Source organism: Papilio machaon, chromosome 7 (assembly GCF_912999745.1).
Source record: "Papilio machaon chromosome 7, ilPapMach1.1, whole genome shotgun sequence".
Classification (NCBI taxonomy): Eukaryota; Metazoa; Arthropoda; class Insecta; order Lepidoptera; family Papilionidae; genus Papilio; species Papilio machaon.
In genome coordinates, this window is record NC_059992.1 from 5,930,546 (window position 1) to 6,074,724 (window position 144,179).

Here is a 144,179-nt window from a genome sequence, read left to right on the forward strand (position 1 = left end):
CGGACGCGCCACGTGACTGCCGGCTCGGCGGAACCTTTGTGTTTACATCCATCCCTCGCCCCTCGCCACCTCTCCGCATCCCCTCTCCCCTCACCAATATCCCCACTCACCACCGAACTAAAAATTTTCCAACATGACGGAAAAGCATTGCGCTTGCAATTTCATGCATAGGTTTTTTTTTATAATACGTCGTTATTTTAAAAAGTCTGTTTTTTGTCATTTTGTAAAGATGCAGATAACAGATTATATCTATATATATAAAAGAAAGTTGTGTTAGTTACACCATTTATAACTCAAGAACGGCTGAATCGATTTGACTGAAAATTGGTGGGCAGGTAGCTTAGAACCAGGAAACGGACATAGGATAATTTTTACCCAGTTTTCTATTTTTTTTTTACTCCGCGCGGACGGAGTCGCGGGTAAAAGCTAGTTAATAGATAGAAACGGTATTTCATTATTTTTTTCTTTATGATCTGAATGAGCATATCATACTGTAAAGTAATAAAATGTTTTTTTATGTGAAGTGGAACTTTTAAATAAGAATAGATTGACCATTTTTAAAATAAAGCACATGAAAACAATTCAATTCTTGTACTATTATGTACTACTTATTTTATTTTGTATATCTTTCACAGAATTATCTGCTATGTATTTTAAAAGAATTACAAATATACAATAGTACCCGTTACTTGAGTTGGCACTTCGGACGGAAGAGTATACTTATTCCCAACGTGCCAAATCAAATGATATACACTATAATTATTGAGTGTCGTGTCAGCATGAATCATTGCGTGCTACAAATAGGTTGCGATACCGTCAAACGTCTAGTTAATGACAGAAATGCATTAGTAGAACATTGTTTAATGTACGAAGTTAAATCTTACAATAATTATTTTCATGGTTCACTGCCAAATCTTATCTAATATCTGCATAAAAGTGCCCACACCATAAAATGCAGCCAAAGACAAATATTAACAAATATTTTAATGAAAGAAGACGTACAAACACAGCGCGAATAATTTGATTTCTACTAATTATCATTGAATATTTTATTCAGTTTAATTTTTAAAGTCACAAGGCGAGCTTGCTTTTTGCAAATGTAAAAATCAAGGATACTTTTTAATTTTTGCTTACTAGATTTTATTAATTGGTACTTATTATATTAAATTTTATCTACCAGCAGTACAATCGATTTGCACCCTCTCGGTGAAAGACCATTTTTATTGCTTAAAGCTCCTTATCGCTTTTTCCACTCCAGTGGAGGCAGTCTATGAAACTGAATATTGCTGATCATTTAGTCCGCCATATTCTATGTATTTGATTATTATAGGTAATGTATAGCTATTAGTTTAATTATATAAAGAACTCAAATTGAATTGACAATAATTTATTTTAGAATTGTGTTACGAACAAGTCTTTAATATTCAGGAGTTATGTTTACTTAGGATAGATAGCTTTTGTTTTGTCACGACCTTCAAAAAAATCTTGAGAATTATTAGAAATCGTTTCCACTATTGACCATCCTAAGACTTTCAATTTTTGGACCACATTTTTTAACAAAACAAACACAGAACGAAATACAAAATAATTAAGGTACCCTTTTTTGTATCACGCTGAGTACAAATTATGAGATTGGATTTGTAATGTCAACGATAAATCTAACAATTTTCAACCCTTCCGTTGAAACGTATTGAAAAATTAAATTGTAACTTTATCTGCAAATACTTGTTGTGGTAAACTTTAATGAAACGATTTTTTTAATCGGTTAAATCGAAAACTTATTATTTTTATCTGTAGAGTTGACGTAAAATTTTAATACACGAAACTATACGGACTACAAAAGTGTTTGGAATATCTATAAAATTTTACACTTCGTTTGAAATTATTGTGTCTGAAATATACTAGTCTTGTACTATGACTTACTGTTAAAGCACCTGTACACAACTATAATTAGATCTCTATCATTCTCTTGCAAAAATCGGACATATGTTTAGATACAAATGCAAACTTTTCCCACAATTTAGGCAAAATATCAAATGAAATCTCTATAAGTTGTAATAACGAGGCAATCGCGAGTGATGTTAGTCGTCAAAGGTCCTAATTAGAGCGGCTTATAACTAAGAGGCTTTACTCTAGTGGCGGCGCTTGATGCGCAGCAAGAACATCATTACGCTAATAATAAACGGTACAATTTTATGAGCTCCTACAGGTGGAATAGGTAAGATTGAAAAATATTACTTTTTTAAAATATAGTAATGTTAGTTTTACGTGTGACGTGTAAAGGTGTACTTGTAATTACATTGGATTTTAATGTCCATTTGTAAGACTTTCTACTATGAATTAGAAATGGTAAAAAAAATTAAACTCAAGTTCAGTTCTGAATTCAAACGCGGTTTTGTTTTTAATATACATCATCAATGCGTCAAAAAGTGTTATGAATCATTTTGTATATTCTTATAATATATTTTCATTGAAATATTCTATTCAAAAGCGTCCTTATTAAGAGTTATTACTTTGATAACATCGAAGTATTCACTACGTCCATAAACAGCCTCCGGACAAATTGTTAATACGAACCGGTATTCATCACCATGGTATTGAGATCGAATGAATGCCAACCGAAAATAATCTCCATGGGGTGCTGGATAAAAATAGTCCGGGGTTGGGAGCGACGAAGTACGGGAGGGGGAGGATCGGGCGGAACAACGACCTCGTTATGCCACTTCCGGCGGATGTCGGCTCGTGATGCATTGTCGTCGCCTTCGGAGGGTGGACAGCGATGTTTTCATTTTCGTCATAAACATTAAGTTATCAGAACGCGCGTATGATGTGCTCTTAACCCATCCATAAGAGCAAAGTGTCGCCCTAATCTATACTGCTTTGTAAGTAAAATTTTATTTCCTAATAATTGTAAAAACAAATCAAGTATGATTTCCGTTTAAGGTAATTAAAGTCCAAAGCTATACCCAAGAAAGCTATTTGCATTTAACTGCATCATTCTTACAAAAGAATCCGATTGTACAAAAAGTCAGCCTGATTACGTGAGATGATGATTTGATTGTATTTGCTAATCTATCTGTTAATCATACTCAGTACCACTTGCGTAAAAGTAATAAGTCAATAATGTCACATAGTGATCGGTTGCATAAGTTCTGTTGCTTCAATATTTCATAGTTAATTCCCAGATTGTCATTGCTTCATCACCCAAGATTACACCCGGGACTCGAGAACTTAGCCACTAGAGTATAACTAAACAAATAATAATCATCTACAAAATAATTACTGGTTGATACGTCAAAAGCTGTCGCTGGAAAGTAATATCGTCGATGCAACGGAGGTGTCTTTTCGGTCCGAGCCCCCCGGGAAATCACGGTAATCCGTGCGTCGACAGCGCGTCGGCTAAATCTCTGTCGAGTGAACACAGTGATGTCCGCATACTGTTGATATCGATAACTTTACCAAATCGTGACTGACAACGTCAAACTTCACCTTTTATTTGTTGCAGCAATATAAAAGTATTCTTATTAGCAAAATAACTAATCATTACCATTGAGCTACTGATTTGAACATCTGACGTTTTATAGAACTAAATGACAGATCTATAAGAGAGACAGATAAATAAGTCGATTTTAAAGTTGTTAATCTGAATATACATTATCATTATTTAACAAGGACTCTAAATTAAACAATGACCGAACCCAGCTTTAAGAGTTAACTCAGTACTTTCCTTATTTAAATTATAAGACATTAAGTAAAATTGATTTGCCGATATCGATATGTTTTAAAATGTATTTAAAAGTAGCATCACTAGATAAACCGCAGCTGAATCCAGAGATCGCCGTGAATGGGTCCTGATGAATCATGCCCGTTCACGTGGAACGATGTACAACGCATTAAAGCTTCGATAAACCGCCTGAAGAGGGCTTAGACTTGCAAAGGGTTTATCTTGTACTTTATATGATACTTTAAAACATTAAAAAAAAATCCACATTCGTTTTTGAAATATGCTGACAAGATATTGTTTTTCATTTTATATGAAAATCAAAATAGCAATAAGCTTAATTCCATTTTGCATGCAGTATATCATGTAACCTCAATATCAAACGATGCCTGAATAATTAAACAATATGTATACACTTATCAGGATCGTTTATGAAAAAAATGTACTAATCCCTGTGACTCTTATTCATGAAAATTATTATTTTGACACAAAAGACTAGCTAAATTATGATTTTTTTCTGTTAAATATTATTTAAAAATAATTAACAAATAATATTACCCCATAAACATCAGCTCATTCATATTTTTTATAAACCATTACCCTAATATGATTTCAAAGTTTTCTGCTCACAAAGCATCTGCCATTTTCCGTCGAGGGTGAGTAATTAAGTTAATTAAAAATCGACTCTCAGGAAATGTGTCAACGTCCTCTGACGTCACCGCCACTTAACGAGCAGCTCCCGACAAATAACTAAAATGACAATTAGAAGTTTCGAAGCCAGACTCATAAGTCTTCATTACTCTCGAGAAAGTTTGATGAGTCGATATCGGAGCTTACAGATGATCTTTACGAGCTTTAAGATAGACGGCCAGTATTACCCTTCTCAACTAAGATTTTAAACTACAGTGTAGAGCTTTTTAACTTTAAACTTCACGTTTTATATTATTAAAATTTTGTGAAATATGACACCATCTTTAATGCAGTAATTCTTTCAAAACTTATCATGTATATGTAACTAGGTTTTACCCGCGACTTTGTCTGCACGGATGTAAAAAAATGTAGTAAGTAGACTATATTCTACATCTGTGTCTAATTTCATCAAAATCCGTTTTGGAGATACGTAGAAACAAACAACCATGCACCCAAACTTTCACATTTATAATATTAGTATGATTCTAAGATTCTTTTGCTCTTATAATTAAAGTAAAAACAATCTACTCTTCTTTACGTTCCTTGTTCAAGTGAAAATCTTCCAACTTTTTAATACTTTGTAGGCATGCTTCATTAAAACTGACAACCGAAGTTGAACAATAATGTTATAGGATTACCTTTTGTATATAACACACCCGTTTCAAAGCCACAAAGGCTCTTACAGTATCAGTTACTTTCTAATTAAAATTGTTAGTTTAGAGAACAATAGGAGATTGGAAATATCTACTAGCCACCTAGCAAGTACATTCCCATTTTTAATATTAATTAAATCATAAAATTTTGAAACAACTACAGTTTAACAAAGGAACACTATGTCACCTATGCATTTTTGTGATACTTTATACGTTAGGAACATCTATATATTTAAAAAAAAAATTAGATTAAGTTACTTGCTTATAAAAACTTATCTAGAGCGAAATAATTGTTTCCTTAAACAGGTCAGTTAGGACTAAAATAGGTCAAGTTATTATATTCTACAATTTTGTCTAGTCGGATTACAAACTTACTATTTTATTAATTTTACTGGCACATTTATACAATACAATGGCAAGATCATGCCGTAATCAATTTAATGGATTACATTACAAACGTATTGTGACATTCGGCTCATCGAATTTACGAAACATAATAGTAAATATAGTACATTTCGTGATTGTTACGCATTGATACTGTTGAATGTTCAAAAACTTTGCGTCAAAATTCAAGCGACGACGTAACTCATTACTTAATGAAACAAAAAGAAAATATCGTTGAATAAAGGAAATAACTTTTAACTAAAAAATGTCGAGTAAAATATTGCGTTGTTGCTTTTCGTTTTCGTAATAAACGTACATTAGTATACTGTTAATCCAACTCGAACGACATCATTGCAAACAATATATCTGCAAATTAATCAAAGTTTGAAATAATTTAAATATTGATTTAACTTCAGTAAGTAGCGGGGCGGAGGCGGAGGCTCGCGAGCCGTGCAAATATTTGACGACGGCAAACAGCAATATCACTGCGCCTCCCGGCGATGCCCGCCCGCTTCCGTATCTCAATCGGGGCTTGATATGATAATGATGTACTCGCAATCACTGCCACATTCGATACGCCATGGTTAAATGAAATTCGAGGGCTTCAATGTAAACATACATTTGTAATAAACGGTGGTTTATAAATAGATATTTAAATGCAACTCTATGCGATATTTTCCACAGTATGGTAAGTAATACAATAGGACTTATAGGACGGGTTTTATTTAAAAAAATGTTGTTTTACGTTTACTAGACTATTTTTTAGTATAATGGGGAGGTATAAAAATAATTTTTATGATATTTATTGCTTTAATAACCAAAGAAATAAAAAACAATCAATATAAAGTGTAACATAACGGATGAAATACGCTATGAAATAATTTGATTGTATAAACCTAAAGAGAATACATCAGTCCAAAGCTGCGGCTATTAACGGGTTTTAGGGCGTGAATATTTGATGTGCGCTGGTGTCACTCCAGTCTCCAGGGAAGGGTACATACTAAACTGTACCAGCACTTAATTATGGGGTAGCTGAAAGGGAATAGATTTCAATTAACATTACGCTGTGATTCGCAACGCCTTCTTAGTGTTTAGTTTAAATTGAAATTTTAAATTCAGAGTGTTTATATTAATTCAATGTCAGATTAAAAAATATTCTGCCTTAACTTACGACATTCGAAAATATGTTTCTTATTTTATTAAAAAATGAAATTGCTACTGTTTATCTTCATTTGAATAAATTTTAAAACGAAGTTCTTTATTTAAATAAAACGAGATAAGAATCTCTTTAGAAAGCGAATAAGGACAGTAACTCTAACCAACTCACTTAGGACTTCACAAAAGAAAAAAAAACGAAAAAGGGAATATTCTTTAAGGAATTTAAATAAAGTCGAGCAGAGGGAGAGCGAGCTCCCGTTACTTAAAGACAAACGAGAACTAATAAAAATGCCAAAATAAAAACGGGCAATTTTAAAGCAGTTGCAAATAGATATAAATCCCTTATTTAAATTCAGTTCCGTATAACAAATATTGTAATAAAAAGGGTCGCAGAGAATACGAAATGTCTAGATAAAGTGTTATTGTTATTTTCTTTTTATTTCTTAGTGTTGAAGAGCTTTGCAGTATTAATAACAAATTACTTACCATCTTAAATTACTTTACCCTTATTATTTTATTAATAAGTAATTAAGTTCTATAAAAATAAATTTAAAAAATAGAAATAGTAACAAGCAAGCTTCTTTATTTATTTTTTATGTTAAAAATTAAATATTCTTTGAAATTGTACCCGCAGCAGAAAAAAGCAACTTCTCATCCTAATGAAATCCTCAATAAGCACCGTCCCTAACGGAAACAATAAGCATCTTCCCAACAGACCCCTTAGTTTAAGTTCCGTAAGAACTACGGTGACAACACAACTTAGGAAAAATCAGAGACATCCAATCTGTTACGAATTCTAGAATGAGGTACATATTTCATTGTAATTACTAAGCTGTCTTTATTCCCATAAGCTTCCCCTTCAAAACAAATCGTCATTTCTATCAATTTCTAGGAAAAAGCTGCGATAAAAATATTTTGTGCAAGTTTATTCTCGAATACATAACGCCATATTATGTAAAAAAAAAAGATAGTTTATTTTAATGTAGCTACTTCCTAAGGCAAGCATAAATAAAAAAGTGTTTACTTCTACTATATCCTCAAGAATATGGTCACTGAGCGTGAAACGAGAACTGAATTGCGAAATCTATTAGATAACAATGATGCCTACTTTAAGGCAAAAGAAAACTTTACTCCTAAATAGAAATCTTATCGACTTGTACTTTTCCTATTGGATGGAATCAAAATTGAATAAGTATTAATGAAAACAACAGAATAAACCATGTTGCAGAAATCTAAACATTACCAGCCACATTCTGATTAGGAAAATGGTCATTCAAATCATCCTTATAAATCTGTATTAAAAGATTCCTTGCGGTAATCCTTAAGTAAATATTAAAAGACTCTGAGGCAGTAAGATCGTTGTAGAAGATTCATCTCTGAGATTATATCTACTGGGACATCAATGATAACAGCCGAATCGGTCCAATAAAATAGTCTGAACTTAACTGCCAACCATTTTTTAGCCGACTTCAAAAAGAAGGAGGTTATCAATTCGACTGTATTTTTTTTTGTGTGTTACTGCGAATCTCCGCCCCTGGTGGTCCGATTTTGATAAAAATTATTTTAATCGTAAGGAAGTGCTTGCAGATGGGTCCCATTTTTTTTTTTTAAATAACTAGAAGACTAGTATATTTTGAATATAGCTTCAAAATTTGTTGCGAAAATTAGGGACATTTTTGCTTGCAGCGCTTACGTAGGCTAAACTATAGGACCTACATAAAAATGATGTATAGACGAATTGTAACTCTTTTAATATGCTAAATAAAAGTCCGCAATAACATATATCTATCTTTTATAGTTTTCTCACAATAACCATTTTTTTCTTTAGAAACATCAATTATGTTGTCTAAGTTTATTTGAATCTTTTGCCTCAAGCTTAACTACAAAGGTCTACTAATTATAATGCAAAAGATCTATAAACAAAAAAATACTATGTATGTAATTTGAAACATGTCGACGAGCGGTCTATTGACAAGGATGCAATATCGCCTCCCTCCCTATTATACCGTAGCAAACAATACTTAAATGCCCACTCATCTTTATATTGCCAGTATCGATTTTATACTGAAACACTTAGTAATGAGAACGGTTAGGTATAAATCATGACCAAAAATCGCATAGTCGAGTGGCTTAGATCTACTTGGTTGTTAATCCAGCAAACCAAAATCACTGCTAAGAAAGAAGTTGTTCAAAATAATCAATATTAGTGTTAACATAAATTAAGTTTTTTTACTAAACTTAAAAAAATCACTAATATGAATTATTTGAAACTTGTCTTACTGTACCAAAAACTAAAAAATGCTGGTTCTAGCACAGAGTAACTAATATAAAACATTGTGTGATTCGGTCTCCGGCCCTTCGGTCCACCATATCACGGTAAGGTAGCGGCCATTCGTCACGCGGTCACACAACCATTAATTTCTATAGAAAAATACATTCAAAGCTTTTACAGCACTTTCGATAACATCACAACTACATTAGACCTTTATTTTTCACGTAGTTTTTACCTATAGCTCTAATTTAAAATTGTTTTATGTATTTTTATAAGCGCGGCACATTGTGATTTCTCAATACCAGGCATGATTAATATTTTATATAGAATTTGATATAAACTAGATACCAATTAAACACTAATTTTGTCATCAATCTAGCTCCTAGATTTTAATAGTGGTAAACGCTAGCACAACATCTGTTGCACAAACTGGTCAGTTCCCTCGCGCAGCAGTGCTACACTGCTGCAGATATCTGTGGGCAACAGTCGTCTCGCTGTTTCTGCGAATACGGATGGGTGCTTGCTCGTTTGTCACCTTTTTACTTAAAAAAAACAGAAAAATTTGTAGATATGTATGTTATAAATAAACTCAAAACTACTGGGCGAATTTAAAAAATTCTTATGCCATTAGAAATTTACGTTAATACTGAGAAACATAGGCGATATATGTTTCTAGTTTTTTTTTATTCCAAGCAGACGAATTCGCGGGCAATGATTAGTCAAAAATAAACTATTACAATTCTAACCAAAGAGTTAAGATTTTTTACTCTGTGGAATTACCATTCAATTCTGTTCAATGACCTTCAAAAAATGGATAGGCTATTGAGTGTGATTTTTGTGCCTATTTCATCTTTACGTTTTTGGGGTTGACAGTTGCGGTGGTAGGGGAGATGAGAATTGGAACTAATAATAGAGATACAAACAAAAAACTGTAAAAAAACTTCAACAGAAACACACAGAACAGACACAAAAGCTGTCATCTTCAAGCAATAACCTATCCATTTATAGAGGTTTGTGATTCTATCCAACAACAAAATCAGTCATTCGGCTACTGCTTCGTTTTCCGTTCATTGTTGCCGATCCCGTTCTCGTTTTCGTTCCCGTTTCGTCGACCATCTCCTGCGAAACAAACGTCTTTAATGTATTTAATTTTCTTTTCACTTGTAAAATAACATTTTGGTTTTCAAAATTCAGGACATATTAATAATATTTAAGGTTAAAAATTAATATATTGTTAATTGATATGTTTACTAATATTGTGCTAAATCTGCAATGTTTTCTTGATACCGTCTCATAAACTACCTGTTTTCTTCAACTTTCATTTCTAAATTACTTAGCGAATGTTTAAAAAGTCATTTTTAATCTTAATGTTACCAAATTATTTCATAAACTTTCAAATTCACTGGTTGACGAATAATAAATGTCGCCATTTTTGTATTGTTTTGCTGAAAGGACAAAATTCAAAACAACTCATCTTTTAGAACCTCCAATATTGCAAATGCATGACACTAGGGCTTCTAATTATATTTTCATTTAGTGCTATTGTGTTCTTAAGCATGTCTGAGCAATGCGGAAGAGGTCGAGCGCGAGGCCGGGCTGGGAGAGGTGGCGATGGTGCCACCCAGCAACCACGGCGTCCTGGCGAACAACAACGAGGCCCGCCACAACAGCAAGCAGCGCGTCCGGGTCCCCGCCCACAACCGCCATCTGCTTGGGGGCCGCCGACAGTGGCACCTCCTGTTAGGGCTGGCGTGCCTGTACCAACGGTTTCAATAGGTCGCGCGTCTCATCGTGATACTCCAACAACTCATGAACATCCAGGCGATGTAGATATTCAGCAGCGTCTGCAGAATATTAATATAAGTGAGTTAACATCGATACATAGCAATTTTTTTTTCTTTCATTATCTAATTATTTTTTTATTTAAAGATCAGCCACCTGCGGCTGCGGGAGACGCTCCGTCAGCAGGCAGTCGAGGGTCTCGTCGGGGCGGCGGTCGCATTTTGCCAGAGCAACCTACTGTGCTGCGAACAAAGCCCACTAATGTTACATCTAAAAAAGGCAAGTTTGGTTGTTGAGATATAAACCTCTTGAGTTGCTAAACTTTATTTAGTGCCATAACATGAAACATGAAATACAATAATTAAATATAATATCTTAAAATTTTGCTCGTAGAAAAACATAATCTCTTTCCGAGGCATGTTTTTAAGTGATTTTTTTCAGTAGTATTACTACTTCCAATTCAGTTTGTCATCTAGCGGCTTTTAACTGTTGAAAATATAGATTATATCTTCAAATGGTGATGTAGCTGATTACTGAGATAAATGTTAGAACTAATTCTCTTCATCATCTTCACTTCATTATCAACAAAATAAAAAAAAATAATGTTCTGTTTTAACTGCATATATTTACAAAAAAAAAAAATCATAACTGGATTTGAGAGAGATTCTGGAGATTTGAGAATGTAATAATCTTATCATTTTTGCAGGAAGCTATGGTCATCCTCTTGACTTAATGGTTAATTATTTTGCTGTTGAAACCACTCCACAATGGAGTCTGTATCAATACCATGTGGATATTTCTCCAGAGGAGGACAACACTGCTGTTCGTAGAGGTCTATTGAGAGTACACAGCAAGACTCTTGGCGGGTATGTGTTACTACATATGTACAATGAAAAGAATATATTTTGCTGAATTTCATAGAATAAACAGAAAAAATTTATTTATTAGCTTTTGCTCATTAACACAGCTTGTTTACTCATGTTTGAACATTTTTTTTTTTCACTTACATAATGTTTATAGATACTTATTTGATGGGACAGCTTTGTACACCATTAAAAGACTTCACCCTGAACCATTGGAGCTATATTCTGATCGCAAAACCGATGGAGAACGGATGAGAATAATGATCAAAGTAAGACTGCATTTAATTTAATTAAACTAATTACAAGGAATTTTAGACCATGAAGGTTCGCATATCTGTTAATTAAAAATTTTGGAAATTATATGAAGTCTGGCAATGTTTCTATTGTTTTATAAATATTTAATTTCATTATATAGATTTGTTTTAAGCGAATTAGACTACAATCATACTAATATTAAAAATGCGAATGTTTAGATGGATGGATGTTTGTTTGAAGGTATCCGGAAGGGCTGAAGGGATTTTGTTAATATTTGCCACAAATGTAGAACATAGTCTGGAAGAACACATAGGCTACTTACGATGTTTTTTTTTATGCTGCGCAGACGGAGTCGCGGGCGACAGCTAGTAATACATATTTATAAGCTGTAAATGGACTTACACCACTTTCAAAATTAGACAACTCTCAATATTGTTTACTTTCAATTAAAAAACAACCAAAAAGCACTTCAAATATACTTCATTTTAATTCAATTTTGTTTACAAATAATAAAATAAAAAATGTTACATACTAAAATGTTTCCAACAGAAGTGACTAGGTAAAATTTATAAGCATATGCCCTTTTAGTGCTCGAATTATTTCTAGGCCATCTTCTATTGACATATTTAGTTGAACACTAGTATACAAAAATTAATTATACTTATTAAAATCACCTATATTCCAAAACTTATCAAACATATATGTTGTGTTTAATTAAATAATTATATTTTGTCAACAGCTGACATGTGCGGTGAGCCCAGGTGATTATCACTATCTACAAATTTTTAACCTTATCATCCGCAAATGCTTTCGCTTACTTCAATTGCAACTTGTTGGAAGAGACTTCTTTAATCCTGAAGCTAAGGTATTAATGTATTTTATTTAAAACTATATTAAATGTTCATATTCTGTTCGCATAAATAACATGAACTCATTATTTACAAAGGCTATTTTTTCTATAAGCTTTTTATAATCGTAACTTTATGTTTAAAGCATATCAAATGGATAATGGTCCTGTTTTAGGTGGACATCCCTGAGCATAACCTGCAGATTTGGCCTGGGTACAAAACAACTATCAACCAGTACGAAGACAGGATTTTAATGGTTACAGAAATAACTCATAAGGTAATTTAAGTTTGTAATTATGTATTTTATACATAAAAATATTTTTTTTAATAATTTTCAATTTTGTATATGTCTTAAGGTCTTACGTCTGGATACAGTGCAACAAATATTAAGGGAATATATTAATACTAAGGGTGATAATTACAAGCAGTTATTTGTGGAAGCTATTACGGGTAAGTAAAAAATTTTAGTTTATCAAATATGTACCTAAGGATTCCCTTAAATCATACATTCATATAAGAGGATGCCGTAGCGAAAATGAGACTAGATTTTTTTTAATACATTTATTTAATTTTCTATACCAGCTATTATTAAGGCAATTGTCACTTAATATGTTTGTTGTACCGACATTTCATAACTCACGCAACAGAAATTTATGTTGCTTTTATTGCAAATATTACATTTTAATAAAACTAATTAGGTTTCAAAAGCTTTGCGGCTTAAATAGTCTTATTCCCAATAATAAAAATGCTTCTAATTATAATGCTGAAACAGCTGGGTAAAGGAGGAGAAACAAAACAAGGTATTTCTTTCTTCATCATATTTTATGTGAATAAAATATATGAATGTGGGAATAATAGCTTATAATGTTTTAGATATGTTTGTGGGGTTAAGCTTAAAATTTTTCCTTCGTACATAAGCCAACGTAAATTGTCAAAACTAATATTTTAAGTCCGTGAAAACTGCAGCGACTTTTCTCACCAAGATGTTGACAAAGAGTGGCTGTCTTTGGCGATAACAGATAGAAATGTCGGCTTTCGAAGATTTACGTTGCCTTGCGTACGAAGGCCCTTAGAAGTAAAAACAGACACTGACATAATATATAATTATATATGATTTTTTTTCCTTCAAGGCCAAATTGTGATGACGGATTATAACAAGAAAACTTACAGAGTTGATGATGTGGCATGGAATGTCACACCCAATGCCACCTTTAGAATGAGGGATGGTGATATCTCTTACATCGACTATTATTACAAGGTTTGTTATTGACTGACACCACTGATGCATATATGTGGACAGACTATAAGCTGGAATAATTTATGCCTATTTCATTTTCGACAAAAATGCCAAAAGGCACTGAGAATAAAGTCGGATTTATTTCCTTAAAAAATATATAATTTGATTACAGAAATACAACATTCGCATTAACGACCTCCGGCAACCAATGTTGATATCTCGGTCTAAGGCGCGCGAAGTCCGGGCCGGCATGCCCGAGCTGGTGTATCTGGTGCCGGAGCTGTGCCGCATGACAGGCCTCTCCGACACCATGAGAGCCAACTTCCAGCTCATGAAGTCATTGGCTGTTCACACCAAGGTCGGCCCAGATGTGCGCATCAGGAAACTACTCGAATTTAACAGACGCTTCACTCAGACTAACGAAGTTGTTGCGGTGAGTTATACTTTCTTTTCTCTTTGTATCATTTAGCCGAAGTTTCGGGTTATAGTTAGTCAATAATAATGAAAGAAATTGTAACTAAGTTAACTACTATTGGCATTACAAACTTCTTGAATACTTCAAAGTAGCAACCAGTAATAAAATATTTTTTATATGTAGGAATTGGGCACTTGGGATATGAAGCTTTCCAATAGGTTGCTGAGTGTGAAAGGGCGTCAGTTGCCCCCGGAGAACATTGTGCAAGGCCACAACATGAAATATCCCGCCGGTGATACAACTGATGGCTGGACCAGAGACATGAGGTTATCTATGTTTATTCTTTGTCTTACTCTTTATATACACTAGGTAGTATTGATAAAGGATTTTCTAATATATTTTTGTTGATTTCCTCTTTAATTTTATGAATAATTTTGGGAAATTTTTGTGATAAATATAACACGCAATAAGGGTAGCTAAAATCATATAGGTATATGAAAAAAGGTTTTTTAACATATTCATTTTGGGACTCCAGTTTTAGCTAAAAGAAGCTAGTGGAACTAGTGTTGCAGATGTCAATGCGCGTATATGAAATTAAATTTAATATTTTCAATGAAATAAAAATGTTACATTTCATTTTTAGATCAAAGCCTCTACTGTCGATAGCAAACTTGCCATCTTGGGTGGTGATAACACCGAGCAGGCAGCATCAGGACGCCACCAGCTTCGTCAATATGATCATGAAGACCGGCCAAGGCTGCGGCTTCCACATGCCAAGACCTGAGATCGGTAATACTTGATATGAAGTTTTTTAAATAATTATCATACGTGAAGTGGTTTTAGCTTATTTTATTGATAAATATATCAAAATATTTTGTTTTGCAGTAACAATAGATCGCGACGGATCAGTAGAATATGCAAAAATGTGCGAGAATGTAATTGCAAAGAAAAATCCCGCTTTGATACTCTGCGTTCTAGCCAGAAACTCTGGAGACAGGTTTGTTAATGTTTATATTTTGATCTCAGTTTAAAGGTAATTAAATTACTGGTTTATTTAACTATACTTGGCATGCGTTATAATGCCCCATTAGTTTAGAAAATATTCAAAAGGTAATAAAAGCAAGTAAAATGTTCCATTAAATAGAACTTTTTTTCATTATTTTTACTCGACTGACAAGATGGTATTTTTTTTTGCCAGAATGAAGTTTTTATGTTTCTATGTAATTCCAGTGTGACTGCCTAGAGCCTAAACGACTGAACAGATTTTGAGAGAGATTCGTGTTTAGTACAAATCCCATACAGTAGATGTAAGAAAAAATTCTAAAGTAGCGTTAAACGAGTTTAAATCTCACTTGCCATAACTTTTTTATATTGCTAAATATTTCGGTATTTTCGAGTATAATCTAAAATGAGAAAGTTTTAAGAACCTTACATTTGAAATCTTTGTTTTTTTTAATAGATGGCACTTATTTATCCAATATAGCCTATTTATTAGTCGGTTTATTTATTGTAGATTTTTTTACTAGAAACAGTCTACCTTAGAACATTAGTAAAGTTACAAAAAAATGTTATAAATGGTTTATGAGTGCATCGTGAAGAAATATACAAACATTTGATCTTATAGGTACGGAGCTATCAAGAAAAAGTGCACCGTGGACCGCGCGGTGCCTACACAAGTGGTTTGTGCACGCAACATGACCTCCAAATCTGCCATGTCTATTGCAACCAAAATAGCCATTCAGATTAATTGCAAGGTAATTTTAAATTCTAATTTACCATTAAAAGTTGAAATAGATGGCTAAGGAATTATTTAATTCAAAACTAGCGGTCGACCGCGATTAAGTAAACGCAGTTTTAAAAAATAGCCTAAAATATATCTCCTGTAATCATCAACTACTTTCCTATCTAAAGTTCCGTCCAAATCGATCCAAACATTCCGCAGGTTAACCGGAACAAACGCGTCTTTGCGGACAGACATACAAAATTTTCAAAATTGGTTTTTTATGATCAACGCAAACATCACGTGTACGAAATATGTTTTTTTCTTGAAATTACATACGGACAATCTAATTTTATTAATTAATTTAACACTCAATTCTGGTTTAGTATCAAAGACTTAATAATTTTCTAACACGAACAACAGGTCGCAAAGTGCATAATTGTAACAAATTAAGATTCAATATTGAAAAAGAGAATTAATATTAAACTACAACAATGTCTGGTAAAGGTTTCCACTTTTTAATACAAATTTATCTATAAAACATTAAAGTGGATTTTGTGGAGTATTGAATCTGCATCCCATCTATCCATTAAGGATAAGCAACGCACTTGCAACATAGAATGTGTTTATCGAAATTAGGTGGTCATTTGCTAAGCCACTTACTACTATAAAAACATGTATCTATTATATTCTAGCTCGGCGGCGCTCCCTGGACGGTGGAGATTCCGTTGAACACACTGATGGTGATTGGTTACGATGTATGCCACGATACGTTCACCAAGACGAAGAGTTTCGGCGCATTCGTGGCGACACTGGATCGTCAGATGACACAGTACTATTCCGCTGTCAACGCACACACTTCGGGCGAAGAACTCAGCGCACACATTAGTTTCAATATCGCCTCAGCACTCAGGAAATTTAGAGAGAAAAATGGTGAGTAAACATGAGATGAGAAGAGTTACATCTCTTATTAGATACTAGCTTTTACCCGCGACTCCGTCCGCGCGGAATAAAAAAATAGAAAACGAGGTAAAAATCCTATGTCGTTTCCTGGTTCTAAGCTACCTGCCCACCAATTTTCAGTCAAATCGATTCAGCCGTTCTTGAGTTATAAATAGTGTAACTAACACGACTTTCTTTTATATAGATTAGATGTAATTGTTTTCGTAGGATGTTGCTTGTTTCTTTGCTCGTGTCTGACTTATATAATTAGATTTTGCCCGCTATTATGTCTGTGCGGAATTACAAAATCTTAATAAGTAGTTCCAGAGATAGCTTCAAACAAACATACATTCATCTATACATCCATCCATCTAAACATTCGCATTTATATTATTAGTAAGAAGTAAGATTTATTAGAATGTGTGTTGGTACATATAGTGTCATAGAGTTTTGTTTGGTGAATGTTATGAGTAGTGATGCAACGGATGTCTGTTTCCGTTTCCGGAAGTGCGGAAGTTCCGCACCCTTTTCAACATCCGTTTCTGTTTCTGTTTCCGCAACTTTTATAACGGAGATAAAACGGAACTTTACGACGGCTGAGAGATCCAAATGCGCGGCGCGAGACGCGCAGTCCGTGCGTGGCCTTTCGGCACTTGTCGCATTTGTTTGTTTACGTACTATTTTGTGAATTTAAGCGCGTAATATTTTCTGCTGCTGTTTGAAACAATCAGTTTCTCTTGCTGGAGTAAACTGTCTATTTGTTGTCCATATAAAATTTGACAACTGGCAAAATGTGACTACATATTTCATACTTACGAGTTATTAAATGTACTTTTGAATAAGTGATAACCATGTAATATATCATCATTATTATATAGTTGGAAATATATTTGTCGTTTGTCAACACGAGTGGTTTGGCGAACTTTAATTTGTAAATAGTGTAATTTTGTTTCCTGAAAATAAATTAAAAAAACGCGTATTGTAACTTATTGCAGCGCAGTAAAAATACATACATTGAAGGCTAAAGGACACCGATATCCAATGCCTTAATAAATTAAAAACGAATACAAACTGTTTTTACCGAAAAAAATATTTTTGTAAATATGTATTTTATTATTATTTACACTTCTGTTTCCGCATCCGTTTCCGTTTCCGTTTCTGCTAAAATTTATTTTTGACATCTGTTTCCGTTTCTGGTTCCGGTAAGACACTTCCGTTGCATCACTAGTTATGAGCCTGTTGGAAATATTTGTAGGTATATAAAATTCGATTATCACATTGTTAATTACTATATATATATAACTCGATTTTCGACATTTTTGGTTGGATCTTTTCTATTTAACAGGGTCCAATTGTGATGTTACAATAACAAAATTGCTATAGTTTTATTAAAATTAATATAAATTATGTTTTTAGGTACCCTGCCTTCCCGCATTTTTATTTACCGCGATGGCGTTGGAGATGGTCAAATCCCATATGTTCATGGACATGAGGTACTTGAGTAACCCCAGTATTACAAATTACAAATATAGTATGAAAACACATGAGAAACTATCTTAAAGTTGGTTTGTAGACTTTATCACCATAACTTCCTTGCCTTTTTTTATAATATCTAAGCTAAACAGTATGAAGTACCATAAAACCAAGATTTTTTTAATTTATAGAGCAAAAATCACTATATTCAATATTTTCTTAGGTTGCTGAAATTAAAAAGAAACTCAATGAGATATACGCCGGAGCTGAGGTTAAGATGGCCTTCATAATTGTGTCGAAACGTATCAATACACGCATCTTTCTGAATAACGGCCGCGGAGAGAACCCGAGACCAGGAACAATTATTGACGATGTTATTACACTGCCTGAAAGGTGAATACTGGTTTTGAAATATTTTATTAAGAAAAAAAGTGTTACTTCACCTTAATTGTAACATGTAACATGTTATAAAATCCAGTAAAGATGTCCCATAGCAGATGTAAACGTTGAAGTTAGATTGATATCTACTCTGAAGGCGACTGGTATTTCATATTTATAAATATCATGTTAAAAAAATAAAAAGTTAAAAAAGTTAAAATTCATTTGAAAAAAGTTCATACTTTTAGACATTTAGTTAAAATAATTTCGAGCGAATGGCGCACTTTTGTTACCAAAACCAAGTGTCAGATAGTTGTAGTGAGGGGACGTAAGCGTTGATATTTTTGTAGGGCTAGTGTTGCGCCGATACACCGGCAAAGTGTTGGTTTTCTCTCTAACAATACTATGAAATACATTTTTAACAGTTGTGATGCAACCAATATTTTATTGATTATCTCTAAATATTTCAGATATGATTTCTACCTGGTGTCTCAGAATGTTCGAGAAGGTACAATTTCTCCGACTTCATACAATGTTATTGAAGATACGACTGGCCTTGACCCAGACCGCGTAAGTATATTTATTGATATGCATAATCTCAGTTACTAACCGAACTTCAATACTAAGTAAATAAATAAAAATAAACATATCTCACACCCTCGCATACATATATACAGACATACATCCATAGAAATACAATACACAACCACACACACTGACATACACGCAATCAAAACACCACATAATAAGAATCAACGATAATTTAAAATTATTTTTATTCACACATTTTGAACACAGTGTGAACGGCTAAATGTAAGCACTCTTTTTAACTATCCAAAATGCTTTCAATTTTTTGTTGATTTGTAAGACATTTTCTAGAACATTCAAATATTAGATTAAATATAATACATAAAAACTAAAATATATCATTAAAACGTGTCCCTTTAGGCAAGGTTCCGAAGATACTGGCAGCGTTCCCCCTTTGAATGGCTAGACTAATTCTTTGTCCGAGGTAGCTGCCAGCTCTTCGGTCTCCTGTGATGTCGACTAACCTTTTTCTATTTCTTTAAAAAGCCTGATTTGTAAGATATATATATAGTGTAAAAAAATGTATGTCACGGAAGAACGGATCATCCTGCTACAAGTATTCTATACTTAAAAGGATGCTTCCACAACTGATGTAATATGTATAAGTGTTTTTTATTCAAATAAACTATTATTATTATTATCATTCTCTTTGGCAAATGTGATTATAGTATGTACTAATATAAGTGTCACAACTAAACACTTCACACACTAAACAAATCATAATTTTAAACATGAAATAAGATCTTTGTCTTAATAACTTTAAATATGCTAATATTTTTTTGTTTTCAGCTCCAACGTCTGACGTACAAGATGACGTACATGTACTTCAACTGCTCGAACCAGGTGCGTGTACCCTCGGTGTGTCAATACGCGCACAAGCTGGCCTTCCTCGCTGCCAACAGTCTGCACACACAGCCTCATTACTCTCTCACAGAGACGTTGTACTTCCTCTAATTTGCAGCATCCACCATATTATGACTACTAATAAGTTTTTAGTATACTTCTTTTCAAATATCTTGACGGCTCAAGGTCCATAGTTCCGAGCCACCAATATATATGAAAACTTTGATAAAAATTGATTACCCACCGGGTCTATTAATCTATTTAGTATAAGATTACGGACAACATGGTTGCTTTATTTTTTATTTTATTTTTTTGTTGTACTGTACTAAACAACATTATCTATATGTATTTAGGTTGGGTAGATTACTAAATCTTAAGTGAACATTTTTCTCTTCTATCCACAACTTTATAGTTATTGAATACATTTACTTTTAATTTGAAACTAAACTATCATTAAAGTTCAAAAACTTACGTATTTTTCTTATAATATTGGTAACTAAATTGCGCATTATTATTGAGATAAAATATAATGGAAAGATTTAGTGTTCTTATATTTGCCTTTACTATTTAGATCGTTGTTTATCATTTGATATAGTACAGTTAAATTACTCTAGAAGTAAATGAGTCTCCGTTTATTTTTAAGTTGTTTTTAGTGTAGTGTTTTGTGAGGTCAGTATTTGAGGTGCATTTGTTGATTAACTCGATTATGTCTTAAAATTTGAAAATACTCAGTGAAATATTAAAAAAAAACAGTTATTAATGTCCATTAATGAAAATTACTTGGATTATAATTACTTCTATAGAAATAAAGAGACGATAGCCTAGTTTTAACATCCGACTTTGCTCAAATAGCAATTATAGGTTATAGCTCTTTCGTATCCTAACCTACAATTTTGATTTGCACATTTTTCTAGTAATTTTACTATTACTATAGTATTGTTTTGTACCATTTGTAACTTTGTGATCAAACATACCTCTAGCAACATAGTCACAGACTATATAAGTGTCTCGGACCTCAAATGATTGCCATATTTGGCTGAAAACTAGTTTTGTTATGTTTTTAGTAATACGTTGAAATAATGAACAATGTAAACTCTTTATAACTCATGGTTTATTGACAATTTTTAAATTTTGGAAGTCAATCTTGAATTTTTCAGTCAGATTTTTTTTTTAAATATTATTTTCCTAAAGCAAAAAAGAAATGTGACAAAATAAAGAATGTATTTCGGATTTTAAAAACACCCAAATTGTTACTTTATAATCATTTATAATTATAAATGACTGATGTTTTGAAGAGTTTACATTGTATCTAATATCTTGTAAGTAATTGTAATGAGTGATAACACTCGCTTTGTGTACTATTACTTTGTTATGTTGACCAGAAATATAAATACGCAGTATGGTGTCATTTGGGCTTCCTTTTTTGTGTCAGTTTCGGCTAAGCTTATACTAAAAGTATCTTGAATAAGAGTAAAAACCGAATTGTTGACGCAAACTGCAGTTTATTCTCTGGTCTAACTATACTTTTGTCTATCTATATAAGATTTATCTTTTTTTCCATATGATTGTTGTTTTATTTTCACACCCTTTTTCGATATGACGACCCAAATACCCCAACAGAACGCTACAAGACCAGAATTAAACATCAACTTTCCGAAATTAAAATACAAAATATGTTATTTCGTTTCGGGAAGACATTGGATGCGGAAGACCTATTTCCAGCAGTCGGAACACAAAGGCTATTGTAATTTATATTTTTTACGCTAGCAAAACAAATTTAAAATCGTAGACAAGTAATTCTTGGATAAAATTATAGAACAAAAACGAATTATTCATTAAAAACTAAGGTACTAGGACTGACTACAAAATGAACTAATTCTAGAACTACTGTTATTGTTTTACATTTAATGATTTTAAGTGTAGTTTTACAATATAATTAGTCTCAAATGTTAGCACGCAATGGCCACTTATTAGGCCTAAAACAATCTTAAGTACGCACGAACCAAAGCCGCCGAATCGATTTGCATGTTTACATCGCCGCTGTTCATAGCAACGCTCTTACTGTTTGTTGCAATTCGTTGTTGCTTTGTATTGTAAACTGAGTAGCGATGGCCGAGGAGAAAGATAAAGACGAAGCCGAAGACTGGAAGGTTTATGAAGCATTGTGTGACAAAAATCAAGACGAGGTGAGTTCCTTATACAAATACAATTTAAATTCAAAAAATAATTAATGTAAAAGAAAGTGAAATTTTCATTACTCACAAATTGTTTATTTCGCATTTACCCATTACTGATTTAAAAATAGTATTAAGGTCTTCGTCCATACGTTATTAGAGAAGCACTGTAATATTTGAATACATTACAAAAAACTAAAGATTTGAACGTAGTAAGCTTTTACCGTCCTTATCTTATTCTGGGGGTCTTATTACAATCTGAGACCGTTATCATTTTGACATGAATGTTTTTTTTTTGTATTTGATATAACAGATTCATGTATTAAAACGTAGTGTTGTATGTTATATGCTGCTATGATGATGATCAGCATACAATTCAAAACATAAACAGTGTCTACTTAATAAAAAAGTACGATGTCTTTCACGATCGATTATTTCTATATAAATTGGTTAACATCAAATTCTCCGTTCAATTATAATATTAATTAATGACCAAATAAATTTAAGACATTTAAGAAGTACAGCTTATACGAGGGATTAACTGCTCGTCTGTGTGCAGCAACGGCAAAAGTATTTTTACTCTTCGTGCATAAATTGCGGAAATAAATTAATGGACAAAGTAGCTATAAACTATGAGTCGAGGGAAATCCTTCCGCCTATCATGCAAATTACTCAGATATCGCATAGCGGGAAGGGCGGAAGGTAAACTTATACAATCGTATGAAAATATCGTGAGTCTTCAATAAACACGGCTTACAGCCCCAAGCACGCAACGCCTTGTCGAAATACGTACCAAGTACAATTATTGTAGTCTACCCCCGCACGCCATGCAATACCGTCTTCCCTGCGATTGAAAATTATATTCAGTTTTCGGGTTACATCTTGTATTGACTGCATTGCGTAAGTTTAAAAAATAAAAATTATTTATGTTATTTTTGCGTGAATTTTTATGAAGCTGTGTTTCACAGATGGATACAGATGTCGGTAATGATGTGATAACCGCTCTCAGGAGTGATCTGGCAGGACTGCAGTATAAACGAGACAAATTATTATCCGAAGTAAGTTTTTTTAAACCAATACTCTATGAGAAGATCTGTTTTTGTATTAAAGAACTAAACACTACACCGTCTTTTTTAGAACAGTGATCTAAAGAATCAAATGTTGTCGAGAGACCAACGGATTTTGGAACAGCAAGTTGAAATCGATCACCTGCGTGAGCAAAATGCTCGCCAAAATGCCATCATATCGTCTCTCAAGAAAAAAATTCAGGACCTGGAGGAGTCACAACGTAACTTACAAGCTTCGCAGGGCAGAAGCGACCTCACAATACAGACTTTACAAAGAGACAATCGATACTGCGAAGAGAAAATAAAAGACTTGGAGAAAAAGATACGATCGCTAGAACTAGAGTGTCATAATGAAGAACAACAAAAAGAAAATGCACGTTGCCAATTCCATGACTTGGTGCGTCGTCTATCTGTGGCATTGGAGTCAGATTTTTGTGATACTGCCCACACTCATTCACCTGAAAGCTTGATAGTAAAAGCAGCTGAGCTTGTTCAAGAGATAACGAGACTTAAAAATAAATGTATAAACACGACTGAAAACATGTCCACAATAGAACAAGATCTGAGAAGTTGTAGAGATAGCTTGGAAAGGGCCAATGCGGATAAAGATATCTTGCAAAGACAACTTTCTTCTCACTTACTCGATATTGAAAGACTTAAACAAGAGAAGGAGTCACTGGCGGTTCAGAATAGAGTGATAGAAAGAGAGCTTCACGAAGCGCGAGAGAAAATATCTCATTGTACGAAAAATTTAAATGTTGTAACTGACAACGTTAATCAAAATGAATCTTTAATCATACAACTAAAAGGTAGGTAAAGTATTTTTCAAAAATGTTGGCGGCCCAAGGATATCGGCGCGCTGCGCAGAGTCATCCTCCGCATCCCACTACGCCTCACTACACCTATTTTTTTGTGTCGCGCAGTGACTCGCGCAAAGCTAAGATGCGTCAAGATATCTGAAAATAGTAATACTAACTTTATTTCTCAATTTTCATCTCTTTTTCAAACTCTATCCTCAATCAGAAGTAGTTGTTTTTAGTAAGCATTCTACCTCTATCCCTTGTTAGTTCTACGTACTTGTATGGGTTCAACAAATTGGGTTCAATTTAAGTAATGTAAAGCGAGTGACCTGCAGTCAAACTGCGTAAGCAGTTTTGCGGGGCATGTAATATTTGAAAGTATAACTATGTAAGTGCAAATTTTCCAAAATAAATAAAAATAAATAAAATTTTCCGCAACTCCACGGCCTACCTACCTCTATACCGATAGATAGTAATGTATAGTATAAATGATTAATGTTCATTGTTTTCTTTGCTTTCGAAATTGTCGTTACTAAGATTTCTTCTTTTTCAGAGGACCTAAGACACCGCGACGAAAAATATCAAAAATTGCAAAGTGAATTTCGTAATACAATGGAATCAATTGCCATTCTATTAAGTTTACCGACGCGTTTCGTGGAAGCACACGAAAGCACAATCAAAGATAGGATTCGAGAAATTTTGGGTGAAAACAAAGACAAGTCTTTGGTATGTACATTTTACTATGAAATCTTAAATGAAGTATCTAAACATACAAATACTGCAATAAATTAAGAACACTAAATTATAATATGTTGTTTAAGGTAACTTTAACAGGTATTTTTTTGGAGAAATCTGCATCCAAGGTGCCTCCTACGATAACAAATTTAGCATTATAATTTTTCGTTTTCTTACTCATTCTCTTACGGATAATTTCCACATTCAAACTGGACTACAAATGACTCAAGCGTCCAATTTATTCCATTATCTATAGCTTTTATAGAATCTCAATAATTTATTCATTACAAAATACTAAGCCTAGGTAACGTGTTAATCATATTACTAGAATTAAACGTTTCTAGTTATTCAGAACTGGTATAAAGCCATATTAGTTACGGAATAGGAAAAATGCCATTATTCTATTTCTTTGAAGTGATTATACGGTACACACTCTTATTTTTTACTTAATAATTGAACTTTAACACTTTAATAATATTCACAAAGAGATTTTACCTCAGCAACATCTCTTTATATTATTTTTGCCAGCTCTTTCTATATCTTTTGGGATATTACGAACATAATGATAATGGTTGCAGCAAATAGAAGCTTTGCGTGACAAGCTTGGTATGGAATCCCAGCAATTAAGCAGAAGCGCCCACATGCATGAACAAGCCAACACCCGGGTTCGAATCCTAGAAGACGAAAGGAACATGTTGGAAGCGAAGGTTCACAAGTTGGAGTCAGAACTGAACGCAATGGAAATTACTAAGGATGGACTTCGTAAGGACAAAGCTAACGTTAGTTCATTTTACTAAAGTTAAAATTTAAAGTGCAATAATTTTAGAACCGTCGCCGTGGATTTGAATTGCCCAAAAATTTGTACAAAACGTGTCGTCCATCCCATTTTTCGTATGCGGATAAGACGATTTCCAGAGTTTAACAACATTTTGCTCCATACAAATCGACAGTTTGGATGGATGGATATTTGTTTTTGCGTAACTCCAAAAGAGCTCAACTTATCTCGATGAAATCGGCATAAATGTCATTGTCTGGAATAAAGAGTAGTAAGTATAGTCTGGAAGAACATATAGCTGACGAAATCGCCATCAAAAGCTACTTTTATTACGAATAATTTTTAAAATTCGAACTAAAAAAAGAAAGATGTTAAAAAGTAACATTGTTTTTATTATAAACGATATGTCATCGGCCAGTATACGGAAGGCGATGGAGCTATTAACTTTTTTTTTAGTTTTAAAAGAAAAGTATTTTATTGTTACAGTTTGTAGCATTCCTCGAGCGCTTGAGCAGAACTCTAAATATGGATGAGTTGACCCAGGATGTGGGCATAGAGTTGCACACTGAATCGATTATCCATCGCGCCGAGCAACTGGCGAGACTCGAGAGCGATAAAATCGTCGACAAGGTCAGTTTGCATATCACGTACATGAGAAAGGTTGGTTATAAAAACGTTAAAAAAATTCAAGCCGTTTAAACCGGATCGCGTATATGTCACATTGATATAACGATAATTTTTATTTATTGGTAGTACTAAGGAATTTCATATCTTGAACGATCTGACTCTTGAAGAAATAAATACTGCTTACAAAAGATATTTTTAAAAATTAAAAAAAAAACTTAGTTGTTATACGTAAAGCTGCCCAAATTACTCCGTCGTAGTACAAAGAAACAGAATTGTCTTTATTTTTGTAATGTTTAAAAAAGCTATCACACTTGAACAGGAGTATGTAATTTCAATTATGTCCGGAACATCTTTCTGGAATCGATTTAAGTTATAAAAACAACCGTATAAATTAACAATTATACCCGTAAGAGTTTAAAATTAATTTGTATTAAATTTTAATTGATATTTGTGGCAACAATGTTCAATGTTCACGCGGCAGTTGCATGATAAGTACAATTTTATACCGCTAGCTTGGAAAGGCATTGTCGGGTATTTTACCGCATATATTTTAATAATTATTGTAAATTGAAGCGTCTCGTGTAGGGTTACCACAATTTTTTTTAGAATTCGTATCTATACTAATTATAAAAAGAGGAATCATTTGAAAAAGATTGTTTGTTTGCATTGAATTGTCTCCGAAACTACTGAACTGATTTGAAAAATTCTTTCACTTTTGGAAAGCTACACTGGTCAAGCTACACAAGTGACATATGCTATATTTTTTACTAGTTTTTTGCATTGAATAGGCTCCGAAACTACTGAACTGATTTGAAAAATTCACTGTTGGAAAGCTACACTGGTCAAGCTACACAAGTGACATGCAATATTTTTACTAGTTTTTTTTTAATTATACATAGACGAAGTAGCTGATAACTGCTTGTCACAAACGTGAAAGGCGTTTTTATGTTTATGCATTTTTTATTCTGAAATAGTCCGGGTTGTTAGTAAGGTTAAATTAAATGAACATAAATGTAATTTATGTAGTTTATATTATGTACATATATTATGTAACGATAGACAACCCTAATATTGGAATGTGCGTCACAGATGTGTAGTAAAAATGACAAGTGATTTATTCTTATATGAATAAGATTACAACAATGAGCACAATCTAATTATATATAATAATCTGTTATAAGCTTATTAGGAATGGAAATCTGGGAAAAGGCCATGAAGGTAATGATGGAAATCTAGTTTTATAAAATCCTTTATAAGAAAGGTATTTGAACAGTAATTCATTTTTTGAAGATTTAAAGAGTCGCGTAGTAAACTCGAAATTATAAATACATAAGTTTCAAAGTGAGTTTCACTAAATATTATATTTGAATAACGGCACATAATCCACTTTTATAAAACGCTCAGTAAAATATTAAGTTGTATTTCGAAGCTACTCTTGTCTGAGCTTTAACGCATTATAAGTATTTATTAAGTATTAGTTACTGGTTTCTGAGTATTCAAATTAAAAGTCCAACTGAATTTTATTGCGTAATTGCTTTGATACTTTAGTTTAATTACTCTATTAGTAAAATCAAACTAATGTAATAATACCTTTTACGTGCTGTTTTAACATTTAAAACATCTGCATACCTTAATCATACCTCCTTCTTTTTATTTAATACTAAGTACCCCGTCTATTTTACTTCATATGTATATTTTAAATTCAATATATTTGTCTGTATAGATGCTATATTATGGGTACTACGGCACGCTGCCGCGCCTGCGCAGAGAAAGATCATTTCATGATTTGCCATATCTTAAAGAAGTAAGAAATATAACTAATTGGCATGATAATGTAGAATTGAATATACTATAAAAAGCTTCCAATATTTCCACAGTAATGCCTGCACTAAGTTATTGCAAATTAAGTAATAATAATTTACAAGTTATATTAACCTAAGCACTAAATAAGTATGCAAATATTTCTATCGTAGATAATAATTAGATAGCCGAAGTACCCAATTAAAATATACCGGATGTTGGTACATGAAATAATGTTATGTCAGCGAAATATTTATGTGAACAACTTAAGGTCAACTTTACATTCTCCTTTGCTTCTTAGAAATACTTTAATAAACGTATTTCACTTTTGTTCACCAAACACTTAAGTTATTTTAAAACACAAAATGCCAGTTAGATAAAACTTCGTCTGTAACAACGCTGTATGGGATGTGCTAAGAAAGGTATTCCAATATGTTATATGAATTGTACGAACGTATTCTTAACGTTTGATTTCTTACAGACTGCAGTCGTGTATCAGTTGCAACGTCGTATACGAATATTGAGGGAACAGCTGCAAAGAAAAGATTTACATTTGGATCTATTGAGACGAAAACTGAGTGTACAGGTAAAATTTTCAGATTACATTATTACACCTTTCTTTATAGTAGCCAATAGACTTCTCATAGTTGCCAATTTGTTTTGCGAAATTGTCACTATGCTTAAAGTCTATCCATGAAGTAGTATTTCTTCGATCGAACTGACATATTTTGCGTGGGATTTGACGAAGGCAAATTAGTGACTTTTGGGTCCAGAGTTAGGTATCTGGAGGAATAAGATCTTGCATGCATACTCGTTAATTAGTCGCTAAAGGAATTAGTTGGCTTAGTGTAAACTTCTCGAACTGAATCAACGTTAAGGGGGACTTAAAGTGGATTTAGTATGAGTCTTTGAGTGCGGCAATTAATGTGAAGGAGGAAAGTTCCCGCGTGCGCGCCGTGCTGCAGGCTGAGCGCGATGAGGCGGCGTGTCGGGGCAAGAAGATGGCGCGCCAGTGCGACCGTCTCGCCGCGCAGCTAGCGGATGCTCGAGCGCAGCTACGGGACCTCAACGCTCAGCTAGCTGATGCTGCAGAGTACAAAGTCAGTCACAGTTATACTTTAGATCTATTTAAACTAAAATGATGCACAGTCCACGATTGAGCCTTAAATACTCAATGCTTGACTGCTAGGTTCGTATTAAACGATCTTGTTCCCTTTAGTATTCACCCCTTAAGTTCTTGCTTGTATAGTTTAACTTAAAAATCACACTTTAAGCTCTCAGCTCAGTCGAAAGCTAGAACTCAAAATTAACACATATACGAGGTAATATGTAACTTATTAGGTGAGTTGAAGACATTATTTTAAAAAATATAAATTGAATAGGGAAATACTCGCAAGTAAATTAAATAGTTTAGCTACTTTAAATTCTCAGTGTATATTATATTAAATACAATAAGCTCGTAAAGTAGAGGGAGCGAAAAAGCTCACAAACCAGTATTCATTATAAAGGTCATGCGACTAGATTTCAAAGTAAAGACAGGCGTGATGTCGCCGGCGACCGCAAGTCAAGTGCAACGCCCACGCCTTCTTTACTGATGTGTGTTCACGTTTGTTACACTTCAATGATACGATGTTATAATTATCCCATGATTTATTAAATACCTTTTAACAATAAGTTAATTTCATTCAATAATTTCAAAACTAATATATCATTGATTTGTTGATTCAAAAGAACTATCTTTTTTCTATAATTCTAAGAGTTTATATTTTTTATGTCTATCTATATAAAGTATAAAATTTGCTTATAATTAAAATGTACTTTTGTCTTTGGAATACTTGTTAAAAATTTTATGTTGATTTTATATTAGTTTATTGGATTTAAAAGGATCATAGTCTAAGAAATAACTTAAACTGTATGCTTTTCAATAGAATTCTTTGTCGACTTTTATCTGGTCGTTACCTAAGTATTTAGAAATGCACACAATGTATTCTAAATGTATTGGTGCAATACTAAAATACTTGTCTTTCCTAAGCCAATGTAATGCATTTGCAATACAACGCTTAAATATCGCGATGTCATTCCGTTTGATCGTGAATTTTAAAACTCCTTTGTTGTTACCAAGTAACAAAGTAAAGACTGATAAGGTAAACCGCTTTTGATGATACATTTAACTAACTATTTAAATCTTGTTTTAAATTGGAAATTGTAAATTACTTTTTTGCACCAATATTTTTATGTATTTGGACACTTGATACATTTGAGAAACCTCACTCATTTGTTATAGTAATAGTTTAAAAACTACCAGGAAATATTGACGAAACAAAAACTCCCAAATACAAATTCAAATTTAGTTTTTTGTATATTTTAAAAGTTTTGGCCTAAAATCACGTGCACGAATCGTGATATACGTACATACGAAATGTCACTAAATATACATGATTCGTACACGTGTAATGACCAAAATAAGTCGTCATTTAATAGTACAGTACTAAGTACACGGATATAATCAACAAGTACGAGTAGCTCGAAGTAGATTTACTCGAATAATTGCTTCTCGAGGTCAAAATCATTTTCTTAATACAAACGTGATCTCATTCGAAGATTTAGTTGTTACAATTATTGTAAGTGCTTAGAATTTAATCAGATTAAAAAAATAAAGGAACCGATTACAGCGTATTTTGATCATGCAACCTTGTCTCATTAAATTTTCGATACTTTAAGGATAATAAAACCGTGTTATGTGTTGTCTTGTGTAACTAAGGGAAAATCTTTAGGTGATCTAGGTCAAGGGTCGGCCCTCTAGGGCGCCCTCGAGCTGGAATGAATAATAATAACCCTAGACTAAGTCTCCGTGTCTCAAGCCAGGGTCAGTCGTAGGTACACAAGTGACCAAAAGGGTTTACCGTGGGTTAATGTACTATAAATACCTTCACATAAAAACTTCTCAACTTATAAGTAGAAGTGAAAAATAAAAAAAACGACTCAAGAACCTTTTTTGAAGGACAACATAGTTGAGTATATTTTATTAAGATGCTATATTTTCGATATTCGACTTTGTCCAACTTTACCAAAAATATTTAAATTTAAATTATTTTCTTTTCTTTATTCTGATAGTTCTTTTCTGCACTTTGTCCAACTCATTAACGTTGAAATTCTCTAGATATCATCTCTAGAAAGAGCACGAAAAATAGAAGATTTAGAAAAGAAATTAGAAGAGGCAGATATGTTGAGGGCTCGTTACAATCGCAAAGTTAACATTCTGAAAGAACAAATTCGTACCACCGGCGAGACATACGAACAGGAACGAAATTCAACAGAACATCAAATCAGATTACTAAGGGACGACTTGGCCAGAGCTAAAGAGGCACTTGCGGAATGCCAGAGAAGAGAAGCACAGTTGACAAGTTTCAGGTAAATATATCATTTAATACAGTTCCTATTCTAGATACTTTGACAAAGTTCTACCAAAGAGAACTGTGTTTTGGCTAAAGTCTACCGAAATTGCAAACTATATCAACAACACTAAAGAAAAATGATCTTTATATATAAGATATATGCATGTCATAAAGTTATATTAGTTTTCAGCATTATCCTCAGAATTTAATGCAAATATTTTTAATTTTTAATTATCTTTGATTAATAATTTAGAACATTGATAAATAATCATTTCAATCAGTTGACATATAAAATTATTAATAGGTACTACATACTAGTAAATCATTTTTAATATCTTCAAGATAAAGTGAATAGGGTCATTGTAACTGTCACAAAAACTCCGCTACGATCGAATACAGTTCATTGTCATTACACTGTGTATTGCTATTTTTAGATAACTAACAATCGTTCAGTTTTTTCATTATATTGGAAAAACATCGAGATGAGATAAACAACTACATTCTTAATATTTAATTTCAATAATTTACCTTTTAAATAAAATCGGCCTTTAAATCTAAACATACAGAAAATAATCTTCCAATCAATTTATCGCCACTAAATTCATACTAAACTCTACGTCGTTGATTTCTGATTTTTTATAACTCTTAAACTGCAATTAAAAATATCGATCTTTCATACAAAATGTCTTTTTTATAGGAATTCAATCGCCAAGCTTCTTGGCATCTTAGTACCGTCGTCTGTAACGGACTTCGAAATGGTATCCCGTCTTCAGAAATTGATAGACGCTCACCATGACTTTACGGTAGTGTCTCGTCGCTATGACGACCCGGCTTTACTGCGCGCTGCCTCCCGCTCCCCGCCGCCCTCAAGGTGCAGGACTAGAACTCCTGACAGGCAAGTCATAGTATCTTTGCATAGGAACCCACTCGGATAGATTCAACGCAGTACCTTAGTGCTTTGGATATATAATACTAGAATTCCTTACATAGAAGTTATATTATGTGTATATAAGAGCACACACATATTAGCTAAGGCAAAAACAAATTGCCTTGCAGTTAAGAAGATGTACAACTAGTCTCCTGAAAGATAAATATGTACCATCATTTGTTGCTATATTTGCGCTTAATATGTCTTTTTTTAACTATGATGTTTGACATCGTGATAACAATCGTAACATACTTGTGATATCTGTGTTATTTGTGATTTATTAACTTTGTGCTTATCTGTTCACGAGACTTGATATTGGATTATGTTTGAGTTTGAAACGCTTTTGAACTGTCTAAAGACTGTTATCATAAATTTCCAATCGTTTGTATAACTATGAATAAATTATCATTGTTTAGACGTGTGATAATTATTTATCACAAGAACGTGTTCAAATAATTTGCTTTGATTATGATTCAATAATAGAATTGATTTAAACAGCCAGGTGGGCAGCGCCGGGGAAAGGGACAACGTAGGCGCAGTTACATTAACAAGCCTGTTATTACCGCAAATTGATTTTTACTTTATAAATCCAATAGAATTATTACTTAAGGAATTAAAAAAAATATATTTTGTAGCTTTATAATCACTGCAAAGTTGTATAGTCGAACAAAGATATCTGGCTTGGTGACATAGGCGCTGCTATCTCTGTTAGTTCTGTCACAAAATATATAAAACCTACTTAGACACAGAAAATGCCATAAAAGAAATAAATACAAGACAGTTATAGTACAACAGGAATCTTGTAACATTTTATTTGACATTGACAGGGTGACGCTACTGAGCTGTCATAATTTAGTTTGACTTATACCCGCCGGGTCAGATATCCTTGTCGGCCTATAATAATGTTTGGCTTTTAAACTGTGACCGTCATTCAGTTATTATGTTTGAGATGTACATATATCTAAAACACGAAATAGATTCATGAGAAGCCTTTAAAGCTGTAGATGCTATACAAAACTAAGGATAAGAACTAATCTAAGAATAGTAAGAAAGGTTGTTTTTGTACTTGTGTCATATATTTTTCAAGAGTTTAGAGATTGTTTAGAGTACATTGTAAAATAAACCACGCAGGTCTCTCCGGTATGACGACTCGGGGTACGCAGACCCAGGCTTTGACTTGGAGGACGAGGTGTACAAGCGCTCAGGCTTGTGACCCGCGCGCCGGCGAGCACGCTTCTAGCCGCCGATCATCACCTTCACTTCACATTGCCGCCTTTTAAATTAGGTCAACATATTTACAAAATACATAAAAATGTGCACTAAATTTAATATTAAGCTGATTGAAGATTATTTTAAGTAATGTCTTGTCTTGGTTGCTTTATTTATTTAGGTTACTATAATAATTTACTTTATACAAGGACGGTTCAAAATAATTTATATTACAAATTCTATTAGTAGTTGGAATGGTTTTTAAGCTATTTTCGTTATCAAAGAATTTATTTTATGTTTTATGAAGTTTTCCATAACGTTAAGTAGAATTCTAAGGAAAATAAAGTAATCAAAAAATGACCCAATTTCTTTACATATCAGGTTAATTAAAATATTTATGATCTCATACCGTACTTTTAATACAAACGTAATTAACTTAAAACTCATAGTCATTACTTGGTAGCTAAGGGAGGCCCTTAGTATAAGAAATCTTAACTGAGAAACCTTAAGCAACCATTAGACAATTCAGAGTGTCTTATTTTATAGAATATTATTAAAAGTATTAATAAATATAATGCACTTAATTATGTTAAGAATTTAATTATAATTTGTTGTTATGTAGTTGTAGTTTTTATTTTGTATTTTCTGAAATATTTATGTACCGAGATGTTGTACAGGAACAGTTGTTATTGTTACAGGAATGTCTTCACATAATGTTAAGTGAAATTTAAATATCACCTCAACCTGAAAAATACAATAAAATCATTACTCATTAATTACATATGTCGCATTAAAAAACCCAAGATAATGTTATTCATTCTAAATTTACTGTTTAGTTATTTGTTTGAAACACGTAAAACCAATCGAAAATTTTCTTGTTTTAGGTTATTATATATTTTGTTGAAAAAATTATGTCTTTGGTCTTTTAGGTTAAAAGTAGTAAGAGGTTATATAATCTTTTTAATTAGTACCAACCCTTAACACGTAGGATATTTTAATCATTGGATTAGTTACGTTAATACTAGATGACACTGTTTGCGGCACATCCATAAACATACGGCAGTACTCTTTCGTTTCATTACAAAAATCGCTATGTTCCGTTTTACATATTTTCTTCTCGTCGTTTGCGTAACCAGCGGTAACATTGTACTCAAGTTTCTGAAAAAAAAACGCATTTTTTTTCTCGGAAAGTTAAAAAATTTTATTCAAATCGCCTCCATTTCAACAAATCAAATCAAATTTCTTGTCCAATTTTACATGTTTCACAAATTATTATCTTTGATGGTATTCGGTTTTGTTTCATGCTTTTGTTTATAATTTGTTAATTTCTCAAGCGCTTTATATTTTATACTTTTTTACCTGTATCAATGTGACGACTATTTTACTTATTTTTGCTTTTTTGTCATTGCTGATGTCTATTCCAAACGGCAAGCTTTGTTTCGGCGCAAAACATCTATATGTTTTAAAATATATGGTCAATGTTCCAGAAGTTGCGAAAGTTTTGTTCATATCGTACATCATGGCCACCTGCAAAAACGATAAAAAAGATTGTACTGGCACGTCATATAAAAAAAGATAATTTTAGACAATTCTTTCACCAATAGCAAACACCAGAAACGATGAAATAAAGGTAGAATAAATTGTTTTTATATACGTCCAGTGCTGGGGTAGAAAAATAGATATTTACTTCTGGAAGTACTTATAAATTAATAAAAAAGATTATCGATAATTTTTTTTTTATTAATTTGAATTCATACATTTTAGTTGTTACCTTGTTTTCTTCTAAGTGATTCATATCTACTCTACTCATCACAATAAGCGGAACAATTTTAATCTTCGATTGACAGCATGTTGCTTTACACATTATTTTAATATAATACGATACTGTAGCTATTGAACTTTTGAATGACGATGGTAAATCATTGGGAAGGTTAAAATGGATTTGATAGTTGTTTATTCCCGGTCTTATTTTTTTACCTAGAACAAAAACAAATGTTATATTTAACAGTGGTAGACGCCAGGAACAACATCTGTTGCACGCATGGGCCGGTTCGCCCGTTGAAATGCACGACCTCACAGAAGACAGGTGAAGTGGAAGTAATTACGCGGTTGGTATGATGAGTGTGCGTTCCGGAAGCCTAATTTTAGGATTCTTTGCCTTCCCATCGCTTCCTCATAAGAAAGGGGTGAGAAGGGGAAGGGGATTTGATGGAGAGAACGCATAAGTAGAGAAAATATTCTCTTTCTGTGCGTCCTCTTCTTCGATTAAAAGAAGGCAACGCATCTGTAATTTCCGCGAATTCAAGTGGCCGATAGCTCGTTTGCCATGTTATAATACAAAAAAGGCAGAAGATAAATTTCTATTGACACGATCCCGCCCTGTCTTTTTTCTTTTTTACCTATATTCTTCCCACATAATCAACTTTTAACAAGTTTTTATTTGTTTTGATACTTTTTTTTAAATATCGAAAACATTTACCAGTTATTTCGCTAAATACGTTAATTCTGGTGTCTAAAACTTTCCTTTTTTCCTCGTATATTTTCAAATAAGGCACTGTAGGTGTTATTCTTGACCATCTTGCTTTACTTATACCTATTACTCTGAGTTCCACATCTGAAAATCAATAAGATGATCGTATAAATAAAATAAATTTAACATAAAACATATTTTGTATCAATTTGGAAAAAATACTCAAAGGAACATTATTAAAAATATTGACTTCATTTTAAATTCTATCAGCGTTTTCTAATACTGTTGAGTACTATGCCTAATGGTAAGCAATTAACGCCAGTGTGTATTTACTTGAATGTTTGATGTCGAAACATGTGTCCTAACTCCTAACCTATACAACACTGAGTATTCTTCAAGGAAACGCATTTGACGCCAAATTTTTAACGCTTTAAGTTGTACTTCTATTTGTAAATATTTTTTTACAAATCATAAAATAATAATAGTTGGCTAGACTTGTGACCTGGTGTCACATTATGTTTAATAAGACATTATTATAATTAAGAATAAAAATTCATTTTGTTTATATCTGATTAGAAATTAGCTGTGGTCAAATCTGACATCTTTCATATCCAATTGACAACGTTAAGCCAAATAATATCGACTAAGTGTGGGTTTCCGAAACCTAAATCCCCTTTTAAAACATATTGTTATCTCTGTCTCACAAACCAACGGTAAACAGGCTTTAAGTATACTTTTACTGCGAGACTATTGTCCACTTGTGCATCATAAATAGAATGTACAAGATAATTTACTATGGCCTTCTGCAACATATAAAAGAACAGAAAAATACTGAGAGAAAGCGATCAACTATAACTTGGGACTTAAGCTCCAGTGATCTTTGCCTCGGTTTTGTTAAATAACAATTCAACCTATAGTTGCAATTGTCGCATACTAGAACTACTTTTCAAATTATACATAAATGATTTAAATAAAGTTGTTCACATTTAATTTTTTGCACTTTTTTAAATTCCAACGTCACCGATCCGGTCACCACGTCGCCTGTGTACAAAATACCACTGTCGCCACTATTAATTACAATATTACAGTTCTCCCACACCATTTTAATATTATTATTACTATATTTTAAATATTAACATTTATAATATTATTAAGATTACAGAACACTTTCACACTATCGACCGGCATAGTATTTATTTCATTCTATGTTATCGAAAGATAATTTTGTTATTAATTTAGATAAGCTTATCTTGCAATTCTATACTTATTTACTGTTTAGTAACGTACGCGTCTTTAAATGTATACATCTAGAATTACATCCTTCATAGTATTGACATATCAGTATTAGAAATCAAAAGACAACATTAAAACAACTTAATCACTAATTTAAGATCTTATGTGAAGATTGTTAAACTGCCGGTTAATGATTTATTGTCAAATTTATTTGATTAACGTATCTTACATATTTGTTATTGATAAATTTGATCGTTTATCTGGTGCTTTACAGATAAAATAATAGTTTATAATTACTAACAAAATCTCATGTGTTCACTATTGTTAACATATACATAGTGTTAGGATTGTTGAGGGTAGCCACACAAAAAAAAGGTTTTATAAGGAAGCGTGCGCTGCTGCTCGAGGCAGTCTCTTTCCAGTCTCTCTCCATCCGTCATTGCGGAACGTCTGACATTCTTGTTACATTTTTGTTTACGTTCGGTTTGAGTTTATACTACAGCGAGGATTATTATGAAGTAGAGTTAAATTCATTATTTCGCTGTTAGTTTAATTCTTTTAAAATACTTTTGCATCAAATATCTAACATCAGAAGTGGGATAGGATCCGCGTGATTCTATCCACTTTGCTCACTCTGTCTTTGTGTTTGCATTTTCGTAAAAAATAAATGCAAAGAGAAAAATGTCAGATCGTTACCGTGATCATAATAATCGTCGTAGTAGTAGCAAGTTGAGTCGATATCAAAGTCGTACCAGTGTTCGCGAAACAAGGGTAGCGTGGACCAAGCCGTGTATTCTGCATGGGAATATGTGAGTAGTGAGGCTCACGCGCTGTCTGTGTATTTCACAGCAGAAAGGATTGTGGACGCGATCTATTCAATTTGTACTGCGGTAAGATCGAACCAATATTTTTATATTTCAAGTTTTGATGCCAAATAAGTCAACATCAGACTTTTCAATTAATTTAAAGATGTGTTCTTTACTAAATACTGAATTTGAATACCTCGATCAGTTTATTAGTGAGGGTCAGGTAAAGCCGAGTCGTGGCAAGATTTAACACGTTACATGCCAACATGATTTTTTCATTTTTAAAGTGAACTTGTAAGGCTAGTCGGTTGCGCTGAGCGTGTTAAGCCATTACCTGAGTCAGACGTATGTCATTATGTCGTAATAGTCATCGATGCCCTTTATTAGTTCAGATTGCTTTGTCCATGTATTGTCGAGATGCTCTGCGTTGCGTAGACTGCGGGATACCCAACTGCAGATGTGAGATTGTGAACGGAATATGAGACGTTCTGTATCAGGAGATGCTTCTAGGGTATCTTCACGACTTACAAACTGCCGTTTGCCATTAATATCATGTAGAGGACGGACTGCGGGACGCTCCTATCGGCAACGGACTGCGGGACGCTTGCCCTACATGGTCTTTTGAAGTAAAGTATTGAACGGACTGCGGGACGTTCAGCATCTGGCATACTGCGGGCTGCCATTTATATCATGTAGAGGACGGACTGCGGGACGCTCCTATCGGCAACGGACTGCGGGACGCTTGCCCTACATAGTCTTTTGAAGTAAAGTATTGAACGGACTGCGGGACGTTCAGCATCTGGCATACTGCGGGCTGCCATTAATATCATGTAGAGGACGGACTGCGGGACGCTCCTATCGGCAACGGACTGCGGGACGCTTGCCCTACATAGTCTTGTGAATTAAGGCATTGAACGGACTGCGGGACGTTCAGTATCTGGCATACTGCGGGCTGCCACTGATGTCATGGCTCGCATGGTCATGTGTCGAATGTTTTGAAACCATAAAGAGTTATGATCAAATAACCGAGGACACCATTATTGATATAGATGCAGATTTGGTCGGGTCTTGTGTCCTACTATGTAGCTGTGTTGTGCACCGCGCCGCAGCTGCGCGTGTCTACAATCAGCGCGCCTGAGCGGTGCCTGTCTTCAATCAGCGCGCCTGAGCGGTGCCTGTCTACGATCAGCGCGCCTGAGCGGTGCCTGCCTACTAGCAGCGCGCCACAGCCGCGCCTGCCCACTAGCAGCGCGCCACAGCCGCGCCTGCCAACTAGCAGCGCGCCACAGCCGCGCCTGCCCACTAGCAGCGCGCCACAGCCGCGCCTGCCCACTAGCAGCGCGCCACAGCCGCGCCTGCCCACTAGCAGCGCGCCACAGCCGCGCCTGCCCACTAGCAGCGCGCCACAGCCGCGCCTGCCCACTAGCAGCGCGCCACAGCCGCGCCTGCCCACTAGCAGCGCGCCACAGCCGCGCCTGCCCACTAGCAGCGCGCCACAGCCGCGCCTGCCCACTAGCAGCGCGCCACAGCCGCGCCTGCCCACTAGCAGCGCGCCACAGCCGCGCCTGCCCACTAGCAGCGCGCCACAGCCGCGCCTGCCCACTAGCAGCGCGCCACAGCCGCGCCTGCCCACTAGCAGCGCGCCACAGCCGCGCCTGTTGCCGAACAGCGCGCCAGTGCAGCACCTGCCGCGGTGCAGCACCTGTCGCGGTGCAGCACCTGTCGCGAGCAGCACGCCAATGCAGCACCTGTTGCCGAGCAGCGCGCCAGTGCAGCGCCTGACGACGAGCAGCGCGCCCGCATAGCGCCTGCCAACGAGCTGGTATCGAAAGACTCTATGCCATTGTTACAGACGAATTCCAGTGTTGAAGATGCTGGAAGAACGAGCCCGAGGACGGTCTCATGTCAGGAGAAGCCGTGTTAGGATTGTTGAGGGTAGCCACACAAAAAAAAGGTTTTATAAGGAAGCGTGCGCTGCTGCTCGAGGCAGTCTCTTTCCAGTCTCTCTCCATCCGTCATTGCGGAACGTCTGACATTCTTGTTACATTTTTGTTTACGTTCGGTTTGAGTTTATACTACAGCGAGGATTATTATGAAGTAGAGTTAAATTCATTATTTCGCTGTTAGTTTAATTCTTTTAAAATACTTTTGCATCAAATATCTAACAATAGCATAAGTACAAAGCTTGTATTTACGTAGTCTTAAATATAATTATATAATGTCTTAGGAACAATATATAGTGTTAAAATATTTGAGTTTTATTTGACTAAATTTCTTTTGCCTCTTAAACTTTACCATATAAACTCAAAAAATACTAATATTTTTAGTATATAAATTAAATAACACATTGCAATAAATTATAGCAAGTAATTGTAAAAATTAACAACATTTCAAATTACTGAATTAAATCAAATGTTTAATAGTCTAAAATATGCCATATCTGGGTGAGACCTCATACGTTAAATGAGCAATTGACCTACTTTAACCATTCTAAAATTATTTAATAATAATTATATCCCAAGCAATTTATAAAACGAAGGTTGAGATAATTAACGCTAAAATAAGATGTCAATTAACATCTAAAAAGAATTACAAGTTAAAATATGGCAACATAAAACTAGAAATTGCAAAATATCGGGTAGTCTCAAAATTATTGCTAATGCTGACTGTTGTTACCCACGTCTTAAATTTTATTGTATTATCAAGTCAGTTTAAGTAGAATAAAAAAAAAAGGATACAATGATATTTTATTCGGTGGTGTATATAATAATTTTAATAACCCCAGGTAAGTACAATCATTCATATAAATGCTTGTTTACGTACGACCTTTGTGTGCATAAGTGGTAAGAAAGTTAACCAAAAAACATCTCTTACAATCGTTCTTATTTAAAACTAGCTGTTGGCCGCGACTCCGTCCGCGCGAAAATAAAGAAAAAACTTAATTAGTAGCCTATGTGTTCTTCCAGACTATGTTCTACAATTGCCAAATTTCATCGAGATCCGTTTTGCGGTTCCGGAGATACCTTCTGACGAACATCCAAACATCTAAACAATTATAACATAAGTAAGAAGTAAGATTTGCAATTCTTCTCGCAGCATTTTCTCGGAATCTGCCCAGATATGAAGATATGGATGAAGACGAGCAGATGTTATACAGAGCGGCGTACGAAACGCCAACTTACGACCATTATGAACACGAAGAAAACGATAGTTCTATGGCTAAATTCGATCTACTAAGAGACGTGGTATGGGCGGTCAATGCGAAGAATAAAGAACTTAAAGCTTTTACCAAAGCTCTAGCTGCTAACTTGTTGTCTACCAAGCTCAAGCTAAAGGAACTGATAGCAAGTGGCATACTTGTTAAGAAACCTGTACACGTACATGACCCACCAGAAAAGAAGAAACCTAGTTATGATTATCAGGTAAACACTATTTTAAATCATTAAACTCGTATCCTTAGTCCGAATGTCAGGCGTAATTTTCATTTTAATTATTAAATTCTCGTATTAAAGCACTTAAAATTAAAAAGTTAACGAGGAATGTAACGGTTTAATTTTAATTTAGAAAAGTCCTGCAGCATGAGACTATTTATAGATTTTTCTTATTATTTTAATTTTCGTTACGACAAACAACCCGGATACCCTTTTTGTCTGCCGGAGGTCAAATTTTTAAGTTTCTTTCGATGTAAAAAATAAAAAATAATCACTAGTTGTAAGGGCTCGATTTTAGAAACTCCACGACTGGCGCGTATTTTACGTGTGAGCAGGTTCCAAAGAATCCCAGCAACCCTTTAATGTCGATGATCTCTGGGAGTGTTCTTGGCGATCCGAGATGTTTTATCCTGTATTCATACACTGGGCTGCTGGGCAGTGCTGTATCACGTGGGATGATGTTTCTTCGTCACCCATGCACGCTCTGCATAGGGGGCTATCCATAATACCTATATTAAAATAAATGGAAACGAAAATTATATTTTAATAAATAAATAGAAACACGATAGTGATCGTGACTATCAATAATTAAATCGCGAGCTATAAAATACTTACGATTATAACATCTTTACGTGAATTTGAAGTTATTTGTTGTATTAAAGAATTGTATCTAATAACATAGTTTCTTAACTTCTTAAAAATTCTTCATTTGTTTTACAGACCGCACCGCAACAATACGAGCCATATGCACCGCAACACACTCACAACCCCTACCATGGATATTAAAGTCGAATATATTTCGCAACAATAGCGGGATTTGTAGTTTTTATTTTAAAGTATAAAAGGTTAATCATTTAAAGGTTTTTAAAAATTGTAAGAAATAGTATGCTGAATGTATACTTGTTTCTTTGTATTGAAGAGTTAAATTTGTAAAAATTTAATTAATAATCAATTGCGCTGGTCGCCAAATGTAGTTTTTTAATATTTGTAATATTAAATGGTATAAAAAAAATATATTTAAATTTACTATAAACGACTAACGAAATATTAAGTTTTAATTTGTATTTTCATTGAAGCAATAAAATATTTGAATGAAGTTGGCAATTTTATTACATTTATCGAGATAATATTTTTCGATTGCGGTCGCGTGCGAAGTGCGTCAGAGCTCCACAAGAAAGTGCATTACATAAATTAAATAGTTAATTGGGAAGGTCAACGTTGTCTGGTCGATGTTGCGGCGTGCCTTTAGTCAGTGAGACAGCGCGCAAGGCACACGTACTAGAAGTGAATCGCTTATTCTAGTTCAAACGAATCGGAATTCAGAGGGCCTCGCTTAGTTTTACAGTGTGCCTGCAACGCCGTATCGAAGCGATGCGACGCGATGTCAACCAAATAATCGTATAAACTGAAAGTTCCCACCGGAACGATGTTCTTTACGATTCTCTATATTGTGGACATGTCCTTATCGATACAGTAAATTTGAAGTTACAGTGCGATAATATCGGTTTGTGACGAGATGAGGATCTATTTTATATGGATTTCCCTTTTGGTATGAGTTCACTTTTTTATCTATATGACATTAACATTTGCCCAGAAGCTCGTGATGATATAAACATTACAATGTTATCAAATTTAAGCCAAAGATAACAAATTACATTCTAAAGCAATGACTTCTGTGTCTAACCTAATCAAGTTAATTTCCCCCTTTTCAACCACAAAATGCCTTTGCCGAAGACGGGTGATATATATCTTATCAATTACTTTTGCATTTTAAAATGAACTTGATTTATGGCTCAATAAGGTACCTAAATTTCTATACACTCTGTATAATATTCTTTCATTTTTTTTCAAATATTCAATAACAAATTGCTTCACAATTTCATAATGTTGAAATATAGTAACAAGAATGGTTGCCGTAGCATTTTATGTAGGAAAGTCCAAATTTACTGCATTAGCAACAACGCCCACTGCCCTTACTATGGCCGATATGACTTTCAATGTCAAAGTTTGCACCATCGACCATCACTGAGGCACCTTTACGAAGTTAACTACAAACAAAATTCGAATAAGTCCTGTGTTATTTGGTAACAGTATATTGGATCTGAAAAAAAACAATCCTAGTGACAATTCCGTAAACTTATGAACTAAAGCAATAAGCTATTGTCGCTTCTTTTCCTATCTAAGTATATCGTCGGCTTAGGCCTCCATTGATCTGGATCATTGGTTACAAAGATTAGTTCTCTGCTGCCCTTATTCAGCGTGCTTTCATTACTGTTACTAAATTGTCTCACGTGAAATAACTCTAAGTACTACTAATTCTAAGGTCAAAGGACAGGGCACCTGCCCGTCCTCCCTCCTGGAAAATCGGAAAAACATACTTCGATACTAAGATGCTCAAAAACTACTAGTCATTAATTCCAACTACGTTATCTCGCAGCATTGAGAACTATTTTATTTAACATAACAAACACTATGATTCTGTGATGCCAGGATGTGATGGAGATTGGAGGCAACAAAATAAAAAAAACTAGAAACTATATGTAAATTTTTATCAGTCATCCCTTCTTTACACTGTTTCAGATAAAGATATTATTTGTTGTAAACAAAGAAAACCATAATTTTGACCATTATATTGTTACACAATCATTAACATAGGATTTGTTAATTTCCGAATAAACTAATTAAAAAGAAAATAATTGATCAGTTACTTATAATGTCGACTTCTTTCAACATGTTTTATAAAAGTGCGTAACATATAACGAGTTCCTTAACACGTTAATAAGACATTTGTTGAATAAAAAATGCTTTAGGTATTTTCATGAAACTAAATATAGCAAAATAAATGACGACCTATTTCATATTTACACAAGATAAATGTCAGCACGCTCTTTACATAAGTACTGGAACATAAGATCCAACTAATTTTGATCCATATGAGGGCGAAACAGGTTCAAGCAATATACTTCCTATTTTTTTATGAAATCGCCACTAGTGAGAATAATAAATTAAATGCAACGACCGGTAATTACCTATGCAGGTCTATCATAACGCTTGTCATGGTATGATATTTTTTTCACCTATCGAAGACAAAGAAATGTCTACGAAATTAAAATCCTTATACAGGAGCAATCAGGCGTATATCCCGAAATTCGGAAATCACTTACGATTTAATTTTAATCAAGGATTAATGTTCTCGTTTGATCTGGTTTTAGAATTCGGTAACAAAGATTATTATAAAAGTTAGTATCAAAGATGATTTAGACATTTTGAAAATGTCTATAACGGGTTTAATTAAGCGATTGTTATTTGTTTCTATTTCAGTAGCATTAAATAGAGTTTTTTTTAATTACGTAACGCCAGTAGTCCCATGTACTACACGTAATAAAGTATACATTATTGAAATGAAAGACATTGAGAGCGAAGGTAAAGTATGCGGTCGACAACAGGTTTAGTTCAGCGCTGGTAGTAACTTGTCACGCATAACTGACAGTGATTGAGACGAGTTTGAATTATTTTACCTAATTAATTATTTTCTAATAGGGCAACCTTCCAACTGGCAATAATTTCCCACTCCAACCTATTAACCTAAGCCTATCCAACTTGCGGGTCTTTCATCTGTTCCCACTAAAACTGATGAACGTTAAAAAATTTACTTAGTACTACAGTGAATTTCTTATCAGATATGTGCATCATTTTCATCACGATGTTGTCCTTCACCGTAAGAACGTCGGATAAATGTAGATATGTGAATCGAAAAACACATTGGTACATGGCGGGATTCGAACCCAGGACCTGCAGATTGCAAGTCAAGGTGCTTAACCCCTGTCGACCCTCTTGAAAAGTGGATACTGCTGTATTTCTTTTCGCAATTTCTGTTTTATTGTCTAAAATAAAATAAAATACATTCACAAAAATATAGATTAGGAGATTGAATATTAAGCTTTTTACAAAAGAAAATCTTTGATACACAGAGCTTCCGTGATACAAAGAATTCAGACTTTTTTGGAATAGGTATTAAGTTTCTCAAGTTTATCTATGAAGATCACAATCACAATTTATTTTAATGGCTTGGAATCTTAAAATGAAAATATAATGCTTTTTATTAATTACTAATTATTAAAAACTATATCAAAGACATTGATGCATTGATATCAATATATAACAGTTTCGTTACATTTCATGACAAAGTCTCAATTCCGTATTTATTCCCTTCAATATAAGTTACATTAACATGGAAAGTTAACATAAATATCGGAAGTGATTAAACTCGAAATTCTCTTCGTACTTTTTGCCTTAATTCTCTCATAATGGAACATAATTTTACAAATCATCCGTCTTAAGGACTCGAACTTTGACCTATTTAAGGAAAAAAATTACATCCGTGCGATAAAACACGTTCGCATTTTCTTTGTGAACTGGAATCGGTTGTCATCATTCAATTTATTTTTATTCGAGTTTAAAATACTCCACGATCTGGTAAATCAGGACTGGTTTTCTCGCCTCGCACAACAAAGCTAACCTTATAAAGGTAAATGCATACTTTGACAAAGACGAAGAATAAAAATTATGGCAATAGCTTCGAACGATATCTTAAGAAGCTTTCACCAAACTGCTTGATTAGGTGTTTGATAAAAAGGAGAAATATTTCAGATCGCCCGCGTACTGAGGAGATTCCTGTCTGTAATCCTGGTTATTAGTTGCTTGAGTAATGGGAAACCTGATTAAGTCAACATCGCTTTTAGGAATTTAATACGACCTAGACCGCGCTTTGTCCCTGGTACGTTTAAGTCGTGACGAAAAAAAGCCATTTCAAGAGATATCTACGATCTGCTTTTTTATCGCCCTCTGACATGTTTTCTACAATTCCACAATAATGTCGATTCGTGTTCTTATCAAGAGAATTTTCGTAATTCATTTAGTAAAAGGGTTTAAATTACTGAAGTTATGAATGCAAGTAATGTTATAGTTTATTTACTTGAGTTCGCTTGCTCTGTATTAAATGTCAGTTTGTTTTTAAAACCTGTTTGCCTATCGATAGTTGTCGCTTAACCTTCTTCATAAAAATTAACTCTTATTACACGATTGTTGGTTATAAGAGAGAAAGAGTGTGTCTATATTGTAGGAGGTTGCCCGAAATTTTTTCTACCTTAAAAAACTAAAACCTTTTTATTTTAATACATACATTTTTACTTCAGCTTTGCTAAGTATGCCAGTTTAGTTAGATATAGTGCTACACGTTTTTCTGAGCTGGTGAGAGAGGTGATGCGCTTTTATCAAAACATAAGTAGAACCTATTTTTGAATACGTATATACTCCAATGCAGATCTGTGGCTTTGTCGCAATTTATGAATTTCACAGTGGAGCTAATGAGCTATTCTTATTTAGTTTCGTTTATGACTACCGGGTCAGATGAGTTGGTCGGACTTTACTTCTAGAAATTATATTTAAAGTAAAAAATATATTCTAAGACTAATAATATTGATTAATAAAAGGCAGTCGAAGGCCGCCCTGTGAGTTCGTAACAACTTTTAACTTATTGGAGGCGGGTTCGTACAACAATCGCGCAGATCTTATCACGACAGCTTTGTCACTATTCATGACAAAATGTTGTACGCATCTGGTAAATAATAGTTAACGCAAAAGATTTCATGTTGATATACAATAATTATACGACATGTGATATATATCTTTATGCTATGAACGTGACGCGTGAACCATTCTCGATTCTAGTCCAACGATTGAATAACCTTCAAAAACCAAAGAATGTTTACTTCAAAAGACCAATAAATTTGAGGAATAAAGTTAATAGTGTTCAAACAAATTATATGAGAATGTAGGTTACTTTAACCAAGGCTACTTCGCTATTATTTCATTGTACGCTTCGTAATAATCCTTATAATTATTTCGATCGAATAATTACATCAATTACGAAATCATGCATCTGATTGTGATTGGTGTCTTCCTCATATTATTCCACATTTGTTGGATGGTTGGATGGATTATACCGATTTACTTACCTTTTTTTTTTTTTTTTTTTCAGAGGGGAATGCTTTATGCATACTCCGCGCCCCGGGGGAGGCGCGGTAGTTATGTGGGATTCTCTTCCAGATGGGAAGCATACCCACTAAACCCCTCTGTTCCTCCAACGCATGATGGAGGGGCTGCGGGCACGCTTTCGCTTTCGTCCGCAACACCGATTTACTTACCTGTGATAATATTCACTGTGGTGATTTATTAGTCAATGATTCTGTTTCTAAATTAAGAAGTTAATATTGTTATTCCTTTTAGAAATTAAGTTACTTTGTTTGCATTGTTTATGACACTATGCGATATTTAAAATTAAATATTTTCGGGACGTATTAAGCCACATTATTAATGGCAAATTTGCTTTATAAATAAATGTATTATAATTAAAAAACGCTAGATTAGGTTAGACATTAAGGGAACCTTATAATTTACTTTTAAGACTTCCAACAAAGTAAATGATCTAGAATTGGTTCTTGGAACAATGACCTCATATTTATAACACCGACAGTTACACTATCGGCGCCTCGGCGTTTAAATATATATTGCTATGCAACAAACGTACATGCAAATTAGTGAAACAAAAAATAAGTACATTGAGAAAGATTTGTACTCTATGTGTGCTGGAGTTGAAAGACAGCACTTAATGTAACTAGAATCTTTTAACCCGTTCTTAAAAAAATTTAGTGTTTTACACCTCTTATAATTAAGGTATGGCATGTTATATATGTAGGTACTATTACACCCAAAAACAATACTCATACGTATTTGGATATAAAAAATGAGATATTTAATTAACTTTAACTAACTTAAGGCACGTTTTTTACGTTATGAAGTTCTGTTTTAGACAACAATTTCATCCGTACATACATTTTCTTTAATAATTGTTGGTCTAATCGCCAATAATGTTTCTACTTGTTTCTTATGTAATTATTATTATATTATCTATATATATTAATAAAATTGGAGTGTCTGTATGTAATATAGAGAAGAAATCACACACACGTAAACATGATTTATTTGCGTTTCTGATTATGAAAAACCAATTTTTAATGATTTTGTGTATCTGTTTGTTTGTATATCTGTCCGCAAGGCCGCGTTTGTTCCGACTAATAGCAGGAACACCTAGACCTATTTTGACAGAATTTTGACGGGAAGGAAACTGATAGACGTGGATATATTATAGGCTACTTTTCATTCTACACTGACGAAGCGGTGGGCGACCGCTAGTCTCTAAATCTAAAAATATATATGCTATATTATTTATTATTTTCGAAATAAAACTCTGCTGATTAAAGACTAACTGCAACTATATATGTATTCTTATTTTGGTTATCTATTAATCAATTAGTTTTTTGAGATTTTATGTCACGAATAAGTCGGTAATGTCCTGGAGACGATCGCTAGAATTTTTATGTTATCGCAATTGGCTTAAAAAGAACAGTAAACGATTATTTAATATGTATTGAAATAACTAGCTCCCCTTGCTAGGTAACATGTTTGTTGCTTGTCGATTGAAGGTTTTTTATAAGAATTTAATTAAAATTGAATGCTAATTGTAAATCTATTTGTCCTGTTATTTAAAAAAAATCTGCATTTGGTGCTCTAGCATTAAACTATCAATGATGGACCCCGACGGGGCCGAAACTAGTCGGTGCCGTCACCGGACGTCATATGTGAGTTTAGCCGTTCTTAATTAATTTATTATTATATCTCACGAAAGTTAAAACAATTTAATATCAGTGATAAAGTAAAAAAAGTGTTATTAATGTGAAAAATCAACTTAATATGATTGAAAATGTTCTGTCTATTTCTTCCTAAAGTTTTTTAATATAAAATATTGAGAAAGGGCTGCGCGTCCAGTCTAAAATGGCCATACATTAATATGACAATGATGTTACCTAACCGTCGGATTATCGTATGTTTAGACTAATTTTAATCTTATGTGATCTGGAGATTTAATAGAACCCTAAAATGTATCTAACTAACATAGGAAACATTATCCATGAGCTATTTGTATCGGCGCCTACTTTTGCAAGTAGTATCGATATTCCATTTCGACCCGACACACGACACGACCATTCTATTACATGTCACATATTATACCCACTTATGTCTTAGAAAAAAAAATCCTACATTAAACTAAACGAATTTATTTCGTTTAGATTAGTGACTAACCGTGTACTTCTGAGGCGAAAGTACCTGTTTAAAAATATTGTTTTCTCTGTCAAAGATTAGGACAGGGATGACGAAATGTTTTATACAAAGATTATGATCCCAGAAAACAACGGTTAGAGATTTAAAAAGATTAACAATTTTATTTATTAGGAATTAATTCAGATCCTGTTCAGGATACATCAAAGTTAGGTTTCTCTTTCAGGAAAATACTTGGCAAACCAACATCTTCGTAGACAAAATATTAAAACTGATTTATATAAATTTTATTGCAATCTTGGTTATAATAACAAATCTTCTGTTTTATGTTAGAACCTTTGATATGTTCATAGTGAATAATTTAAAACTTTCCTCACAATAAACAAAGTTGAATACCACAGCTGGTATGTATGTATATAGAGAGGAGTTTATATTTATTCATTTCAACGTTTAACCTTTCTCTGTAAAAGTAACATTCCAACATATCCGTGCAATATTACGATCATGGAGCGATTGCGCGCGCCTTGAGTGCGCCCTCCTCCCGCCGCCGCCGCCCGGCCCCGCCCCGCAACGCCGTGACAGTGAAAAACACAAGGCCGCAACTTGCGCCTGCGCAGCCTATGTATTTTGTAACTAGCTGCTTCCCGCGGCATTGACTATGTACAATAATTTATTTCTCATCCACTATGTTAACTTGTTGCTGTTGACATTTTTACACAACCCCTGTCATGGGCATCAAATGAAAAGGCTTCATGAGTTTCTTACACTACGAAAAATACAAAATGGCAGATGACATTTGTTTTACCCCAATATAGGCATCAAATGGAAGGATTTAACTTTTTTTTTAAACTAAATACTTAAAATTTAATAGCTAAAAGAAGGAATTGGCTTAAAAATAATTTTAGGTTACTTTTTTTAGTCTGTAATCAATAAATCAGAAAATAGTATAAGGAATAGAAAAACATGACCTAATCATTTTATCTTTCCAATTTTTGGATATGCAACTAAAATATTTTTAAAACATGAATATTCAGTCTTATAATATATCCTTCAAAATAGAACATGGCCAAGCTCAGCTTTAGCTCAGAAATTTTATTTTTACAAAAATTTGCTAGTCTAACTTAAACTCAAATGGTCAAATTGACTGTGAGTAATCTGCAATTTACTAGAGACTTAAATCATTCAAAACTCTCAGATATACTACTTTTATCCATTGCAAAACGACCAATATTTATGAATTACTTATATTAGTTAAATTATAACTTGTAACATAATTGTGAAAGCCCATTTCAAACTTAATACCTCTTTGCTTTGTTTAGATTTTTGTTACGTAGAGACGTTTAGTATTCTTTGCTTTTTATCTTGTGTCACGAACTGCAGTGTGGTGAAATTGTCTAAGATACCTAGTTCGTAATCTAGATACAAAGTAGTTTCAAGTTCATTACAACATCTTAAGTTCCAAAGTTTCTTGTATATAATGAAAAATTATTTGATTGTTGGCCAAACTTTTGACCTGAAAAGACTTTGTTATGGTTATTTGGGAAAAATCTGTAGTCTTACTAATATTATAAATCCGAATGTTTAGATGGATGTATGGTTAAAATTATCCAAATTATTTTCCTATTTAGGTTTTTAAAAAATCAAAAAATACAGTAAATTAACATAATCATGGATTTCCACAGCGTTTACACTTTGGGAAAAAGAGTTATCGATTAATGAAACAATAAAAAAAATCTACATATTTACTTTCCCGAAACAATTTTTTTTTTCTCTTTGTGGTATTTTTTAAAATGTACACGAAAACAACGAATTCATTTTATATCACACTTGATTTGATAATCATTAATATAAAAGTAACAATATTAGATTAAGCTATTTACATACCAGTACTAGACGTAAGTACAAACAACGTTCAATCATCCTACCCGAGGCGGTGTCATGATCAGGCGCCCACTTTTTGCCTCCACATTCCGATCAGGTTAATTTTTTGCATACATATTGACATTAACAACTTAACCAGTAAGTTTGCTTTTTTCTCTGAGTTGCAAATGTTTTTTTTTTATCTTACTTAATGAATCTTAATATCAATTTTATTATTAAATTAAAAAAAATTGATGCCGTCTAGACATTAATTTGTCGTACGTGACTTTAATTTCATCGTGCATTCCTTGTGATCTTTAATTCTGATAAACCTATGTAATTTTTTTATTGTCTTTTTTAGGGTTAGGGACGTCGGTTTAGATTGTCCAATTAATATTATGTATAACATATCACACTTAGCGTGAACAAAAAATGATCTAGAATACATATTACCTACTGATATAGGTTTAGTCGACGAGGCGTTAATAAACGGATCAAAAACGTTTCTCAAAATGTGTCGGTCGGCAGCTGTCAGTGACCGAGCGTGTAGTCTAACTACTCCCTATACTTGCCTTGTCCTGAATCAAGGCAAGTTACATCTAGATACAAAGCCCATGCCCAATGCTTTCGATAAAGCAATTTGTTAGAATTACCTCCCTCTGTACGATTATGACAACCACTAGATTTCGCCCGTTTTCGGCACCCTTTCTTTAACTTGCTTTTAAAATGTTGTCCTTGAAAACTTTCAGTCACAACTGTGAATTATGATTTATTGAAAAATGGGCTAGCTTAAAACGTTTTTATTTAATACGTCAATACATCTTGGTAAAAATAAATAGGTAAAATCGGTATTGAATATTTTAATATTAATATAATAAAAAAATATATAAAAAACATTATTAACTTTAATTTTCATTATTTACAGATCTTCCCTAATGCGCTAGTGGTCAGCCAGCCATTTACACAGCAGCCAAGGTTGGGAGACGATGCAGATTCTGCAATACAACATGGAGATCCCGCCAAAACTCACAACGAACAAGTTATATCTGTAAGAATAACGTCCTCAGTTGCTGTGGGAAGAGGGAAGGTCAAATCTACCAAGATACCAGAAAATGAATATATGCCAAATGTTAACGTCACGTTACCACCGACTATTGTAACAAAAATAAATCCTACGAATCCAACTACAATCGAGGACATCGAAAACGAAACCGTAACCGATGCAATGCCGTATACCGGTGCTAACATAGATTTTATCAAACAATTACAAGCACGGAAAGAAGCGAGAGGCGTAAACCATTACGAACAAGTGAATCCATTTGAAATAGTTAAACAATTTAATTACAACATATCCGATGAGCATACAACGGAATCAACGAGCAATACTGATTCTGATATAGACTCTACTGCCAGTGAAACTGAGGAAAATATTGAAAATATTCCAATAGGCAGATCGATTTCATCTTTATCGGCTAAAAATTACGTACAAAGTTTAACGGATGATTCATTACAAGAACGAGATAGAAACACACGATTGACGACGGTTAGTTTTAATATAGTACACGACAATCCCAAGATTAATAATAATTATAACCAAGCAAGTAACACTTTTGGTCAAAGTCATCAATTCTACAATCCACCGGCGAAGGTCTATAGCCAACCTGCCCAAATTTATAGTCAACCTGCCAAGTTTTACAGTGAGCCGGCGAAATTTTACAGCGAACCATCCAAAATTTACAGCGAACCGGCTAAAATATACAGTGAACCGGCGAAAATTTACAGTGAACCAGCTAAGTTTTACAGTCAACCAGCATCGTTACATCTCACACCGGAACCATTGCCCAACCATACGCCTTGGCGACCACGCTCTCGGACAATACCACCAACGTCTCCTACGCTAGAACTTGATATAACCACGACCCCAATTTCAACTGTAAAATATAAAACTAATACAGAAGGATATATTGTAGAACATCAACCTGAAAAGAATTACGAAGTAGATGAAAAAATCAGCGTCATGACTGACGGACGTAGCCATGGTGTTCAAAAGCCGAATAACGAAAATTGTAAGCAGGAAAACTGTAAGGTGGGTTACGTAGTGGAGGGAAGACAATATAAAAAGTATCGTGTTGAAGAAAGAACACCCGATGGCTTCATCGTAGGGGAGTACGGTGTTGTGAGAAACGAAGACGGGGCCCTTAGAGGAGTCAGATACACTGCCGATAGCGAAGCCAGCCCTCGTCTTATACAAGACGCACTTATGAAGTTCCTGCAGCTCAAATAGATATCATTTAGTTGTAATATGCTCATTTATTTTTATAAGGTATACTCAATAAAATTAAAACACATGGCACAAAAGTGAAACATAAAACATAGTGAGAATTTTTGTAAATACTTATTAATCAAGACTGAATATTTTGGTACCCAGAAATAATTCATTTCTAACTTATCCCATACTGTACAGTCTTTCGCTTTGTTTCGGCTTCGCATATTACTTAAGCACTTTGTTTTTTTATTTGCATGAGATGTTTCTCATCGTTGATTTCTGGCACCAAAATCTCTGTAATATATCGTCATTCCTGTCTTCACATCTTTGGCAAAACAGATATAACAATATGTTTAAACGGTAATTTTTATCTCAAAATCCGACGGAAAGTAACTTTAATTTAAGAACATCTCTTTATCCTTCTATACCTGTGGTAGACAATAATTATTGTCATAATTACTCATTAGTCTGTATCGATTTTTTTTAAATTCCTTGCTGAAAACGTTTTAAGAATTATACCAGTACTGTAGGATAGCTGTACTGTAGGACATCTTACGGTGAAGGAAAACATCGTGATGCAACCTGCACATATCTGAGAAGAAATTCAATGATATGTGTGAAGTCAACCAACCCGCACTTGGCCAGCGTGGTTGACTATGGCCTAGTCACCCCCTAACTTGGGGTAGGCTCCGAGCCCCTCGGTGGGGACGTATAGTGAGCTGATGATGATGTAGGATAGAAGTGCTCAAAATCATCGCTGGCGTACAACAAGCATAATGTAAACACTAACTGGCGCCAGTGATCCAAAACAGTTTATGCCAGGCCAGCGCTACTGTCCTACTGTACTGGCATAATCTAAACCAGGCATTATTATCGCTAGTGTACTGAAGCTTCTTTACTCAATTGTATTAAAATGCATAATCTGTGCCATCTGTTTTTTCTTAAACTTTACCTGTACCTTTATATTTAATGGATTTTCTTTTTTTACCTTAATTTAAAATGTTTTTTTTTTCTATGGATAGAGAATGTGTACATATTTAGTTATAAGAATTAAAAGCTTGCAAAGTAAGTTTTTTTTTTAATTACAATACTTTGATTGTCTAACGTACGAATCGCATATCTTTTATTGCCAGAAGGTAAGAAGTACATTCTTTTTAACTGAAGTCGTTATTTCGCTGAATGTGTCACAATACAGCTATGAAGTTAAGTATTTGGCTCAATAACTCTCTTTGTCTCTTTTTTTCTTCTTAATTTTTATTTACTTAAAATAATTAAAATTAAAAGAAATAGAAAGGAACAAACTGCATTTATTAAATATTTAACACTATTCAAGCAGTTACAACTCTTAAAATATTTTAAAGTATTCTTAATTTGTGACCTTAATTATTAGTTGTTTTGTACAATCAACATTTGCAATACATAACGGTTACTAGTACTACGTCTAAAAAAGTGATTTCGTTAACAGTTGATTAAAAAAGTCTAAACGATATAACGATATTTTTTTTTAATTAACCAGTGTGAGTAAATGTTTTATAACGAGTAATATTTTGAGATTTTATTAACAAATCGATTAAAACAGATAGATTTTTAAGCGAATAATTAAAGTTAATTCTTAAAAATACTGGTTATTACATATTATATACCAAGAAATACTTAAATTTCTACGCAACACATTTATTACACGTTTATTAGTAAAATTTTAGAAAGTGATTAATTATTAATTTAGTAAGAATTCTTGGTGCACAAACATTAGCTTATAATCGAATCAAACGCGATCTCTAAATATAGCTCCTCGAAGCAATTTTCATCCCAGCTAAAAACTTACGGAGCCATTTCCAAACGAAATCCTTCCTAAAAATACCTAATTGTACCTTTTTTTTTTCCAAACGTGCAGACTACAATCTTGTCGATCTCTATGCAGTTAAATAACAATTATATTGACGTGGAAGCACTTGTATCGATCAGTCGACCAGCTTTTTAATCGCTTAACTTTTCATAACATCGGGTAACTTTGTCATATTTTTATACCGAATAAGTAGTAAACAAGAAAAGGGATAAACATTTTTTTAATAACAATATTGGAATAAACATTTTATACATGGTAACATTTTCAATAATTACAAATGTTACCCGCATTATATAATAAATGTTATCATTAATGTCCAAAAAAATACTGTAAACACCTACTTTCATAGAAAGTTATTCGTTTTTTTATAACAGATTTATGTTTTTTTTTATTAATATATAAATAACTTATTAAGATTATTTATGTTAAAAATGTATTGATATAAAAAAAGGGTTCAACAAAATTAAAATCAATAAAAAGCAGGTTTTCTTTCATGGTCCATAAAACATGTAACAGATAACTAATGTAAAATTTATCACAATACAAAATACATTCACAACAATATAACTTGTACAAACAACTATACATACAAAAAGTACAATAAATTACATTAAAATAGTCAAATTTTATGTATTATTTGTGTATTTGAAAGATATTATATTAATAATGGACTCGATAACAGTCGGCATGGCCTTTGACAAGAATAAGTTGAAGAATTAGGACATGAAAATTATTAACCAATGGTTTCCAAGACCAAAATGTCTGAACAAAACATATCCTCATCATTATCTTTGAAAAACTAGAGACAACAAGATGTTTTAAACTTTAAACGGAGATTTTGGTCTCAGCAACCCACGGTTAGACTAGTATATACTAGACAATAATTCATTTAATAGCTTGATATATATATTTTAATTTTTTTTTTGTAACTTTATTTGAGTGTAGCAAGAAAGAATTATTTTCGTTTGTCACAAAGACGTAGTGAAATCGAAACATAATTAAAAAAAATTATGGAAGGATTTTTCTATATATTATTTTTTGTTAATTAATACAGAGTAGACAAAGAGATCTATATAAAATTTAATTACAATGCAAAGACTCGTAAAATTTATAAATTAGTAGGGTTAGAGTATTGAAAATTCCAAAAATTTTAATTAAATAGTTAGGGAAAATAGTAAAATTTGTCAAAATTCAAAGTTACAGAGATATGTTAATTAGTAGTCAATTATTTTTTAAATTAAATCTTTGACTTAATGAATAATTTAACTAGACAGCAGTATACAATTAGAAGCCTTAAATTTATATTCATATAAAGGGTTAATAACAATAATATAAAAAAAATTTTTGTTATTCACAAAATACACGTTTGAAATTAAATTTACGAGAAACGCCGTTCTACAAATCTGTTAAAAAGTATAAGTGTAAGAATAATCTTATTTAATTTGATGGATTTGGTGGAAGATGGGACGCATAGGAAGGTGAAATATCCTCTTTCTGTGCGTCCCATCCTCCGTTAATTAAAGGTAGGCAACGCATCTGCATTTGCGGATGTCTATGGGAAACGTTCGCATCGTTATTTCGGCGAATTCAAGTGGCCGTTTGCTTGTTTGCCATCTTTTGATATAAAAAAAAATAAAAAAAATATTTCTCATCACACAATTTTGTTATACATAATAATAAATGAATAATGAACAAATAAGTGATCATAACAGCTTGTACTTTACTGTTATGTCTAGTATCAATAACTCCTTTATTTACATTATTCCTTTATATAGAGGAATACCTACATGATATCGTGGAATTACAATGTGGATAGTACACGAGTTTCCACTGCTGAAACATGTATACAAAACATATAATTTCCTCTGTTTTTCTTAAAGAGAATGACAGGTTTGAACAATATATATACGAGTATAGTATATCATTGAATATTCACGGAAAAACATATATTTATCAAATTAATTAATAGACAAGAACAACAAGCAATCTAAGGGCGTTTCACATAAACATAGTAGCTTTCGATGATAAATATAGACCGTAAGTAAAGTCCCCGAGATCGAATGGTGATGAATTAATCATAGTTTTCCGATTCTTGTTGAACCAGTTTGAAACGGCGCGGACTTTTGACAGCGATAGAACCGTGTCCTTCCAATGACAGGCGACCCTTCATTTGCAAGTGTCTAAAGTATGAAAAATATATTGTAAATAAAAATATATAAAAATGAAAAATACAATAAAAAAATTAACTAAAATAGGAAATGGCTAAAACACTCATGTACATATGTCCGGTGTCGGCACCGACTAGTTTCGAACCCATCGGGGGCGCTTCATCAGGGTGAGTGACACTGGTATTATTTCGCGGACGCGGCCCGTCGCTCACTGACTGAAACTAATCGGTGCCGACATCGGACAAATGTACACGAATGTTTTAGACGTTTCCTATTTTAGTTATTTTAGTTTATTTTAGTCTCACGAAAGTTTGAATAATTTATTATCAAGAAAAAAATACTAAGATTACGTACTTTTTGATATATCGGCAGACGAGTTTAGTGGGACGCTGTTGCCACTCATCCAGGACCTCTTTTGGTGCCAGCACCTGTAAATAACAGAGGAATTTATGCTTAAAAATGTCATTTTGATAGTTTCAAGTAAATATAGTAATTTGAGAAGGTATATTAAATTGCTTATTTTACGTATACGTACAATAAATCTGTATTTTTAAAAAAGTATATACATATGTATAGTAAATATCTGATAAAATTTCACTCCTAATATAATATTTTCACAACTATCTTCTGTACAACTGTGGTATTTAACCAGTAAAGCCAGCTCGTTTAGCAATAGATGTTAGTTTTCAGGGTCTACCACTGTTAATCCAGCAGTACCTGATCTCCTTTAAGCCTGTCGAGGAAGGTGACGCAGACGACAGCCGCCTTGATGCCGGCGTGGTGTGTGAGCGCGGCAAACGCCAGCGACTCCATCTCGATGTTGACCACCCCCGCCTTGTGAATACTCTCCAAGTACTCCATCTTGTCCGCCTCCGTGAAGTCACAGAACGCACCATCGAGACGACCTTGTCCTGGATAGAAGTTTAGCATTTACGTAGTCTGTATCATACATAGAGATTCAAATAAAATGTGTAGTTATAGAGAAGACATAACCTATTTTCCCTCAGATAGTTTTTCGCCTAATCAAGAGAAGAGTAGTTAATAGTCAACAGTACAACAAATCTTACTAATATTATAAATGCGAATGTTTAGATGGATGGATGATTGTTTGAAGTTATCTCCGGAACGACTCAACGGATCGTGATGAAATTTGGCGTAGATGTAGAACATAGTCTGGAAGAACACATAGGCGACTTATTAAGTTATTTTTTAATGTCGCGCGGATAAAGTAGCGACAGATAATAATGACATAAAGGCATCGATTTCATCGATATATCATTCCTATATGTTGCTTGTACTATATGTATTTTATTTAAACAATAGCAAAGCTTCTGAAATCAACATGTAACAAGTTAAATAAAGCACAATGTAAGATTGACTATCTTTCCTACACTCCACTAGATACTTTTAAAAGGTGACTAACCTTCATAAAAGTCATAGGTGCACATTGTCTTCCCCGTTATAGTGTCATAGGGGTCTTCTGGATCAGCTAGACTCTTCAGCTCTTTCACCAGTCTTCGGTCTAACTTCGCCAGCCGCTGTATTGTCTTGCCTAGTACCGTCTGTAAGTAATACATTATTTTGCAATCAATCATACGATACACTGAGTATAATTTATGCATAACCTCGTCAAGTTATGCATGCTACAGAATACGTTAGATACTAAGATGGTCGTCATCTATATATTATGTACTACAATGCTATTAGTAGAAAGATAAGTAAACAAATATCATAAGGAGAATATTTACGAAAGTATTATTGAAAAATTTATTGTCCGAATATGTATAAAGGAACGAAGTTTGCATTTGCAATTTTTGTAATGTTACAGTAGCTATCCAAAAATCACTCACCGGTAGTTGATATATCAGTTAATATTATAAATAATAATGTTCGTACCAATTCTAAAGCATTCTTGAGAGTTCCATCCACAGCTTCCTCTGATATAACGACGGTGCCCCCCTCGTACCCGATGCCTCCGCATGTCCCGATCCTGAAGAACACAGGATCTCGCACCTTCGCGTGGTACATCAGTTTGATGACCTCATGAAGTAGGATGCCTACAGACGGTATACCCATACCGTGCTGGAAACAACAGAATCACATTGTCATAGTTACTACGGCGAAGGACAATATCGTGAGGAAATGGAACATCTGCCAAAAATTAAAAGATTTAAATAATTAAAAATTAAAGCGTAGTTAATTAAACCTTAACTCCTAATTTAGGGTAAGTTCGGGCTTTTTGCGTGGATATATGAGCTGACAACGACGTAGTAATAAAACTTTATCACAAAAAATAACAATAACACGTAAACTGCTATCATAGTTTATATTTGACTGAAACAAAACAAAACGAAATTCATAATTGGACAATAAACAATTTAAACTATAAACATTAAAGTAGCATAAAAATGTTACCAAACCCAGTAGCCTCAGTTACCATTAAACATAACTAAGTAATAAATAGTAAAATTCAACAGAAACTATTACAACAAACCTTGATTAAAGTAAAACAAAAGAATCTCAAAGAAATATCTAACAATTTAAGTTTGTTCTACTTTTAATTTCTACTACATTCAATTTATATCAATTTATACAAACGAGTTCTTAAAAGGTAACATAAAACGTTGTTACATTTGACCTGAAGCCAGTCATAGCATTGTTATTTGCAAATAGTTCCGTTGCATTCACTGTTTCATAAACATCATCGTAATCAGCTTACTGTAATGTGCTCGAATGATATTAGATGTCATCCATACTAAGAATTATATAATGTAAACAATAACAGTTCTTTGAAGTCTGTTTAATACAAAAAAACGTTAAGATAGAGCGCTACGGATATCCATATTTGCGTCTTGGGATTTCCTTATTAGATAACTTGGCTATGATTCCTAAGTTCACCCGCTATCAAAAAATATTCTAAAACCTCTCTTAATAATTTAACCGTTGTAACAAAATTAATTTGTCAAATTCGTTTAGAAAGAAGAATCCTTACTAAAATTTCCTTAAATTTGAAACAAGTGAAATAAACGAACTCTTCAGGCTTAGTATTTCTTGTGAACTTCAATTTCGTATTCTGTTAACTATATCAATCTTCACACGACATAAGATATACGATATTACGGAATTTAAATGAAGTCTCGAGTTGAAATAAATGATGTACTTAAGAACAATCCCAGCGATACATTGGTCACATGGTGTCGTTTGTCTCAATTGAAGCGATAGCGCAGAGCTGACCGTTAATGATTTATGCAATTTGTATCAAGAAATTTGCACTCGTATAAACGTAGAAGATGTTAAGCTTCGATATTTAAAAGAACGCACGAACTTATAAAATATACTCCGGGAAGAATACATACGAATTAGATAATTTGAACCACACTATTCAAAATTGATGACGTCATTTAGGCTATACGTACGTTACGTTATGAAAAATTGGCTAAAAGAACATGTGATGCCAAATTCTAATGCACCTGTTAAATGATCAACTTAATTTTAAGTGTAATGACATTAGCAAATGCACATAGTAATTTTATTTATAACGCCTAATAAAGCTTTAGCAGCTTGTTAAGCAGCTTATTTCTTAACAGCTAATAAAGTCATAAGCGGATTACAACATGCAGATTATATGAGTGTTAGGAATAATGGCACAGTTGTAACTGAAGAAACAATAATAGCAAGTTTATAAATCCAAACAAAACTGTAGTAACTACATTAAGTATGAAATTTATCTTTACGATTATTAAGTATGTACTTAAAAAGTACGATATTATCTAACAGCTTGGATTCAAAAAATGTAAATGCTATAAATTTGGTCGAGCGCTAATAAAAGACAATTTTATTCTTATATTGTATGCAAATATTAGTAAGAATTACAATAACAAAGATTCGTTCTGTTTAAATTCGACATTGCGACCTCTGAGGCGATTTATCTGACACACATCCATAACAGTAAGGCCAAATATTAACGATAAGGAATGTAAATAAATCTACTTCGATGTTAAGTATCTTGAAAGATGCCATCACAGTATGCTTTACAATGTTTTCTCAAATCTAGAGAACTATGTGCTGTATATACTTACGCTTATAGACAGCACTGGGCCGACTTTATACATGGAGTAGCGGTAGGAGAACTGGCTGATGTCCTGCAGCGTGGTACCGCACGGCAGCTTGTGCCCGATCTCTGCCATGATCGTATACGCGAACTGCTCCACGCGCTTCGGTGTGCCCCCCATACATACGAACTGGATAGATATGAGATATATCAGTGTCTATATTAGTTTCAATGGGCTAATTGTAGAATTAAATACCGCAAATTTTGAGAGAATATTTTACTTTCCTACAGCTGTAACCCAAATTCATAGACATAAATATATAATGGAATGTAAATTTTATTTACACCATAGACCGAATTTTTTAATTTATAATTTTTGTCTTTTCAAATATTTTGGCGGCTCAAGGTCCAGGCTACACCTGAAATTGTAACAACCTAGTTTTATTTTTCTATCATCTGAACTGCCAAGAATTAGTCTTCTTTGAAGCCTCTTCAACGATGAAGATTGTTGTTGTCAGTCAAAACAGTTATTCACCTGACTTCTAGCAGCTAAGAATTAAGTATTCCTGTGGATTATTTATACAATTTATAATATTCAAACAAAAATTACTTGGACGTCGCCGAACATTTCGACGAGATCGTGGGAGCCACTGCCGAGTGCCAAGTGGTACAAGATGTCTTGGTCCATAAGTTCGATGTTTGGGTTACGTAGGCGTACGGTGCCATCGGGATATCTGCAATGGAAAAGCCATGTAAAACATAGGTTTATTAAATGAAAATTCAAGAAAACACACTTTAAAAATAGGATTAATTTTATGTCATAGAAAGTTTACCGTCTAAATATTGGATCATTTTTAAACAACCGAGTAATAAAAAAAAACAAAATAGTTGTATATTCATCGTCGACACCAGTCTGTATAAATCCAATATCATTCGTAAAAAGAGGAAGATGCTCTATACCTTTTATAGTTTTTACTAATTTATCAACTATTCCATTCACAATTTTTTCAAAACAAATGTTTGCAATTAACCTTTTTCCTATAATATTCCCCTCAGCTTTCTTTTGTTATCCTACAACTGATTTTACAGTGCAGAAGAATGGCGATTGCTGTTCAAGTACAAAAGAAATTCATTTCATAGTTTTCTATCCGACAAATGTCGGTAAATTGAATTTTTTTAAACAAATATAATAATATTAATGCACTATATACTACATACAAAGTAAATCTACTAATGTCTCCGAAGGCACGTGTCTTTATATTAAAAATAGAAAACCAGTAGCAAGTTGTATATGGAAATTTGAAGACAATCCATTTCGTTAACATAATCTGCGTTACAGTTTATTGCTAAGGCATTTTATTAAAGCGGTGGATGTAAGAGTTTAATCATGAACTAATCGATTTTTATATTATCTTGGCTATCTGAAATAGAAGCCATTAATCACTAATACATGCTTGTCGAGCGATCGCTTTATCATCACTCGATAATAACTATATTAGAAAACTAATAGAAGTTTTTTTTTAATGTTTTTCTAAAAATAAAACTAGATATTATGACCCTCTGTTATGGTAATAAACTCCGCTATTAAGGTACGAAAACATCTTGAGCGTTGTTTATTTTTTCTAAAAATGGTCAAAATAATGGTTTACCATACAACTGACTAATGGATTTGTTTATTAAAAATTTTTTATATTTAATACTGGGAAGTTTAGAATTTTAGCATAAAAAGAAATTTTTTGTCAATGTAGGTCAATGCTTGAATACAAGCCAAAGTGAAGCAAATATTGACAGAATTTTCTTTGACTGATACCGCCTTTGTAGGTTTAAACAAACATGGTGCGATACACAAATATTTGACACACGTATACTTAGTTATATGTTACATTTTTAAACTGCAAATGTAATTTTCACTTAAATTTAGGATATTATCAATAAAACTCTTAAAATAAATTATCAAATTAAAAAGAAAGTTGATATTATAACGTTTATAATTATTTATTTTTTTGAAAGATGAAATATTGTAACAACCTAACTAAATCCGGATCCACTTCTTCACTCATTGAACTTCCATTTTCCTGTATCCGATGTCGGTACCCGTATTGCTGTAACGCGCTCCGATCAGCTGTTAGACGACAGCCATTTTGATGCATGGGCACTCCATTGTCGTCTTCGCAATTGCACGGCATATTTCAACCTTTGATATTAAAATACAAACTAATGATGTTTAGGCATTTTTAGACTTTCGCAAAATTAATGATTTTTATTTAGCTTGATTTTGGACATCTTTTGCCAAATAAATCTTCACGCACACAACAAAAAAATACACTAGTCTCTGTTATAATTATATAATTCAAGTTTTCATCCTTCAATTATACTAGATTTGTATTGAAATAAATTTTTGTGACAAACAACGCAAACTTATTTTTTTTTTGTTTACCAAATAAATTGTTTTGGTCATAACAAAAAAAAACATTGACGAGTCTATCAAAGGTTAAACTGATTACTCGTATTAACTTTCTAAATGTTATGCTCGCAATTTACTTTTTGCGAGCATTGTGACAAGGTCGTATGGTGACTGCATTCCAAACTCACAAGCGATCTTTGTTACAATAACTGGTAATGTCTAGTATTCAATCTTTTGTACCAGTATTTATAATAATTTTTTGTTGGTATTGTACTTAAACGCATTTTATTAATATTTTTTCATAATTTATTTTAATGATAGACTATGCAATATTATTTGCAATATAATGTCTTAAGAAAAGAATTATCAATAATTTAAAATTAAATTAAAGATGAGTATTTTAAATTAAACATTTGATTTAAACTACAAAAATATTATATATGTTACAAATGTAAAAATAAAATTCAATAAATAATTACTTACTTTTTTACAACACAAATTAGAAAATTAAATGCTTTTTTTACAAAATAAAATAAAACTAAAAATATTTACAGCACAACACGGGATATTGTTAAAACATTCACTGCGTTCGCTCACAACTGCGTTTCACAAACGAGTAACTGTGCGCTACTGACAAGGGAGCAAAATATAACATCTGATGTGTGTAAGATAGACAGCCGTATACGGGCGTCCAATCGATTAATTAAATTCGCTTCCCACATAGGGTCGAATATTATATAGCAAACTATTACCATAAGAGCTATAATTTAGCACTTATGTACGTTGGTTATTAGAAGTTTTCGATCGAATTGCTTTGTAAAAGTTAAATGGTATTCAACCGAAATGGGTAGGAAATAAACGTCGACTGTACAATTGAATCCTAGCCATTGTCTTTTAATAATTTCTTATTGTCTATCACGTTAGACTCAACGTGGTTTATTAAATAAAATGTTTTAAGTTCATCCCAACTACGTGAGATGAATTCTGATAACCTAAACAGTTTAAATTCCTAAGTTTCAATTCCTTCAATGTTTGCTAATTTGACTAATTTGAACATAGAATTGCCAATAAATGGTTATATTGATACTGCGGATACTTGCATTTCATCTTTGTATCTTTTGAAAATTCATCGCATGAAAGCAAAGTTCAGTGAATATGACAAACTTTTGCGTAGAACTTTCAACAGAATTGAGCATTGTGGAGTATGAATATGCTATAGATAGATGGACTTAATTAATTATTTTTTTATGCAAAAGTATTTTTCATGTGAACTATTTGATAAACAAATAACTTAGAAGATTGATGACTTGTGCCATATTGTTGTTTTTCGATAAAAATCTCGATACTTCGATAACGTCACTATCACAACTTGACCTTTACAATAAACATAAAACGCGAGAAATATACGATGTTTATTTCAAAAGCATTTGTATTTGTAGGTTTTCACTACGGAAACAAAAGTACAATAACATATTGTTATCTCTCTCATTCACTTGAAACAAGAGAGATAGCACATATGTCAATGGTGTTTCCTCACTCACACACAAAATGCTCGGCGTTGTAAAACAAAACGTAATTGATGAAAGCTATAAACCAAAAGAGATTAGAGACGCCATAATAAAAATGCCATTGAAATATAATTTAACACTAGCGGTTTCCCGCGATTTTTTCATCGTGGTACTATAAATAAATTACCTTCAGTTACTTCCGCACACATAGGCTACCTTCCAATAAAAATCACGTGAAAATCGGCGTATCCGTTTCTCATATTACCCAAAATAAACGGGGACTTGCGGACAGACAGACAAAAAATAAGTAAAGCAAATACATCTCGTATACGAAATAAGATTTCGATATTCCATAGTAACTCCAATTTAATTAATTGAATAAATGTAAAAGATATAGGTATAAGCATCGGACTATTTCAACTATGACGAAAATTTTTAATCTATATTCCTGAAATTTTAAGTTACATTTCGCCTTATCTACTTGAAAAATTTTGAAAAAAAAATTTATATAAAAATAGTTGTTGACATTGACAAAAAATATAATCAGGCAAAAGAATCATCCGTACCGTTAGCGACCCTCTTCAATAATAATTAAATCAGAAAACCGTCGTGCAAGACTTTAACTAATGGCTTTGAGAAAACGGTTGCTCCAAATTACATTTCCCCTTCATTGGAATATAAAAGCTTTCTCTATACATCGACGAATCCGTTTCTATTTGGCTAGACATTAGGATTGATGTCATACCAGCTTTATACAACTAGATTAGATTTTTCAGGGGCAACAAGATTAGGGATGTCAGAATTTTATATATAAGAAAACAATACGAAACATCAGCTCTAAAGTCTGTTGGTCAAATAAAGTTGGAAACATATCCTTCGGATCCATAGGATACTTGTACATATAGGTTCGTCTATAATACTTCTATAATACGGTCACGATCATTATGTATTTTTTCCCTGCTGGGGATCGAAATGAAGACCCATAGCTTATGTGCCACGTATTTCGATCAATAGACCACGCAGCCGAAACAACAGATAAGAAAATCAATATCAACCGTAACAGTTACAAGGACGGTGAATTGGCCACGGTGAATTTATTTTCCTATAACCGAACTGAAATACAACTACGCACGATTACCTAAACGGTTGTTCCGAATCGATATTTTTTATGGTTATTTTACTATGAAGGTCAATTATTTTATCACACGTGGTATCTGTGCATCCTTTGTTAAATAAATAAAAATAAGTCCCTTATAATATCATCAGAAGAGATAGGCTTAATAGAAATCGCCGTGTAAAGCTGTATTCACAATTAATAGTGTTCGCCTTTGTTTACATTTCATTGCACTAATTGTAGTGGCCATTAGACGCCTTGAATTATAACAAAATCAGCCAAAGTATTTTACGTTATTCACGTAAAGATAATATCATTCGCCGTGTAAGATTCAAAGTGAGACCACAAAGGCTAGGCAGAACAAATATCTGTAATTATTAAATTTCTTATACGACTGAAGATTGTTCAATTGCCAGAACATAATAACCTAGCGCATTCTAGAATTTTTGTCGCATTTCTGTACACTGTATTTAAAATTTAAGCCCACGTGCTAATTTGCTACGACAAAAAACCGTCCAGCTAGGATCTTAGTCGTAGCGTTAGTGATAAAAACAGTTGCTTTAGGCCCTAGTAATAAGGAGTTTTAAATATTAGGAGGGGCTGTTGATGACAAGACCCTTCGTCATTCACCAAAGAAAAAGCTAAATGATAATTTTGATAAATTCATAATCTACTATATATAGGGTGTCTCAGTAAGAGTGCACTTTTTAAAATTGGAATATTTTTTTTTTCGTGCAAGTGGCAAGTCCTTAAATTTTACAGTTATCACCTCTGTTTATTCCGATTATTAAAAAAGGTGCGCTTTTCGAAAGAACAAAGCGTTATAATTGTGAAAACTTATTTCAAAAATGGGGAAAATTACAGCCGAGAAAGTGCACCTAATGTGTCAACCATTCGAAGAGAGGTCAAAAAATTGATATGATAAAAAGAATCCTTTGCGTCAACGTACTGGTCAGTCTCTGAAAACATTACTGCTGTAAACGAGAGTGTCGCCGAAAATCCGAAAACATCAATACAACATCGTTCTCAACAACTTTAAATAAGTCATTTTCTCCGATGATCCATATGGATCCATGAATGGCATCGTGAATACACAAAATTGTCGAATTTGGGACTCATAAAATTCTCATGCAATCCATGAGAAACAAATGCACCCCACAACGAGTAACTGTCTGGTGCAGATTTTGGTCAGGCGGCGTGATTGGACCTTACTTTTTTGAAAATGAGGCCGAAATTGCAGTGACTGTGAACGGCATTCGTTACAGGAATATTATAACGGACTCCTTGTGGCCTCAACTGAACGGTATGAATCTGGACAACATGTGGTTTCAGCAGGACGGCGCAACCTGCCATACCGCGAATGAAACAATCGACTTATTGCAACAACGATTTCCAGAAAACATTATTTCACGAAATTGTGATGTCAACTGGCCACCAAAATCATGCGATTTTTTTCTCTGGGGTTTTGTGAAATCTCGGGTTTATGCGAATAAACCCGAAACAATTCCTGAACTCTGATCGGAAATCCAACGCGTCATCGGTGAGATACAGCCACATATCTGTGCAAAAGTCATGGAAAAATTCATGAAAAGAGTAATGGCCGGTCATCGGAGCCGTGGGGGTCATTTGCCAGATTTTTAATTCCATACTTAATCGGAACATGTCTTCTTTACAATACAATAAAAATATCACAACTCTGTCATAAAATACTTGTTTTTATTTTAAAATGAAAAAGTGCACTCTTACTGAGACACCCTTTATCTTTAAAATAGTAATTTTCACTATTATTTTGAATAGTAAAATACAAATTATTATCCCCACCAGGAAACCTTTTGGCTTTCGAAAATACAGAGAAGCACGTTCCAATTAAACTTTCGGAAGCTCAGTGAAATAGCACTTTAAGGACCATAAATCAAATATAATGTGATTCCATTCCACGCTTCGTATATCTTGGAACAACAGCCCTTAAAATTTTCCTAAGTCACTTAACTGTGTAAAGATTTTCTAACAAGTATTAAGTAGGTTGACACAAGAAAGAGGTCAAGTCAAGTTCACCTAGTTTTCATTCATCGTTAGTGGTATAAATGTCCAAATGTATATACATATATACCTATATGTTACCACTTATTGTTTACTGAACCAATCAACGCTTATGCATAGCTTACATAGTTATCCATCTAGTTAAATCTAGATTGGTAAAGTACCTATAATAATGTGCATTAAATTTTAGAGAACAATTCAAAATTAATTTTATGGGAAAATAAAGAAATAACTATAAGATACCACAAACGACATGTCTCATGTCCAAATCAATTTCATTTAACCGTACAATTTTACGTCAGATATCTGAGCAATATGGGAATATACTCACTCGTCACGGAGTTCATCTTTATCGAAGGACATTGTAATAAACACCAACACCGCACGCTAACGCTGTTAGGTAATGGATCAATGTTAACTTGTTCCCACTAATAACCAGAACCGAACTAAGGTTTTCCGCACAGCAACGGGGCGCGGATGCGTCGAAAGCTTGCGCAGTAGCTTTGGTGCCAACCTAAATAATCGAGATGGTCTAGTAACTCTAATATGAAACCAAATGTCAAAACGTGTAGATAAGATATTTAACTCGTTGTGTAATCCATTTTGTATAGGCGTATTATCTAATAAACGATAGCTTCGCCTAATGTAAGCGTACTGTCCTTTTCCACGCGAAGCGGACAAATATATGGATTTTTCCATAAATTTATAATTTTCTTTAACCTCTTTATTTTGATTTCTCAAACTTAGACAACTTCGATTTTTAAGAAAATACCTAATATTGTATAGAACATCCTTGCTTAGTTTTATAATAGGCGTGGATCTGGATTACGAGCTAGATTGAAAATACAAGTCTGCACTGCAAGCTCACGCAAGTGACAGACATTAGAACGCAGCGCAGGACGCCGAGCTTCCGCAGAATTTCTAGTGATTTAAATATTTATGCATACTTAACGCCACTGTTTATAATATAAATTCGGGCTAATTTTCGTTATCAAAACTATCAATAATTTATGCTTTTCATTACATAAAATATAATTATATTTTTTAATGTTTTTAGTTTCCAAGCAATTAGTGATATAAACGACATACTAGCTGAGTCGTCATGATAATTTAATACGAAGTACTCGAATATTTTATTGGATTGGCCGCCAAAAATACGCCAAGGATTTTAAAGGGCTCAAAAAAATGACAATAAAATGCAATGCTCAATACCATTTATTCACAGATTAAGAAGTTACATATGTACATGAGTTTATACATAACATATTGAAAACTTTTGAAAAATTACAATAAAAATATCGACGAACGGAATATATCTCAATTACTAAAAATGACTGGCAAAAATGTCATAAAATATTCGAAAAGCATTTGATATACAGATAAATTATACAAAAAAAAGTAAAAAAAAAATCACTAAAAACACACCAAACGCTACACAAGTAAAATTAACTAATTAAAGCTATTTCTGTAACGAAATATAAATATAATGCAAATGAAAAATAGCAAGATATAAAAATAGACGAAATATTAACTATTATTTTTTATTGAAATGTTTATTATTGATCATTCACACAACTATTGAATAAGACTGCCGTGACACTTGTATACATATTGTTGTCTCTGTTTTAGGGCCGGCATTAGGATAGGGTGCGGTTGGGCGACCGCCCAGGGCGCTGGATAAAAAGGCGCCATAGGTACTACAGTCTCACATAATCCTGTTAAACCCCCCACCCACCCCTCAAAGGCATGGTAAAAATCTCGCCCGGTGCGTTAGTAGACCCTTAAACAGTTATTAACTTTATTAATATATGTGTCACTACAATCGAGTTCTAATCAGAAACATTGGCAGCCAAGGAAGAATGACTTATAACGAACTAATATATTGACTAGCTGAATAAATTTGCAGCACAAGAAAAGTCTACGTTTTTCATTTACCGCCCCAGCCTTCTATAGATAAGATGGCTCCTACGCATAGAGTTATAACCCAAAAAATAACGTTATTTTTTTGGACTGGCAATTTACTACACTTTAATGACATTTTTCATATTATGAGTATACTCCATTTAAAATCTTATGATTTAAACAAATATCAATGATTTCATTAATTTAAAGATCATGTTTAACAGAATTAGAAATACAGTGTCCAAAAAAAATTGTTCCGACAATTATACGTAGGACTTGTATAAACCCCAACTATCAAATAAATTTGACGTCATATGTATTAGATAGGTATTTTCCTAGATTTTAGATAAGAGATTATTGTATAGATACGTTTGTGATCAATTTCTACCTTAGTTTCAGCTTTAAAAAAATATTTTAAACATATATAAATAAAATAGGCCATCCTTGATTTTGCTATCAATTACAAGAAATCCTTTCACATTAATTTGCTATCACTTTGCATAAAAAAATTATGACTTGATTTTTAATTATTAGACTTAAAATTATTATTTATAATGAGTACATAAAATATATAATAAAACCTAAGCTAAAAGTACATAATGTGTATAATTTTTTATTTAGCAATTGACCTCAAATTTTATTTCTTCGAGACATTTTTATGAAAAATATTTATAATTTCAACAGTCAAGGTTCATTACTTGGTCAGATTGTTACCACTGATTGTGACTTATTGCCTATTATATTTTAAGTTAATACGTATTTTTGTATGTTTGTAACGAATAAACTTAAAAACTATTAAACTAATTTCAAAATTTCTCTCACCATTATTATGCTACATCATCTCTAAGACAAATCAAACAAATCGGAAAATGTTTGTTACAACGTATCTTCAAAACGGTTTAACGGATCTTGATGAAATTTGGCACAGATATAGAATAAACTAGAAAAATCTATACTTACTAAGTTTTTTTAAATTTCTCGCGGAAGTCGCGGGCAAAATCTAGTATGTTATATTTAATTTATAAAATATTTGGAAAAACAAATGTCCACGCATATGAAGCCGAGACAATAATTGAATATTTTCTTGTATGTTTAGGAACTGAGGAATTCCTTTAAACTACAACTTATCTATCAATATTCAACACATAGTCAGCATGACATGAACTTTAAGAAAGAGGCGAAAATCTTAAAAAAAATAATAAAGAAAATTGAAAAAAATCCTAGTATAGGCAATTATGCAAAGAGGTCAAATTAATATTTTTTTTCCTAAAAGATAATTATTATATTATCACATATTAATTCTAAACCAGTCATGTGAACACAACGGTACAGCCTATGAAAAAAAAAAATGTCTACAATTGTATCAGTACAAATAGTTTTTTCTCGGGAAGATTGCATGCGGTTCCTTGTAGCTGGGGTCAGGCTGGTTACGGTAACGTCGGGCAAGCCAAACAGCGAATAACTGAAAAATATCATTAACTTTTTTTTAAACATTTTAATTAAAAAAAAAAATACCTTCGCGGCGAAAAACAATTGCCTTAATCGATGGGTCCTATGTATAAGGGCCAAAGTAACAAATTAATGATTTTACGTTTTTATATCAAAAGCTACGTCTTAGTCTAGTTAACAACATTCACTAAACACAAATAAACATTTACCGGTATAAACGTGTTTTACTAAAGTAAAAGGGCCTATACGGCATCTTTTCCTATATGGTTGAAACTTTGAGAACCTGTCTTGTAAATTTGTCAATTTGCACATTAGCCCTTTTTCGTAGGAGCCATCGTAATGCTGTTTTTTTAATAAATCCATTTTGCATGCAAATATTTTTAGTGAACAAAATGTACACAGTAATTATAGTAACACTATGTAAGTAGTGTGTAAGTTTTAATTAATTGAAAAGTGCGTGCTCCATGCAATACAATTGTTAATTACCAACAATTAGAGACAAACATGCAACATTTATGTCACTAACATATCAGTTAAAGCTGAAAAGCTTTCAATTAATTGTGTTGTAAATGTGGGAAACTGACCAAACATTCACACCAATATATTACAGTCATTTATCTCGTTTCTCTAAAAACAAAAACTGAGCTACAATACAAAAAAAATTGTTTTACTTCTTTTGTATGAATATTTTGTCAGTTATTATTTAAAAAAAAGGCGACATAGATCCTTTGCGGTGTTTGATTCGGTTATTTTTAATTTAAAACTTTTAATTTAACGTTTTTAAATGCGTTTAAAAAAATAACGAAATCTGCAATTAAATAATGAAAACATGATCATTATTTCTATTGAACAATTACTATGAACATTAAATTTTAGCAAATAGTAGAGAATGGAAATTTCTAGAATTCTCCTTCTGGTATAAACTTGATATATTTTTTTTCTTAAAATACCACAATATATGTATGTTTCAAAGTTTTCGATGAAAGAAAAGTATGAAAAATTTACATCTACATCTAAAAATCGTCTTGTAAATAGAACTATGTTTTCTGTAGGCAAACATAGTTTAAATACAAAACATATGAGATCCGTTGCTCGCGTCATCTAGTGATAAATTATCTTATATATTATTATTTACTTATGTATTACGTATTCGAGAATCTTTTGCGTTGTTACGATGATACTCTAATAATATTTTTAATGTATAAAACAACGCAATGACTGTTTTGTACACTTTTTGTCAAAATTTACTTGAACACAAAAAAAAAGAAATTTTAAATCTGAACGTCACATTTATTGCTGTAATTATCTTCTTTTGTGGGAAACTATAATTTACCAATCACACACAGAATACAATTTGTTTTTGGTGGTTTATTAAAATTATTTTTGGTACTAAAAACTTTCTAACCTAAACTAAAGTTAGAGGAAAAATTGAGTATTGTGAAAAGACCTTCACAACACTATGCACAAAACCTAGCATTAAGCATGTTGTCATGCAGTGCCTGTAAAAAAGGCAAAGCAAAGCACACCAATATGCAATCCACCTTAAAACTCATATCTCCATTAGCCAAGGTTATTCACAGAAATGCGCTCGGGTTAGCTCTCGGATCCTTTTGGTTACGATATCTTACAGTCAACCAAACACCCAGAAACTGTAAAAATAATCGCCCAACAGTTAGTCACAAATGAATCCCATGCGCCATTTTTATTAACACATACTGTACCAACTCATTTTCATACGAAGTATAATCGTAGTGGCATATAACGGGTTACATTTCATTAATATTCAAAAAGCACATAATAACCTATACTGTAAAAGATCTGAAAATGTTATCTAAACTGCACCATATAAAAATAACAAAACAGATGTTATGATGTTATGGTGTAAGGATGTGATAACTTTTTACTAAAAGCAATTAATTTAAAAAAAAAATTTAGTTTCACAATATTTTTAACATTAAAATCATCAATTTATGTTCTGTGTTTTAACTGATTTTAATATCAGAATAATTAACTAAATTAACAAAAACATCAATAATGTCTTTATTAAATTTAGTTATTTAGTCTTAGTTTTGCAGTGCAATAATAAGAATGACTAAAATGTTACTAGCAAGATAATATCAAATCAATTTCTTCAATTTAATCATAATGCTTATTAGAAAACGAAACATTCCATTAAAAGGTGTCATGACAGTAAAATATGAAAATGGTACAAAAATGATTAGAGATAGTCACAAGCTTCTACGGGACATATCAAAAAACATGGCACACATACCTCTGTGAAACTGAAGAATAGTCCAATTCCACCGCAAAGCTTGAATGCATAATCAATTCTCTCTTTTAATGTCTCCATGCATGGCTCACATTGACAATGAGGTGAAATCACCATATTCTTGCAACAGATCCTCTGTAAAAAATGTATGTAGCACACAGAGGGTCAATTATGTTACTAAATTACTGGCCAAATATACATTCTTTGTGTGTACTTAGTAATCTATTAGTGGTCACCCTAGATTTCGTCATCGCAGAATAAAAAAGAAGCCTATAATATACCCGCGTGCATCAGTTACCTTCCCGACCAAGTCCCGTAAAAATTGGTCCAGCCATTCCAGTGATTACTACAAATGTGGCTTTGTGGACAAACAGACATACAGAAAACATTTTTAAAATTGATGTTTTTTCTTTAGTCCATACTTTTATCATGAAGAGAAAAGAAAAAACATTATATTTTTTTGTTTATGGTTAATAAAATTATTACATTGACCAAGTTACCACAGCTGATTAAATTTTCATCATATCTACACAAGTAAATTGTTACAACTCATAAAGATCTCCAATGACTAACTTACATCAACAATATCACACGAGGGATAATCAGCTGTACCGTTTGCAGGAATCAATCTATCTTGGAAACCGCAGCATTGGAACCTCTCCTGCACTTGCTCCTTTACATCCATGTTAACTTTGTTCCATCCCTGCATCACCATTGAAGATTACAATTAATCAGTTACAATGCTACAGCTACAGTATCATAGACACTATTGTGCAATACAATAACATCATGACATACTGGTCTTTCATAACATTGAAAACAGAGTTAGCATAGCTGTGAAAATGTTAAATACAATTATATTTCTATGTATAGGTACAACAATGCAAAGCAGACAAAAAACATGAATAGAAAATAATCTAATTTTACAATAAATCAAATTATTTTACACTAAATACAACTATTTTGTTAATTGAGTTAATTGCATGTGTATTGTCTAATGAACACATAGCAAAATATATAAAGTGAAATATAACAGGGAAATATAAAAGTTATACTTATATATACTGGTATACATTTATATCATTATGTATTTAAATTCATATGAATATAAAATAAATATGTCTTCAGTCAAGTACACATTGTTTGTCTTATTAACAAAGGAGATAAGAGCATTAAGTCTATACTTTATATTTATTCAACAACTGCACTGTAATGTAAAAGGATACCAATAAAATCATTTGTTTAAAATGGCAATAACTAACCTGTTGAGCTAGCATCTCTTGCTGATCAGAATTTACAGCAAGGCAGGCACAAGCTACAGAAAATTGAACAAGAAATAGAAGAAACAGTATCACCATGTACTGATAAAATGAGTTAAAGATTGTTTATATTACATTTCGTATTTTCATATCATTACATAGAGAGAAAAATAACAAAATTCACAAAAATTCATCCATTAACAAGCTTAAATTATTGATGATGATGATTCTAGTAAATGGTTTGAAATTCAGGAAAAGTGATTTAAATGACAAATTATAAATTGTTCATCTTTATCCATTGATAAACATCTAAAATGTTTAAACAGATTTATAAATAAACTATTCTGTGAAGTTGTATTTCTTTCAATGCAAATATTACTGCAGAAAACTGTATGTTAACTTAAGAATACAGAAAAAATAGAATCCAACTTATAAAGAATTGTTACAACTAAGATTAGATTGTTGAATTTCCTTTTGGTTTCTGAAGCATAAATGTTATGATTTAGTAAAAGTAACATAGCCTTGATATTTTGACATAACAAAGGTTTTTCTCACAAAGAGAAAGTATATGATGTCTAACAATGTATTTATTTTAGTATTGTTATAAAAAGGATACAAAAAAGAGCATAACTTGATGGTGTTTGACCGCTCCAGCCAATCCCAACAAGGAAATTAATATTAAGAACACTCCACAAGCAAGAATCCCGCCCACTATGGGTAAATTTGTCACCAGGGACGATGCTTGTCCGTATACTGCAACGGATATAAGAATAGAAGCCACCACCTAAAATTGCAATGACAAAATCAATTTTTAACATAAATATCACACATAAATAATTGTTGTTTCATCAAAATATTTTAAAATTTACCACATAAAGGACATTTAACGCAATCAAAGCGTTTTTGGAACAAGTGAAACCACCACACATTTTGATTATTTGTGCACTTCGAAACAAAATGGAATTGTAATTAAAATTCACTTAATGTAGATTTAGCTTTGGCATACGCCATGAAAGGAAACGAAAAATTTTAGAATACAATTATTTGAATTGAATACAACACAAGACCAACAAGAACGAAAGTCCGACACAATTTTCTTACACCACACAATCACAATCAATCAATCAAAGTTAAATCAAAGAGTAGGTTACTTCCTTCTCACAACAGTGACGCTTTTTCAAAGAGTATAAAGTGTTGAGCATATTTTGGATTATAAATTCAGAATTGAGTAATGAAGTTAGTGAGCATTAAAAATGTCCAACTTTTATCCTGAGGGTTCTACTGGTCTCTACCATTGTATATATTGCCTTTTTTATTCAAAAGACCAAAAAAATAAGTATTTAGAACACTGTGTGTCTTTTTGACTTGATTTCTTACTCAGAATATTAATTTATCTAAAATCTAAAAGTACTTTTCTCTTTTGGTATTAAATTAATTTTAAACAGTTTATAAACAACCTGCCTTCATTTCTATTTACTTTTTTGATGGTGCCCCTATAACTTACTTATACTTTGTACTTCGTGTTTAGCTTTTGTGTTCTTCTAGACTGTGTTCTACATCTGTGTCAAATTTCATCAAGATCCGTTGAGCTGTTCCAGAAATACCTTGAAACAAACATCCATCCATCCATCCATTTAAATTTTCGCATTTATAATACTAGTAACATAATATAGAATAGAAATTGTCTATGATTGGTTAATTCATGCTATATTGATAGTGAATTCAATTCAATTCAGCGTTCGGAACCGTACGATAATTATCGTACACATACGATAATTTTGTGCCTACATACGATGTACGATAGCATATTATTATCGTACGCAGATTGTACGATAATTTCTATCATGATGCAAAATTTGAGAATTTATATTATTTCACTCATGCGTTGATAGTCTAAACCGCAGTAGCATGATTTTATTTTGTCCAATAAAATCTTGAGAAAATACCGGGAAATACAAGTTCTTTATTCCTATTGGTCCTTACGATCCGCTCTACTAAGTTTCACCACTGCCAATACTGTAACTTTATCCAGCGCCTGCTGTACACGCTTTCTTATTGGTTAGTATAGCATCTACCAATGCGAACAAGAGAATATAAGTTCGATAATTCGATATTTCGATTATGTTCACACTTCATATGTATCGTATATTTTGTGTAGAAAAGTTGGCAGTTATTTCGTTATATTATTATGATTATATGTCCGTATTCGCTCTGACAAACGGAATTATTCAAATTAAGTGAAGAAAGAAGTAATTTTCTAGAGCAGCAAAATTTTGATCATACACTCGGAGTGATTGTACGATAATTTCGATCCATGTACGATAATTTTACGCCCCTGGTACGATAGTCAGTCCACTTCAAGTTGCTAACGCTGCTGCGCTTCGGCTCGGGTAGACATTTGTCGGAACTCTTTGCAATGACAGGCTTTCCGCACTCGTAATGAAATATACTAAAATGAATTCATACTTGTCTCTTATACTAATGTGTACATTCTATAAATGTATAGTCAAATTACTATTTTAAACAAGTGTCGCCACATAAGTGTGAAATTAGTATGTATCATTTTGGTATGGTTAACTGTTAACGATTAACTTTAACTTGCGTTAAATTTTCGAGAATTTAACGCTTTAACGATTAACGAAGTTAATTTTTTAATTAACGAATTAACGATTAACGAAGTTAACTTTTCGATTAACTGAGCCCACCTGTGATTAAATATAATAAGACCGATGAATCACTTAGGATAACATTTAGAGTTAGATTTAGATAAATGAGAGGTTACTAGACTGCAGTTGCTTATCAAGATATTGAGAGCGTTGCTAAATGAGTAAGGATTACCTATGTCCCATATATAAGAGAACTGCAGTGATCTAGTATTGAGTACTTCGATGTCTGCGTGCGCGACCGCGAGCTTGGCGCCCCCGTCCGCCTGCCACGACAGCGAGCGCACCGGCCGCCGCGCTCCCGGCTCGCGGTATACATTCACCGTGTGACAGCTGCTCCTTTCCACCGGCGGTATTGATGGCAATTCCGAATAATATATCTGATACATATCTACCGCATTGTTTTGTAATATGTTATGCTCCATACTCTAAAATATGACGAGAATTGTATATATGCAGAAGAAACCGTTAGAGTTCTAATTGTAATGTTTACTAACATGTCCGAGGTGCATAACAGCATGAATGTATGCGTCGTCCTTTTCTATCTTACGACGATATCGTTGTGTGGCTTCAGGGTCATTCATGTTTATATCCTTAGGCCAGCCACCTTCGACATGGTTTATACCTGAACTTGTATACTCCGCTCTAAAACTTACCAACAATACCAAGTATCTTACTAATATTAAAAATGCGAATGTTTAGATGGATGGACAGGTGTTTGAAAGTATCTCTGAAACGGCTCAACGGATCTTTATGAAATTTGGCATAGTCTTTAATAAGACAGTCTTTTGTCATAAGAACATAGCCTGGAAGAACACATAGGCTACTTATTACGTTTTTTTTAATTCCACGCGGGCGATAGCTAGTTATATTATAAAGTTAATTTGTAACGAATTAATTGTGAGACTATTAACAAATTTGAATTACTTGTAAGTTACAATTATATCATTATTCCTTTCGTCATTTTTTTATAAAATATCGAAAATTTTAATTGGGGCTTTATAACAATTATGTTACAATTACACATACAAATACATTACCTTGTTGAATTAACCCAGTTTTCGGACATATTCGGAGCATTTTGTACGGCGACATGTACAGGATTGCGTAGTATATAATTTTTATACTGACTAGGATTGCATGGAATACTGACACATATTTCAGGGCCATAATCTTCGAATAAAGTTTGTTTTCCAAACTCTTTTCTCTTCCTTGTATATTCATAAGTGATTTCATTTTTTTCTGGTTTCTCCATAATTTTCGATGTTATTTAATCAATACCGTTGCTACTGTAGGTTCTACCTTTATATTTCTTACTCCTTCTTTATTCTGATCATTAAATTGGTTTGTACGAATAGAATAAAAATGTATGTGTTTTTGCAAAAGCTAAATATGTTCACTTTTATGAATGTATGAATATTTGAAAAGGTGCAATAAAATAACTTTAGTAAGTAATTTTTTTATTTATGTCTATGTTTAGACAATAACGAAAAGGTTTTCGTCATTAATTAGCCTACATTAGAGTTTATTAAGGAATCAATGAATGGCAACATTAAACTTAGTAAAGTGGTATGGGGTCGGCAGGGTTGGCTTTGCGCAGAGAGAGCACGATGAGGCGATGCGGCGTGGCGGCCAACTTGGCGCAGCACTGCTCCAGCAGCAGGCGCCAGCGGACAGCTGCCCGTTCTTCTGACGACATCGCTTTTAACTGTTGCGTCTATTAAAGGAACTTACAACTTTATTATATCCACAGATCTCTATAATTACATGGACAGGCTACAAGCCGTGGTATTTTGTGCTTGTTGATTTTCGCCATTTTGGCACTGATCATAGAGGTTGTATGTATTTAACTGTCAATAACATTAACAGTATCATTTAAGGCGGAAGAAAGTTAAAGAATTTATTTTCAAGCAGCGATCATTTTCATTTGTATAGAGATCAGTGATTAAACCTTATTGTGTTAAAGTTATAAAACTACAAAGTATCCGTTTATTCACCTGCTATTTACACTTTGCTTGAAATAATAATCTTAGCAACAGACTAAAGCTGTTATATAAATTTCCAGATTCTTATTAAAGTATAATTGATTTCCCAATACTCACCGTGTAACCTAACGTGTTCTGTAAAATATTTGCTGGAAGACGAGCGGTCAGTTCCCCGGTGTGATCGGCGAAGCGCACTCTTAACTCTTCACAGTTATTGTCCCTAAATTGATTGACGAAAATTTTAAATAATACAAAACTGACTCGAAATTGGGTACAGTGAAGCGGACTTATATTTACATACGCTCGAATAACGGGTAATACTCCTGCTATGTTCGTCTAATAAAAAATACCGTTGACGTCTAAATTCTTTGTATAACCATCGGCTGTCGGTTCAGTTAATTATTTGAAAATATTTTTGTAACGACAATACGGAGAATAAATAAAATTACGTAGAGTTAATCAGATCGTCTAAGTCGAGATGTGTGAGTAGAGCATGAAGCGAGGCACAGAAGGGCGCGCCGTCAGCGAGGCGGTCGCGCACCTGCTCCACGGTTGCGGCGCACGCGCGCTGCCCGCTCCACTCCGACCACGCGGCCGCCTCACCACCCGCTGAAAGTACTTACATGCAGCTCCAAAAAATATAACAATATCATGACAGTACGACCGCAATTCTCTGTATGAAATCCAGCATTCATAAAAACCAGTTTATCGGCTTGTACGAAGATACTGTATCATGTACCATCTCGGTCTTGTATATAGAGTCTGAGCGCCTCAGCGTCAGAAGTGTGCGGCTGATGCGTGACGACGCTGCGCCCGCACACCTGCGTCCGCGCGCCACGACCGCGCCACGACACGCGCGCGTCCGCGATAAACAACACGCTTCCTAATGGACGCCATTCCTCCGCCCTAGTACATTTTAAAAACATTTAAAAGACGGTTTTAGTGGTCATCCGTTGTACTTATAACAAAAATTTTATGTGCTTTATAGCAGGGATAGAAAGTTAAATGTGAAGACTTCGTCAAATAATTAAACAGACGAAACATTTAAACATAAATAACACATACTAAACATGTACTTTACGCCGCTTCTTACAGACAACTATTATTATTACATTTTAATTTCAATTCACTCAGGAAACGTGCTTTGCTTATAAAACAATTACACAAAATTCCTTTTCATGACGCAACATTCACCTTTGAATAGTATCGGTATCAAACATGTCCAAATAGAGAGAAGCGGGCGTTGTGTTGTCCACTATTTCTACAGCACGTACCGGCATTTCCACACCTTATGCAATACAATAAATTATGTTTATTACGAAATTGTTTTTTATGTAGCAAAAGAATTAAAAAAAAAAAAAAGATTAAATAATAATATGCAAACAATGATACCGAGTTTAGTTTTTATCATCTTCACAGGTTGCACAGATTTCACAACAACTAACAAGTCTACATAAATATTTCCATTTCCTTCTGTAATTAAAGATACATTAAATTAAAAAAATATATATGGAGTATACAATCTATATAAAAGATAGATTAGATTGACAAGTTCATTGGTCATAACTATGATACGATAGAAGTGGTTTTCCTCGGCATACCGACCCACATCCTCTAGTAGTAAAAGAAAACAACAAAAAAGAAAGCAAAATATCTTACCAGTAAATGTCATTACTTTAGCGAGACCACAGTAGCCCGCTGATGATTTACTCGGAATATGGAGCAGCGGTAAATACGCACCTGTATCGCCACTGAAAGTACTCACGTCGGAGGATCCTTCGTTGATAGATAGGTAAAATGGACATGATACCTCGAGGAATAAAATGATATGTAATAAAAATATTTCGTTTTTTCTCTCTTATATTAAGATCTAAGACGTACTTTCATTTTATTAATTAGACAAATTCTGACACGGTTTGAAATAACAAATTGAGTGATATAAACTTTTTAAGATAAGGTTGTAAGAGGATTTTTACCTGTGGTTTAAAGGTATCATCTGCCACACTTTTGACGCAAATTTTTGGCGAATAAATTTCAACTGCAACAAACTTTCGTTTCAACACTTTTGTATAAATAAAAAAGGAATATTTTGAAATTGTTAAGGTTATTACCGACATCTCCAACGATGAATCTATTATAAAAAGTCGTTACAAAGGAATCTGAACCCCACACATCGACATTTATTGTATCAATTTGGGAATCCCTTATAGTGAAAGACATCACACCTCGTGATTCGCTACTTTTCTCTTTGGGACTAAAGGTTCTTGGACATTTTTTAGCTATAATTATGCCAATCACTAAAGCATTCTTAATGTTTATGTTTAAATTATTTAAACAAACTTTTTGTACTCCCGTCATGGTAAGAAATCGAAAACCAAACAGAAAGTAACAGAAATAACAGAATGTTAAAAAACTTCGGTTCCCGCCAATTTCATTTTTTTTTATGCAATGGAATATTAGTTGAGATTATTTGTCATTAATGATGTATCATCCTAGTTAAAAAAAATGGATCTAATTATATTAGTGCTGAAGTTAGTACCTATTTAATAATATTACAAGACATTTATAAATTATTACAAGAATTTAAAGTAAAAGTTCTTTTATCCTGACAGATATACATGTTTTGCAAATTTCGTTGCATAACGGAGCGGATATGATAATTGATAACTTAAAGTCAATGTCAAAATATAGCGGCAACTGCTATTAAATAATATAAAATCAAATAGAAATAACTCAATTCGGTGAAATAATAGTTTGTACATCTATATTTCGTTTCTATGATATAGTTACTATCATCATGTTGTTCAAGTCTAAACGAGATTCTAACAAACGAGATCAATTTTCACCATCCGAATTAGAAAGACAAAACATAAAATACACGGATTGTTCAAGACGGTTTTATCAAGTATCCCGCGACTTTTCCAAACAGTATGCTCATATATATTCTGCAAGATTGAATACTTTCAGAAATATTTTAGGGCCAATTATTAATAAGAAATGGTCGAATAAATATAAAGTTTTAAAATTGTGCGAATTACGTGAGAAAGGCACCCAATGTGTTATTATTGGTACACTTTTCAAACTACAACAATTAAAACCCAGTATTCTGAAAGAACTTTCAGATCAGTTGGAGATTATTCCTCAGCCTACAAGGTTCTTCATATTTAAATAGTCTTCTCATTACTTTTATTAGGACATGCATGTTACATGTGATTTTTTTTTCAGAACTCATTTTGTTCATGACTCAGATAGTCTTGTTTTAGAAGATGAACTTCAAAGGATCAAATTATCTAGTAATTGTATTGATGTACATAAGGTGGTTACTGGTGTAGTTGTTGCAATACTTGGTTAGTGTGTGGAAAATGTATGCTAAGTATGTATGAAGAAATATGATATCTCTACCTTTTTAATGCCCATAACTTTCAGGGTCTGAAGATGAAGATGGGATTTTTACAATCAAAGATATTTGTTGGCCGGAATGCAATATACAAAAACCTTTACCAAAGCTTAATACTGATAGGTAATATTCTCATGCACCTCACTTCATAAATGTAATTCTATTTTAGTCTACAACACTTCCCAAGTTGGCATAGATTTGATTTGGAGTTGACATTCTTAATTATACTAACCATATTTAAATTTTTACTGTCAAAACATAATATTGTTATCTCAGTATTTTTGGTAGGAATGAGGGGGATGACAAAATATTGATTTATTTTGTATCTTTTTCACATCTATACATATAACATTTCAAACACTTGTTGTATTTGAACTGCTTAATAACCAATTTTTTAAATGTTAAAGGGAATGTAGGTTATACATGTGGACTTATGTGCTAAAAAAATTCTGCACTCTCGAAGTTGTGTGCGATTGCCTCTTAACTGCAATATAATTATTGCAATGGACTTATAGGATTCATGTTGTTACAGATATGTAGTACTAATGTCTGGTCTCAATATGGCATCCAAATCAGCTGAACATTTATTTTCATTGAATCTATTCCTTGAATGGATATCTGGATTTTGTGGTACAACAGTATATCAAGAAGAAATCTCTAAGATCGTAAGAGTTATTATTGCAGGTAAACCTGATCTTTTCTATGATGGTGATTTCCATTGATAATGATGTAGTAAATTAATATTTATATACTTGTAGGTGGCGTTTTCGCAAATCATTCAAATGAGGCAACTTTAAATGAATCAGATGTTATTGCATCTGCTGATTCAGTTGATGCTTTTTCTGCGGCATTAAGTGCAGTGGCTCCGGTGGATTTAATGCCTGGATGCAAAGATCCTTCAGGTATCATGTTACCTCAGAAGCCATTCCACTACTGTAAGTTAACAATGCATAAAATTATTTTGATAATCACTACTTATAATACACTAATAACATGTTGTATTTCAGGTCTGTTCCCAAAGTCTGTGGAGTATAAATCATTTAACCGAGTATCTAATCCATATGAATGTGAGATTGGGGGTAAATACTTTTTCTTAATTTATGATTAACAACTCAATATTATGATTAATTGTATTAATTTCTTCCAGGTTTCTTGTGTTTGGGTTCATCTGGGGAACCAATTAAAGATATAATGAAATACAGTAAACTTGATAATGAATTAGAAATTATGAGAAGGACATTACAGTGGCGCCATCTTGCACCTACATGTCCTGATACTGTCCCTTGTACACCTTGCATAGAAACTGATCCATTTACTATTTACAACTGTCCTGCAATCTATTTCAGTGGTAATTGTAGAGAATTTGCAACAGATTTACATAAAGGTAAAACATATTTATTTTTCATTTAAGTTTTCAGAAATTTAAATATTTACAAACACCTATATTTTATTTTAGGAGCTGATGGCCAAGTTACAAGAATAGTGTGCATTCCGGATTTTTGTGATAAAAAGACTATTGCAATAGTCAATTTAGCTAATCTAGATTGTCACAGTATGATTTTTTCTTAATTTTTTCAAATAAATGTATCAGATCAGATGTTAAAAATAATTTTTAATATTGTGCCTGCACACAGTATGCCAGTACAGTAGTACAGTAGCGCTGGCTTGGTATGAACTGTATGGTCCAACTCGCGCCAGTTACTGTTTACATTAAGCCAGTTGTATGCCAGCGATGATTTTAAGCGCAAGTGTTCTGCTGTACTGGTATACATAAACCATGCATTACCTTTTTAATAATAATAAAAGTATTTTTTTATCGAATCGCCTATTATCTCTTTGCAATATTGTGCAAAATATGAATTATCAAATAACATTTTATATAAGTAGTGTCGTGTCTTGACTTTAAAGTAGATATATGTTGATCAAGACACATCTGAGTCTTATTCTACAGTATATAAATATGCCCCGCAGGGCCCCAGCGAGGGGCCGCCGACGTACGAGGTACGCCGCGGCCCTTCAACCAATTTGAGGTGGCCACGCGCGGCAGGCCGGGGGGCCTGCTGCGCCGAATGTGGCGGATGCCCTCTCTCCTGTGTTCCGAGGGAGGGCATCATAGGGTGATGGGAGGGGGTGTTAAAAACAGCCCCTCCCTACACGTGTCGAGCCCCTACCAAGGGGCTCCCCTAGCCGGGTCGTGGATAAACTAACGTAGATGCCACGGCCCGGTCAGGCGAAGGAGAACACCGCGGGGTTTAGTGGGTATTCCGGTCGCCTTCTGCGGCCGGCGAGTCCCACACGAAACCGTCCCTGCTGCCCCCGCAGCACGGACGGCGAAGTGCGTAAATGCATTCCCCGCGTCAACAAAAAAAAAAAATACAGTATATAAATATGTTACATATTTTGTCTGAAAGGCACAAAACACCTGAATACGGTAATTGCCATAGCATTGGCAACACTGTGTTACTTTTTGGATTAATTTTTTTAACACAACTCGATGCAATTCAAATCGATTTGGTTTAATCGGTTTTTCGAATCGAATTTGATAAATTGTTTGTTTTAATTCATGAAATTTTCACATTTACATTCTATTAATTTAATGTACTTTATAATTTTTAATAATCTTAAGAAGTTTCTTATTAAATATGTACATCGACTTTTGAAACAACTAAATTATTCCGATGTTTGACTAAATCGAGTCATATGACAGATTGACAGAATAACTATCTTTACGTCTCAGCTCCGTACTTCGTTGCCTAATTCAATTTCCAAGCAGTGGCTTTTAGCAGGTGTGCCAACTGGGTACAGATATATTGATAGTGTATCTTCTCTATTTAACGGTGAGTGGTTTGACAATTTATTTGACAATTCAATAAAGATAGGTTGAGTAAAATCGGTTATGAATCTCTTGGATTTTAGATTGTTATTCTCATAGAACTTGTTACAAAACTACAGACATTAACCTAACTACATTAAACTAAAAATTGAGGTGTTGATGTTGACAATCAAAAAAGAAACGTATTTAATGTTTTTTTTACTTAATTGTGCGATACATAGGCAAATAACTGTGATAAATTCAAAAAGTAATAAAATAACAAAATTATAGTACTTATAATGTTCGATTAATTTTATTACAAGCCGAAGCTCGATATCGTTCTTAGTTGTTCGTACATTACAATTGACATTTGACACTGACAACTTGACAACAATTTTTCCCCTTTTCTCAATATCAACCCATTCAACTCAAAACATCACGTAAGTTGCGTTTTTTGTATTTTTAAACAGTCAGTTTCGGCACATTCGATTACTATTTGTTTATCTTGTGATTTAAATTTAAATATAAATCGAGTTTGTATTGAAATAAAGTTTTAGTTATCCTAGCTTATTGTAAGTATTTATGTGGTTGCATATTTATAAAATCTCCTACAGCCTTTCTATTTATGATAGATATTTGATTTCATGTTCGTGCACTTAGGTACTTTTGTTATTATTCAGTATTTATAATTTGAAGTCTTTATTATGTTGACCACAAATTAAAATTACCCAGCATCACTATTCGAATCTTTGTCTATTAAGGAATCGATGGCCGACATTTTGTAGTTTTTCACCGATCACTAGGGTACAAATAATATATTTGTATTCATTTCGTTTTCTGATTCTATACAAACTAGAAGATTATTATGTTTAATTGGAATTAAATTCCGACATTCTAACTAAACTATTACGTATTTCGTAACACAACAAGGCAAGTTCATATAATATTTTTATTTATAATGCTTTTTTATTTTATTTTGCATAAATTTCAATTTGATGATTTAAAACTTTAAATCCTTTCAAATATTTTTTACCATTACATGTACATAATTACTTCTATAAATAGTTGAAATTTTTTTGATCAATGATGCAACATAATGCAAGAATTGAGCGCAGCTAGTGTCAGTTTGGTCATAAAAAACAAAACCCAGTCATCATAATCGCGATTTTTTTTAACTAAAACCTTTTTAATTTTGTTTCAGGAAACATTATCAAAATGGGGAAAGGAGGTGAGGATTGAATTTATGATTAAATATAAAAATTAACTTATAATGGTATGGTAGAGCTAATCTCTGTTAATTTTCTCTGTCTTTATCTTTTTTACATTTATAAATTACATCTTTTGATTCTCTAACTTATTTGTATAATATTGGCATTTAAATTTTAAAGAATATCATCTTATTTTCCTATTTACTTAAGGTTTATTTAATTTTTAAACTTACAGTTACTGATTATAGTTACTTGTTTCAAACATTTTGACGTTAAATAGCATGAGACATAATCAAACAGAAAAAATAAAATTTATTTACTTTCAAAATTCATTAGAGAAGTATATTGCAAATTTTAATATTGCTTTTGTTGTAAAAATAATAAATCAATATTCAAGTTAATTGTTACCCAAGCTGGCTTTTATTAATAAATAACAAAACAACATGACACTTATATCTTTATGATTCCAGTTTGAGAACATATGTTGGTCAATTATAAGAACGGGTGAAACAAATCTTTGAAGACTTGTAAGAGATAAGAATGTGTTTTGGTTACAAAATAATAGATCATTATAACACAGAGTAAACATTTTTGCTAATTTAATATATTTGTACTAATCTAGTTATTTATTGAGTATTGCTAATAATATAATCAAGCATAAAAAATTATAATGTAACCATTTCTTTATGGCTTACTTACATTAAAATCATCCTGTAGTATACTTATAATCATTAATATAATACATGCTTTTTTGCAAATGTTAATCTTAAAGTGCTAATGAATCTAATATTAATATGTGACAATTTTATTTGTGGTATACAATTTGTGCTTGTTAGACTACATCTAGTATCCATTAATAACTGTTGATTTTACACAATATGTGAAGACTAAGAAGTGATATTAGTTTTTTTTTGTAATGATCAAAAGTAGTAATGTATTCTGTTGCACGCTTATTTTCCAGCTTGATTGCTAAACTGTATTTAATTTACTAACGATTGAAAAAAAATACAGGAAAGAAAAAGGGACAAAAAAAGGAGGAAGCACAAGAATCAACATCAAGTGCTGCACCTCAAACTGATGAACCAATTCCATCAGGATCTGAAGCTCAAGTTTCAGAGCCACTTACTGCAGCAGAACCAAAAACAATAGAAGCACCCAAAGGCACTGCCGAAGTAATGGAGGAAGAAGTAGAGGGACTCGGTTTGGATCTTGGTGGCAAGAAGCGGAAGCCTCGTAAAAAGAAGAGTGCTGCTCAAGCTCCAGCTGCTCCAGCTGAAACTGCCTCAGCCCAAACTACACCATCTGAAATAAGAGTTACTGAACTCGTGCAACCCATAGCCGAAATTACAGAACAAATGATACAACAACCCGGTCCATCAGGCGAAGGAAGTGGACGAGGTCGAGGTCGAGGTCATGGTCGTGGTCGTGGCCAGGGACGGCCACAACAGCAGGCTGGCACTTTTCCTCCGCAACCATTACCAAGTTCTGGGGGCGGCCAGGAAAGTGGGCAAATTGCTCAATCTTCGGGCCAATGGAATAGACCCCAGCCCATGCCCACTGCACCATCAACACCGATGAGTCCTTCGGTAGGGCAAACTTTCGGTGCACCAGGTCAGGCACCACAACCCAAGTATACCCCAGTTTCTACAGTGTCACAGTCCACTTTTGGAAAAAGAGACCTGCCCACTGACAAACAAGCTGTCACACATGTGTCACAGTATAAGATTCCAGATGCCATAAGGGGGGTGACAGTGCCCTCGAGGGCTATTAGATTACTGACAAATTATTTGCCCATGTCCATCAAGTTTATCAAAGTCGTAAGTAACTAAGCTTTCACAACAGTTTTTGTAAATACATAATAAGTCCATATAGCAAAACATAATAAGATTTTAAGCCATAATTTGATAATGTCTTAATTTTAAGTTTTAAGTGAATTTAATTGAGAACTCTGCTTAGATTTCAACCATTGTAATTTATTTTGCAGCATCGTTATGACGTTTCTTTTAAACCGGATAAACCAAAAAAGATGATACCACAAGCATTCCTGAAAGCTAAGTCTTTGCATTTCAAAAATCATGTGATTGCATTTGATCAAATGAAAAATTGCTACAGCATTCAACCATTGACTGGCGTTACTCAAACAGAAAGATATGCTATTAACGTAAGTGACGCTCATTAACTTGTATAGTGCAACGAACTTTTCTGACCCGGTGAGAGAAATGCTGATATAGTCCAACAAATTTATTTGGCATGATGAGAGAACTAGAGACACTGTCAGAAAACAGGTAAAGAGAGATGACATGACAGCTACAGTCTGACAAGGATTTTTAGGCAATTTTTGACAATAGATTTATTTGTCCACCGGGTCAAATAAATTTGTCTTTCTATCTAGTAATCTAAGGTCTAACCACAGATTCAGAAATAAAATATGTTGATAATTTGCAGGTGGAACTAACTGATAACAATGGTAAATCAATGAATTTTGAGGTGTCGTTCAAGTATACTGGATTGGTTGATTTAAATCGCTTAGGACAGTGAGTATTTAGTATTTAGTATCTAACTAATGCAGGGCTTAGGGAAAATACATACTTGCTTTACTAGTTATGAATCGTTAAGGGCTTCTTTTAGTGTAATGTTTGTGTACTCTCCACTATAATAGGGACCACTTAACAACTGAGTGCGGTAATTAGTACATTGTTTCATTCTATATCAGGCTTTCTTATAATATTATATAAAACAAATAATGTTTCATCTGCAGGCACATGATGAATGGCGGTAGTTCACTGAATCCCCCAACTGAAGCAATCCAATGTATTGATGTAATATTGAGACAAGGAACACTTGAGGCCTATGTTAAGGTAACTTCCTAAAAGTTTTAAAAAAATATGCGAAGATTTTGTTTGAATCTATATAATATAAATTCATCTTGAATTTAGAAGTCCGGAATATAATTTAAGTTGTTTTTTTCAGGCTGGGAAGCAATTTTTCAGACGACCACGCAATCCCGTTGATCTTGGTTATGGTTTAGAGATGTGGACGGGACTTTTCCAATCGGCCATCTTTACATCCAAGCCTTATATTAACATAGATGGTATGTTGATAATCTGACAAAAATGCACTTAAACCCGTACTGCAAACATACTGCAAAGTTGTAAAGGAGACAATAAAGAAATGGAGATATGGAGAGAGAAAGAGAGAGAGAGAAGGCAGTAACGGATTTACATTTATAAGCACCAAGAGGACGAGATTTCCACGGCGCCTTCTTTTTTTCAGCATCCTTTGGGGGGGGGGGGGTTAACAGAGTTAAGGGGGGGGGGTTAACAGAGTTAAGGGGGGGGTTAACAGAGTTAAGGGGGGGAAGGAGAGTGAGTGGTGTAGAGAGTGAAATGAGAGAGACCCCTTGTTCGACTCATCTCATTCAATTTTCTTTCTCTAGTATGTTACTGATCTGATTGATATAATTTCTGTTTGTATTAAAACCATAGGAGACCATAGAATTGAACAAAAAAAAATATGAATAAATCTTTTAGTGAAATCCAGCGAATCTAGAAAAGTGTTTAATTTTCTTTTTTTTTTTTTTCAGTTGCTCACAAAGGCTTCCCGAAACATCAATCTATGATACAAGCTTTCACCAACGATTTTCGTTTGGATCCAAATAGGTCTTTGGAGCAGCAACGAAACCCCAGAAGTGTGGAATTATTTCACGAATACGTCAAGGGCTTAAGAGTAAGTACTATGTTGTACAGGAATTATTTAAATAATGTAATTTGTTTTAACATTTTAACTGCCACTAGGATTTTTATTGTAAAGTAATTTTTAAGTTGCAAATATTTCTCAACAGTTGAGTTTCCTTTACACAGAGATATAGCTAATAAATTAATGAAAAATATATTTGAAGGTGACTGCAGTTATCGGTGCGGATACTTCAGTAAAGGGTCAAAGGCGCGAGTTCATTTGCAACCGCGTCGTAGATCCACCTGGCAGGCTGCAGTTCACCATGACCCATCCTGACGGACGACAGGAGAAAGTCTCCGTTCTGGAATACTTCCGCAGGGATAAGAAATATAGGTATATCTTTTATTCTAATTAATAAAAAAGTCTGATTATTTTAACACATTGACATTATTATTTTTATGTCGAATTGAGTTGGTGGCATTGAATGTGTTAATCATAGACTAATTAGAAAATTTATACTAAAATTACTAAATTTCGGAACATTTCTGGTGAATGTCTTTTTGCTCACGGGAATATTAGCTATCTATATTATAAAATATCACTACTCTATTTGACGACTAATTGTCGACCGCGACTCCGTTCGCGCGGAATAAAAAAAAACTTAATTTACTTAAAGCCTATGTTCTCTTCTACACTGTTCTATATTTCAGGAGGAGTAACAAACATCCATCCATCCATCTAAACTTTATAACATTAGTAAGATTAACACAATACTGCAAAAAATTATATAATGTAACTAGCTGTCGCCCGCGACTCCGTCCGCGCGCAGTTAAAAAAAAAATTAAAAATAGATGTTGGTCGATTCTCAGACCTACTGAATATGCTCACAAAATTTCATGAGAATCGGTCAAGCCGTTTCGGAGGAGTACGGGAACGAAAACTGTGACACGAGAATTTTATATATTAGATGACCGCAGTGTATGTTATTTAACGTTCCTCTGTTAACGTAATTTATTTGTTTGTGTTTTGATTGCAGACTAAAGTATCCTGAACTGAACTGCTTGTGGGTTGGACCAGCAAATAAAAGTTTATATTTCCCGATGGAATTATTGGAAATTGTATATGGACAGGTGAGTGTATTTACTTCAAAAGTAGTCTTTAATATTATTTTATTATTTATTTCAATAAAACATAGAAATAATAAAAAAAATGTTTACTTAACTGATATAAAATGTTTTTAATTATTTGGAAAGTATTGTGTAAACATGTAAGTTTATTATTATAATGAGGTCACATATTTTCAGAATATTAAGTTTTAGGATTTTGTCACTATATTTGTTATACTTGCTAACGCTCTCGACTCCGTCCACGCGGAATTAAAAAAGTAATAAGTAGCTTATGTGTTCTTTTAGACGATCTATGTGTTCTTCCGTACTATGTTCTACATCTGTGCCAAATTTCATAGAAATCCATTGAGTGGTTCCGTAGATACCTTCAAATAAAAAATCTATCCATCTTACCATCCATCCATCTAAACATTCGCATTTATATTAGTAAGATTAAATCTTACGTTTAGATGGATGGATGGATGGTTTGTTTGAAGCTATCTCCGAAACGACTCAACGGATCTATATGAAATTTGGCACAGATGTAGAACATAGTATGGAAGAACACATAGACTACATATTAAGTTTTTTTTTAAATCCGCGATGACGGAGTCGCGGGCAAAAGCTATTGTATTATAGAGGGAAAAATATAACTTTGTGGTTATTTTTAATAGTTAAAAATAAATATGTTTGTTTTTCTATCAAAATCTGAATTCTAATTTATATATTTAAATCTCCAGCCATTGAAGAAACAACTCAATGATATGCAATTGTCGAAAATGGTTCAAGAAGCGGCGACACCTCCTAACATTCGTATGAATAAAATTGAAGAGGTTATTAAAGATGTAAGTTGTTTCTATTTTTTTATACCCAATGAATTCTGTAAAATAATTTATCCATACATTTTGGATATTACTATTGCTAATCCATTTATATTATTGTTTTCTCCATATATTCTTTACTGTATTAAATAGTTTATCTTTTAATTTTAGATGAATTACAGCGCCAATCCATTCTTCAAACACTTTGGTCTACAGATTTCTGATAAATTTTTAGAAGTAGAGGCCAAAGTACTGCAACCTCCACGATTATTGGTTGGTGATAGAAAATCGGTTGATCCTAGGTATTGTTTATTTTTTTATTTTTCTATCGGATATCAAAAACACTATTAAAACAAAAAAATCATACTTTGTACATATGATTGAATTTTTTTTAGATTCCTGTCTTTTGTCTGTATGTCTGTCTACAAGGCCAATTTTAATATGTGTTTAATTAAAATATTTATATGAAGTAACTATTTCAGGAGAGGCGTGTGGAATGCAACTACAGTGTTGCAACCGAGTGCTTTAAGGTCCTGGGGATTTGTAGCTATCGAATGTAATCCAACGCAGTGCAACTATCAAAATATTATACAAATGGTGAGCATTATTTAGTACCGTTGTCTTTCAGTGGTCGTCGGTTCATATTTGTCCTTTATTTCTTAATTCTGTACTGAATTTAAACACACACACAATCCACCATATTTTATTTTTCCAACTGACAGTTCTTCCATATAATTTTTAGCGAGTGACATTAAACGCGTTCAGAAACGTCATTTCTTTACAATATAATTTAAAAAAAAAAAAAACTTAATACTGTTAGGACTGTTGAGGGTAGCCACACAAAAAAAAAGGATTTATAAGGAAGCGTGCGCTGCTGCTCGAGGCAGTCTCTTTCCATCCGTCATTGCGGAACGTCTGACATTTTTGTTTATTTACGTTCGGTTTGAGTTTATCCTATTGCGAGGATTATTTAGAAGTAAAGTTAAATTCACTATTTCGCTGTTAATTTATTTCTTTTAAAATACTTTTGCATCAAATATCTAACAATACAATAATTTTTAATCAATATCTACCTTGCTGGATGGCGAGCTTGTGTATTTATTTAAGAATTTTTTACTAGTCTTCCAATGTTCTTTAAATTCGACTTTAAATCATAATAATTTTTTTTTTTTATAAAAAAACACATTTAATGTCTCTTTCGAGTTAATCCGAACGCGTAATTTTTTTTTTAACTTATTAATATCTTTTTTGAATATTTTCCAGGTACTCCGTGTTGGTAATCAGATGGGAATGCACGTGGAGCAGCCGAAATGTATGCACTTCAATATTAGAATGTCTGACCTCGCAAATGTTCTATTCAATGCATTGGAAAAAGATATCAACTTTCTGTTCGTTATTGTATCCAAATCCGGTCGCGATTATTATCATAGGGTAAGTTAAAGTATTTACAGAAACTATAATTTGATTTTTTAAACGACAAAAAATATACGTCCCAAAAAAAAACAACATTGATATTTTAGTGCCCTGTGATTGGTAAATTTTAATATTTCATGTAAATTAACAGTTGGTTTCTAAGATTAAAATCTTTGTATAAAACATATTGTTATCCCCTTCATTATTTTTGAAAAAATAGAGATAAAATATATATTTTAAATAGGGATTTTAGTCTCAGAAACTTACAGTAAGAAATTTAAGAAATTTGAATGTTTTCTCTTATGTACGATTTGTCATTTTAGTGAACAGGATGTATTTTTTTCTTAAAATTCATAATCCATCATATTAAATAAGTGTTTTTATAGTACCATAGGTTTTGAAATGTTTTTTTTTATTGATTTTTTTTATCTTCATATAGTATTATTTTTTCTATAAGGTTATGAATGTATTTGTATTATAAATTCCATTTTGTTAAAGGTGAAACGGTTTGCGGAATTGGAGGTGGGTATTCTGACTCAATGCATTAAAGAGGACACCGCGGTACGTCGCATGAACGATCAGACTGTACGAAACATTCTATTGAAGGTTTGTTTATTTATTTGAAAATAAATATATAACATATGTGTACATTATATATGATTTGAGGAATTTAATGGATCTTATAATCAACCTGATATATCATAAGTTAGTTTAAATTTAAACAGAAATTATAAAAAAAAAAACAGAAATAACAGAAGTCATTCCCACAAAATTTAAACAAAAACATGTATAGCCGAGCCGGTATAATAGTAGCCATTAGTTGGAAAATATCATTTTAACAGTTGTTTTTTTGTAAAAGATTATAAATAATAATTCTACATAAATTTCCTACTATTTTTTTTATTGATTACTAGCTTTTACCCGCGACTCCGTCCGCGCGGAATAAAAAATAGAAAACGGGGTAAAAATTATCCTATGTCCGATTCCTGGTTCTAAGCTACATGCCCACCAATTTTCAGTCAAATCGATTCAGCCGTTCTTGAGTTATAAATGGTGTAACTAACACGACTTTCTTTTATATATATAGATATATTTTTTTGGGTCAGGTGAATTCTAAATTGATGGGTATTAACCAAGCACTGGATGGTCGCTGCATGCCGTCGTGTCTCAGAGGTCCTGTGATGGTGGTTGGTGCTGATGTCACTCACCCCTCGCCCGATCAGGTACTGTATATCTCAAATATATTGGCGACTCGGAACATCGTACGAGTCGCTGCGCAAAACATAATTTTAGGTGTATTTTTTTATATTACTAGGTGGCACATAAATTCGCCGAAATGGCGAAGCGACCGCTGCCCATAGACATTCGATTTTGCAGATGCGTTGCCTACCTCCAATCGACGAAGTAGGGGATGCACAAAAACAGAATATGTAACCTTCCTTTGCATCTCCTCTATCAAATCCACATCCCCTTCCCATCCTTTCCTTATAAGAAAAGGGGTGGGAAGGAAAAGAAGACTAAATGCCTGTATGTCAAAAACGTTATAGTCAATAACAAGGGTATAGTCAAAACATGACTATAGTGTGTCATGACTATTATCATAATAGTTAAGACACATGTTAGTTGCATAAGATTTTTTTTGATTGCTTTCATAAGAATGTCAGTCGATTTCTTAGTGTGCCATTCAATGTGAGTTTCAGTCATTAGAAAATGCTTTTTTTTTAATTAGCTTTATCTTATTTATTACAGTCGAACATTCCCAGTATTGCAGCGGTTACTGCATCCATTGATCCGAAATGTTTCTTATACAATATTGAACTTAGTGTGCAGACACCTAAGGTATGTTATTTATTAAAATTTCTAATATTTAAAAAAAAAGAATAAAATTTTTGATATTATTTGATTATTTCTCTGTTTTGTTTACAGAAAGAGATAATAGTGGAATTTGAAGATATGATGGTGGACCATCTGATTGTGTACCGTAAACACAACCAGAACATGTTGCCAAAGAAGATATATGTGTTCCGCGATGGCGTCTCTGAGGGACAGTTCGAAGAGGTATTTTTACTTAAATTCAATCTTACTAATATTATAAATGGCGAATGTTTAGATGGATGTATGGATGTTTGTATGAAAGGTATCTCTGGAACGGCTGAACGGATCTTGATGAAATTTGGCACAGATGTAGAACATAGTCTGGAAGAACACATAGGCTAGTTATTATGGTTTTTTTTTAATTTCACGAGGAAGGAGTCGCGGGCGACAGCTAGTATAATTATAAATGCGAAAGTTTGTTTGAATTTATGAATTTGTTTTCACTTAACTACACAATGGCTGAACGCATCTACATAAAATTTGATCATACATTTTTTTAGGAATTAGGCATTAGGGGTTCAATTGGTAGGAAAAGTGTACAATCAGCATATGTTATTAGTAACTTTTGTTGTTGTTAGGTGATGAACAGTGAGCTGACTGCGGTGTACCGAGCATACCGCAGAATGACCGGCCAGCCGGAGAAACCTGAAGTTTTGTTCCTTTTGGTACAAAAGCGACATCACACTAGGTATTTTTTTATTCCATTTTTGTTTTTATGTGTTACGATTTATATACAATTTTAATATGATTTAGTTATGTATAATACTGTACTTATTTTAGATTCTTCTCGGGAGCTCAGAATCCACAAAATGTTGAGCCCGGTACGGTTGTTGACAAACAGATTGTGCATGCCAAAGAGCTTGACTTTTATTTGGTAAGTTATAACTTTACAGCTACTGTTGTTGCTTGTAACTTATTATTTGCTTAATAAGTTTAATGTGACTTCGATTTTTACGCACTAACTTGAAATTGCAGAGCAAATGGATCGCGCAAATGTCTTAATGAAAAGAGTTTACTGTTTTAGTGATTTTTTATATCATAAGGTGGCAAACAAGAGGCCACCCGAATTCGTCAAAATAGCGAAGCGACCTCTACCCAGAGATATCCGGAATTGCACATTACTACTACCTTTAATCGACAGAGACGCACAGAAAAGAGGATATTTTCACTTCCTATGCATCCTCTTTCAAATTCACTTCCCCTTCTCATATTTTTCTTATAAGAAAAGGGTGGAAAGGGAAAGGTGATTAAAATTAGGCCATCATACTCAGAGTCGTCATCTCTATATATATAAAAGAAAGTCATGTTAGTTACACTATTTATAACTCAAAATCGGTCGAACTGATTTAACTGAAAATTGATGGGGAGGTAGCTTAGAACTAGGAGACGGACATAGGAACTTTTTTATCTTGTTTGCATTTTTTTTTATTCCGCGCGGACGGAGTTGCGGGTAAAAGCTAGTTTGATATATTTCTCATACACATTCTTATACTAATAACCACTTATCGAGTAATTATAAGTTAGCAACTAATTATTTGTCTGGTATAGGTGTCCCATCAGGCTATAAAGGGCACGGCGCGTCCCACTCGCTACCACGCGGTGTGCAACGATGGTGGCATCCCGATAGATGAGGTGGAGCAGCTGACGTACTACCTGTGTCATCTGTACGCGCGCTGCATGCGGGCAGTCTCCTACCCCACGCCCACGTACTATGCCCACCTCGCCTGTCTGCGCGCCAAGTCGCTCACACAGTACGTATACATAATACATCATTGTTTTTTTGTTATAGGAGGGATCTTTCAAAGATACCCTACCTTCAGGGGAAAGACAGGATTATGTGGGATTTGAATGAGATATTATAAACCTATCTAACCAATTTTACCTTTATAAAGCTGTAATTAGAGACTTATACAGGTCTATCATTAATGTAAACTCTAAAAGCATTGCTAATTCTCACTCTGTCTTCTTCTATGGACCTAAGTCAGAATGAATAACAATAATAATAACAATAATTCATCTTAAAAGTAGATCATTTGGCCATGGAGGTCTGAGGAAACGGTTCATTTTGGATAATGGGGTCACTTGTCCAAAATAGTTTGGGGATCTCTGCTCTAAAAAAAACTAAAACTTTCCAAAATAAATCCATTGACAGTGTCCAATATCAGTGAAATGTGTAAATATATGACATAATGTGTAAAAAATTCTCATTTATATTAAACTTAACAATACACACACGCAAGTGCGTACGTATGTACGTCTGCGTATACACACACTTACGAATTCACATGAAGGTACAGTCACGTCCATTGGCGATTGACAAATAACTTATTTGTCTGTAAGAACGGACATAGATTTAGTTCGTTACGGGATGCATGAAATTTTATATCTGGATTATTGCAAATGAAAGCGACTGTACATGCCATATGTAATGACACTCGTATACACAAATTGTAGCATTTGTGTATACGAGTGTAATTTTTTTTTAATTACTAAATAGTTTGACAGAAAGAGGTAATATAAATCTATTTTTTTATTTTAGCGGCGATAAATTCGACAACGAGGCATTAGAGAGGAATCCAAAACGACTTCATGTTCTAAAGAAGATGCTCGATTTCAGTAGAATGTTCTTTGTCTAATGTTTGATAAATCAACTATTCGTTCTATGTATAAAATAAAAATAAATCAATTTTTGTGTTTACAAGAAAGGTTTCGTTAGCGAAAAAAATAGCTGGAATTTAATTATCAGCCTACAATTCGATAAAATAGATATTAATTGGTTCAGTTTAAGAAGTTAGCACACAGCCGCGAAATCGGACTGAAATTTAAAAAACGAAAAATTAAGAGAAAACGTAGATCTAGCTGCTAATGCTAAATGCTAGCTAATCTGGATTAGATTCTATTGTTGTATAGTTTATTTGTAACAACAGTTTACTGGAACAAGTTAAATCAAGTTTTAAATCAAACTTCTGTTTGCACTGGTTTCGTTTTCGCGACAGTGGAAAAGATCGATTGATTTAAATTTTATTTATACTTTAAAACTATTGACATAATATCATTTTTAATAATTGTGTTTCGATCTCAATTTAAATCAAAAACTTTTTTATAATTTTTTTTATTAAATCTTATTATTTGAATATTGACGAAATTTTTATGTGTTATGTTAAGAAACCTTCTTCAGAAAATGTTAGGGATAGTTGGCTGTGTTTTTTTTTTAATTAAATTGTGTTTGTATTTTAAAAAGTTTTTATTTAATCATGTGTAAATATTAATTTGCTTAATAATGTATGTTCGATATTTAAAAAAAAATATTTAGTACATAAAGTTTTGCCTGAAGTTTACCTTATTTTTTTTTATTTCCACATATTTTATCTTAAGATATTGTATTTCTTTTGGAGGATCTTATTCGACGAATAGTAAATATATATATGAATAAAAATCAAAGTTTGTATGTTTGTCCTCTATTTAATATTTATGCAGCCCGGATCTATATTGTATAGGATTAGATCGGAAATATATCTTTTTTATATTCTATCTTTTGAACCCAAATCTTTTGCCAAGAAAAATATTAATATTTAACACCATTTTTTTTTTTTTACATTAAAACCTTTTTATTTTACGTATGTGGTCATAGAATGCCAAAATGTTATGACCGCAACAATTTTGTTATAGAATAATAAGTGAATAGTTTTACCTTATATTAAAATAATGAAATATAAATGTCATAAAAATTTAAGCATTAATATTTCGTACGTCTTAGCAGCTTTTTTATTTTTTTATTATTGACGCAAAAAAAGCTTTGTAACTCAGCGGAATTTGTTTTTCAAATGTGTAATATTTGTTTTTTTTTTTTTAAATGCAAGATTAAGTCGGTAAAATGTAGTTTTCAAACATAGACAATAAATACATCTATGCAGTTATAATTATTTTTATCATTGTATTATTTAAAATCAGTGCTTTGTATATTTTTTACAAAAATAATTTGTTTCTGTTTGAATAAAACTGAGGTTATTTCCAATCTAGTACGATTTAGCTTTAAGAAGCTTATGTGTACCTAAAAGGGCGACAACGTATCTGCAGTTCCTCTAGTGTTGCGGATGTCCTTGGACGTCGATGATCATCTCGGTGTTGCCGTTGCTAGTTTGCCAACTTCTCTTATAAAAAAAGATAACGTAACGTTTATATACGGGTTACTCTCATGGCGTCCTATTTGAGCCAAACACGAATATTTGTGACTATCGCCATCGTATTTTTATCGACAATTTTTTTTAATTAAAATTTTTGACATAATTGATGATACGATGGCAATTGTCAAAAATATTAGTGCTAGGCTCACAGTTTACGACTAAGCATTTGCCTTTGAGTAGCGACTTGGACTGCAGTGACACTTGTATAATCACATATTGTCTCTTACATCTATCTATATATATAAAAGAAAGTCGTGTTAGTTACACTATTTATAACTCAAGAACGGCTGAATCGATTTGACTGAAAATTGATGGGCAGGTGGAGCTCAGAACCAGGAAACGGACATAGGATAATTTTTACCCCGTTTTCTATTTTTTTTTCCGCGCGGACGGAGTCGCGGGTAAAAGCTTTCTCTATAAAAGAAACAGAGACAGCAATATGTGTGATACAAGTGTCATAGTTCTAGCTGATATCGTTTGCGTAAAAAAAACAATATTTTTTTTATTTTTTACAGCTTATTAAAATTGGATAAGTTCAGTTGCAAGTGTATCTTTTTACAGTGGTAGATCCCGCAACAACAATATTTGTTGGGTGCACGAATTGGCCGGGGCGACCGGTGCAATACCACGACCACACAGAAGACAGACGTGAAGTGGAAGAAATTCCGCGTTTCGTCTGATGAGTGTGGTTCCGGAGGCCTAATCCCCCCCCCCCCTTCACTCAGCATGGCAGTCGGATTGGAAGAGTACATACCCCAGGGGGGTACCAATACCACTGGTATTGGAGAATCCCCCTCCGCGCGTTTACGCCTGAACTCCCGCTTGGAGTTTGGGCGTAAGCGCGCGGGCCGCCCTGCTTATTCTGGGGGGGGGCACCATTCCGCTCGTTGCTGGAGTTCGGGGCAAAAGCAAGAAACGCGCAGCGGTTTCCCCTAAAACGTTCGCCGTGGACGTCTGTAACATTAGGGGACTCCACTCTAACTTGGAGGCCGTCCATTACCACCTACGGATGGCTAAACCGGCCTTGCTTTTCCTTACTGAGACGCTGATATCTCCTCCGGCGGACACATCGTATCTATCCTGCCCGGGATACAAATTGGAACATTCTTTTTTGCCTCGGGCCGGGGTGTGCGTGTACGTCAGAGATGATGTCTGCTCTCGTCGCCTCAGCCTTCTTGAAGGTAGGGACCTATCCATTTTGTGGCTGCGCGTAGATAGCGACGATCATCCGCGAGTCTACGCGTGCCTCTATAGGTCCCATAGCGGTAATGCCGAAATAGACCGACTCATGGAGCAAGTCCAAACGGCTACAGATTCCGTCCTGGAGCAGATCCCATCCGCCGAGATTGTGGTACTTGGCGATTTTAATGCCCATCATGCCGAATGGCTTGGCTCTCGAACCACCGATCACGCGGGGAGATCTGTCCATGACTTTGCCTTGTCCTATGATCTGACGCAGCTGGTTACATCGCCAACGCGAATACCAGATGTGGAAGATCATACACCTTCCCTGCTGGCCTTTCTGCTGACCTCACATCCAGACAGCTACTCGGTTTCCGTCGACGCCCCCTTGGGGTCGTCGGACCACTGCCTGATCCGGACAACAGTGCCTATCTCGCGTCGCCCACGGCTCAAGCCAAATGGCCTCCGCCGAGTGTGGCACTACAGGTCAGCAGACTGGGATGAGATGCGGTCCTTTTTTGCATCCTACCCATGGGAGCGAGTTTGCTTCAAGCTGGACGATCCCGATGCCGTTGCCGACTCTGTCACCGATGTCGTGCTTCAGGGGATGGAACTATTTATTCCGTCATCTGTCGTGCCTATCGGGGGCAGCTCTCGGCCCTGGTATGGTCGATCCTGCAAATTAGCAGCGCGCTACAAGCAGGATTGTTACCGAGCCTGGGCTGAAGCGTCAGCGAATAGGGATATAAATACCAGCCTGCTCAAAAAGAAGTACAACTCCGCCTCCAGGTCCTTCAAAAGAGTTATTGCCAAGGCAAAGTCGGAACACGTGGCTAGCATTGGCGAGAGACTGGTGAAACTTCCTTCGGGAACTCGTGCGTTCTGGTCTCTCGCCAAGGCTGTCCAGGGGAATTTTTGTAAGCCATCTTTACCATCTTTGCGCAGGGGGGATGACTCGTTGGCCCACACCGCAAAAGAGAAGGCCGATCTTCTAGGCTTTCTTTTTGCGTCGAACTCGACTCTGGAGGATAAAGGTAGCTCACCGCCGAATATCCCGTGCGGTGACACCTTCATGTCCGAAATCCAGTTTCGCCAGAGATCAGTACGTAAAGTGCTGCATTCTCTGGACGTCCACAAGTCGAGTGGGCCTGACGGAATTCCTCCCATCGTGCTTAATATCCCATAATCCACCCGATCCCAAAGAAAGGCGATAGCTCGGATCCGTCCAACTACAGGCCGATTGCCATTACCCCTTTGTTCTCAAAAGTCATGGAAACGACCGTCAACTGCCAGCTTATGAGGTACCTTGAGGAGCATCAGCTGATTAGCGATCGGCAGTATGGATTCCGTCAGCGTCGCTCAGCTGGTGATCTTCTCGCGTACCTCACGCATCGATGGTCGGAGGCTATCGAGGGCAAGGGGGAGGCCCTGGCGGTTAGTTTGGACGTGGCCAAAGCCTTTGATCGGGTGTGGCACAAAGCACTTCTTGCGAAGTTGCCTTCCTACGGGCTGCCCGAGAAACTATGCGCCTGGATTTCTAGCTTCTTGGAGGGTCGGAGCATCAAGGTCGTTGTTGACGGTGCGTGCTCTGACCCGAAACCAATCAACGCTGGTGTCCCACAGGGCTGTGTACTGTCGCCCACATTGTTTCTTCTGCATATCAATGACATGCTGCAATTCAGCAATATTCATTGTTATGCAGACGATAGCACATGTGACGCACTGTACACGGCCCGTGCCAATGTTTCTCGGGCTACTGCCGATGAGAACCGGACCAAACTTGTGTCTGAACTGGAGACCCTACTGGGTGAAGTTTCGGATTGGGGTCGACGAAATCTCGTTGAATTCAATCCCAAAAAGACACAAGTATGCGCCATTACCGCTAAAAAACAACCCTTTGTCGTAGATCTTCGTTTTGAGGGCACTCCCCTGGTTGCCTCAGCCAGTATCGGTATTCTCGGCGTTGACATATCGAGTGACGTTCAGTTTCGCGGTCACTTGGAAGACAAGGCCAAGCTGGCCTCCAAAAAGCTGGGTGTGCTCAGTAGGGCGAAGCAGTATTTCCAGCCGGGCCACCGCCTAAAACTGTACAAGGCGCAAGTTCGGCCCCACATGGAATACTGCTCGCACCTCTGGGCGGGAGCACCCCATTACCAGCTTCTTCCATTTGACCGCATACAACGGAGAGCGACTCGAATCGTCAACGACCGAGCTCTTACCGATCGGCTTGATACTCTGGCCTTGCGGAGGGACGTCAGTTCCCTCAGCATTTTTTATCGTTTATACCACGGGGAGTGTTCCGAAGAACTGTTTGGAACGATTCCTTTTTTTTTTTTTTTTTATAGGAGAAGGGGCAAACGAGCAACGGACCGAGAATTATTTGATCCGACGCCCATGGACATCCGCAACGCCAGAAGAATCGCAGATGCGTTGCCGGCCTTTAAGGAAGGTATACGCTCTTTTCTTGAAGGTCCCTAAGTCGTAACTGTTTGGAAATACCGCCGAGGACAGAGTATTCCACAACGCGGCTGTGCGAGGTAGAAAGTTTCGTGAAAACCTCGTCGTTGTGGAATGCCACCCATCGAGATGGTAGCGATGAAATTTGGCGCTCTGTCGACTCGTGCGATGACGGAACTCGGCGGCAGGTATGGTTCCAAACAATTCTTCGGAACACTCCCCGTGGCAAAGGCGGTAGAAGATACAAAGGGAACTGACATCCCTTCGCAAAGCCAGTGAGTCAAGCCAATCGGTAAGACCCCGGTCATTGACGATTCGAGTGGCACGTCGTTGCACGCGGTCAAAAGGAAGAAGCTGGTATCTAGGAGCTCCAGCCCAGAGATGCGAGCAGTATTCCATATGTGGCCGAACCTGCGCTTTGTATAACTGTAAGCGATGGGCTGGCGTGAAATACTGCTTCGCTCTCCCTAGGACACCAAGCTTTTTAGAGGCCAGCTTGGCCTTCCCTTCCAGATGACCACGGAATTGGACGTCACTCGATATGTCAACGCCGAGGATACCAATGCTGGCTGAGGCAACCAGGGGAGTGTTCTCAAAGTTAACGTTGACGACAAAGGGTTCTTTTTTGGCGGAAAACGCGCAAACTTGTGTCTTATTGGGGTTGAATTCGACAAGGTTTTGTCGCCCCCAATCAGAGATATTACCCAGAAGGGTCTCCAGTTCGGACACAAGTTTATTCCGGTACTCGATGACGCTATCCCGAGAAACATTAGCTCGGGCCGTGTACAAAGCGTCGCCCGTACTATCGTCTGCATAACAATGGACGTTACTATAATGTAACAAGTCATTGATATGCAGAAGAAAGAGAGTGGGCGACAGTACACAGCCCTGTGGGACGCCAGCATTAATTGGTTTAGGGTCTGAGCATGCACCGTCTACAACGACTCTGATGCTCCGACCCTCCAAAAAGCTGGCAATCCAGGCCAATAGTCTCTCGGGAAGCCCATAGGAAGAAAGCTTCGAAAGAAGCCCTTTATGCCACACCCGATCGAAGGCCTTCGCTACGTCCAAGCTGACCGCTAGGGCCTCCCCTTTGTTCTCAATGGCTTCAGCCCATCTGTGAGTGAGGTACGCTAAAAGATCACCAGCAGAGCGACGTTGACGGAAACCGTACTGGCGATCGCTTATGAGCTGGTGCTCCTCCAGGTACCTCATAAGCTGGCAATTAATGCTAGACTCCATTATCTTGGAGAACAAAGGGGTTAAGGCAATGGGCCGGTAGTTCGCTGGATCCGAGCTGTCGCCTTTTTTAGGGATCGGGTGAATTAGGGCAGTCTTCCAGCATTTCGGGACAACGCCTAAGGAGTAGGAGTACCGGAAAAGACGCGTTAAGACCGGTGCCAACTCAGGAGCACATGTCCTTAGCACAATAGGAGGAATACCGTCAGGCCCACTCGACTTGTTGACATCCAGAGATAGCAGCGCTTTACGCACTGATCTCTGGATGAACTGGATATCCGACATAGAGGTCTCAACGCGCGGGATTTTCGGCGGCGAGTTACCTTTATCATCCAGAGTCGAGTTTGATGCAAAGAGGGATACCAGAAGATCGGCTTTCTCTTTTGCAGTATGGGCCAATGAGTCGTCCTCCCTGCGCAAAGATGGTAGTGATGGGCGACAGAAATTTCCTTGGACAGCCTTGGCGAGAGACCAAAATGCGCGAGTTCCGGATGGAAGGCGCACTAGCCTCTCACCAATGCTGGCCACGTGTTCAGACTTTGCCTTTGCAATTACACTTTTGTAGGACCTGGAGGCAGAGTTGTACTTCATTCTAAGCCCGCTGGATCTATGGTCCCCCGTTGCCGACGCTTTGGCCCAGGCACGGTAACATTCCCGCTTGTAGCGTAAAGCTAACTTGCAAGAACGACCGAACCAGGGCCGAGATCTACCACCGATGGGCACTACAGTTGATGGGACAAAAAGTTCCATCCCCTGAAGCACCACGTCTGTAACAGAGTCAGCAACGGCGTCGGGATCGTCCAGCTTGAAGCAAACCTGCCCCCATGGGTAGGATGCAAAGAAGGTCCGCATCCCATCCCAATCCGCTGACCTGTAGTGCCAGACTCGACGAAGACCAGTCGGTTGTGATCGTAAGCGTCTTGTGACTGGCACTGTTGTCCGGATCAGACAGTGGTCTGACGACCCTAAAGGGGCGTCGACGGAAACCAGATAGCTGTCCGGATGAGTGGTCAGCAGAAGGTCCAACAGGGAAGGTAAATGATCGACAACATCTGGGATTCGCGTAGGCGAGGTAACCAGCTGTGTCATATCATATGCTAAGGCAAAGTCATGAACAGATCTCCCCGCGTAATCCGTGGTACGTGAGCCGAGCCATTCGGCATGGTGGGCATTAAAATCGCCAAGAACCACGACTTCAGCAGAAGGGATCTGCTCTAACACGGAATCTGTGCCCATTTGGACTTCGGCTGGACTCGGCGGCTGCCTGCCGCCGAGTTTCGCCATCGGACGACCCGACAGACCGCCAGGTACCATCCATACCATCTGGATGGCTGGCATTCCACAACAGTGCGGTTTTCGCGAAATTTCTTGCCGCGCACGGCCGCGTTGTGGAATAGTCTGTCCTCGGCGGTATTTCCAAACCACTACGACTTAGGGTCCTTCAAGAAGCGAGCATATCTCTTTCTTAAAGGCCGGCAACGCATCTGCAATTCTCGTAGTGTTGCGGATGTCCATGGGCGTCGATGATCACTTGGTGTTCGCGCCGCTCGTTTGCCCCCTTCTCTTATAAAAAAAAAAAAAAAATCATCATCATTAGCCGCGTACCCACCTAGCGCACAGGCTCACGCGGCAGCCTCGTGAGCCAATGCCTCGGCTGGTGTGGACGTGCCTCGGCCTGCCTCGGGCGCGCGTTTCCTCGACCGAGCACGGCTCGGCCTCAATCCATCTGTTGTCGGTAAACTTGACGCGCTCAAAGGTGCCTCAGTGAGCGCTGTGCGTTAGGTGGGGACGGCTATGTTTTGGCTCGCGCGCGAAGCTACTTCAAGTTTTGTCTCTTGCCGTGTTTGTCTTCTGTAATTTTGATATCATGGGCAGTCAGGAGGAGTCCAGTAGGTTTTTTTGATACGTGACTGTTTTCGTTTCTTTAAACAATAAGCAGGTAGGAAAATAGCTGTAGCTGAAAATACACGACTGTCCATTACGAATACTCGCGGACTTATGATGGCTCAGCCTGCCTCGCGAGGCGGCCACGGCCACGGGAAACAAAACTACTGAGGCTGCCGCAGGAGCCATCGCTCGCGATCCGGGCACCGAGGCTGCCGCGTGAGCCTGTGCGCTAGGTGGGTACGCGGCTATTGTATTTGACTGTACTTTTGGAAATCTCGCTTAAATATTTGGCTTAATTATTGTCGAGAAAATTAACTTTTCAATGTCTATAATGTGTATTACTTTACGAAAATGAATAGATAGCCTTTTCAATCTGTCGATGTATAGACGTGGACGTTTATTTCCTACCCATTTCGGTGAAATTTTTTTCGACGCCTACGATACAATTAGGTCGAAAACTTGCCACAGCTAAGTGACAGTTTATGATATTCAATCCTAAGTGGATAGTGAATTTAATTCTTTAACCTGTACGCCGCCAAAAGTCTAATTTGATTTGACACGTCATTACCAAGGGAACTATTCTAGGCGACCTGCCAATTTAATGTTCTTGTACTGTGCTTGATGGTTGAATCGGCTATCATTCATTTAAATCTGTTTATATAATACCTTTAGCTGTAGTAAAATACCTTATAATCAAATAAATGTTGTCTTCTAATAAAATATGTTTAATTTCGAGTAGGGTTAGTGATATCCCTTAGTTGTACGTCATGACACGTCTTCTTACTTATATTATAAATTCAAATGCTTAGCTGGATGGATGGATGGATGTTTGTTTTAGGGTATCTCCAGAACGGCTCAACGGATCTGGATGAAATTTGGCATGGATGTAGAACACATAGACCCAATAAGTTTTTTTTTAATTCCGCGCGGATGGAGTCGCGGGCGACAGCTAGTTGCTATATCTTAATTATATTTTAAATTAGTAAAGTAATAAATGAACATTACGATATTATGTTAAAAAGAATTCCAATGTACAGTCTGACCCTTCGCAGGGTTCCACTAAAAATTTCCTTATTGTGATTTATTTTCGCATAGACACATTTAACAGCTATGTCCTATTGGTTTTATTTTCTGCATCGTCGTCTCAATGCTTGAAAACGCAATTAAAGACAATACCGCTAGATTCCTCGATATAACAACCCTACTTTATTTATGAAATCAGAACTCCACTGCACTGACACATGTTTTATAAATAATTGTTTTTAGGAACGAGATAACAACGTTCTTGATTGTGCTCTTGTAATTTATTATAATCTCCAATATGAAACATTTCTTTTATACCTCTTAGACCTGATAAACAATATTGACTACAATATGTATTAATACAAGAGTTAATGCAAATTTGAAACACAAAGTAAAAATAGGACATAGTATCACAATTTATAGGTTGTAATGTCATATGCACGTATGAATTGTTTTCATTGAAGGGAGATTGTACTCGGACATTAATTTCCTGAGATCCTTCGTCAAATAAATAAAATCAGTATAGATAAAAACAGGTTTAGAATAAACAAGTATATAAATTGCAGTTATTTGAACGACTACTACAGTATAATTTGTAAAAGCAAAATAATATAAATACCTTTAAGACTTGTTAGCCTTTTGCAATTTCAATATTATGTACTTGTAAAATATTAATTTATAATCAAAGAATTCAATGAATATGTATGTTAATTATTCACAATAAACCTTACAAAAATCTCTGTAATATTTTTTCTATTACTTATGTAGGATGTCATTGAAAAATATATAAATAATATCAATCAAAAAATTGCATAATTGATATGCAATTATTACCTGTCTTAAAATCTCACCTTGACATCTTATGCATTCTGTTGAAGAATAGCCACTAACCGGAAAAGACCTACGGAAAGTCACGCGCAAAAACTGGTTGCATGCATCCTAATCTACAATTAGTAATCATTAATTTGCATAATACTAAACTTGTTTAAAAATGACCACTAGATTTTGCAATTAATGTTTATTCATTAACAATTAGGCATATAATATTATTATTCAATTTTTACACCTAAATGAAAATGAATGTATTTTTGAGCTCCATGCGTTCATGAACCTTTAGATTTGGATGAATTTTGTTGGAATAGTTATAGAACATCAGATAAGGTTTATGCTTAACGTTAAAAATGCAGCCTGGTATAGCTAAATGTAATTTAAAAATTCTATAAATTTCCTTTTTTTCCATTAAAATCTGTTCTATTTAGTAGTATTTTTATTAATAAATATGGTCTATTTTGTCAAAGACAATAAAATGATGATGTAACTACTACAAGTGTGCAGTTTTGTTATTGTATAAAGTCTGATAAAGAAGGGAACAACTTTAATAACAGAACAACAACAAAGAATAGTAATAAAACCACACCTACATTCGACGAAGTACTTCTTTTGTTCCGTAAATAATAATCGAAACGTTTTTTGCGTGTGATAATTTAACACCTTGATACATATTTACGCCCAACCCTTTGTTTAACTCTTTTTAAATTTTCTACAAATTTATGGAATGCAATATAATTGTGATAACTCGGTATTATTATTATTAACATGCTTTATGAATGTCACTTCTATATAATAGTAGGGTATATTTGGTTTGTCGGGGTCAGTGTCATTTCGGTCGTGCTCGTGGTCACGTAAGCTCCGTTTGCTCCGGTAAACGACCCTACAGACAATGTTACGACATTTTCAGAAAATCGTGTGTATGTAATTTGTATTTATTTATAATTTCTTTTCATGTCAATAACTGTATAAAAATAAATTGAAAGTTATAAACCTACATTATAGGTACCACATTTTTTTGTTGACATTACCTTCATACGTAATATTAATTGCTTTCTTAATGTTTAAATTGTTTTTAACTGCGTGACATTATACTACGAGACTAGGAAACAAGACGTATTAGTGACCTTATCAATACATTTTCATTAGAGATGACTTTCAAACATCATTGACTTGTTTATTCTGATACATCTTTGTCGATATCCAATTGCGTGTTCCGCATGATCGGAAATTCTTCATCTAATTTTGCACATCAAGTTCCGATTGTTTTTCTTCCATTTTTTTAATACATTAAAATAGAACAGCATTCATAAGTATATTGTCTAACTAAACAATGAAATAGCGTGCTACTGGGCGTGGATTAGCGTGCAGCCCCAAATTACCGACTTCAAGGATACCGGAAAGTACATACCTCACCAGGCCAGTACTTCCTAATGAGGCTTCCTATTAACGCCCACTGATAGACACAAGGTCTAAAGAAATTATATTTATTTAAATTAACTATGATATACACGACATTAGGTCGTATGTAATTAACACATTTTGGTATGGTACATGGAGAACATAGCACTTAGACATCAGCTCGCTTCTTGTTTAATAGGTTGTAAAAGTCTTTAGCCACAATACATTCTTTATAGAAAAAACTCTATACCTAACCTGGTTCCATATCCTGCTTCTTTAGATAACAGAAAGGAAAAAGGTAATGTATCAATGACATTCCATGGTCTTCTTGTTATCGCGTGTGACATTTTTAAATGTATAAATTAAAAAATTTGATGTCATTAAAAGAAAAGGCCACAAAGATATGAATGAGGCTATCATAGAAGGAAGATGTCTATTCTAATGCGAGTTTATAATAAAAGGATATATTTAAAATAGTAAATATTTAAAACATATATCCAAGGTCTAGTAATTATTTTGTAAAATAATATTCAAAATGCATCACGTGCTTCTACGGCCTTGTTAACTTTGTTTCGACTGTTTTGTTGAATATTTGCGCGAATAAGAACGTTCAAGTCATTTCCGAAGGCGGTTAACGAGACAGAGTTAGTGACGTGCTAACAGCAAATCTACCACAATCGGGTCAAAGTCACCGGCTAGCCCTATGCGTAGGGTCACCATATTAACATTAAATCAGGTTATTAATTGACATTAAGGAACTTGAGAATATATTATTACTTTGTATTCCTTTTGGGTTTATCTTTAATTACTCTACATGACATGTAAATAAATGTGACGCGAAAATGCGGACAAGTTTCAAAGGGTCGAATTCAGATGTCACTCACATGTAATTTTCAAGTGGGACGATGTAGTTCACTTTAATTAAAGAGGATCGAAAATGCTTTTAAAACGTAGTCAGTATATTTTCTTGAGTGATGTCATTGTAAGACAGCATTGTAATGACAATACTCATATTGATGCTTTAACGTCATTTATTGGTCAATTCTTGTAGTAATGCTGCGTTTTTTTTAACTGAAGAAAACTACAACACAAATTGATGTAAATTCTTTCATATTATGTCTTTTAACATTGTAGGCGTAATACCCATCTATTGAGTAATCGTGGCTTACTTTATAATTAGCCCGCGCGCGTCGTATGATAATATTCATAAAGACGCATTGAAAATGGGCTCAAGGCGAGACAAAAATGCGTTTGCAATTAATAGAGAGTTAAAGATAGTGTTTGTATAACATATAATAGCAACCTTAATAAGCTATTAAACTATATTTTGCAACAGCAACTTGCACTCGTACATTGATACAATTTTAATTTAACTCAAATCAGCGATGTCAATTTTGCAACTTAACGACAAGCAAAATGGTTTGCCATTAGCTCTGTTGTCACTCGAGGTTGATAAGGGCAATAAATTGACACTTAGAGATATCTCGTGTTTACATACAAGAAATGTCACTTTTATCAGTTTATTGAAAACTAGTTTATTTTTCTTGATTACTACCTATTGGTAAGTAATTTATTCCGGTGATCAACGACGGAAGCTAATCTTGGAATGAACTCAGAGAATTACTATATAATTTAATTCAATAGAACTGAAAAGGGTTATAAGCACATAACATCCTCACTTAACATCAGGTGGAACATTGCCAAATATTAGTTTATCCATTGTAAAAAATTAAATCAAATATGAGGAATAATATCTATTTCACGTTTTATATTTAAACTTCCTGTTTAATTATTACAATTTTTTTTGGTTGAATCTATTAGTTAGTTGAAATATTTAATAAAATATAACTGGATTTTTTTTTCATGTTTGACGAGTATTTAGTTTCAAAAAGAAGACTCGTTAATATAACGACTCGGGAAACTGATAAAAAAGTTGAGTCGTAAAATTTAATTACTTTACTAATGTTAAGATCTTCTTTTATGATTAACTAAATTAGATTTCTTGTATATTGAAACAATTATTCAGTATAAATTACATATATGTAGATGTTATTTGCGCCAGCAAAGACCTTTTTCGTCCCTGACCTTTCTTCTCGTAAATCTGGAACAATAAAAGCGAGGGTTCGAGTTCAGTGTCACGGATACTCAGAACTTACACTATACCCAAATAAAACTGTAGTACGTATATGAGTTAATAAGTAATAGTATAAGTAATAAATAACCATCTGTACTTAGACTAAGTAGATAAAGGTAGTTCTATATCTTTCAGATTTCTTTATTTTTATATTCAATTACTGTCAATGATATTTCTGCATTATGTTTGGTGAATATTTGTATCAGAGGTGTCAGTTTCGCAAAGTTACTGTTGACTTTGACGTTTGAAATTTCCTGAATATTGTCATTTACAATACGAAATGACATTACGAAAAATTTTACTAAACAGTGGTAAACGCAAGCATCAAGAGGATAGGAAGGGGAAAACAATCTCTTTGTTTGCCAACCTCTACCGTTGATGAAAGATAGGAATAACGTATCTGTAATTATGGATGCTGATGCGGCAGCGGTCGCTTCGCTGTTTCAGCGAATTCAGGTGGCCACTTGCTCGTTTTCTATCTTATGACATAAAGAAGACGTCAAACTTGTATATTTGATTATAGGTAGCATCTACTTAACTCGAGTAAATGTGATAGTTAAAAATAGCTGTTAATCTTTCGAATAACAGGAAAATTAGTTAAGTAATTAATAGGAAATAAGTTACTAGTTGAAAAAGCACTGTGACCCAGATTTTAGAATAACAATAAAATTGCAGTTATCTATCAAGATTAAATTGTAAACGTCCAAAATTAACTAGTAAAGACGTGATATTTAATATAATATAAGCTAACCAGAATTAACTGGTTAACTAATACCTGTAATACCCAATACCTCGGTCTGTCGATTAATCTACGATCTAATTTTACATCATTAATCAATAAAATGAGGGCAATTTGACTTCCTTTATTTCAATCTAACATTTTCAAAAAATATGCTCATAAACTACTGGAGTTATTTTTAATATTATTTTACCATTGGAGTGAACATTATATTCCTAAGTAACATAGACTATAAATAGACGTAGCCATAATTTGGAAAAAGTTATAAGTGCATTAGTTTATCGACCTTCCCTGTATTTCGTTATCATTGAAGTTTAAATGCCTAGGTTAAAAGAAAAATTTGTATTAGATACTAAAGAACTTCTAATCTATGTATTTAACATTTTAAACTTACCTTGTTAAGTGTTCACTGAGTCCGTCGTTCGATTTAATGATTAATGTTACACTAAATTAATACACCAAAATCTGCATAATCTATCAATGAAACTAATGTCTAATGATTTGAACATGGTATTGATTTATGATAGTAATAGAACACAATCTACGGATCTTTGTATACAATGATCAAATATTGTCGGAAGTTTATTGTGACATTGAATAATAAATTGATAGTGATTGAGGCAGAGTGCATGGGCGTGGTTTGATTACATTTAACGTAGAGTTCTAGCAATTTGTAATTGTAAATATATATAGAGATTTTTTAATATCAAAACGACGGCCACCTAGATTCGCCGAAATAGCAAGGTGACCATTGCCCGTAGACATCCGGAAATGCAGATGCGTTGCCTACCTTTAATCAATGGAGAAGTGGACGCACAAAAAAAGGAAATTTCCCCTTCCCATCCTTTCCTAATAAGAAAAGGATGGGATAAAAGACTAAAATTAGGCCTCCGGCACCACAATCATAGCCGAAACTGCTTCTACTTCACGCCTGTCTTCTGAGGGGTCGTGGTATTTCACCGGTCGACCCGGCCCATTCGTGCACTCAACAAATATTGTTGTTGCGGGATCTACCACTAACAAATATAGATGTTATTATTGTCATAGTTCTCTATTGCCATAACTATATTTACAGCCGGACGCGGGCATTCCCCAATGCCTTCAACGGAATGCAGTCTTCCGGCATACAGACAACCTTTTGACGTTTTGAAAGCTTATCATTACATTTTTATGTGTGATGAAAAAAGATGGAACATACCCTTCTGTCTATTTTTTCTAATTACGTCACGTCGACATCAGTTATACATCAAAAATAGTGACTCGTATATTTTTTCACGTCTTCTGATTAGTGATATTTGAAGGCATAATATAATATAACTCGTAAACAGTCTCGTGAGAAATAAATAATAAATAAATACGCATATAAGTATACGTTTCTTGTACATGAATTTATGTAATAAGATCATAAATGACTCAAGAAGGTCGCTAGGTGATCTAGAGTTCCTAGTAACAGTCGGAAGTAGAGGCAAGGTCTCAACATCCTTCCTTCCGCTGTTACCTCTATCATTTTCTAAAATGTCGACATATGACAAATATGTTACTTGTTATCTAGGTGAGCGACTTTGGCGACGCAACTCGATAACGATACGTTGAGACTAACGTAGACCCTAAACTACAATCCCTTGTTTCAAATAAAATCCTATACAATTTGAACAATTGATCTCGTAATTTCCAACACTTACTAAATAATTTAAGTTATTCATTACAAAATTGCGTACATTATACATAAAAATAGGAAATAGTGTAATGCACTGTAATTAGGCTTTCATTTATAATAGGTCATAAGAATACTTGATATTTTCCCGTTGTAAGAAAAACGTGTCGTATTGTTGCGTTTGTCGATCGCCTAGGATAAAGACTATATTACGTGATACGATCGAAATGACATTGGAATAAATAAAACATTTTTACGCTTTCGAAATAATAATCGATCAATATAAAAAAAATCTATTATATAACCGTTTGACCGACATAAAATACTATTATGTGTTTTATAATTAACAGAAATATAATTAATTTATGAATGTTAATGTCACAACATGCGTGTGTTTTGTTTCTAGTCAATTTTATATGAATGCTTATGAAAATGCATATAAATATGTAAATAATGGAAACATATCTTTGCTGCAATATCGTTTTTTACCTTGAAATTAAAAAAAAGAGCATTATTGTTTTATGAAAATATTTTTGTTAGTAAATGTAATTTTATTCGTCACTGTTAAGGAATTTCGGAAATAAACATTTTTTATTATTTTTTATTTTAAAACTTAGTAGCCTTACAATATAGGGTGCACTTTTTTGTACTTTAGTAGAATCTTCTTGTACCCAAAAGAGAATTTTAAATCACTGTCAATAGCTGAACTAGTCATATTTTTATTTTTTTATTTTTACTCAATAACAGGATCACCAATAAAGGTTTAATACTAATATCAGTTGTTCCCATGAACATTTTCTTTGCATACTTTTTAATTAAGTGCAAGGTTGATAACATCAATATTATGGTAATTCTGTTTTTATTTTAATGTAAAATGAACTACATATAATATTGTACGAAAACAGAGTGGGTGTTGGTATACGGCCAAAATCAATATTTGATCCTTGAAATTAATCCGAATTTAATTAGTTCAGTATATACAATATAATATATGTAACTGGGTACAAATATTTACTAGACCTCCAAACAATAGATCGTATGTTTCGATTGCTATTGAGATCTTCGGATCGTTTAAATTTGAATTAAATAGATTAAAGTCGATTCGGATATTATATTATTTATATTATAAATTATGTCCTTTTAACGATATAAGAATATTAACATGTCCTTTACATTTAATAAGAAATTACAAGTACATTTCAAAGTTATTTGTTATTTTATATTATGTAAAATAATGAACGTGTGTAATTTATATATTATATACACGTTTATTTTACAACGTTTAATATTTTACGATTAACGTTTAAAACGATATTTTTTTTAGTTGTTGTCTTATGAGAGCATCATAAATATTAAGGCATATAAGTTTTATGAAAATTTTTAAACAAATGTTACATTATCATTAATAAATGATATAATAAGCGAGATTCCTTCCATCCTCACGGATGTAATTTAGCTCGCTTATTAATAAAAAAAGTCAGAATTCGATTTAAATAGATGAATTTTAAAATTAAAATTCTAGATTTATGTTTGCAAATTAGAGATATTAAATAACATTTATAAATAATATGCAATATACTTACGTAACAAGCAAATATATATATATATATATATATATCGTATTTAAATATTCATGAATTTATCTATGTTTATATATTTATTAATAAAATATATTGTCGTTTAAATGAATTATAAAAATGTATTATACGTGTAAATGAAGTCCTACCAAACATATAAATGAAAGTATTAAATGACATTTAAAAGTTTCATTATATAAAAAGAAGTAATAAATTGGTTAGAAAAACATAGGAAACAGAATTTTTTTACTGCCTAATTTTTTCATGAAAAGATATATTTTTTGTTATATTTGAATTTTTATATACACATGCAATAAAATTAATAAAATATTAGACTAGATATGAGTAAAAAAATAATAACCAGTAAAAAAATTCGGCAAGTGACTTTTTGTAACCAGGAACAATTTTATAAAGTGTTCTTCAAGGTTGTAACGACCTTCAAAAATTCGGAACATTTTTGCTCGTTAGTTAATTATCAAAAAAAAAAAATACAACTTTTGCTTATCGCTTATTGCTAGTTTAAGTCGTAAATAATATTCAGATAAAAACAAAAAGGTATATACGCATTACCTTTTCAAAAAAATTAAAGATTTTCTGTAGTTTGTTCTTATAACTTTTGAATTAAGTATGTTGTAACACGTATATGTTACATACTTAGTTATATATAGGGTAACTGAAGGAAGAGATATCCGGTTGCTCGAAAATGTTACGAAAGTTGTGTATCGCTTGCACATACATATTTGTGTTCGTTTACCAAGACGACCGTGCCCAATGAACTTGGCCCCATTAAGCTTAGTATTAAGTAATATAATTTTTTCTCTGTTTCTACGACACGGTTGACTGGGACTCGATCACAAGGTGAAGGCCCCAAGAATTTACACATCTCGCCTCAACGTCCACTGGCCAAGCGAATTTACTCATTTTAAGGTTAAAACTAGCGTTAGATACGTATCAATTTTATAACTAATATAACAATCATTTAAAAGCCCCGAAAATTTATATTTTCGCACCTAATTAAGTTACGGCATCATTTTCTATTAACCATATGAATTATAACAAAAGATAAAAGATTTTTATCAGTTAAAATATGAAGACCACGTTATTTCCATTGTATCATAATTAAACACTTTAATTAGAAGAACAATGATAATTGTTATTAATCTAGTTTATAGAAAAAAATTGCAAAAACTATAATAACGACATACTGACGCACTTTGATATGGTTGAGAAATCTTTATTAACTACTAGCTGCGGCCCACAACTCCGTCCGCGAGGACATGAAAAAAAACTTTATTAGTAGCAGATTTGTTCTTCCAGACTGTGCTTAATTTTAGTGATGCAACGGAAGTGTCTTACCGGAACCAGAAACAGAAACAGATGTCAAAAATAAATTTTAGCAGAAACGGAAACGGAAACGGATGCGGAAACAGAAGTGTAAATAATAATAAAAAACATATTTACAAAAATATTTTTTTCTGTAAAAACAGTTTGTATTCGTTTTTAATTTATTAAGGCATTGGATATCGGTGTCCTTTAGCCTTCAATGTATGTATTTTTACTGCACTGCAATAAGTTAAAATACGCGTTTTTTTTTAAATTTATTTTCAGTAAACAAAATTACACTATTTACAAATTAAAGTTCGCCAAACCACTCGTGTTGACAAACGACAAATATATTTCTAACTATATAATGATGATGATATATTACATGGTTATCACTTATTCAAAAGTACATTTAATAACTCGTAAGTATGAAATAGTCACGTTTTGCCAGTTGTCAAATTTTATATGGACAACAACTTGACAGTTTACTCCAGCAAGAGAAACTGATTGTTTCAAACAGCAGCAGAAAATATTACGCGCTTAAATTCACAAAATAGTACGTAAACAAACAAATGCGACAAGTGCCGAAAGGCCGCGCACGGAGTGCGCGTCTCGCGCCGCGCATTTGGATCTCTCAGCCGTTGTAAAGTTCCGTTTTATCTCCGTTATAAAAGTTGCGGAAACAGAAGCAGAAACGGATGTTGAAAAGCACGCGGAACTTCCGCACTTGCGGAAACGGAAACAGACATCCGTTGCATCACTACTTAATTTCAACGAGATCCATGTAGTTGTTCACCTTCTAACAAACATTCAGGAATCCATCCATCTAAAAATTAACATTTATAATATTAGTTAGATAGTAGTATGTTACTCAATTTTGTTCTCTTCTATCTTCTTTTGTTAAGGTGATATTTTTACAAAATAGAAAACATAGATGGTTAGACAAACACAACGTGATGACTTTTATTAGGTAAATGTGACACCCAGAGTAGTGTAAAGTTTACTTAAGCAGTCCCACTAAGTTAGGATTTCTCTTTGTTAGGACTAAGTCTTGATGTAAGAGTCTTCATTTTTCTTCCATTATTTATGTTTTAATTTTTTTTTTAACCACCATCACTGTATTGTAGATTGTTCGACGAAGCGTCAGTTTAATCATTGAACCATAGATACAACAAATTAGGTTAATGTCAATCATCTCTTCAAGTTCAATGTTCTTGTTTGTAGTTTTTTGATTTGAATTATATTTTTTTACTACAATATTGTGGTCTTTGTTATGGGGTGAGGCAAATGGTTATGCGGTTTCATTGTATTATGTGGCCATTGAACCTAGAAAATTTTGACCATACTTAGAGCCTTTTAATAGCAAAAGACAAGGATACGAATAAAATATTAAGTACAAATAATAAAATATTTCATAGTAGTAAATCTACAACTTGTAGGTATAAAGTATTTACTGAAAGACGTTTCAATGAAATTATTATGTCTGTAAAGATTAATTTAAATTCTAAAACTGATGTAATGGTGATTATAGGCTTTGAAAAGGAAACTTTGCCTTATAACGATTCCTTTGTTGGATTAACTTTGTCAAATTTCGGTACGATCGAAGTAAATTGCCCGTTTCTCAAACCATTCTTAGAAACGATCACGAATTAAACGATTTTGCACCGAACTGATACAGTATCCTGTGTCAGATTGATGACTAACATTTATAAGTTACTTTCATAAATCAATTGAACCAAAGTTAGAATAGGACTTAGGTAAATTTACTTAAGACTACTTAATGTACTTACAAAATAAAGAATTGATGAGTTGTTTCAGTCTTCTCCAACTTTTCGCAGTTATAGGATCAGTGTTACGGATGTCCATGGGCGTTTATGATCACCTTGGTGTTAACGCCGCTCGTTTGCCCCTTCTCTAATAAAAAAATGTTATCAAAATTATATATACTCTAGCTATCGCCCGCAACTTCGTCCGCGCGCAATTACACGAAAACTTTATTAGTAGCCTATGTTAACTTTATTAGTGTAATTTCATCAAGATCCGTTCAGCCGTTGCGAAGATGCTTTCAAACAAACATCCATCCATCTTAACATTCGCATATTAGTAAGATAACTTACCGGGTTTAAAAACAATCTTCATAAATAATTTCAGTTGCTTGCAAGAAAGTTTTTTTAATTGTTAATAGAATATAGGATATAAATAAAAAATGTGCTGGGAAGGTGGGTTTTAATTAAAATGCCTTTAGCGTGTCTAAAATATCCGTGAGTAAAACTGTTGGATGTATGATTAAACATTTATAATCCTCTAAGTTTCTGTGGTTAAAACATTACAAGGCACATTAAATGGTATTGTCCGTCGACCGAGCCCGCGGGCGTTCACCTTCGATACCAGACCAACGGAAATGCGGAAGTCAACGGACAGACCGGACCAGTTGTGAGAGGGTCTCCCAGCGACAACGATACACCCCAAACGGACGACTTACTTCACATACAAGAATTTCAATGTCAAATGCTATGGACCCGTATCGTTATTAACCGCATTTATTAATAATTTTATTTTATTATTAACTACTATATTATTATTTTAATACAACTGTATTAGTAGATTACAAACGTTTACAAGTTCATTATTATATGATATAGATCGGCATTATAATCACGTTGACATTGTGGTACGGAGCGTCTAACGATGAGCCAGTGGCTTAGAGTGCGAAGTGGCTGTCAGTTCACCGGTTCATTTCCCGCAGCGGAGCCCTGGAGGTCGCGTCTCGAACTGTCCTATATAACGTGACTACGCCGCTCGACTGCTTACAACCCGGTCCAAGCTCACGCTGCCAACACCACTCGCATCCACGGAACCGATCGATCGGTCAGTACATAATAAAATAAAAATTAAAGAAATGTCCATTAAAACTTTGATCTAAATCCAATCGGGTACAGTCAAGGTCGAATCGTAACTAAAATCCCGCGATCCAATTTTCGAATGTGATTTACGTTCGAGTATTGTCCACTCTGTCATAGTGTTGTGCTGCGACATTGACGGTAATTGTCGACTACCACCACCGTACGTTTGGTTTGCAGCGGGAGCGGCTCGCCGTAGTGACGCTGTGCCGACGCCAGTCTGCGGTAACACATCGCACCGACCTGTGATACTGTGCACCGATTGACAGATAATCGAACAACACGTGCCACAAAATGAACAGCTACATAACTTTCGTAAGTTTAAGATTTTTTTAATCCACAAATGATTAGTTACTAAAACAATGCTCAAAAAATATGTATATTCACGAACGATATAATTATTATTTTTTGTATAATTTATTTTATTTTAATAAAATAACAATAAGCATTAAAAACTTATAAATTCTAATAATATATAAATTCTTTATGAGTTAGCTAAAAATTCATATCTTAATTTAAATTATTTAAACTTTAATGAGACATCATTAAAAAACTAAATATAAAAAGGCTAAATATAATTACGTGAGTGTTCACCATTTTATTTATCTAGTTTATTGTTATTTTTTTTAAATATTAGATTGAGTTGTTACTGTTTTAAAACAGTCTTCTTTTGTTTAAGTAAAACATTATGATGACAAGTATGAGTAATAAATTGTTTAGCTATGATTACTGTTCCACTATTAAAATTGTAAAGATTAGTTCACACTGTTAAACGTTAAAGTACTAAACAGCCTAATGCTGAAATTGATTTATTAGCAGTCATAAAATGGTTCGTGCTTCCATCGATTAATATTAAACTAATTGCATTTATATTCTTAATCAATTAAAATATTTAAAACATTTTAAAAATAGGAAACAAATATTAGACACCAAATATATTGTACTTAGATAGTTTTACAATACATACATATATTAAATGCATTGATACAGCTGAGAAATAACTAAATATTTACTACAATTAAATGGATATAGAGATAATTATTCCTTTAACTCACACCACGAAGGTTTTATTTGATTTCTTTACGGTGTGATATTACTGATCAAAACTGTGCAAAAACATAGTCAATGAAAGATGTCAGACACTCTTATGTTATGGGATAAAATGTTGACATATTATTTTTCATAGTAAAATTTAATTTACACTTTAAATCTTCGAAATATGAGTTTTAAATTTGAGTACAATAACATTTAAATATGTACTTAATTGTAATGTTAACATGTAAATCACGTTCACATAAAGTGATGTAAATCGTTGCAACAGATAAACTTGTATGGTAATAACTATTATGCTTATTTAAGAGATAAAATGGTACTAAGATCATTTAGTAAACAAATTGTGAAGTACTCTCGATTCGTGACTTGGCGCCAGAACGGGTTATTTAGAACAAAATTTCTTAATTTGACCGTATTATATGGATTACCATAAATGCACCGCGGCATTGTCACTAAATGTCAAATTGATTTGTTTTTAAAACAAACGTTTTAAAGTCACATTTGTTCACATATTTAATAATGGCACATGTGTAATGCTTTCTTTATTATTTTTTAAATTACATATTAATATTGTCGTGATATGAATAACATTCAACGGACAATTATTATGTACGTTATTAGTATTTCTTTTGATAAAATAAAATAAAACATCAGTTAACGTTATTAAAACATTATAAGGCATATTAAATTAAGTATATGTTGTTGTCTTCGGATAGACAAAAAGGAAGGAATAGACCTATTTGGAATATTTTATATATTTCATTAAAGAATATCCCATAGGTAGCAAAAGGCAATATATGTTATTTAAACGCACTAAATTGCGTAGCGTAGGTCATAGGCCTCTCACTAGATGGCGGGATGATTCGGTCAAGGTTGCGGGAGTCCATTTAATGAGGGCAACAAGTGACCTCTCGTTTTGCGAACGTCCATTGAACTTCTTTAGTTACAACTCATAAATTGCGTTGCCTCAAAACACCATTTATTTCTCATAAGTGTGATAATGAGAGCTATGCGTAAGAAGCGACTAACTTGACTAGTTACTCGTATCAGTAAGAACGTTTAATATGTTTTCTAATGTAATAAATTTTTTTTAGTGTTTTTGAGACGCTGTACTATCATAGCAATTAATTATCCCTTTTCTAAATCAGTACACGATTTCCTTGGCACATTTAACCGCATTATTGATGCAGTTTGTTTACATTTCTAGTTACATATCCGGGTAGCATTTGTCACAGTCTAAGTAGTAAATACCTAATCTGTTATCATTACTACACGAAAATATTTATTTTGTGAAGAAACTATTCAGCATTGATTTTTTTTAAATAGAATAGATAAGTATAGACAAATTTTCTCGAGGTTTATAGCTAATATCACTTGGTTCGTATTCTTTGCCAGGAATATCGTAGGGTTATAGTCAGGCGGGTTAATTTTTTTTTAATTAATTATTTAATTTGTTAGTACGTAGGATCGAACATTGAAATTCTCTTCGTTCTTTATTGATACCGTACTCATATTATCTTGTTCTTTCTATTTAATTTATCTCTTACAGTGTAAGAAATTTGTCTTTGTTAGTCTGTTACTATTAACCGATAGAAGAATGTATTGCACTCGCTTCAAATAATAATTAAATTGTAATTTATTAAATCAATATAATTGAAGTACTGGTGTACTTACAGTTAACAGAACAGCGAATACTATTTATCAATAAAGGATGTAAATTTCGTTTGTATCCGTTAAACAAGTGAAGCGTGATGGATTAGGAAAGGCAAGTGAACCAGTTTTATGATTCACGTACACAAGAAAAAAGAACCTTGCTCACAGGATATCACGTTGTTATTATCAAATATTACGATTCAATTTTGCTCAAAAATACATTGCCAGTCGATAATTTCACTTGGTTTGCGTTTATATATATATTTAGCCAGACGATTACGATTTTTTCTATAATTTGAAAAAAACGAATAATATTTCTTAAAATACGCTTAGGTTTAAAGTGATTAGAAGCCTTTCATTAGGCTTTATTATTTAAAAAACAAGGTCTAAATTATTTAATTTAGTGCAAAAATAGATAATTATGCTAAGAAAATTTAACGAAATGTATATGTATTCATTCGTGTTTAAATAATAACGGAAAAATGAAAATTGGTAAATTTTTACTTAATATTTTCTGCTAGAGAAATGTAAATGTAGGTCAGAAGCAATATTTGAAATGTAAATATTAATTATTGAAAAAAAAAGCATCATACATTTAATTAAACATAAATAGCACAGGAGTAAAAAGAAGTAAGAAATAATGTAGATAGCTGAAGAGAATCAAGTTATTTTTATTAGTAAAAACCCATACAAATTGTACTGGGACAGATCCGGGACATTAAAAATCATAAAACCACCCGGATGTAGTTTTTTTTTTTTTATTTATACGAAAATGTAAGCCTATTTTTAGACATGAAACGTTAGCTTATAAGAACAGATTTAATATTGGTGGAAAAAAAGTTGTAACGCTAGACTCTGTGGGAGAATTGTTTTGGTTGATAATTTTGTAGTGCCTGAAATTTAATACGCAATATCCGTAGGAGATACACCGTCTTCTCCTGGAGCCCCGTATACATTGCCTGCCTCATCCATGACCAATGAATAAATGATTTAACATTATATGTTCAGGCACTACACATAATCAGGAGTTTTTATAGACATTAGGAAGGCTTATTACTATTTATGGTAGTTGAATATGACCTTAAACTTTAGCAAAACACTGGTTTTTAGGATTTTATACTATTTTACATATAAGGTAGAACTTGTAAAATCGATATCTGGGTGTGACCTTAAAATTTTTTGGCAGCATTAAAATATTTTTTTCTGAAATTTAAATTTAAAACACGTTATTTTGTTCACTGTATAAAATACAGAATGGTTTAGAATTTTAATAGTTATTTGACTAAAGGCTTAGATAAAAAACTAAAACAGAGCTTTAAAAAAAGTGATTACTAATGGTTATTGCGAAAAATCTCATATAATTTTTATCACTCGGAGAGTGCATACTAGAATCACTATATTTATTGATATAAAAATAAACTGTTAAGCACAACTTAAACTTACCGGCCATGTTATTTTTTAATACGTAAGACTTGCGTCATGTCATGGCATTCGTTAATTTTGCTTCCTCATCGAGAAAGTACATGAAGTAGTGACACTGTACATTTAAATGTATATTTAATTATTTTTTTAACGTATTTTTAATAAATGGGCCAAAGCGATCGTCCAAGAGCCTAATAAATTTCATTGTAAATTAAACAAAAGGCTTGAACTATTGCGGTCAAGGTACATTTTTTTTGTATCGTAAACAATAAAGATGTCATTCTCAAGATTGCTTGTACGCGCAAATATGTATGCACATTTATACTAGTACTAGCTGTTGCCCACGACTCCGTCCGCGCGGAATTAAAAAATAATATAATAAGTAGCCTATGTGTTCTTCCAGACTATGATCTACATCTATGCCAAATTTTATCGAGATCCATTGAGTTCAAACAAACATCCATCCATCCATCCAAACCTTCGCATTTGTAATATTAGTATTAGTAAGATTATTTAATGTCTGTGAGTGATACTTATTAGTCTCGACCATCATTGTCTGTTCATTTTGACAATTGAAGCAACATGTTTTTATTCCGCTCATACCAATTCCTTAAAAGAGATGAAATCAAATGTAAGAAAGAATGAAGATTATTTGAGCATTAAAAATTATTTGACAACAACATTTTAAAAAGTTTAATAAAATTTTGTTTATATTCATCTTAAGATGACAGTAACAAAATAACACGAAGATATGCAACGCGAAGATATAAAGTATATACCTAAACGTGTTATGTAATACCGAAAGCATTCATAAAATGCTTCAACTATATGTAACTAGTAGAAAATTCATACAATGAATAATATGCAATCAGACAATCTATTAACGAAGTTATTGATTTTATATTGGTCATGTTATCATTATATTAAGCAGGCAAATCGTACGTTAATTTCAATTAGATTATTTATTCGCTGTCTGTCAAATCATTAGTACTGACATATTGTTATTTTTTTTTAATATTGAATGATGTATAGCTTACCGTACAGTCAAACACGGATGTCTGACCCGGTGCGAGTGGAAATGTTATCGTTGTTACTTCTGTGAGAAAATGTGTATGCCTATATAGGGCCTAGAAAATGGCGAATAAAAGAAAAAAAAACATCACATGACAGCTATAGTACAAAATAAATCTATGGCAGTATTTTGACATTGAAAGAGGGGCGCTAGTAAGTTGACATAAATGAAAAACGACGGCAACTTAATTTTAACCCTTTTACTTCTAAATGCCAAACGGTTCGGTAAACTGCTGCGTACCATTTTTTGAATACACTGGGCTTATTATATTTTGTGTTATTTAAAACCATAATGTAAATTCTGACAAGAATTCTGTATATTAAGTAATAATATTACGTAGTCAAACGTTATATATTAGAATTTTAAATAGCAACGAACAAGGTCGGAATTTTTTTTGACACGCTCTAAATCTGTTATCGCGACTGTGCAGTGAGATACTATCTAAGATGACCTTCTGGCCTATGACACTGTATAATTTGTGAATAGCTAAAATTTCCATTGTCCAAGCTTCATTTTTTAAATCTCGATTAGCCTCACTATGCAAGTCAAGGCGAATTTAAATGTGTACTTATATCGTTTTAATGTTGATTCAGGCCTTGTGGTTGTGTGGCTGTTTACATAACAGTTAACCTTATCTAAAGTGCTGCGTTTTGTATGTGCTATGCACGTTTTGTATATTTTCATGACAATATGATACTCGTAGAATTGACAAGCAATAAGTCGATGATAAGCTATTAAAATAGTTCTGTGTAATTTTCACACCTGCGCGTTGATGTCTAAAGTATGAAACAAATTGAATTGGTTAAAATGCTTAGTTAAAATCAGTTAAGATTATTTGATTAACGTGTCTAAGAAGAGACTTAAAAAACTAAAAAAAAATCTTGGTAAGAATTTACTAAAGAGATATAAGAATTCCGATTATAAAATGAGTTATTTTATTAAATTCATCTCATTAAGTCAATAAATAAAACATTTAAGAAAATAAAAATTGATTAAAATAATTACAAAATAAATATTGCATAACGTTGAGTGAACATTATGACATTTGAGAAACATTATCGCGGAAGGCGGAAGTTGGGCGGGTTATCGAGCATGTGGGAACAAGTATGGTAATGTAGCGCCCGAGGCGTGCTTCCCGCTGCAAGCGTGACGTGTGACTAACTGCCCATTCATGGCGCACGCGTAAGTAAGACAGTTAAAGATAGAAGTAGTATATTGACACTTATCTGCAGTATTAATTATTAACACCGAGATTAAACCTTCGTATGTATCCTTGTCATAAGTTGGTTTGTCGCATTTTTGAAATCTCACATTTTTTATGCTCGTTTTTTTTTTTCATAAAATTGTCGTAAAAATAATTTATGTAATTAATTTGCAAATAAATTTCACTTGAACTTTAAATGGTCAAATTTTAAACAAAATAATCACAACTTAAATGCACTATCAGTAAGAAGCATAGCTTAAAAAGTTGGAAATATTTTGTTTCATAAATTACATAACTATGTTTTCGGATTCATCTTTTTCCCATAAATTTCGAGGAACAAATTCATTTGTGTTAATTGACTAGAGGAGATATTGAAATAGTACCAAACAAGCACGATACAAAAAGTAATTAATATTGACATTGACCAAATCTATTGTTAAATATCGAGTGAACTTACAAAGCGATTGATACAAATCAATAAAACTTAAAAACAATTTATATTAAATTATATTTGTTATCGATCGAATTTTTACAGTCGTTCAAAGTTTGGGGGCCAAATCTCGACCTTCATACTTTCAGCATTTGCTGTCAATTTTGTAATTAAATGTAACGACAGTAAAATTGCTTCAATATATATTTTAACTCTTTGAATTGCGTCATTTGTGGCAATTGACAAGTCCCATAATTATGCGACCTTCTCTCAAGTAACAACGACTTCATTTGTTCGTAGAAAACGTATGTTTTATAGTTGCCACTTATATGAGAAATCTGTCATGTTTAAAATTTGTTAAACATGTATATTACTTATTGTGAAATATATACGTAAAATACTTTTCTAGTTTATAGCTTTAAACTCATTTTATAATAATAATATTGCCAACTAGATGTTTTTACATATGTCAACTGGGATATATCGTGATATAAACATGTTAAGGCGATAACTTCATATTATGTCAGCTTGGAATAGAAGTTGCCAGTCATACGACCGACTATGACTTCCGAATATGTTTATCTGTTACATAACATATGAGTTCTTTTAATTAATTCAATAAATGTTTGGATGGATGGATGGATGTTTGTTATAAGGTATCTCCAGAACGGCTCATCGGATCTAGATGAAATTTGGCATAGATTGAGAATATAGTCTGGAAGAACACATGTACAAATGTCTAAAGTATACTTAATTAAAGTCGTGTGTATGATAATATTATATTTTTTTTACTAAATAATTAAGATAAAAAGGTTTTATTTAATATTGGTGAAAGCTACGTTATAAAAATAATTAAACTATTTTATGTTTTATTTATACTTTATATCTGAAATTAAAGTATAAATAAATATATTTAATTGGTTTATATAAATAGGTTTTATATCATTTATATATTTACTATTAACCTGTAAATATATTTTTACGTTTAAGTGTAAATATTATTGTAAATGCGAAAATTTAGGTTAGGTTAGGGGGTGTTAGTATGAAGGTATCTCCAGAACGGTTCCATGAATCTGGATCTCCATGGATGTAGAACATAATATAGAAGAACAGATAGACTACTTGTTAATTTTTTTTTAATTCCACGCGGACGAAGTCATGGCCAAAAGCTAGTATTGTGATATTTTTATAAGTTGGATTGTATAAGAACCTTATGTTCAAGGAAAGGTGTTTTAAGTTATCTGGATGTTTTCTCATACAATGAAGAAATATATGATTGACTGTGTATAAATTATACAAGATTGAAGTGAAATAGTGAAGGAAATCCCACGTAAAAAGTACGTTGGTTGTAATTACTTTCAATTATAAATATTGCACCAGATAGTTAAACTGTAAGGTATTATGCAAAACTTTTAACAGTCACAGTAGATTGAATATAGATTATGAAGGAAACTTAGACCGTAAGTGACAACATAAGAAATAAAGTAAATAAAATTGTAAAACAATATCTATCTTAAAGGCCGGCAACGCATCTGCAATTCTTCTAGTGTTGCGGATGTCCATGGGCGTCGATGATCATTTTGGTGGTCCCTCCGCTCGTTTGCCCCCTTCTCTAATAAAAAAAATACAGACTGAAGTTGTATGAAATAAATTTTGCTCAGTATGATTTTTTTATATCATAAGGTGGTAAACGAGCAAGCGGTCACTTGAGTCTACTTGAATAGCGAAGCGATGTTCGATAAACATGAATCTATCCTTGAACAAGTTACCTTTGAATGAAATAGGATATGTTTGTTGGTATAATTTACATATAAAACAAGTACAAGTAAACACATTGAATGCCGAAGTTAATTATCGATGGTAAAAATATTTTTTGCATGTTGTAAACAGAATGAAAACGATGCAAAATTTCCGTATTTATTAAATATTTTTGATATTATTTTTTTAATTCATCGAGATGTAAAAAATATTCTGTTTATTTTCAACTTCAACTTTTACAAAATAAAGTCAACTAATAAATTAACGTCTAAATTCACGAACATAATTTATGAGTTTATTATTTTTTCTAATTAAAAAAATACAATAAAAATGTAAATAACTTATATAACGTAGCGAGTTGAATTTTAGAAGTAGATTGATAACTGTGATTTGAAAAGGTCGCATTGTTTAAATATTTACTGAAGAATCTACGCTGTTTATTTATTATATAATTGAATGGAAATATCTTCTGCAATCGAAAACAGAAACTAATGCAGATATTAAGCTAACTAATAAACATCCTACATATTTGTAGAAAGCATTTCGCTGATTATTTATTCTTTGGTAAACATCATTTCGAAATTTTAAATACTCGGTTAAGAAACATAAGTAGGACGTAGTTTATGTTTAAAAGGGTACCTAATGTACGTGATAGAAATATCCCGCAAGGTCCTGACTATTTGGTTCACGTCTGCGCTCGCCGCAGCGAAACCCAATCAAGTGTAAACGCACTTTGTTGCGACATTGTGATGCAATGCCGACCGCCGCTATTGTGTTTGTTTCCAACCGCTTGTAATGTTAATAGCATTATTCCAGCGCTTTAACGCGTACTCAGTTTCACAGTTATACTCAGTGTCTATTTTGCAAATATTAGTTAAAACAAAAACATTTATTTAAGTACTAACTGTTGATAATATTACATGTACGGCAATATTGTATATTATTGCACTTAAAATCAAATATTAGGTCCTTACATATGAAATTGGCGTTTTGTATGGGAGGTACAAAAAGTCGAATATTTTTTAATATAATATATTTAATTAATCAAAGTATGAACCATTATTTTCTATGCACTTTTGCCATCTCATAGGTAGATCATTGATCCCTTTACTATAAAAACCAGTCGGACGGGAATCAATAAAATCTTTGAAGGCGATTTGGACTGCCCCATCGGAGTTGAATTTTTTCCCTTGCAAGAAGTTATCCAAATTTCGAAAAAAATGGTAATCTGTTGGAGCAAGGTCCGGGGAGTACGGAGGATGTCTTAGAATTTCCAATTGAAGCTCTTCTAATTTAGTAGCCGTCTGTTGCGCAGTGTGTGGTCTAGCGTTGTCGTGAAGCAGCAGTGGCGTGGAGCGATTGACCAGCCTAGGTTGTTTAGCCGCTAGCTTTTCCATCATGGTTTGCAATTGCTGACAATAGACATCAGCCGTAATAGTCTGGCCAGATTTGAGAAAACTGTAATGAACAATACTGGCACTAGTACACCAAACGCTTACAAGTAACTTTTTTGGGGTTAATTTTCGCTTGGGGCAGGATTTGTCTGGCTGGCCAGGATCCAACCATTGCGCTGAGCGCTTCCGATTATCGTAAAGAACCCATTTTTCATCACAGGTAATGATTCGGTTTAAAATACCTTCATTATTGTGCCGGTTTAGTAATGTAACGCAACAGTCGACGCGCGTTTGCCGGTTTGCTTCAGTCAATTCGTGAGGTACCCACCTTTCAAGCTTTTTAATCTTCCCAATTTGCTTCAAGTGAATTAAAACAGTTTTATCACTAACATCGCAGCCTGCAGCTAACTCGGACGTGGTTTGCGATGGATCCGCTTCCACAATAGCCTTCAACTCTTCATTATCAACTTGAGTCTCAGGCCGTCCACGGGGCTTGTTCTGCAGATCGAAATTTCCAGAACGAAAACGTTGGAACCAAAAACGAACTGTGTTTTCTTTTGCAACACGACCGCCATACACATCATTCACCCTTCGAGTCGTTTCCGCAGCACTAGTGCCACGGCGGAACTCGTACTCGTCAATAATGCGATATTTTAAGTTTTCCATTTTGTAAAATGAGTGACGCAAACAGAAAAAAAAACAGAAGAAAAAAAACAAATGAATGACGGTCATCGAACCACAAATACATGAGTCTATAGCTGTACAAATTTGAATTTGGAATTCCTTACCAAAGAGGAGAAATTCGTGATTAAAGTAGCCAGTACGAAAAACGCCAATTTCATATGTAAGGACCTAATATATATCGAATTCGTCGATTAATTTAGTTTAGGATCAGAAACTGTTATCAAATATTAATGAATTATGTTACAGTCGAGGACTTGGGAATATCATGATTTTTTAAAACAATTGCACACGTAACATGTACACAGTATTCATTAAATGTAAATTATATTACATTTATGTATATTTCCAGCATACTCAAGGATGAAATAGATCGTGCGGTGTGCGAATTGAATACTTAAAGTATTTGTTAAGTTACGGTCATTTCGCTATGAACGCGACACATATCTGTTGCAATCGTCCTTGTCAAGGATTGTCTGTTGCGAAAAGATGATCATTAAATGAATGACTAATTGTTCACCTTGTCTTATGACGGTGTATGAATCTGACGTATGTAATTAACAATAGATCATTGTATGTTTAGATTGCATTTGTATTAATAAATATTGTAGTCTCTCTTTTGTCAAAGACAAAAAAGGGACGGCATATGTATTGATGAAAGTGTGCAAAGGAGTTTTGGAGTTATGCGTGTATGTGCCTATTAAGGTGTTGTCCTTTCTAAGCACGTTCCATTGTCTACACAATCCAGTTATGAATGTTTACGTGCTATTTGCTAAAAATATTTATTTGCATGTCTTCGTACATTTTGTTCTGGTAATTTGGTGGTCGTATAAATATCCAAAGGTCAATTAATTTTGATTAAGTGACTATTCGAAAGCTATATCTAAGTTATTAAAGTTATAGTAATTTATTTAAGTTAGATATCATCATCATCATGTCATTAGATGTAGTTTTTTTAGATGTGCTGGGTTTTAATATTTCGCAGTATTACAATGGTTACATTTAATTTTGAATTTAAATAAAGTAGCAAATATTTATATGACAAACTGCCAAATAACATTTATGTTTTAAAAAAAGTATTACTTAGCAATAATCAGCGTTTAATATACTGTGTAGCTATTAGTGGGCTAATACTTGTAAAGTGGAAGTAAATCAATTTGTTAAACGTAGGAAAATTATGTGGTCTCGACTCTAAGCAATAAATAAAGGTAGTTTATCTAATGAAACCTCTTTAAGTAATACATCATACTAGCAGTCGCCTGAGACTACGTTAATGCATAAAAATGTAGCTATCCCCCCGCTATCTTCCAGTCAAAGTCCCGTCAAAATCGGTCGTGCGTTCTGGTGATTATCCAAAACTAATGCGGCCTTGCGGACAGACATACAGATTACGCACTACGCTTAAGCTACGCAAATACATCTTGTGAACGAAATGTATATATTTTTTCGATAAGACATACGTTCATTTCAATTTTATTAATATGTGTAGATAATATCATGTTAAAACTATTTACTAAAATAGTTTATTCAACGGTATTTTTAAATGTGTACACAGTTTAACATTTCAATTAACAAACATAAACTGTACGTCTGTTGCAATTAGTACGGCTTATGGAAAATAGTTTATTAAATTATACGTAAATTAAAATGACGAAAGTTCCAATTTAACTCGCTGTAAAGTAAGTGTTAACTGAGCGATTACATCAAACTAAAACACTATACCTAGGAAGTTGTAAATGGTCTGTTGCACCATTTTACTAAATCAAATCATGGAATTAACAGTAACGGGTTACTTCGTATTCGTAATTAAAGTATACCTCAAACCATAATCAATTTGAACAGTAACAGACCCCGCAATAACATCTGTTGCATGAATGGCTCGTAGGTTGAAAACCAGGAACATACTGAAGACAGGCGTGAAGTGGAAGTAATTCCGCGTTTCGTCTGATGAGTCGTCGATTAAAGATAGGTTACATATCTATAATCGCGAATGTCTATGGGCAGCGGTTGCTATTTCGGGGAATTCAGCTTGCTGGTTTGTCACCTAATAATATAAAAAAAACATATAATTAAAATGAAAAAGAAATATATACTTTATTAATATATACATACTTTAAGCGAAATGAATGAACACCTTGGTGTTCCCGCTGCTCGTTTGCCCCCTTCTCTTATAAAAAATAGAAATTATTTTAATATACTTAAGCGGTGACAGTTTACTTGGCAAAATTTCCAATATAGTGACTATTTGACGATCTGCTTTAATACTACTTTTAAATATATATATTTGTTTAAAGTATTAAAACATTATTAAAATGTCCTTTCAAAGTTATTAAAAGATCACCAATGATACCTTAAAAGGTTTTTTTCTTATTTCTATATTCCAAGTTTGTATTTAAATAATTGAGAATCTATTTTTACTCCTGAAATGTATAGATTAAGCGAAAATATATACTTGTTAAATGGAAGTAATGGCATTAAATATTAATTCCCGTTGCACTGATAAAATAATTTATACGAACTATTAAAAGATTGTACTTTTATTCGATGATGTAGAACAATAAAAATCTTACTAATATTCTAAATGCGAAAGTTTATATGTACGGATGGACGTTTGTTTGAAGATATCTTCTGAACGGCTCAAAGGATCTTGATGAAATTTGGCAGTGTTGTAGAACATATTCTGAAAGAACACATAGGTTACTTATTATTTCTTTTAATTCCGTGTAGAAGGAGCAACGGGCGATAGCTAGTTTATTAAATAAGACTTAATTTATAGTAATTTAAATTACTTAGAATAACACTAAATATTATCTTGTCCTAAGCTATACATTTATACAGGTGTGATTAGTATTGCACTAAGTAAAATATCCACAAGCAATGGAATTTCGAAACGTATCTCACAATTTATGTAACAAATAACTTAGGTCCACAAGGAAGTGGAGAAACCGGCCCTAGCCTAGCATTGATGAAACTGAGCTTGATACAAAATTATGTAGGTGTAGTTATTAAGCGTCGGTAGCCCAGTGGTTAAGCACTAGACTTTTTATTTGTAGGTCCTAGCTCTGACAATATCATAACATTTTCTGATTTAATTGATTCAATATATAGAGTTACTACGATTCCGCCAAAGGTTCGTTGTCTTTGAACGTTGACATGAGTGTCGTTTACAATGGTATAGAAAAAACATAAGACAATAGCTATTGAATCGACAAGTTACGGAACAAATCAAAACTAAATAACACTGTACGAAACTAGTAATCTTTTATTGGGATAACTCTTATAGTTATAATAATAAAAATCGTTTATTTAGGCAACAAAAGTATGGTTGAATTACAAAGTAATAGTACGCCTGGTTCCTAAACTAGTTTCGAGACCCGAGTTAATGACCTATATTAAGTTTGTTGTCTACAGGAATAATATACCTATAGGGTTATTTATAGAGTTATATATTTAACCAACTAATCTGTCTTGAAACATTTACCTTTGTCTCACTTTACCTTAAATTGTCTTAACTAATTACTCTTTGAACCGTTAAAAAGCAGTTAGTTAACTTTCAGTTAGTCGTACTTATAATATCACTGGGTAGACACTAGCAGCAACAACATCTGTTGCACGAATTGACCAGTTCGCCTGGTGCGATACTACGTTCACACAGAAGACTGGCGTAAATTGGATGCAGTTCTGCGTCTCTTCTGATGAATGTACGTGCTGGAGGCTTACCTTTCGTCTTTCCTTTCCCTCTCTTTTCTTATAAGAAAAGGACGGGTTTTACGGTCGGAGGAGGGAGCATAAAGAGAGGGAAAAAATATTTTCTTCCTGTGCGTTCCCTTCTCCGTCGATTAAAGGTAGACAACGCATTAAAGGTAGACATCGGATGTCGATGGGCAGCGGTCGCTTCGCTATTTCGGCGAATTTAGTTGACCGCTTGCTCATTTGCTAAATTTTAATATAAATAAAAAAGGATGACATGTGATTCTAGTTCCTATAAAATATTAGCTCCTCAGCAGATAAAATAGCAATTTAAGATTTGTGCAATCGCTATCCTTTTTGGTGCCTCTGTTTACCCTATAAAAATCGGAATTCGGAAATCGGAGTAGTGTTTCAAATAGAGTATTTCATTCCTACATATAAGTGCAGATTGTAATTGCATTTTACTTCGTGCAAAATGTTGCACACGTCGCTAACCGGCAGTGTAGTGACCGTATATCAGAGTTCACAAGTAGCCCGCCTTCGCGCAGCCTCGCTTGAGGTCACACATCAAGTTCAGGCGCTTGTTTTGATTCTAAACCAGTCTGCGCGATATGTGTCGGTTCGCACGCGTGCGTGATTACGTAATACATTAACATGTTTCCGCGATTTCCCTCTCAAGTTGTAAAGGTAAAGCTAATTGGCACAGAAAAATGCGCTATCGTATGTTTTTATGTACTATTTACTAGTTTATTTCCACGACGTCGTTAAGTATTTTAAGTGACATCAAATCTTTTAAGGTTTAATCTTTCTGGTTATTGTGCCGATTGTTAACTAAAAATAATAATGACTTAGGTCTTCAAATACTTTGACAAATGCGTACATGCATATTATATTTAATGTACATGTTTCTAAAGACATAGATGTGAATTTTGCCATAATCCAAATTTGTTAACCGATTTCATACGAAATTTTATTGTTTAGATCCCTTTATTTGTGTAGTTTTAAATTACAAATATGTCGACAGGGATACCCATTTCTGAGCAAAAAATAACCTGAGTGGAGTCAGTAGATAAAATTAAAACTAAATCTTTTTATAAACTGATTTGGCTGACTTGTTCGACTATTGTTATCGTAGTAGAAAGGTTTAATAGTATCCGGGTGTTAAATCGAGCTTGTATTTGCAACCGGTCTGGAAATAAACTAACTGACGGCTATGTTGCGCTATCGTCTCGATAGAATTCCAAATTACGACCACTCCATCTTAATGATTACTATTCCACAAATAATTATGAATAATTTTTAGACAAACGTACTCTACTTTGTAAAATATTTATAAAATCTTATTTAACTATCATGCCAATAATGATAATCATACTAATATTATAAATGCGAGTGTTTAGGGATGGATGGATGGATGGATGTTTGTTTGTTTGAACAATGGCTCAACAGATCTCAACAAAATTTGGCAAGATGTAGGACATTGTCTGGAAGAACAGGATAGGATACTTATTTTTTTTTATTTCCACAGCTAGTTATTGCATACAAATAATTTCAATACCGAATGTTAAATACGAACTTCTTTGAAAATATATTTCGAATATTAGTATAACATAATTTCCTTTGTACACAGGTACTATTACTCGCGTGTGTCGCAATAAGCATGGCGCAGTACAACCATTTCGGGGGCGGCTTCTCTGACGGGTACTTCAGCACGAGCTTCGGCGTGCCCGGCTACAGCGGGCTGTCGGCTGCAGCGGGCAGAGACCCTAGAGCTAACACAGGTATACAACGAAGAGGTAAACACGATTTTGTTTAAAAAAAAACTTACTGATTTCGGGGAAGAAACGTGTGTCGAATAAAGTTCGTAAAAGGAGCTCACATACATAAAAAACCCACAAACATACTTAAAAACATTACCCTCCTCAGACACCATACCTTATTTAGAATTGCTAGATCCTAATTAACTCGAATAAGTCAAAGCCTATTAGTATTATACAAATAACTGAAGAATCTCCTACGTTATTACGTTATAAGTAACTTTAAAGTATGTTATAAGACTGTTTTTGTAAGGAAATTTGTAATCAATGTTACGATATTCCTAAATCAGCTCAGTTTTTGTGCGTCGAAAGACAAAAACTGTAAATGAGACGGAAAGTAAACCACAAAACGATTAGCCGTTGACGACATTTGCAGGACAAAAAGAATAATAGTTAAGCATAATGCGTAATAAAGAATCATTTTAGAGAGCATGTGTTTTTTAATATTTTTAATTATTATGAATTTTATATATTATATTATATATATTATATTATTTATTATATTGTAAGATATTTGATGCAAAAGTATTTTAAAAGAATTAAACTAACAGCGAAACAGTGAATTTAACTCTACTTCATAATATAAACCTCCTCGCTGTAGTATAAACTTTAACCGAACGTAAGTAAACAAAAATGTCAGACGTTCCGCAATGACGGATGGAAAGAGACTGCCTCGAGCAGCAGCGCAAGCTTCCTTATAAAACCTTTTTTTTGTGTGGCTACCCTCAACAGTCCTAACACGGCTTCTCCTGACATGAGACCGTCCTCGGGCTCGTTCTTCCAGCATCTTCAACACTGGAATTCGTCTGTAACAATGGCATAGAGTCTTTCGATACCAGCTCATTGGCAGGCGCTATGCGGGCGCGCTGCTCGTCGTCAGGCGCTGCACTGGCGCGCTGCTCGGCAACAGGTGCTGCATTGGCGTGCTGCTCGCGACAGGTGCTGCACTGGCGCGCTGCTCGCGACAGGTGCTGCACTGGCGCGCTGCTCGCGACAGGTGCTGCACTGGCGCGCTGCTCGTCGACAGGCGCTGCACTGGCGCGCTGCTCGCGACAGGCGCTGCACTGGCGCGCTGCTCGCGACAGGTGCTGCACTGGCGCGCTGCTCGGCGACAGGCGCTGCACTGGCGCGCTGCTCGTCGACAGGCGCTGCACTGGCGCGCTGATTGTAGACAGGCACCGCTCAGGCGCGCTGATTGTAGACAGGCACCGCTCAGGCGCGCTGATTGTAGACAGGCGCCGCTGTGGCGCGCTGCTTGTAAGACAGGCGCGGCTGTGGCGCGCTGCTTGTAGACAGGCGCGGCTGTGGCGCGCTGCTTGTAGACAGGCGCGGCTGTGGCGCGCTGCTTGTAGACAGGCACCGCTGAGGCGCGCTGATTGCAGACATGCACCGCTGAGGCGCAGTGCACAAGACAGCTACACAGTAGGACACAAGATCCGACCAAATCCGCATCTATATCGTTAATGGTGTCCTCGGTTAGTTGATCATAACTCTTTATGGTTTCAAAACATTCGACACATGATCATGTGAGCTATGACATCAGTGGAAGCCCGCAGTATCCCAGTTACTGAACGTCCCGCAGTCCGTTCAATACCTTAATTCACAAGACCATGTAGGGCAAGCGTCCCGCAGTCCGTTGCCGATAGGAGCGTCCCGCAGTCCGTCCTCTACATGATATTAATGGCAGCCCGCAGTATGCCAGATGCTGAACGTCCCGCAGTCCGTTCAATACTTTACTTCATAAGACCATGTAGGGCAAGCGTCCCGCAGTCCGTTACCGATAGGAGCGTCCCGCAGTCCGTCCTCTACATGATATTAATGGCAACCCGCAGTTTGTCAGTCCAGAAGATACCCTAGAGGCATCACCTGATACAGAGCGTCTCACATTCCGTTCACAATCTCACTTCTGCAGTTGGGTATCCCGCAGTCTACGCAACGCAAAGCATCTCGACAATACATGGACAAAGCAAACTGAACTAATAAAGGGCATCAATGACTATTACGACATAATGACATACGTCTGACTCAGGTAATGGCTTAACACGCTCAGCGCTACCGACTAGCCTTACAAGTTCACTTTAAAATGAAAAAAATCATGTTGGCTTGTAACGTGTTAAATCTTGCCACGACTCGGCTTTACCTGACCCTCACTAATAAACTGATCGAGGTATTCAATTTCAGTCTTTAGTAAAGAACACATATTTAAATTAATTGAAAAGTCTGATGTTGACTTATTTGGCATCAAAACTTGAAATATAAAAATATTGGTTCGATCTTACCGCAGTACAAATTGAATAGATCGCGTCCACAATCCTGTCTGCTGTGAAATACACAGACAGCGCGTGAGCCTCACTACTCACATATTCCCATGCAGAATAAACGGATTGGTCCACGCTACCCATGTTTCGCGAACACTGGTACGACTTTGATATCGACTCAACTTGCTACGATTACAACAATTATCACGGTAACGATCTGACATTTTTCTCTTTGCATTTATTTTCACGAAAATGCAAACACAAAAACAGAGTGAGCAAAGTGGATAGAATCACGTGGATCCTATCCCACTTCTGATGTAAGATATTTGATGCAAAAGTATTTTAAAAGAATTAAACTAACAGCGAAACAGTGAATTTAACTCTACTTCATAATATAAACCTCCTCGCTGTAGTATAAACTTTAACCGAACGTAAGTAAACAAAAATGTCAGACGTTCCGCAATGACGGATGGAAAGAGACTGCCTCGAGCAGCAGCGCAAGCTTCCTTATAAAACCTTTTTTTTGTGTGGCTACCCTCAACAGTCCTAACAATATTATGAATATTATCCAATCTACTTAGTGCGTAGTAAAAAAATGGGTGATAGTTTTTATCTCATCTCTGCTTATTAAAACAATACATAAATTATCATACTTGAATATTAATAAATGGTGTCGAACTGTACTGCGCCTGTTTCTATGTAGAGTATTCCGGGTTCAAATATTGTTCCGTGACTAATATGCAATTACCACGAAACAATAGATTGTGGGTCATTGAAGGTCAAGAAAGCATTTTCATGTTACCAACTCTGTCAGATTGTACGATACTTATCTGTGCTCGCGGTCAGCTGACAGCAATTCAAAATACATTAAACGAATATTAGTATTTTCATTGTCGTATTACCGACGTATGCAATTTGTTCAGAAATGTAACTCAAATGTTACCGATACTTTGACATAAGTGCATTTTTAAAGATACATGATTGATACAAAGGAAATCTAATAGATTAGTCAGGATCGATTCAAAAATTAAGTACTAAAAAATAAAAACATAGAACCGGTCTAGTCTGTACCGACACCGGATGAAGTATACGTGATTGTAGCCGTTTTTATTTTGCTACTAGAATTCTCTCTCAGAGCTATCTATTAAGAATCTGTCGAAGGCGAACGTTAATACATATTAGTCATCCTGTATGAGAAATACATTTGACAGACACTTTCATCTGTACCTGATACTGAATTTAAAGTGTTTTTAACTTTAATTTAAAGATCTGTTGTGAAAAAAAAAACATTGATTCATATAAAAGCTGTATGAAAATCGATTTTCTCTTTAAATATCAAACTATGTCCACTGTAAAGTAATTAATTTAATGAATAAGCGACAAGTTAGAATTGATGTGCCAAGTGTAAATATCTATTCTTAGAGCGCTGCTTTTACATAATTGAATGCAAATTGATCTAACTCGTGGTATATTTACACAGAAAAGGTAAACCGCTATAATTAAAATCATTCATAAGGAATCAATATTTATTTTGTTTGGATCATTTTAATTGTTTATTTTAGAAGAAACTGTTAATTTATTTACTCATTATTATTTTAATGGCTATGGAAAATTATAGCATATCATAAAAATAACATAAAGTCTATTTTCAGTCTTCTTTGCCATTCCACCCTTTTCTAATAGGGAAAGGATGGGAAGAGTAAGTGAATTCGATGCAGAAGGTGATGTGTAGGGAGAGAAAATATTATTTTTTTATGCGTCTCCTCCTCCGTTGACTAAATATCTAAATATATTTTGCCATTTCAGCATTTTGTAATAAAAAAAAAGAAAATGAATCAGACTATGATCGTGAAAATATAATAAAGCTGCATTGTATGCTTTGGTAGGATTTTTTTATTATTAGGTCCTTACATATGAAATTGGCGTTTTGTATGGGAGGAACAAAAAGTCGAATATTTTTTAATCTAATATATTTAATTAATCAAAGTATGAACCATTATTTTCTATGCACTTTTGCCATCTCATAGGTAGTTCATTGATCCCTTTACTAAAAAAACCAGTCGGACGGGAATCAATAAAATCTTTGAAGGCGATTTGGACTGCCCCATCGGAGTTGAATTTTTTCCCTTGCAAGAAGTTATCCAAATTTCCAAAAAAATGGTAATCTGTTGGAGCAAGGTCCGTGGAGTACGGAGGATGTCTTAGACTTTCCAATTGAAGCTCTTCTAATTTAGTAGCCGTCTGTTGCGCAGTGTGTGGTCTAGCGTTGTCGTGAAGCAGCAGTGGCGTGGAGCGATTGACCAGCCTAGGTTGTTTAGCCGCTAGCTTTTCCATCATGGTTTGTAATTGCTGACAATAGACATCAGCCGTAATAGTCTGGCCAGATTTGAGAAAACTGTAATGAACAATACCGGCACTAGTCCACCAAACGCTTACAAGTAACTTTTTTGGGGTTAATTTTCGCTTGGAGCAGGATTTGGCTGGCTGGCCAGGATCCAACCATTGCGCTGAGCGCTTTCGATTATCGTAAAGAACCCATTTTTCATCACAGGTAATGATTCGGTTTAAAATACCTTCATTATTGTGCCGGTTTAGTAATGTAACGCAACAGTCGACGCGCGTTTGCCGGTTTGCTTCAGTCAATTCGTGAGGTCCCACCTTTCAAGCTTTTTAATCTTCCCAATTTGCTTAAAGTGAATTAAAACAGTTTTATCACTAACATCGCAGCCTGCAGCTAACTCGGACGTGGTTTGCGATGGATCCGCTTCCACAATAGCCTTCAACTCTTCATTATCAACTTGAGTCTCAGGCCGTCCACGGGGCTTGTTCTGCAGGTCGAAATTTCCAGAACGAAAACGTTGGAACCAAAAACGAACTGTGTTTTCTTTTGCAACACGACCGCCATACACATCATTCACCCTTCGAGTCGTTTCCGCAGCACTAGTGCCACGGCGGAACTCGTACTCGTAAATAATGCGATATTTTAAGTTTTCCATTTTGTAAAATGAGTGACGCAAACAGAAAAAAACAGAAGAAAAAAAAACAAACAATGACGGTCATCGAACCACAAATACATGAGTCTATAGCTGTACAAATTTGAATTTTAAATTCCTTACCAAAGAGGAGAAATTCGTGATTAAAGTGGCCAGTACGAAAAACGCCAATTTCATATGTAAGGACCTAATATTTTAAATTGAAAATATTTTCGATTGAAATATTTTTTTTATTATTATTTAATTTGACAGTCAACTGATAAATATGTTAACAATTCGTAACTCAATATTTATGCTAAATGTATCTGACAAATTCAAACATGTGGGAGAATGTAGCGTTTAGAATAGATATTGTCGTGATTAAAATCTGTCGCATGGTTTTCATCATAGTTTAACATAAATCCACGTTCAGTGACACGAACACGCAACAAACTGATGTCAACTTTGCAATGGTTTACAAAACGTACGCAAACTTGACATACTCGTAAGTTACAAATACCGTACCATGTCGTTAACTGAAATACATTAAGACTGTCCCTGCTATTTGTACAAGTCTAGATTCGCGTTTGTTTTGGTTCTACAAATTTATTGGTTACTTTATGTAAAATGTACAACTCTAGGCTGAATTGTACATGTTCAAACATTTTAGCAAGTTATGCAAAATGCGTTTATAATTTTGAATTTTCTACAAGTCTAATTTTCAGTAAAGAACTGTTAAATAACTTTTGAAATTGCAAATATGATTAAGATCCCATAATTTTACGTTAATTTGAATACAAGCACTCGTCATTTGCTATTTAAGACCAAAAAGAGTTTAAACAGTGAAATGCGATATTCTTTTTTTGTTACTAACATTTTTGATACTATAAAAGGATAACTTAACATTATTAAAACCTAAACAAATACTTATAGCCTAACCAACCATATAAAAAACCTGCGCGTTTCAATCGGCATCTTTATTAAATAAATTTCCAATGTGTACAAAGGAATTTAATTATTTTTTTTTCGTATTATGGCAAGCATTTTTATATTTCTGGTCAGGAATACTTCTTGCCTTTTATGATTTTGTAATAAAATATATTTTAAAATCATAATGACCTTATTTGTGTTCAATAAGTATAAAATTATTACGATAAATATCAATAAAATTTGCACAACCTTCATTACACGGTTAATATCTGATTTTTACGCCCTTTTTGACGTGATAACGAGTGTATTGCAATACATATTTTTTTTTTAATTTGTGCCATCCGCAAGCAACGTGTACAATTACAGCTTAAAACAT

General features: G+C 34.0%; 13 protein-coding genes across 22 annotated transcripts in view; 8 read left to right on the forward strand and 5 right to left on the reverse strand.

The window, feature by feature from the left end:
* The first annotated feature begins 9,924 nt into the window (after positions 1-9,924).
* LOC106715024 (piwi-like protein Siwi) lies at positions 9,925-20,598 on the forward strand. 2 transcript variants are annotated; one of them, XM_045678763.1, is made up of 19 exons: positions 9,925-10,019; positions 10,434-10,741; positions 10,808-10,939; positions 11,367-11,526; positions 11,681-11,792; positions 12,518-12,643; positions 12,802-12,903; positions 12,983-13,076; positions 13,757-13,884; positions 14,036-14,296; positions 14,462-14,604; positions 14,922-15,067; positions 15,164-15,275; positions 15,903-16,032; positions 16,694-16,931; positions 18,357-18,433; positions 18,637-18,806; positions 19,262-19,361; positions 20,169-20,598. In XM_045678763.1, exons 2-19 carry the CDS (start codon positions 10,435-10,437, stop codon positions 20,331-20,333), a joined length of 2,703 nt encoding a protein of 900 aa, XP_045534719.1. In that variant the 5' UTR covers positions 9,925-10,019; position 10,434; the 3' UTR covers positions 20,334-20,598. The 2 variants fall into 2 exon arrangements, with proteins under 2 accessions (XP_045534719.1, XP_045534720.1); XM_045678764.1 differs by having other exon boundaries at positions 9,937-10,093.
* A 1,597-nt stretch (positions 20,599-22,195) lies between these two features.
* Positions 22,196-33,833, forward strand: LOC106714904 (coiled-coil domain-containing protein 170). The gene is made up of 11 exons (XM_014508027.2): positions 22,196-22,408; positions 23,365-23,454; positions 23,534-24,272; positions 24,817-24,989; positions 25,577-25,777; positions 26,260-26,403; positions 28,682-28,786; positions 29,133-29,300; positions 31,361-31,611; positions 32,293-32,490; positions 33,655-33,833. Exons 1-11 carry the CDS (start codon positions 22,331-22,333, stop codon positions 33,734-33,736), a joined length of 2,229 nt encoding a protein of 742 aa, XP_014363513.2. The 5' UTR covers positions 22,196-22,330; the 3' UTR covers positions 33,737-33,833.
* Positions 33,834-34,349: 516 nt separating this feature from the next.
* Positions 34,350-37,309, reverse strand: LOC106714882 (arrestin domain-containing protein 5). Its single transcript, XM_045678742.1, has 6 exons — positions 37,187-37,309; positions 36,212-36,346; positions 35,504-35,709; positions 35,092-35,259; positions 34,708-34,890; positions 34,350-34,476 (listed from the first exon to the last, which is right to left on the reverse strand). Exons 1-6 carry the CDS (start codon positions 37,302-37,304, stop codon positions 34,387-34,389), a joined length of 900 nt encoding a protein of 299 aa, XP_045534698.1. The 5' UTR covers positions 37,305-37,309; the 3' UTR covers positions 34,350-34,386.
* Positions 37,310-40,672: 3,363 nt separating this feature from the next.
* LOC106714953 lies at positions 40,673-42,480 on the forward strand. Its single transcript, XM_045678641.1, has 3 exons — positions 40,673-40,685; positions 41,314-41,663; positions 42,393-42,480. The coding sequence occupies exons 1-3, from the start codon at positions 40,673-40,675 to the stop codon at positions 42,456-42,458; spliced, it is 429 nt and encodes a 142-aa protein (XP_045534597.1). The 3' UTR covers positions 42,459-42,480.
* A 454-nt stretch (positions 42,481-42,934) lies between these two features.
* On the forward strand, positions 42,935-54,562 carry LOC106714841. Its single transcript, XM_014507957.2, has 2 exons — positions 42,935-43,221; positions 52,636-54,562. Exons 1-2 carry the CDS (start codon positions 43,189-43,191, stop codon positions 53,992-53,994), a joined length of 1,392 nt encoding a protein of 463 aa, XP_014363443.2. The 5' UTR covers positions 42,935-43,188; the 3' UTR covers positions 53,995-54,562.
* Positions 54,563-57,739: 3,177 nt separating this feature from the next.
* LOC106714701 (uridine phosphorylase 1) lies at positions 57,740-69,613 on the reverse strand. Of its 3 annotated transcripts, none has more exons than XM_045678552.1 (9): positions 64,929-64,956; positions 64,070-64,235; positions 62,652-62,775; positions 62,070-62,231; positions 59,887-60,072; positions 59,414-59,552; positions 58,708-58,901; positions 58,345-58,418; positions 57,740-58,002 (listed from the first exon to the last, which is right to left on the reverse strand). In XM_045678552.1, exons 2-9 carry the CDS (start codon positions 64,225-64,227, stop codon positions 57,894-57,896), a joined length of 1,146 nt encoding a protein of 381 aa, XP_045534508.1. In that variant the 5' UTR covers positions 64,228-64,235; positions 64,929-64,956; the 3' UTR covers positions 57,740-57,893. The 3 variants fall into 3 exon arrangements, with proteins under 3 accessions (XP_045534508.1, XP_045534509.1, XP_045534507.1); XM_045678551.1 differs by having other exon boundaries at positions 57,741-58,002; positions 64,070-64,255; positions 64,929-64,960; XM_045678553.1 differs by lacking the exons at positions 64,070-64,235; positions 64,929-64,956 and adding an exon at positions 69,439-69,613.
* Positions 69,614-72,252: 2,639 nt separating this feature from the next.
* On the reverse strand, positions 72,253-77,094 carry LOC106714865 (tetraspanin-13). Of its 2 annotated transcripts, XM_014507984.2 has the most exons (7): positions 76,856-77,094; positions 76,603-76,770; positions 75,990-76,088; positions 75,305-75,430; positions 74,731-74,862; positions 74,000-74,107; positions 72,400-72,471 (listed from the first exon to the last, which is right to left on the reverse strand). In XM_014507984.2, exons 1-6 carry the CDS (start codon positions 76,913-76,915, stop codon positions 74,033-74,035), a joined length of 660 nt encoding a protein of 219 aa, XP_014363470.1. In that variant the 5' UTR covers positions 76,916-77,094; the 3' UTR covers positions 72,400-72,471; positions 74,000-74,032. The 2 variants fall into 2 exon arrangements, with proteins under 2 accessions (XP_014363469.1, XP_014363470.1); XM_014507983.2 differs by lacking the exon at positions 74,000-74,107 and having other exon boundaries at positions 72,253-72,471; positions 76,856-77,093.
* A 3,078-nt stretch (positions 77,095-80,172) lies between these two features.
* Positions 80,173-81,329, reverse strand: LOC123721131 (meiosis-specific with OB domain-containing protein-like). Its single transcript, XM_045678648.1, has 4 exons — positions 81,296-81,329; positions 81,084-81,243; positions 80,752-80,854; positions 80,173-80,366 (listed from the first exon to the last, which is right to left on the reverse strand). The coding sequence occupies exons 1-4, from the start codon at positions 81,327-81,329 to the stop codon at positions 80,208-80,210; spliced, it is 456 nt and encodes a 151-aa protein (XP_045534604.1). The 3' UTR covers positions 80,173-80,207.
* Positions 81,330-81,359: 30 nt separating this feature from the next.
* On the reverse strand, positions 81,360-82,529 carry LOC123721146. Its single transcript, XM_045678729.1, has 3 exons — positions 82,027-82,529; positions 81,829-81,922; positions 81,360-81,540 (listed from the first exon to the last, which is right to left on the reverse strand). The coding sequence occupies exons 1-3, from the start codon at positions 82,043-82,045 to the stop codon at positions 81,366-81,368; spliced, it is 288 nt and encodes a 95-aa protein (XP_045534685.1). The 5' UTR covers positions 82,046-82,529; the 3' UTR covers positions 81,360-81,365.
* A 774-nt stretch (positions 82,530-83,303) lies between these two features.
* Positions 83,304-85,632, forward strand: LOC106714989 (DNA polymerase delta subunit 2-like). The gene is made up of 8 exons (XM_045678640.1): positions 83,304-83,787; positions 83,860-83,981; positions 84,061-84,154; positions 84,564-84,715; positions 84,790-84,966; positions 85,039-85,110; positions 85,179-85,415; positions 85,488-85,632. Exons 1-8 carry the CDS (start codon positions 83,432-83,434, stop codon positions 85,598-85,600), a joined length of 1,323 nt encoding a protein of 440 aa, XP_045534596.1. The 5' UTR covers positions 83,304-83,431; the 3' UTR covers positions 85,601-85,632.
* Positions 85,633-86,771: 1,139 nt separating this feature from the next.
* On the forward strand, positions 86,772-99,619 carry LOC106714698 (protein argonaute-2-like). Of its 2 annotated transcripts, none has more exons than XM_045678493.1 (22): positions 86,772-86,868; positions 88,045-88,071; positions 89,063-89,868; positions 90,036-90,212; positions 90,497-90,585; positions 90,810-90,909; positions 91,022-91,142; positions 91,635-91,777; positions 91,950-92,119; positions 92,763-92,856; positions 93,573-93,677; positions 93,825-93,955; positions 94,136-94,250; positions 94,917-95,084; positions 95,565-95,672; positions 96,173-96,289; positions 96,816-96,905; positions 96,993-97,124; positions 97,520-97,629; positions 97,722-97,815; positions 98,490-98,692; positions 99,481-99,619. In XM_045678493.1, exons 2-22 carry the CDS (start codon positions 88,059-88,061, stop codon positions 99,575-99,577), a joined length of 3,183 nt encoding a protein of 1,060 aa, XP_045534449.1. In that variant the 5' UTR covers positions 86,772-86,868; positions 88,045-88,058; the 3' UTR covers positions 99,578-99,619. The 2 variants fall into 2 exon arrangements, with proteins under 2 accessions (XP_045534449.1, XP_045534448.1); XM_045678492.1 differs by lacking the exon at positions 86,772-86,868 and adding an exon at positions 87,220-87,283.
* A 2,515-nt stretch (positions 99,620-102,134) lies between these two features.
* LOC123721132 lies at positions 102,135-103,493 on the forward strand. The gene has a single exon (XM_045678649.1). The coding sequence runs from the start codon at positions 102,135-102,137 to the stop codon at positions 103,491-103,493; it is 1,359 nt and encodes a 452-aa protein (XP_045534605.1).
* Positions 103,494-121,320: 17,827 nt separating this feature from the next.
* The window catches only part of LOC106715079, a 31,186-nt gene continuing 8,327 nt past the window's right edge, over positions 121,321-144,179 (forward strand). For 2 of the 5 annotated variants that reach the window (XM_014508295.2, XM_014508297.2), the window contains exons 1-3: positions 121,336-121,437; positions 121,650-121,784; positions 137,457-137,607. In XM_014508295.2, coding sequence (XP_014363781.2) covers positions 121,764-121,784; positions 137,457-137,607 — 172 coding nt within the window. In that variant the 5' untranslated portion in view covers positions 121,336-121,437; positions 121,650-121,763. Of the gene's footprint in view, positions 121,438-121,589; positions 121,785-137,456; positions 137,623-144,179 lie in introns of all 5 variants that reach the window. The other 3 variants (XM_014508294.2, XM_014508293.2, XM_014508296.2) reach the window with 3 other exon arrangements.

Excerpts from the sequence above, each read along its gene's own strand:
- LOC123721146 (XM_045678729.1), bottom strand. Across the intron at positions 81,541-81,828 it reads GATACCGATACTATTCAAAG|GGCGGAGGAATGGCGTCCAT; the intron begins GTGAATGTTGCG and ends AAAATGTACTAG.
- LOC106714904 (XM_014508027.2), top strand. The coding sequence starts at position 22,331 with ATGGCCGAGGAGAAAGATAAAGACGAAGCCGAAGACTGGAAGGTTTAT. Across the intron at positions 28,787-29,132 it reads GACGAAAACTGAGTGTACAG|GAGGAAAGTTCCCGCGTGCG; the intron begins GTAAAATTTTCA and ends ATTAATGTGAAG. Across the intron at positions 31,612-32,292 it reads GCACAGTTGACAAGTTTCAG|GAATTCAATCGCCAAGCTTC; the intron begins GTAAATATATCA and ends TCTTTTTTATAG.
- LOC106715024 (XM_045678763.1), top strand. The coding sequence starts at position 10,435 with ATGTCTGAGCAATGCGGAAGAGGTCGAGCGCGAGGCCGGGCTGGGAGA. Across the intron at positions 12,904-12,982 it reads TTACAGAAATAACTCATAAG|GTCTTACGTCTGGATACAGT; the intron begins GTAATTTAAGTT and ends ATATGTCTTAAG. Across the intron at positions 19,362-20,168 it reads CTGGCCTTGACCCAGACCGC|CTCCAACGTCTGACGTACAA; the intron begins GTAAGTATATTT and ends TTTTGTTTTCAG.
- LOC123721132 (XM_045678649.1), top strand. The coding sequence starts at position 102,135 with ATGGCTAAACCGGCCTTGCTTTTCCTTACTGAGACGCTGATATCTCCT.
- LOC106714841 (XM_014507957.2), top strand. The coding sequence starts at position 43,189 with ATGAGGATCTATTTTATATGGATTTCCCTTTTG. Across the intron at positions 43,222-52,635 it reads TTATATGGATTTCCCTTTTG|ATCTTCCCTAATGCGCTAGT; the intron begins GTATGAGTTCAC and ends CATTATTTACAG.
- LOC106714698 (XM_045678493.1), top strand. Across the intron at positions 92,857-93,572 it reads TGGAAATTGTATATGGACAG|CCATTGAAGAAACAACTCAA; the intron begins GTGAGTGTATTT and ends TTAAATCTCCAG. Across the intron at positions 97,630-97,721 it reads CAAAAGCGACATCACACTAG|ATTCTTCTCGGGAGCTCAGA; the intron begins GTATTTTTTTAT and ends TACTTATTTTAG.
- LOC106714953 (XM_045678641.1), top strand. Across the intron at positions 41,664-42,392 it reads AACCTAGTTATGATTATCAG|ACCGCACCGCAACAATACGA; the intron begins GTAAACACTATT and ends TTTGTTTTACAG.
- LOC123721131 (XM_045678648.1), bottom strand. The coding sequence starts at position 81,329 with ATGAATGCTGGATTTCATACAGAGAATTGCGGTC. Across the intron at positions 81,244-81,295 it reads TCATACAGAGAATTGCGGTC|CGGGTGGTGAGGCGGCCGCG; the intron begins GTACTGTCATGA and ends AAGTACTTTCAG. Across the intron at positions 80,367-80,751 it reads AGAACACGTTAGGTTACACG|ACGCAACAGTTAAAAGCGAT; the intron begins GTGAGTATTGGG and ends TTCCTTTAATAG.
- LOC106714865 (XM_014507983.2), bottom strand. The coding sequence starts at position 76,915 with ATGTGTGGTGGTTTCACTTGTTCCAAAAACGCTTTGATTGCGTTAAAT. Across the intron at positions 75,431-75,989 it reads AAGAGATGCTAGCTCAACAG|GGATGGAACAAAGTTAACAT; the intron begins GTTAGTTATTGC and ends ATGGTGATGCAG. Across the intron at positions 74,863-75,304 it reads CCTCGTGTGATATTGTTGAT|AGGATCTGTTGCAAGAATAT; the intron begins GTAAGTTAGTCA and ends CATTTTTTACAG.
- LOC106714882 (XM_045678742.1), bottom strand. The coding sequence starts at position 37,304 with ATGGTGTGGGAGAACTGTAATATTGTAATTAATAGTGGCGACAGTGGT. Across the intron at positions 35,710-36,211 it reads CGTATTTAGCGAAATAACTG|GTAAAAAAATAAGACCGGGA; the intron begins GTAAATGTTTTC and ends TTTTTGTTCTAG. Across the intron at positions 35,260-35,503 it reads ATCACTTAGAAGAAAACAAG|GTGGCCATGATGTACGATAT; the intron begins GTAACAACTAAA and ends TCGTTTTTGCAG.
- LOC106714989 (XM_045678640.1), top strand. The coding sequence starts at position 83,432 with ATGTTGTTCAAGTCTAAACGAGATTCTAACAAACGAGATCAATTTTCA. Across the intron at positions 84,716-84,789 it reads CGTAAGAGTTATTATTGCAG|GTGGCGTTTTCGCAAATCAT; the intron begins GTAAACCTGATC and ends ATATACTTGTAG. Across the intron at positions 85,111-85,178 it reads ATATGAATGTGAGATTGGGG|GTTTCTTGTGTTTGGGTTCA; the intron begins GTAAATACTTTT and ends AATTTCTTCCAG.
- LOC106714701 (XM_045678552.1), bottom strand. The coding sequence starts at position 64,227 with ATGCCGTGCAATTGCGAAGACGACAATGGAGTGCCCATGCATCAAAAT. Across the intron at positions 58,902-59,413 it reads CACCTATGACTTTTATGAAG|GACAAGGTCGTCTCGATGGT; the intron begins GTTAGTCACCTT and ends ACTTCTATCCAG. Across the intron at positions 58,003-58,344 it reads GTCTGCCGATATATCAAAAA|ACACTTGCAAATGAAGGGTC; the intron begins GTACGTAATCTT and ends TTCATACTTTAG.